Below are 144,179 nucleotides of genomic sequence, written 5' to 3'. Positions count from 1 at the left end.
TGCCCTCCCTTCTCTCCTTATTTCCCCCCATGTCCTCAACTACATCCGGATCACAAGCCTCCCTTTCAAGTCTAGTCAAAGGAGGCGTTAGTTCGACTGACTGGACAGTCAATCGCAAAGAGCTGAACCGCTCTCGATGTCAAAGCCAAATCGCTGAACCGATAATATAATGTCCCTCGAGCGGTCGTTATAATAATGGTGTCGCAGGAGATGGTCACGATACCGAGCAGACTAAGTCAAAAATTGGACCAATGCCAAGTGTGCAGCCACGAAGATACCGACCGGACGATCGAAGTGATGTCGATCAGGTGGATAGACGCCGAGCAGAAGATGCTGAGCAAGCGACAACGTCAAGCGAGTGCCAAAACAACAAGCAAGCGAAGAGTGCCTGGATAGCAGACCGAGCGATACGGTGGACTACGAATAGACCGAGTGGACAAGCGATGCTGAGTGCGCGACTGCGGAGATGCCGGATGAGAAACAAAAACATCTCTGCGAGCGATGACGATGCTGGGCACACAACAACGAAAATGCTGAGCGAGTGATCGGAATGATGTCGATCGGACGGACGATGTCGTGCGTGCGACTACGAAGGTGCTGACCAAGCACTCATGGGAACGGAAATCGATGTCGGACGAACGATGTCGAGCGTGCGATCGAACTGATGTCGATCAGAATAATAGATGCCGAGCGTGCGATCGGAATGATGTCGATCGGACGGATAGATGCCGAGCGTGCGATCGGAATGATGTCGATCGGACGGATAGATGCCGAGCATGTGATCGGAATGATATCGATCGGACGACTATGAAAGTGCTGACTGCGCAGCCTCAATAATAGTCAACGGGCGATCGTAAGGTGCCACCCAGCAATCGAGTAAACTAAATGGCCGGTGCCATACGGGCGTATCATGCGCAAACAGCGCTGGAGTGTCCTGAGCCGAATAAGCGCAAAGCCCAGAGATCCTGGTCCACAACCAGTGGGGGTACTCCTGCCCGTGACCATCGGAGATAGCTCGACCCCGATCGGGGGAGATAAGAAATACTATATGCTGATAAGCTGGCTCGAGGCCAGTGATAATCGCTCGACCCCGAACGGGGGAGATAGAATATCTGAAGCTGGTCCGAGACCAGTGGCGACCGCTCGACCCCGAACGGGGGAGATAGAATATCTGATAACTAGTCCATGCAGCGGTCTTCAAGCCGGGGTTTTATAGTCGTCGATTCGACTCTACGGTTTAACGCCTGGGCTAGACGACCCTGAGGGCTAATTCAAACCCGGCCGATCGGCTCGGGGGTCTTCGCCATCGAGCCCGTGGCAGCCACGGGCTCGTATATAATCCTCCCAGCCGATCGGCTCGGGGGTCTTCACCAGGCGGCCACGGGCTCGTATATAATCCTCCCGGCCGATCGGCTCGGGGGTCTTCACCATCGAGCCTGCAGCTCGGATATAATCCGCCCGGCCCGACCGATCGGCTCGGGGGTCTTCGTCATCGAGCCTGCAGCTCGTATATAATCCTCCCGGCCGATCGGCTCGGGGGTCTTCGCCATCGAGCCCGTGGCAGCCACGGGCTCGTATATAATCCTCCCGGCCGATCGGCTCGGGGGTCTTCGTCATCGAGCCTGCAGCTCGGATATAATCCGCCCGGCCGATCGGCTCGGGGGTCTTCGTCATCGAGCCTGCAGCTCGGATATAATCCGCCCGGCCGATCGGCTCGGGGGTCTTCGTCATCGAGCCTGCAACTCAGATATAATCCGCCCGACCGATTGGCTCGGAGGTCTTCGTCATCGAGCCTGCAGCTCGGATATAATCCGCCCGGCCGATCGGCTCGGGGGTCTTCGTCATCGAGCCTGCAGCTCGGATATAATCCGCCCGGCCGATCGGCTCGGGGGTCTTCGTCCTCGTGGGACTAATACAGATCATATAACTAACCGAGAACAGATAACGGAAAAACTGACCGAGGTCATGAGAATGGCAGAACTCTCCGGCGTCGTCCATCTTCACGTTCCAGATCAGGCGCGTTCCCACAGACGGCGCCAAATTGATCCTGTCCGAATGCTGAATCAACGAACGCTGGGCATGGGGCGCTCTCCGACTGCTGACGTGGATCTTCGACTGGTGGCACGAAGCTCCGGCGGACCTGCATAGAAGTCGGGCCGGGAAGGGGTTCCCGGCGGCGACCCTCCGACGCTCAAGTCAGGTAAGCAAGTGGTGGAAAAAGTAGCTCCAAAGGTCTTGAACTCGTACCTCCGGCGAAGTATAAGGCTCTTTATATAGAGCGGTGAAAGAGCTCCTGCACGTCCACCGAGGCGCATACGTGTCCGCAGCCCATACCTCGGTATGTGTCTGTTAGAAAGCTTACCTGACGCCATACTGCTACAGTCCAAGTACGTCTTCGATGGGACAACAGAACACCTCGTTGTCAGACTTGGAGTATGGCCTAGCCATAGGACTTGACAGCTGTCATAAGATGTTCTCGTCCTCCTCTACCGACCACAGGCCGGGGCGTCCGGCCGGCCGGCGGGACGGAGCGTTCGTCAGGCCGGCATTCTTCTTACGCCTGGCCGGACGGCACTTACTTCACGTCCGGCCTTCTCTCTCCAACGGCATGCTGGGGAGATCTTCGGTAAGATGTTGTGTAGGGACTACTAGCAGTATGTTACATTGCCTTTGGATGATCATGACATCCGCTCGGCCCTTCGTTACTGTTTAATCGAGCGTTGGAACCCCGATCCCTGTCAGGGCGTCTTTTTATTATCGGATGTTCATCGGTCGGCCGGTCGGTCTGCCCTTTTCTCATGAGTCCGGTCGGCTCACCCTTCCCCAATAGACCACCTGGCCCTTTGACTTCCACGTGGCGTTGACCCCTCGCTATGGGGTCCCGTGTTCTAACCGCTGGATCACTTGCCTTCCCCTCAAGTCTAGTCGAAGGAGGCGAAGTCCGACTGACTAGACTGCCGATCTGACAGAGTAACGACCGATACATTAATCCGCTCGGCCAGGCTTAAAGATGCTCATCCGTTCGGCTGTATCTTGCCCGTGCCTTGTATTGCCTAGGAATTTATGCCGAATCTTCTTCTCTACTGCCAGCCACGTGCGTTGCGTGCGATACAGGGCGCTAATTAAATGTAACCCGTATCTTGCTGACACGTGGCAATTTTTATTTTGTCAGGGTATGGCGGTGGCGTCACCTCCGATGGGACAGTCGCCGTTTGAAATGAACGGTTGGATGATGACCTCATTCTTCACGACCTGAATCGGATGGCTAAGGCCGTACGGGGCAAATGTTATAAATCTCGCGGCCCCCTCTCTCCGCCGCCTTCTTCTTCATCGACCTTCGACCCCCCGCCGTTGTTTCTGCTCCGGCGATCCTTATTCCCTGCCTGTTTGGTGCGCTCGCCATTTTCTTCCTTTCCTCAATCTTTCTCGTACCCGTAAGCCTTCCTTTTCAGCTCCCCTCCTCCTGTATTGCTTTCTTTTTCATTCTGTCAGCATTTTCTTTTAGTTTTTCTGTCAATATCTCTTCTGTTTCGACCATGGCGAGTACTTCTACGCCTACAATCGGCGCTCCTGGTCTCTGGTATACGACTATGGAGAGCCGATTCGATGAAGAAGACGCACTGCGTCTCATTCGAACGTATGAAGTTCCGGCTGACCATGAGATAGTTGTGGCTAGTCCTTCCGATCGGCCTAATGACCCGCCGTCCGGCACCATTTGCTTCTTCCGTGATCAATTTTTGGTCGGGCTGCGCTTTCCTCCACATCCGTTCATCATCAACATATGCAACCACTTTCGCCTCCCGCTCGGACAATTAGTCCCGAACTCGATTAGGTTGCTGAGCGGGGTGATAGTCCTTTTCAAGTTGAATGATATCCCCTTGGACCCCCAAATCTTTCACTATTTCTTCTACCCAAAACAATCCGAGTGGGGGACCTTCATATTTCAATCTAGGTCGGGTTTCGTCCTGTTTACCAACATGCCGAGCTCCAATAAGCATTGGAAGGAGCATTTCTTTTTTATGGGTCTCCCCGAACGGCCGGCCTTCCGAACGAAGTGGCAGACGGCGGTGCCGAATCAACCGGGTCTTGGCAAATTCAAGAGCCATCCAGCGTATCTTCATGCGGCCAACCAGCTGGTCGGCCAACGTTACGATATCGACAAGTTGCTCCTTCCTGGAGTAATGTATATATTCGGCTTGTCTCCCATCCAAGCCGATCTGCCTTGTAGCATGAGTAAGCGATTCTTATCCCCCCCCCCCCTTTTTCTTTTGTTCTAACTGATTTATTCTTGGTTTCTGCAGCTGAAGTTATGTGGTGTGCTAAGGCAACCGAAAAGCTCAAGCTGAAAGCCGCCCATATTGAGGCGGTGAAGGACAAGGAAGTGGCCGAACGGGGGCTGGTCCTGACCGGCCATACAACTGAAGGGAGCGAGGGAACTCAAGTTGCTCCCGAGGCTTCGGCCGCCCGCGTCTCCACTGACGAGGCCACGGCCAATATCACAACATCTGCCCAGGCCGAGGAGGAAGGCCGATCGGCTGACGAGGCACCTTTGGTGACTCGTAAACGCCGTCGGCTAGAGCAAGCCGCTCAACAACCTCCACCAGGAGAGCAGCTTTCCGAGTGGAGCGATGATGCTCATGTGGTTTTTGAGGCGGTCTCCTCGGAGCACACTCCGACTCAGCTTGACTTGCCGCCGACCATCACTGAGGCGCAACCTTCCACCTCTCAGACTCTACGTCGTCTTAGGCAACTAGGCGACCGTCCGGTCCCGATCGGCGAGTCCTCTGGCCATGCTGCTGCGTCTCAAGATGACTCGAGCGGCCCGAGGGTGATTAAAACTGTCCTCAGATTTCCCTCGGAGGAATACTTACTGGCCCCCGATAGGCCATCGGTTCCCGAACAGCAGATCACCCTCACCGGTCCACTCGCCAAAGTTTGGGAGGACGCACGCGTATGCGTCGCACTCATGTCCCCCAGTCAGCTAGGGGACAGTAACCTGCAGCAGGCGACCGGGGTATGCCTTTCTGCTTTACTGATATTTTTTATTTTAGCTTTTAACTTAACTGCCTTTATTCGCAGAGTTGGGTAGAGCATATCGCAGTCAGCAATCGACTGGCTGAGCTGGAGGAAGAAATGAAAAAACTCAAACTTTCGGAGGCAAACCAAGGGCAATCCACGGTTGCTTTGGAGAAAAGCAAAAAACTTTTGGAAGCCGAACGGAAACGAGCTTCCGATCTGGCGAGCGAGATCGCTCGGCTTGAAGCTGTGGTCAAACAACGAGATAAAGAGATTAAGACGACGACCACTCGGAAGCGCAAGGCCATCGATGACATGGACCTAATGAAGGTGGAGATCAGAGGGCTAGAGCAACGCGTCAAGGAGCTAGATGTCCTCCTGGCCACCGAGAAGGAGGGTCGCTCGGCCGATCTGCTCAAATTTGAAGGAGACTTGAAGGATCTCCATGCCGCCAATGATGCTTCCCGAGCCGCGCTCCAAGGTTATCAAGATGGGGAGTCGGCCCGCTCTGACGAAGTGAGGAAGGCATTTGTCCGCTCGGATGATTTCGGAAAGAAATTCACCAACAAGATTTCCCTCACTTTCGAAGAGGCGATCAAGGCAGCGGTGGATTACTTGAAGGCTAAAGGCCACCTTCCCGCCGAGCTGACCATCTCCCCAGAGGATCTGGCTACCGTGATGGGCACCATTCCTGATGCTCTTTTTGATTTTGACGCGTGAGGAGTGTTTATGTTTTTGTACTCTTGCTGTTCGGCACAACTTATTTTTGCTGTAACTTCTTTTGTTTGCCCAGCGTTTGGCATAAATAGATCATCTTTCTGTTCTTGCAACTTTTGTTTTGGCAAGAAATTTTTCTTTCGTCATGTTTAAAGTGTTCTTTAAAACTCCTCCGCTCGGCTCCATACTCTTAACATGAGCTCAAGCCGATTGTCTTCGAAAAACGTCTTTCGCCATGCGGCTGCATAGCCGCTCGGCGAGCGAACGTCATTCGTTCACGTGCTCACGTCTTTAATTCTTATTAACTATCTTTTGCTTTGCACCTTATCTCAAAGGGGTTTTCCCCATATTTTTTTCTAAGCGAGCCGCTCGACCGTATGCTGGCCTTAAAGAACAGGCTCTGTCGTCGGTCGGCTCTTACCGCCGGAATGTATCACGTGGATGGCTATCCGCTCGGAGGGTTTATAGACGCCGGCTCGTCTCTCGATATTTAACGTCGGAGCTCGACGGTCTTCCGCTCGGACGTTTATAGACGCCGGCTCGTCTCTCGATATTTAACGTCGGAGCTCGACGGTCTTCCGCTCGGAGCGTTTATAGACGCCGGCTCGTCTCTCGATTTTTAACGTCGGAGCTCGACGATCTTCCGCTCGGAGCGTTTATAGACGCCGGCTCGTCTCTCGATATTTAACGTCGGAGCTCGACGGTCTTCCGCTCGGACGTTTATAGACGCCGCTCGTCTCGATATTTAACGCCGGAGCTCGATGGTCTTCCGCCGGAGGCTTTATAGACGCCGGCTCGCCTCTCGATTTTAACGTCGGAGCTCGACGATCTTCCGCCGGAGCGTTTATAGACGCCGGCTCGTCTCGATATTTAACGCCGGAGCTCGACGGTCTTCCGCCGGACGGTTTAGACGACGGCTCGTCTCTCGATATTTAACGCCTGAGCTCGACGGTCTTCCGCTCGGTAGACGCCGCCCGCCTCTCGATTTTTAATGTCGGAGCTCGACGGTCTTCCGCTCGGAGCGTTTATAGACGCCGGCTCGTCTCTCGATATTTAACGTCGGAGCTCGACGGTCTTCCGCTCGGACATTTATAGACGCCGGCTCGTCTCTTGATATTTAACGTCGGAGCTCGACGGTCTTCCGCTCGGACGTTTATAGACGCCGGCTCGTCTCTCGATATTTAACGTCGAAGCTCGACGGCCTTCCGCTCGGACGTTTATAGACGCCGGCTCGTCTCTCGATATTTAACGTCGGAGCTCGACGGTCTTCTGCTCGGACGTTTATAGACGCCGGCTCGTCTCTCGATATTTAACGTCCGAGCGGTCCTGTCTGGAAGCTGAGAAGACGAACCTGCCGGTATGACGTGTCTGGAGGGTTAACCGCATCCTCTTGACCCGGTGGTGGGCTGTCCTCTACGTTGACCAGATCGTCAGAAGTCCTCCTCCGGTCAACTGTACCTGCATCCAGCGACCGGGTCGCCCCGGCCTCTGGTACCTCGGTGCTCGAGGCGAATCCCACAGATATATAAGTAACCGCATAATAGTATAGCAATAAAATGAACAGATACCGAGTATGAGAACGTACCCTGGCCCAGGGGGGGCACCCTCGGATGGATGGATGAGCTGGTCGTGTCGCTAATCGAGTCGCAGCGGCCCGGAACAATACAGCGGCTCACAGGCCGGCACACGGCACGCAGGCCGGATAATACGAATGACTAACAAGCATAATAATGGTACGAAGAATGAAATACAACGGCACGATGGCCGGATCCACATCGGCTCAAAAGTCAAACATAATCTTGGCGCGAAGGTATGAATAAGCAAACCTGATCCCGTTGTATGACGGCTGCTTGGAGGGTGATGACGGCTGCCCGGAGGTGTCGATGGCTGCGGCAGGGGCTGCCGGAGGTGACGGCGCTGGACGCCGGAGGCGCTGGCCGCCGAAGACGCGGGCTGCCAAAGGCGGCTATGGCGGTGGTCTGGAGGTGGTATTCGCCGTGATCGCCGGCACCAGCCACGGGAAGTGCAGGCGGCAGTGGCGGAGGTGTCGGCGGTTGCTGGAGACGCCGGCGACGGCTGTGGCAGTCGCCGGAGGCGGCCGTGGCGGCTGGAGACGCCGGCTGCTGCTGGAGGAAGCGACACAGGAGGAGGAGGCTGCGCTGGACGCCATACGCGACGGCTGTGCTCGGTTTCTCCCTGGCAGCGGTGCAAACGCCCTCTCCTAGGCGGCGTCGATGGCGTGAGACCTGAGGAAAGGGGTGGAGGAGAGGAGGAGGAGAGAGGCCGGCACTGGCGTCGGCGCTGGCAGAGCATGTAAAAGGAAGCAGCCCCTATCCTGGCGACGGCTCCCTGCACGAACCCGTCCCCTCCCTCCTGATGACGGAGCAGGAGTGAAGAGGTGATAAGGGAGAGGAGGAGGATAACTCCGGCGGTTTCGTCGATCGCCGACGAAGGGCGTGAGAGGGGTAAACCCGAGCACTGTGAACAGTGCTTAAAAGCACTCAAACCCCTAAATGCGTGAAAAGACGAAAATGCCCTCCCTTCTCTCCTTATTTACTCCCATGTCCTCAACTACATCCGGATCAATCTCTTTAGTGTTTTCGAAGCAATTCGATATCTTTTGGCAATTGTGGTCATGCATGTTAAAATGCATTAGTAACATAATTTTAATATAAAACATTTTGATGATAGGAAAAACAATATTTTATACAATAGATGAGGGAGTTTTAATTAAGCAATTTCAAACAGGGAGACTTAAATTTAGAAGTGTTTCAGTTCCCTCGACGATTCCCCCAAAATGAAAGAATTTCTTTCTTGCTCACTTTTCTCCTTCCGTCAACCACAGCCTTAAAAAACAGGCCATCTCTAATAGATCTATGTACATTTACCCATATTTTTTTTCATATGTTAAATGTCCTTTAACAGAGCATTTTTCTTTTTCAACCAAGATAATTAGGAAGAGAGTTTTCCTTGTCTGTTTGATGCTCAATCTCTAATTTCACCTGAACGATCTTCTAAAGGAGTTTGATCAAGAGAATCCTCTGTTGGTCTGTTGTCACTCGACAATTCAGCAGTCTCATCAATCTTCGAATCATCCAGGGCCAACGTTGCTATTTCAGTTGTTTCTTCACCTAGGAGGATTTCAGTGGTTTCATAAGTTTCGGATTGATCCAGAATCCCTGACACCGTTGTTTCACTTATGGCTGTTTCTTCACCGGGTTGCTCAGCAGTTTCATCAACTTTGTAATAAACCTGACATGAACATAAGGCATGAAGAGAAGGGTATAGCAAAATTACTTTGCAGTAAGAGAACCAAGCCTCAGATTGAGGCTACTGTACCGTGCAAGTGCGGGCAGGGGATAGGATTTGGAACGAGTTGGGACGGTTGTTGAAGTTTGTTTCAGGGACTCCTGGAATTCCTTCAGGAGTTGTAAAATGGTCTACATCATGGCCAACCTGCAAAGAGGGGCAAAGTAAGTTTGTACAAAGATTAGTTTAAGCTCAGATCTTTGGCTTGAAGATATTCGCAGATACTAATTTTAGACTACTATTGTCACTGTGAAAAGTGAATGTCCCACATGCAATGGCATGACTAGCTGTTCCAGAACAACTACAACTCAGGAAGTAAATGTAGCTTGTGTAACAATATCACTTATGAACATGGCATCTTACTCGTCCATGTCCGCCAAATTCCGGAGCATCACTATCGAGTGCGACCCTGTATTTCCCCGGCAAATCACAGCCAACCTTATATCTGCAAAGTAAGAAAAGGCTAGTACTGGTCCATATCTCAACAAAACTTATCATGTTAATGAGACAGTTACCCGCTATAGGTGTTCTCTGGATGGAAATTGAACACAAAAACCAAATCTCCACGCTCAAAGACGATAACCTAACATGGATAAACAACTGCGTAGTTTCAAACTGTAAAATTGTTGAGAAGAAGCAATTGACCAGTCTCATCAACAGGTCTTTTAGTATAAACTTGATTTAAATGAAAACACAAGAACAAAAAGGAATGATCAACAGGTCAATTTCATTTTTGGATACAACCTGAGTGTAATTTATGTGTGTACTTTAGGCTAGTAGCTAAAAACATATAAACATATTACATTTTGAGGTTAATTGTTTAAGGACCATGAAAAAATAATTGGCATTTGGCCCAGGAGTGTAATTAGATGATCAATACAAAACATCAAAAATCCCTGTGAGTTTTAAGCCAACACGAATTTTGTTTTCAATCAAATTTGATGAAGGATGTATCACTGGTAAGATTGAAACATCTTAAATCATTTTTAATTACCTTAATTAGAATTCACATCTTACTACCAAGACAAGCAAATATAAATAAATTCTAATTTTCAAATAAGAGTGGCATGCCTATCAGGAAAAAAAAAATACTATTTTTCTCTTTAAGATGAGCTGAATATAGCTCAACTCTTATTCATAACTGTTTTACAAGTACAGGTTTCTCAAGTTATCAAGAATCATGAATTTAATAATTGAATAGTTGTGATTATATATAGGTTATGCCCGGTTAAAGGAAATGGAACATACTGGAATGGTAATACGAATGAGAATGTAATGACATGTGGAATGATCTATTCAATTCAGATATTTGGTTCCATTAATTAATGAAATGATATGTAGAATTATTTATTGTATTCCCATTTAAACCTTAAAATTGATAGGTAATATTGTGTTTTGTAGCGGTGATTACCCAATTCAAGCTCTTAAACCATAGCACAGATGGAATGACTTCACCATCCCACTAGAGTGCATCGAAAGATTGAACGAAATCACAAGGAATAATTCATTCCATTCCCTTTCCTTACCTCGACCGAACATATTATAAAAATCCAATCATCATTAACTTGCAATAAGAAATAGGAAGTTTAGTATTTAGCTTTTCCTTAATGCAGCTCCACTAAATCATAAGATTCAAAAGAACCTGCTTCTTCACTAGTTTGGAGTTGAAATAAAATCCAGAGAATGGAAAATTGAGATGCTTAGGTTTCAAAGGTTTGGGAAGTGATACGGATAAAAATGAATAATTAGAAACATATAAAAATCTTCAAAACCTGTGGATAGGCAAACAAATCTGGAAGAACTATCAGAATACAGTTTCATTGGAAAACACCAACTCTGAAACTTAGTCAGATGAGTAGATTACCCCAATTACCCTATCTGCATATTGGAAAGTACCACATATCCATCCCAACAAGGTATGAGACCACAAATAATACTTATTTATGTACTAATCAACACCTGAGTCACAGACTACATGCTGAGATACATAGTATCTTGGGCTAAGAGGAAAAATTCAGTACATTAAACCTTGTCAAATCAAATTGCTTAGCCACAATTGATTTTTCTAAAGATTTGTCATTTTCAAGGATGTGGTAATTAATTTTATCCAAGGTAATTAATCTTATAGATAATTACCAATTTTATCAAGGGTGATTAAGCTTATAGATTGATACTAGTGTCAGCGCCACAAACATTTGAATTAGATGTGAGCACATCTGAAAATCTTATTCTTGGGCATGGCAAGTTAATGACTCTCCAAGTTTAGCTAGAATAACCAAGAAAAGAGTTTTTATGTCATAAAAGTTGGGCATACAACACTGGAGAGAGTGTATAAGATTGAATTCAACATTTGACAGAACAAATGAAATCCTAAATGCGATTCTTCATGCAAAGGTTGAAGTCTAGAGGATTAAGAGAGTAATACAGGAAAAAAAATCAATAAAAGACATACTGACCTTATCTTCTTCAGATGTGCTACTCACAATCTGCTTTGTTGATGCAAGGAAGTGAAATCTATCATCAAGCAAATTCATTGCTCTATCAAAGGCATTCATGTGCTGTTTTGATGTCAAAACATAATATATATTTGGTCAACTATTTGAGAGTAACAAATCAAAAGAAACACAAATAGAGGGCGTGTCTTACACGTAAATATATAATAATGTTTCCATTTTAACAATTCATGCAAAATTTATGAAGAGGAATCTAAATGTCAATGTAGAAGCAATCCATTATTTTTAAGTGGTTTATTATTTCTAAGAAATAATATGGAAATTTCTTTGGTGTATATAGATAAATGAATGTGGAAACTAATAGCTTTTGGGAATGAGAAGTGAATAATAAATTATCTCTATAATGAAAAACCATATAATGAATGAAGTTTAAGGAATTTGTACAGTTCCAGTAAGACGCTTCATGATAATGATAGAAAATTAAAGAGTATAACATGCCCCTAAAAAATATTGCTATGCACATGAATAAAAGGCATTCATAATGGATGGTTTCACGAATGAGATTACTAGAATCACAGTAAAATGTAGACAATAAAGTAGCTTAGATGATAAATAAGATGTTCAAAAACCTTGTATCTTAGGTGATCAGTGTCCACAAGGTTCCACTGGCGTCTACACTTATCATAGCTCCAACCATTGCCTTCCCTTGGGAAGTCAATCCATTCCGGATGGCCAAACTACAAAATCCTATCAGATTTAGATGATGCCGTAAAGTAAAGGATTATAAACTATCATGAACTAAATACTGATAATGTCACATTTGTAATAATTAAGAAACAATTACATAAACAAATAAAAAATATTAGAAATCAAAAACAGGACATAACTTTTGTCCATGGGAGCAAAGTAAAGATTCATCACAGTTTGCATTAAAAAAATGCATGACATAAATTTTAGTGGATACAAACATTTCTGCCTCTTTATTTAGAATTGCATCTGAAGCCAATCGAATTGAATTTCAAAGTAAAAAAGTACATTATATAAAATCTTTAAAACCAAAATTAATGTTACTAAATTTGATATTTTTATCATTTAGAATTGCTTCATGATTGAAAATACTGCAATGGTGAAAAGCTTGTCTTCCATTATCTTTCAAGATGATTGGGCCATTGATTCCAATTTTTGTGACCATCTTATCACTGATAAGTCTAAATTCATTTGCCTAAGATGTTATATATATATATATAATCAACCAATGTCACAATCGATCAAGTGCAGAAAGGAGTGTCAGTGTCCAATCTAATAAGTGAAACATATCGCACTTTGTGTATTACGTACCATTTACAAAGAAAAATCACTCCATTGCTAATCTGATTGATGTCAGTCAATATTTCCTTTGGCATCAAAAATGTAAAATTTTGAAGGAAAAAGGCCTTTTCCTTAAAAATCTCTAGGTAGTCTTCTCTTATGCTGGTTTAGTAATCTTTGTATGTTCAATAATGACGGCATATGTGAATGTTGAGAATATGTCAAGCAATTGTTTGATCATTCTCTTTCACAATATATTGTTCAGTTATGGTACTTTCATGCTGTCCAGAATTTCAATGATAGAACCATAAAGAATCATGATCTATTACCTCATTTCCCATGAAATTTAGGTAGCCTTCACCACCCAGCGCCATAGTTATGAAGTGAATCATCTGCATGTTTTCATAGGGGATGACAAGTAATGGACATAAAGAAAAACAAGAACTACACTAACTGCCTTAGAAATTATTCTACTAACAGTGAACGATGTACAAGGAACATCATAACAAGGGCATAGAAATGTCCTTTATGTGCATGAGAGATATAGTTCCAAGCTTCAAAACAAACCTTGTGTAGTGAAATTCCTCGATCAATGAGAGGCGAAGCAGGTTTCAAATTGGACATGCCTGAATACATCTCCTTGTCCATTAGAAGGAAGGAAATTGTTTTGTCCCCCACAATGGCCTAAAAATGGGCAAGAAGAATATCATAAGTATTAAAACATGCTAGTGAATCACTAGTTCATATTCAAATCCGTTCAAGCTATTAAATGGCCATACCTCACTTGAAGGATATGCTAGTCTTGGTATGAATATGGGACACGAGTATAGCGCGTAAGGGTCAAATGCAACAAATTATCAAGTGACAACATACAGTCAATGTAATCTAACTGTCAGACATAACATACCCTTACCAGGGCAATTCATGCCAACATATGTTTGGGTGTCACCAAAGACATCAAGTAATAGAGACTATAGGCTGAAGGTTATTTATCTGAATTACTCTGTCCAAATGTTTGTCAAGACTCTAGTATCTTAAAGGCCTTAAATTCTGTAAATTTTGCTGTCTAGATGCAACATAAAATTGAGTAAAGGATGTCAGTTCATAGTGTCAATTGTAAGCACAAGACACAGTGTCGTTATGACATTCAACAAAGTGACAAATTTCAGTTTAGATCATGTTTCAGTATCACCAAGCTTAGATACCATAGATCGGAGAAAGTATTTAGTGTATGGGGCTTCATCATTGCCTAGGCATGTACACTGGCAAAGACAAGTGTCCACTATGCCTGCAATGTAATGGCAATATAAAATGACTAAATAACAGCCACAATCAAATTAAGATCTGGTAGATCCATGAGATAGCATTTTCCCATTGAAGATTGGACTGTTCATGCATTTATTTCATCTTTGTTCATTTTACTATATAAAACCATTGCTATAGATTTTTTTTTCCTTTTGTGTGTGTTGAGATGAACTCTTTGGTACAGAATGTCTTTCCTTTTTGCATGAATTTGTTAGCTTCTTAAGGGGGAAGGGTGTGATTTAGTCATCTGGGCTTCTTTATTCAACCTGCAGATGTTAAAAAAGGAAGGGGACTGCAATACATAAACATTTTTTTTTATTTAGAAGTATTTTCTCACTTGCCATAGGCCAAAAACAGTTCCAAGTGTCATACTCATACAAACAATAACAACATATAAATAAACTTCTTTAGTACTTAAGATTTACCTGATCATGACTCTCTGCATATGCTATGCACTTTTCAGTATATCGCCTGTTTGTTAAGCTCCAAGCAATGTCTTTCATTGACCATTTAATATCTATTTTATTCTTCAAGTAATCGATCCACTTGTCAGGGATTGCCATGGCCAAACGATAGTCAAAACCTACTCCACCTTCGTAGACCGGTAGACATAGAGCTGGCATACCAGAAACATCTTCGGCAATAATAGTGGCATCTGGCAAAACCTTGTGCACCAAGCGGTTTGCAAGCATCATGTAAACAACCGCATCCACATCGGTAGCCTCACTGAAATACTCACTGTAGTTTCCAGTGAATGCCATGTTAATTCCATGATGATGGTAGAGCATTGAAGTCACACCATCAAATCGGAAGCCATCAAACTTGAACTCATCCAACCACCATCTTAAGTTTGATAAAAGAAAGCGTAGAACTTCCCAATTAGCATAGTTAAATAATCGGCTATCCCATAGCTTATGATAACCCCTTTCTCCAGTATGGAAGTATGATTCTTGAGTGCTTTGTCCAACATCAAACCCATTAAGACCATCTGTGACATTGTTGCTAGCATGGCTGTGAACGACATCCATCAGAACTCGTATTCCTAAACCATGGGCTTTGTCTATAAGATACTTGAGATCCTCTGGTGTCCCAGATCTACTACTTACAGCAAAAAAGTTGGTAACATGGTAACCAAAAGATCCATAGTAAGAGTGTTCCATGATAGCCATTAACTGAACCATGTTATAATTATTTGCTCGAATACGAGGTAAGACATTATCCGCAAATTCCCTGTAAGTGCTTACACGTGGTTCAGGGCCACTCATCCCAACATGAGCTTCGTAGATCCTTGGAGCAGCAGGTTTTGGAGGTCGAGGATGCTTGAATACATACCTGCAAAGTACATAGAAAGTCAAGAGAAAGGTGACCAGAATCCTTTTGGGCAAATATTTCTGACCTTTCTGAAGGTGGTGGATCCCAATAAACCCCATCATAAGGAGCAGCAAACCTAGTAGGGTCAAGAGTAGCAAATCTAATCCATGCTGGAATCCTGTCAACCCAAATCCCATTGCCATGTTTGAACCGAAATTTGATTCTGGAATTGTGTGGAATGGATGGGATGCCTCCAGAGTCTGGAATTCTAATTGTCCATATCCCAAATTCGTTTCTTTCCATTTTGTGGTTGGACCCATCCCAACCATTAAAATCTCCAATAACTTGTGCTTCTCTGGATCAGAAAAAAAATAAAGAAAAAGCAATTATCAACTTTTGTTTGTGCAGTGTGCAAGTTAGTTGAATGACAGGATCAATTTTCTCAGTCATGTTTGAAGCCAAAATTCTATCTATTTCAAGTTCAAAGTGACTGTTCTACCTGTGCATCCAGATACTCAACCAGAAAAATAATCACCTTCTCACACATATTATTCATGAACAACGGATACACTTTTATATAATGAGAATTAATAAAAAAAGGAAAAAAATAATTACAGAAAGAAAAAACTATTCTACCAAAAATAAATTATTCTCAATCTAATTGATTATATCCTTTTTCACAAATGATTTGATTAACTATCCGAAAAGGAAAGATTTGATTATTTTCTACACTCCCCCTCAAACTTGGTTGTAGATATTGATGAGACCAAGCTTGCCTTCAAGAAACTTATGAGCTTGTTCAGATAATCCTTTTGTAAGAAGATCGGTTAGTTGGAGAGATGTAGAAATCTACTCAATACTAATAATGCCTTCATCCACCTTTTCCTTGATAAAATGACGATCAACCTCAACATGTTTACTCTGATCGTGATGAACTCAGTTGTGAGCTATACTAATGGCTGACTTATTATCACAATGAAGTAGCATACTATCTTCAAACTGAATTTTTAAGTCTTGCATCACTCTTTTGTTCCAGATGAATTCACAAATTCCATAAGGCATAGCTTTGTATTCCGCTTTATCAATACTTCTTGCAACCACAGATTATTTGTTGCTACATCATATCATTAAATTCCCCAATACTATCGTGCAATAATCAGATGTTGACTTTCTATCATCAATTGATCCTGCCCAATTTACATCAATGTATGCACACTCTTCTATCCTCAGTTTTTGCAAAGAACAGGCCATTCCCATGAGATTGTTTTATATATCTCAAGATTTTGTATACTGCATTCAGATGAGTGCATATATTGACTTACTAGGCTAACAAAGGCAACATTTAGGCGTGTATGTAAGAGATAGATGAGTTTTCCAACATGCCGCTAATAACTATCTTTGTCGACTGGGATTTCTTCAAATATTTTTCTCTTATTCCCTAACTCAATTGGTGTGTTACTTGGCTTACATCCCAACATACCAGTTTTCTTCAACAGATCTAAAGTGTAATTCCTTTGAGGCTAAAATACCCTTTTTTATTTCGAGCAATCTCCATTCCCAAAATATATCTTAGTGTTTCAAGATCTTTGACTTCAAATTCTTGTGCCAACATTTTCTTGATTTCTTCCAATTCTTTATTGTCATTTCCATTGATGATAAAGAATGGTGATCTTTCCTTTATCATAGTGTTTCACAAATAGTGTATGATCTGCTTGTCCTTGAATATATCCAAAGTTCTTGATTACCATGGAGAATAGATTGAACCAGGCACGAGGCGATTGTTTTAAACTATAGAGAGATTTGTTGAGCTTGCATACAATTTTACTAACCAAATTTTCTTCTGGAGACTGATTCATATAAACCTCATCTTCAAGCTCTCTTGAGAAAAATATTTTTTATATCAAGTTGATGTAAGGGCCAATCTAGATTAACCGCCAATAATAAAAGAATTCTGACCATATTAAGTTTGGCAACAGGAGCAAAAGTCTCAATCTCATAGGTTTGAGTAAAGCCTCTAGCCACTAGACGAGTCTTGTTTCTTTCAATTGAACCATCAACCTTGTACTTAATGTGAAAACTCATTTGCAATCAATGACACTTTTTCCTTGTGGTAATTTTACCAAATTCCATGTATTATTTTGTTTGAGAGCATGCATTTCTTCAAGAATGGCAGTTTTCCATTAAGGAATAGCTAATGCCTCAATGGCCGACCAGGGAATCAATTCACTAGACAACTTTGAAGAGAAAGCATGAAATGCGGAGGACAAATTTGAAAAAGAGATAATGTTTGGAATGGGATATTTGATATGGGATCAGACACCCTTTTTGAATGCAATTGATACATCAAGATCACGAAATGTACCCGACTTGTTAGAGGATTCTACCATCGGTTCATCTTCTTGGCAGTGGATAAAATTCACAATTTCTTCATAAGCTTGAGAAATTTTTCTCCTTGAATAAACTAGGATTATTTGGATTTTAACTCGATACTCCCCCTGTTTCACTAATTTGCAGACCGACTTGGATACAATCAGACATGGAGGGAGATATGGTGTCCAAATTAACACAAAGGATAGGAAGGGTATCTTCATCATCATTTGAGGGCATTCCATGGCTGCCACAGCTGTCACCACGCTCATATGGTGTGACACGACCAAGCCATGTCAGCTTTGGAGATCACGTGTGGTGTGACACAACTAGGTTGTGTCGGGTTCTGGAGATCACCACAACCATGTGGTGTGACACGGCCAGGCCGTGTCAAGCTCTGGAAATCACTATGGTCATGATGTGACACAGCTAGGCCGTGACACACTCTGGTTCTCCTCTTCCACCAACTTCAAAATTTCATCATCCTTTCCCTCTTGCGAGAAATATGGGGTACCTTCAAAAAAAGGTGATATTGCAAGTAACATATGTCTTCTTTGTATGTGGACAATTACATCGATAACCTTTTTGAGTAGAAGAATACCTACCTAACAAAGACAATTTTAAGAGCTCGAGGGTCATGTTTGTTGCGCTTATGGGCATGGATAAGCACAAAGGCTCTATATTCAAATGTCTTCAAAGGTAGATTATTAAAGCTGAAAATTTTGTGGCTATGTTTGGGTGAAAAAAAACAAAGGTGTGGCAAAGTTTATGGAACGATTAGGGAGACGATTGATAAGATACGTAGCAGTGAGGATTGCATCGCCTCATAAATATTCTGGAACATGCATGGTAAACATAAGGGCATGAGTAACCTCCAGCAAATGACGTTTTTTACGTTCATAAACTCCATTTTGTTGTGAATTATCGACACAAGAGCTTTGTTGAACAATTCCATTTTCTACTAAATAGTCACCTAAAATGACATTAAAATATTCTTTGCCATTATCAGTTAGAAGAATTTGGATATTTGTTTGGAATTGAATCCGGATCATTTTGTGGAAAGCTTTGAAGATGTTACTAGTTTCATAGTTGTCTTTAAGAAGGTAAACCCAAGTAATCCATGTATGATCATCAATAAATGAGATAAATCATCTTTTCCCACGAGAGGTATGAATTTGTAAAGCACCCCATATATCACTATGAATTAATGAAAATAGAGCAGATGGTTTATATCGTTTGGGAGAGAAATGGATGCGGGTATGCTTGGCTAGTTGACACACTTGACAATTAAAAGATAAAGTATCTTATTAGTAAACAATGATGGAAACAAACGTTTCAAGTAACCAAAACAAGGATAACCAAGACGAGCATGCCAAGACATTATTTCCCTATCATTAAAATCAGAAAAAAAGAACACAAGACACCAAAGATTGACTCTTTTTATCCTCGAAGTAATAAAGACCTTCATGAATTCTAGCATTGTCAATCATCTTCCCTCATAGTAGGTCCAGAAAATGACACAACAAAGCTAAGAATTTAGCAAAACAATGATTATCAAGGGTGACTTTTCTGACAAAAATTAGATTGCATTTTAGAGCAAGTACATGAAAAACATATTTTAGAATGATATGCTAAGATAATCGAATATCGCCTATGCTTAATAATCCATCAACAATCCTAATAGTGATAATACAACAACAACAACCAAGCCTTTTCCCACTAGGTGGGGTCGGCCCTAATAGTGATAATAGGAGGGAAAAAAAATATTCAAGTCACCTGTCATATGGTCAGAGGCCCCAGAATCAATGAGGGTCATTTAGTTGAAGAATTTATAATATTGTTCAATCTGTTCTTTGGTAAAGGGAGCAGGATCCGGAGACAACAAGTTTTCTTGGCTCGATTGAGTTTGAAATCCACGACCTTCATTTTTTTTTCCGTGATTGCCAGTTTGATGGTTTCCCATATATTCCCCAACATTTATCCTTGGAGTGCCTTAGCCGGTTGCCATGTTCAAACCAAAGACATTTATTTTAATATTGATTTGGCATGGAATTTTATGCAAACCAAAGCTGAAATGTGTGGTGTAATGACCTCATCAATAAGCATAGCCTTGCGACAAGCTTCTTCCCGCCTGACTTCCGTGAAGGCTTCTTCAAGAGAAATGGGTCATGTGCAACAATACAACCGCGTATCCCATCCAAATTATGATTAAGACCCGCCAAAAAATCAAACACATGCTCCTTTTCAATATTGTGGCGAATTTTGACACTATAGTCAATGCACAAATCTTTTTCAAAGAATAGATCAACTTCTTACCAAAGATCTTGAAGATTAGAGAAGTACTGTGTCACCAAATTTCAACCTTGTTCAAATCTTTCAACTTTGATTGTAACTCAAAAATCTGAGAAATATTGCCGAGATTAGAATACATCTTCCGAGCCACGTCCCACACCTCGTTAGCTGTCTTGAACTAGAGATACTTGATGGGGCTAAGAAGAGTCGCCTGTAAGATAACCCAACATCCCTCTGCTACGAATAACTGTCTTTACTAACTGTGCCCATTGCAAATATTATGTTCGTTCATGTTGGAGCAATCCCGAAGATCCGGTGTGACCATGTGTTTTGATGTTTGGGGTGAAGGGTTTAAATTAAGTTTACCCTTGTTATTTGATATGTATATGTGAATGTGCAAATTTGCAAGATACACATATGACTCAGCTTGATGGCTTCGGGTATAGTGAAGAATGGAGCATCCGTGAGACCATGGACAAGGCAGCAAGGACAAAAGTTTAGAGAAGCACACTTCGAGGCATACACGAAGGATTGCATTGGGACAAGCCGCGGGCTTGAATGCATCCGAGGGACGAGAGCCAAAGGAAGAAGGCTTGAAGGCAAGAGATCAAGGCTGCAAGGAAGGGTCAAGTGAGTCGTGAGGGTACGAGTGCATGAAAGATTGTACTCAGGGTAAAATCACAGGGGTTACTGTAGCAGTCGACTAGTGCACTGTAGCAGTCGACTGGTGCACTGTAGCAGTCGACTAGAAAAGAGTCGTTCGCAGAATCGCAACTTCTATGGAGTACCGTTGGGCTGGCACTAATCGACTGGTGTAAGGACCAATCGACCGGTAATAGTAAAACAACAAGGTTGTTTCTTCCCAAGCTCTATAAAATGAAACTTGAGATGGCTGGCCAAGGTGACGAAATTAAACTTGGTTAAAACTTAATTAGTAGTCACCAAAGTCTCAAGTGTTCATTGTCTTCTAAGAGGTCTTGGTAAAAGTTGTGGTGAGGTTTCTCCACCCACAAGGAGATTTGAGATAGCCGGAGTTTACCAAGGGCTAATCCACCGACGGATAGGGATCGCCCACCTTACGGACGTGAAGTAGGAGCCCTAATCTCCGAACCACGTACATTGGCCTGTAACGGTTTGCTTATTCTTTCTTATTATCTTTAACTTTCTACTTGCTTTGTTTGTATTTCCGCTTGCGTATTAACATTGTAGAAAGAAGCAATCGACTTAGGGGTGACGTCTATTCAACCCCCCTTCTAGCCGGTCATCCGATCCCCAACAGTTCAACTTGTGGGTCATAATTTGCAAAGATGAAATGTCGCTTCTGGAAAAAGAAGAGATAGCGATTGAGGTTTTTTCACTCAGAGACTAAGTGGAAGAATTGGTGGACATGGTGGTTGTCTTCGGAGAAGAAGACTCACACGTGTTTGTTTACAGAGAGGAACCTTGCTCTAATACCATGTAAAAAATATTCTCACATATATTATTCATGAACAACGGATACACTTTTATACAATGAGAATTAATAAAAAAGTAAAAGAATAATTAAAGAAAGAAAAAATTATTCTACCAAAAACATTTATTCTCAATCAAATCAATCTAATTGATTATATCCTTTTTCCCCAATGATTTGATTGACTCTCCAAAAAGGAAATATTTAATTATTTTCTACACATTGTGCTGAATTAGGAGCCATATCCTTATCATGTATTGAACAAACTTGATACCCTTGGTTTCTTCTAATTTTTCTTGCTGAACACTTCAGCATTATCACACAGACAACACAGCTTGGTAATCAGGTGCCAGGGAGAAAGTGCGTCCACAACTAGAATGACACACAAGAAAGGTGGAGATAGCATAGCCAATAACGTGTGAAACACTAATTCGAATAATTAAACTCTCCATTGCTGAACAGAGATTAGGTTCACTACCCACTTCCAAAAAGAAAAAGTGATGTGCCTAGGCTATTATTGAAAATGTAAATCAAGGGCAAATTGTTCTCCAACCAGGATACTTCTTCTTTAGTTTTACTCAAATTCTCCATCACAAATGCACTTCAAGAAGTGCAATAAATGAAGAATCTTCAGTTATTCAAGATGGCATTAAAGAGAAAAGCTCGAAGACTCACTGTGCAGCTGGAGCCCATTCACGGTAGACAATACTATCTTGTTCTCTGTTGAATCCAAACTTGAGGTAGCCTTGGAAAGACAAGAAAATATAAAGGACAAATTGTGCATATCAGGCAATAAGTAAAACTGTTAACAACATATGCTTAATCATGGAAAGCTTACCTTGAGCAAATGCTTCAAGGCTTCCTTCATATTTTTTGATCATTGATTCGGTTTCTACATATTTCTTTGTCCTATAACTGAAATGGTCTTTGAATTTTTCCAATGATGGATCAATTTCAAAAATTCCAAGTTGAACATCTTCAGTGCTAGTCGTCATAGTTTGGTTTTCTTTCACAACAGATGATATTGCAAAATGTCGTTCAGCCTTGTTGGAAAGCCCAAAGAAAGTAAACAATAATTTCAGTAGTTTCCACCTTATAGTCAGTTATATGTTCAAATAGACTGTTAGCAAATATTCCAGCCTATTTGGTTGTTATTGTGACTCAAGTAGTCGTCACCTTGTTGTTCATGTACCATCTTTGCTGATAAAAGAAAGGTAATCTACCAGCAAAACTTGCAGACACATTCGCCACTAATGCTGATTGGCGTCTTGCACAACCATGACAGATTGCGACCTGTTACAATAGGATTATTTAGAGGAAGACATGAAGAGTCAAAATTTATTGAAGATTGAGATTCTTCAAATGATCAAAATAACATTTTTCAAGAAATAGTCAATAAGCAATCTAAAACATTTTAAAACCTTGAACTCCACCAAATTAATCTCAGATTGCCTATCAGTTTATTATGTTAAATGTGCTAATTTATATACATGACCTCAATAAGATTTAGCTCTAGATAGAAGCCATGGGCATATCTTGCATAAACTTTTTGGAAACCATTTTTCCTAACAACCAGATCATGTATGTATAAATCAGTTACATCCTATATGTGACACAAGTAATCTAGAATTTTAGTTAATCCAATTAATTAATTGTCATAAGCAGTCAACTAAAATTGTTACCATTCCCAGTAGATTTTTCTGTATATTATTTATTGATAAAAAGAGTAAGAGAACAATTAGATCATCAAAGAACATAAAAGATTCATTGCTACGAGAGATGCGGAAGAAGACATGTTTCTCAAATACTTTTCTGGATGTAGCAGAGGTACATAATGAGTGACAAGTATTTTAAATTTTAATCTTGAGAAGGAGCTTAGCCAACATGCAGAAAGAACAAAAGTCATAAATGCTTGAGATTAAAGAACAAATATTCTGTAGTCATTTTTGGCTCTAAAGCTAGAAATGCTAAGTCCGATAGTAAAAAAAATTGTGCGATCTTGGTTAGTGAGCTAATTCATGCTTATATAGACAGAACTCTTAATACATGAGTAATGGTAAAGAGACGGGAATTGATGTTTCTGTATTGCCTAAAGCAAGAGACAGTTCATTCTCTTTGTACTAGTTAACCCACGTGAAACCTCAGGATGCTTAAGTTCACGCTATAATTTCCATGTTCCTGATCTTAAAATAGAAAATAGTTTTAAAAAAAAAAACAGGGGAAGTTTGACAACGAGAAATAAACATGCAGAAGGATCATCAGTGCGAATATAGGAGTGAGAATAACTAGGCGCATTTGAAGTGAAATAAACATCAGCAGATTATAGGAGCTTCTCCAAGGACTTTGCGGTGCTACAAACTCATGATTCCCTAAATTTGAATGCTCTAGCAACAAATGGCTAAAGTACTCCATTGTTCTAAGAAGTAGAATCTAGAGAAGGAAAAAAAAAATATTGTTGGCCCAGACAGAAAAACCTATATCACACATTCAGTCTTACCTAGGAAACATAGATGTTCAATACGCTCAAATGAGTCGACATAGCTGAATTTCCAATTCATGCAACTCGAGAACATACAGCACACGTTACCACAAACTCAGACATCAGAAAAACAGAAAGAAGACAAAAAAAAAAAAAATAACAAACTCAGCAATAATAAACTCGCCTCAAGACTGATGAAAACTCGAAGCTCCTTTGGTACCGGAAATTGACTAAAATCTACATTTGCATGGCAAATCGAGGCAAATCAACGAAATAGAGGAAAAGCACGGCCAACTTCGGATCTAACAACATCTGACGAAGCGAAATGACGAGAGAAACCTACGAATCATAATCACAACACGACGATAGCTTAAAGTTCGGAGGAAGCAAAATCACCAGCAAGTAATCAATTTGAGGAGCAATCAAAATGCAAGGAAGTGATCATTGAGGAACAAAAGCGATCGCACCTTGAGAGTTCGGCATGAAGAAGGGAGAGGCAGGAAGAGAGGCGGGGAGGAGGAAGAGCATATGAGCATTTTTCTTCCTCAACTGCTTCGGGAACGTTCGGCTCAGGCCTCAGGCGCCTCTCGCTTCTCTCTCCTGCGATTCTTCACGGCCGTATATTTATCGTTCCTTCTGCATCGGTAAAGCTACCCTTTCAAAATGTACTCGAAAATAATACTAGCCACATACCATCAAGGGACGAAGCCGTATCTGTGGAACCCACCTGGGATTTCGTCATCCCGTGAGGGTAGCAATTGATGTAGGCCTCTCGGATGTGGGTCCGACGATTGCTTGAGCAGTCAGCGAACACGGGATGCTTGTCGTCGGTATTTTGCGGTTTCTGAACCGTCCCAAATCCGTCGCCACCCGACCTTCACCCCTCGACATTTCTATTTGGGCAAAAACAAATGGCCACGCTATCAGCATAAAAATATAGTCTATATTTAAAAAATAAAAAACCATTCATCCTTTTTTTTTTTGTTTAAAAACATTTTTATTGTAATATTATTATAATAACTTTAATAAGAATGCTATAATATAAAGTAATTTTTGATGACATAAATTAAAAAGAATATTTTAAGAGTTTTAACATTATTAGAGAAGCTTTAATTAAGTTTAAATGATTTTAATCAATGTTATAATAATTTTATAACGAGTTTTGACCGAATTGTTAAAAATAAAATTATTTATCTCATAACCAAACTGTTTATAATAATAATAATAAAATAAGAGTATTATTAAAATAAAAATAGCTTTTTTAATATAAATATTTTGGTTGATAATAAAAAAAATCCTTTTAATTTTTTGCCCTTACTATTTCAATTCGCGACATTGCTTTATTTGGGTGGGGTCATTTCTAAAACTTGATGATGCCACGCGTACGGCACAAAATGATTCAGCTATGTTTGCGTGCACAGTAGTAATTTGGGAAATAGCGAAAGTTTTCTCTTTAGTTGTTTTTAATTGGCATCATTTGTTCAGTTGGAACTTGGAAGGGGATTCATTATGATGATCGGTTCATCGTCCAACATTTTTATATTACTATTTATTAATTTATCGAAATTGAAACATCATCCTTAAATATCTTAAAATTTGAGAAAATATTTACACCATTATCAGGGGAATTGGATGGGGTTTAATAATTGATGAAGTGGGCAAAATTAAGCATCTCCAATGTAAGATTTAAGAGATCTATAAAATTTAAAAAATGAATAAAAAGACTTAACACATTATAGATATGAGGTCTAAGGCGTGTAGTTTAAGAATTATTAAAAATTTAAATCTATTTTTTTTTCTCAAAATTGATATAATAAGTATGGAATGGATCATAAAAAAAATTATTTAAAGCTCTACTCACTTGACTTTGCCAATTACCTAAATAATGTATCCAACTTTTAAAATGACAAAATCATGAAACCTTGACTTATTTTACCCCTCCTCATTTACCCTAATTGACTAGGGTACTATAGTGATATGTTAGGATAAGAAAAAAATTAAATAGACAGTTTTTTTAAAAAGGCTTATTCATATTAAAAAAAATACTACTCTCAATATATTATATCAAATTTATATTTGATAACAAGAGAACTAAATGAACACATAGAACATAGATCCATATCATTTTGAGCTCTTTAGGTCAATCAACAAATTTTGACAAAAATTTATTAAAATTGACTGATGGGCTTAGAGAGTTCAGAATGATATGAATCAAATTATATGTATTCGTCTAGTTTTCCTGATTATATTCACACCTTCAAATATCAATTTAGAATAACATATTGAGAATAATAACTTTTTAACATGAATTAGATTTTTCAAACATATTCATATTTAAAAAATCACTGCTCTAAAAAAAAATAAATTCGTTACATTAACGACCCCCTGATGTCGGCCCCACGGATAATATCCATGCTCTCAAATAGAAGAACTTAATAATATTCATGCTCTCAAACAGAAGAACTTAATAATATCCATTGCTCTAGTTCTTTTGTTATATTCATATTCTCAAACATCAATTTGACACACTATATTGAGAGCGGTGATTTTTTTTAACATGAATTAGATTTTTCAAACACATTTATGTTAAAAAAAATCACTACTCTCAATATAGTGTGCCAAATTAATATTTTAGAGCAGAGATATAATCAAGAGAGAACTAGACAAACATATACAACTTGATTTTATGTCATTCCGAGCTCTCTAAATTCATCTATCGATTTTGCTCGAAATCGATCAAAATCAGCTGAACATATCCGCATGAACAGTGCCTCCCTTATAACCCCCAAACCCTTAACAAGTGTAAAGATCAAAATGGCCTCTATCTTCTCCCCTATTACCTTTGGGCCTCATGAACATATCCGCATCACTATTAATTACATTAGTGGCAGTAAGAACTGCTTCTCCCCAAAAAATACTAGAAACATCTGTAGAGAATAAGAATGAGCAGGTTATCTCAACAAGATGTCTATGTTTTTCTCTGCAACCCCATTCTGTTCAGGTGTTTCTCAACACGAGGTTTAATGTATAGTATCTACTAATGCAAGTAAATGAGAAAAAAAATATTGGAAGTATACTTGCCCCCCAAATTACAATGAAAACACTTGATAACCGCTGAATGTTGAGTTTTGACAAGAGCTTTAAAGACATTGAAAATGATAAGATAATCAAATCTATGTTTCATAAGATAAACCCAAGTATAGCGAGTGCAATCATCAATAAAAGAAACATAATATCTCGATCCCCTTTTGTAGTAATAGGAGAAGACCCCTCACACATCAGAATGAACAAGATCAAAAAGATTAGAAGAAAAAGATATACTTTTATTGAAAGGTAACATAGAAAATTTTACCAGTTTACAACTACTATAATCAGAAATATCATGACTTTTTAAAGTTCCTAATACTCCAGATAAAGCTAAAAATTATAAACGAGACATTAAAACATGTCCTAGACGACTATGCCACAAATAAAAATTAGAAGAAGAACGGCTCAATTGAAAAGATGACAAATCGATACTAGAAGCTGCAACATCTAGTACTTGAAGCTTATCTAAGACATAGAGTCTCCATTGCCTACAGTCTATCCCAATCACCTTCTAAGATCGCGAGTCCTACACATAATAATGGGACGAAAAAAAAGAGATTGAATATCCAGACTTAGATAATTGACTAATAGAAACAAAATTAAGTGTAAGACTAGGAATATAATAAACATCAGGAAGAGACAAACATGTTGTAACAACAGAACCAACACATAATAATAACATTGGAGTACCATCAGTCCTCAAAACTAATAAAGATAAATTAGAAGATAAGGAAATAAAAGATGACAAGTTATGTGGCATATGATAAGAGGCTCTAGAATCTAATATCTATAAAGAAAAAGATATACCTGATGTACCAGAGACTGACAAACCTATATGAGAAGAAGCAGACATGACAGACGGTTGTGAAGTAAGGAATTGTTGAAACTGCTAAAGTATATGTGGATCTAAAGAGTAGAATCTAAGATCCATAAAGAATAAGATATACCTGATGTACCAGAGGCTGACAAACTTATATGAAAAGAAGCAGACATGACAGACGGTTGGGAAGTAAGGAACTGTTGAAACTGCTAAAGTATATGTGGATCTAAAGAGGGGACAACTGTTGGTGCAATTTCCCTTGGTCAAATTTGACCAGTTTGACTAAGCTTGAATTGAGTCAAGCTTGAGTCATGATTTGAGTTTTGATATTTGATAGTATATGAAGATTGCTAGGGCAATCGTCCGGCTGTGAAGATGGTCAAAAGGTTGACCAGGTTGATAAGAAGACAAGTCAAGTAGGTCAGGGATGACAGGAGACTTGACTGGGTAAGTCCTAACTGGAGGTTAGGCGTCTGAAAGTCCTAACTGGAGGTTAGACAGTGGTGAAGTCCTAATTGGAGTTTAGGCAGTGGTGGAAGTCCTAACTGGAGGTTAGGTGTATAGAAGTCTTGGTGAGGAGTCAGACAATTGGGAAGTCCTGGTGAGGAGCCAGGCAACGGAAAGTCCAAGTGTGATCTTGGCAAAGAAGGAAGTCCTGGTGAGGAGTCAGGCAATTGGAAAGTCCTGGTGAGGAGCCAGGCAACGGAAAGTCCAAGTGTAATCTTGACAAAGGGTGTAAGTCCAAGCATGTGGTCTTGGTATAGTAAGTCCTAGTGTGATTTGGCGAGGAGAACTCGACAACTAGAATGAGGCCGAAGGAAGCTCCTGAAGGCAAGGCGTGAAGGATGGGAGATATCCGAGGGACGCAAGGCTGATGGAGGAAGCTAGAAGGCTAATTCGAGGTTGGTCGGGTGTGGGCCAAATGCTAGGCATGGAGACCCAACAGGTCACGGTTGACCGAGAGTTGGGTTAGAGACTTTGGACTTGAGTTTGAGTGAAGTCCAAGCTGGTCAATTGATCGGGCGATCAATTGAACCAGGGTGCAATCGATCAGTCGATCGATTGGAGTGTACTGCGAAGGAAGGAATGACCCATAATTCGCGAGCACAGAGGTCTTCCCAATCGATCGGGCGATCGATTGGGAGCTGTCGATTGATCAGCCGATCGATTAGGCAGGGAAGTTCTCGCGTGATCGCGAGAACACATAAAGCGTCTAAATCGATCCACCGATTCAGGTGGAGGTGATGGATGGCTAGGATTGTGTGGATGTGACGTGGCAATCGATTGGGGTTGATCTCAATCGATTGGGAGCATTATATATAGCCTGGGCGGAGCGTTTTTTTCGCAAGTTCTTTGCAAGCTTTCTTCCTGCGATTTTGCTGCGATCTTCAGCGACTTTCTCCGATTTTCACCGCCAGTTCTTGAAGGCTCTTGGGAGTGTTTTCTCAAGGTTCAAGAGGCAACAACAAGCAACAAGTAAGCAAGAAAAAGTAGTTTTTTCATTTGTATCTTGTACTCTCTTCTTGTATTTTTGTGTGTGTTGTTGTGTGAGTTTGTACTAGGTTTCTCCGTCTCCGGCTGTGACCGAGAAGGAGTGTTTCATAGTGGAGATAGCGTGTCGTGTGTGGATCTTTGGATTAGTCACCTCATCTTGAGATGGATACCAAGTAAACTCTAGGTGTTAGCATTTGTGTGTGTTGTATTTTATTTTCCGCTGCATATCAAGACAATGCAAGCACAAGTGCGCGACGAGATATTATTCACCCCCCCTCTAGCGGGCACAGAGGTCCTAACAATTAGTATCAGAGCAAGGCCTCTCTTCTACGGACTAACCGCCAAGAGAGCAAGAAGCTAGAGGAAGAAGAAGATGGAGAGTGAAGGACCTCTCGGATGGGACATCCGGATTCCACCTCCATACGACAAAGAGGACTTCAATTTTTGGAGAACTCGGTTGGAGACATGGTTCTAAATGGATTGGAATCAATGGGTTATTTTGGAGGACCCATTTGAAGCTCCAACGGACAAGAAGGGTAAGCGCCTCTGACATCAACATTGGATCGAGGAACAAAAGGAGCTAGCGGAGGAGGATAAAGAGGTAACGAAAATATTGCTTAATTTATTACCTTCTAATATAATTTTAAGTGTAGGTGAATGCACGAGTACAAATGATCTTTGGAAAAAAATCATTGTCTATCATGAGAACCCCACTCAATTTCAAGGAGTGGAGGAGCCCAAGGAGAAGGGCTCATTGGTCTAAGAAGAGAAGGACCAATCCGATGTTGACATAAGGTCAACATTCGAGGAGAAGAAGGAAGAGGAGGAGAAGGAAGAAGATGAGAGATCTTCTACATCTTCAAGAGAGGAAGAGGTGGAAGCATCCACATCCTCAATAGTTGAAGAAGTGGAAGCACCCACACTCTCAAGAGGAGAAGAAGATGATGATGATGCAACATCCACAATGCAAGCTACATCAAATGGAGAATCAAGCATCATCCCTACAAGCAAAGGTATAAGAACTTCAATTGAAAATAATAAAAATCATATCATTTGCTTTGAGTGTAGGGAGCACAGGCACTACAAGAGCAAGTGTCCCAAGTTAGCCAAGAAGAAGAGCCAAGTAGTACTCAAGGGCAAGGAGAAGCCCAAAGAGACAATCCCCACAACAAAGAAGAGTAAGGAACACATTGTGTGTTTCTTGTGTAATCAAAATGAATATTATCGAAGTCAATGTCCAAAGGGGAATAAGTCGGTCAAGGTCAAAGGAAGAAGCACAAGTCTAGGGGGAGCTTCCAAGGTAAAGACCAAGGTATCATTTAATGAACATATTCCTTTGACACATGATAAAATGCATGTTAGAAATAACACTTATCATTTTAATGCAAATTATCATGAAAATAGGAAGCATGATAGCATTAAGGGAAAATATATTCCCCCTCATGCTAGAACTACCACACCTAAGATTAGGAAGGTAGATAACAATTTAGGCAATAACTCTAAGGATTTTAGATACATGCCTAAATATAGAAATGCTCAAGGATTCAATGAAAAACCAAAATCTAGGGATTTATGGAGTGAAAACCAAGTCTTGAGGTCAAGACTTGATAACTTAGAAAGAACCCTAGCAAGAATGGAAAATCTTCTTAAAGGTCAAAATGAGCAAAATCTAGAGAGAACTAGACAAGAGACATCCAATGGCTATAGAGGTTTGGGATACAAACCTAAAGTCAAGAAGGATGTGACTTTCTTTTATAGAGTTCCATATAACTATGGGACCAACCCTAGGTTTAGAGGTCAAGTCAAAGATACTAGGGAAGAAATCCGTAAAAGTACTTTTGGCAAGATCAATGTGACCAAGACTTCCAAGAAGTCTAACAAAGTCACAAAAAAGGTTACAAAGGAAGTTATCCATAGGAGTGACCTAATAGAAGTGACCAAGACTTCTAAGAAGCCAAGAAAGGTCCTTAGGAAGGTATCTAGGGAAGCTATCCCTAGCGAGTACCTAGAACACCAATAGGTATTGGGTTCCTAGAAACATATTCTCTACATCCTGGATGGGTTTAGAGAGTGTCAACTCCAATTGGAAAGATAGTTAACCCAACCTTGGAAAGTTGACACTTGAGAGCATTTTCAAGGTTATTGTTAACCTTTGAAAATGAAAAGAATTATAAGGGTTACTCTTTGAAAAAGTGATATATGTGCCAAAATTTGAAGAGTTGAACTCAATCTAAATTGGCATACTTAAGAAAAGTATAAGAAAAATTGAGTTTGAATTTTGATACTTTCTTAAGGAATTAAGAGAAAATTCATGCTTTAATCAAATGTGATTAAGCCTTGGAGGAGTAAAATGTGTCAAGTCTTGAGGAATTGGACTTAAATTTAAATTGGCACAAATACAAAAAGAAATACCAAGTTAGAAATTTGATATTCTATTGAAGGGTTAAGGGAAAATTTAAACCTTAATCAAATTAATTGCTCTTTGGAAGAGTAAGTTGTGCCAAACCTTGAGGAATCACATCAAAGATAAGTTGGCACACTTGGAGAAAGGATAAGAAATGTCTAGTTGAGATATTAGTATGTTCTTAAGGGATTAAGAGTAAAATTAAGTCTTAATCTAAATGTTTGATCCTTAAAGAGAGTAATATGTGTCAAACTTTGAGTATTTGAACTTAATTTAAATTGACACATTTAGAAAAGGATAAGAAATGTCAAGTTGAGGTTTTGGCATTTTCTTAGAAGGTTAAAGGCGAAGCTAAGTCTTAATTTGATTTCATTTACTCTTTGAAAGAGTAAAATGTGTCATACTTTGAGGAATTATTTTAATTTAGAATGGCACAAATTTAGAAAGGGAAAAAGAAATGTCAAAATTGGGTTTGACACTTTCTTGATGAAATTGGACAATCTGGGACTTAATTTTAAGGTTTAGCTAATAATTAAGGATACTTAGATAGATTATCTAGGTATATTTTGCTTATGCTAAAATGTCATGATTGTTTGCCCATCATATGTCATGACATCATATTTATTTTTGCATTCATTATTATTATGAAAAATACAAAAATACCATGTCATGTCATACATACATCATGTAGCTATAGAAAATTTTCTTTTGAAAATTCTTTTTTCTTGATGTATGTCATAACATATCATGCGTTATGTTAATTTTCTTGTAATTAAGGACAAAAGGCATTTACTAAGAATGGTAAATATCCCAACAAGTGAGATTATACCAAATGACATCCTAGGTGGATGATCATAAGTCTCATAATTCTAGATAGATATGTATGATCTCTTAGTTTAGGGCAAAACTAAATATACATTTCACAAGAACTATAAGGTAACTTGAATGTGTTTTAGTACACATTAGATACAAGTGAGATGTTAGGATGGTGAACAAAACTCAAGATGTTGATTTAGTGCATCTTGTTGAGTTTTAGATTCATCAAAGCACATAGTCATGTGACTTCCAATCATTGGGAAAGCTAATGTACAAGTCATGTGCATTTAGCCCAAAGAATATAGTTGGATATTGGTTTTGAAAATGATTTTAAAATCCTTTTTGAAAACCTTGGTGAAAACTATCTTTTGATAGTAATCATCATTGAAAAGTTAGACATAAACTAGGAGAAAATATTCAAGTTTTCAAGGGTTTTCAAAGTTGTGTCAATCTTTGAAAATAGGAAGTATTTTCATAGAAAATTATTTTTCCTTGATAAAGTATACCCTAAATAATGACTACATGAGTTTTCATGATTTTTAAATTTTTGTAGAATTTTTTGGGAGTTTCTGAATTTCACTGAAATTGGATTTCATATAAATCAGAAATCCAATCGATCAGCCGATCGATTAGATTAGGTTCAATCGATCAGCCGATCGATTGGAAAGCCAATTTCCGCGAACAGAAGGGTAGTGAATCGATCAGCCGATCGATTGACCCAGGTTGGATCGATCAGTCGATCGATTCAGAAGGAATTTCTACGAGCAGTAGCTTGCGGAATCGATCAATGGATCGATTGAAGTGATTTCAATCGATTGAGTCTCAACTTCAATCGATTGGGAAGTCTGTTTTTGGCTGGAAAAGCCTGATTTCAACACTTCAAGTCACTTCAAGTCCCGTTAACCACTCCAAACCCCTTGGAATACATTTGTATACGTTAAGGGGGAGTTTTCTTGATGAAAACAAGTATGGATTGGTTAAGATAAATCAAGGTGAAGTTAAGGATGGGGTTTAGTTTCAATTTCAAATTTTGGAATCTCAAAACTTCAAGTTTTGATTTTCAAGGGTCATTAACCATTCCTAACCCTTTGGAATATATTTGTATACACTTAAGGGGAGTTTTCATGTTGAAAGCAAGTATGGATTGGTTAATATAGACTTATGTGAAGTTTAGGTTGAGGTTTAGTTTCATTATTGAATTTTGAACTTCAAAATTTCGAGTTTTGATTTTCCTAATTATTTAGGAAACCCAAGTTATTGTTGGTGCAATGATAGAAGTTTGACTATGTTTTTAGGAAGAGTTACTCTTTGAAAACATAAAAAATCTTTTCAAAGACCTTGGAAGGTGGGTTAAACCTTCGTGATGAATTAATACTTATGGTCGAGTATTGGGGAGCAATGGAAGATTGGTTATCTTCATTGCTAGGATGATAATGTTAGAGTGTATACTAAAAGCCTAGCTTTTGTATAAACATTTATTTAGAAATAAAGAATCACAGTGGTCAATATCTACATTTATTTGTTAAATGTAATTTGTTCAATTAATTTATATAGTAGACAACATGATGTGTAGTGTCACACACAGAAGATCATGTTGTCGGTTCTTTATAAATTATAAACAGTTGCTCACAACTAAGATGGAAAGGAGCAAACCGTTAAAGTCGTCGTAGTGTAATTAAGTATTAGTTTATCTTAACTAATAAATTACACTAATAAACTCCAAGTGTATTGAGTATGACCATTTTAGGTAAGTTCTTTTTGTACTGACTTTATAAAAGAACTAGACTTTAGTTATTATGAAAGTGTGTGCTCTTAATCCTAATATAATAACAAACACATATATTTAGTATTTATTTCTTTGACTTATCAATGTGTGAGATTTAACTCGATAAGTCAATAAGCCTGATAAGTTGGGAAATGATATTACTTATAGTGTGTGTTGTTGATTATAGAAAGAATCTGTGTCCTAGTTATCTAGGTTGAGAATGTCCCCAAGAGGAGCTCATAAGGATTGTCATGTTAAACCCTGCAGGTGGACTTAGTCCGACATGACAATGAAGTTGAGTGGTACTACTCTTGGAGCTAGATATTAATTAAGTGAGTTGTCAGTAACTTACTTAATTAGTGGACATTCATTATCTTAAACACAGGGAGACTAACACACTCATGATAAGAAGGAGCTCATAATGTAATTTGGGATTGGTGCAGTAGTGCGATAATAACTCTCTAGTGGAATGAGTTATTATCGATGAACTTGAGTTGTGTGTTCGGGGCGAACACGGGATACTCAAGATCATCGGAAGGCCAAAACTAATTTCTCCTCTAGGTCTTTGTCGTAGCCTCATTAAAGCCTCAAGTCCATCCAAATATAAGCTCATCTTGGTGTCCAAGAAGGGGGTCGGCTCAATGCTTAGTGACCAAGTAAGGGTCGGCCACATTGTCCTCTTAAGGGGCCGGCCCCTTGCTTGGTGCCCAAGCAAGAGGGGGCCGGCCACATTAATTCAAACAAGGAGGGGTGTTTTGAATTTTTAAAATATTCTCTTTGTAGAAAACTACAAGTTTTAAAAGAGAGATTTAAAATTTAAAATCTTTCCTTATTTGAATTAGGCCACGTGTTTTAAAAGAAAATTTAAAAGTTTTAAAACTTTCCTTGTTAACCATCCTCATGGTTTTAGAAAAAGGAAGAGAAGTTTTAAAATTTAAAATTTTGTAAACATGTTAAAAAAAGAAATTTTTAGAAGAGAAGTTTTAAATTTTAAAACATGGTTTTAATTTTTAAAACTTTTCTTTTTTAACATCCACTTTAAGAAATTAAAAGAGAGCTTGTAAAATTTTATAAGAGTTTATAAATTTTTACAAAAGATATCTTTCCTTCCTTATAGGGGCCGGCCACCCTTGCTTGGTGCCCAAGCAAGGGGTCGGCCAATAGGATTAAATCATCATCCAATCAAATTAAAACTAATCTATGATTGGTGATTGATTCAATCAAAAGGAAAAAAAAGGAAAAACATGAGGAAGATTTTAATTTTTTGTAAAAAGTTTTTCCTTATTTGTCTTGGGCAAGTATTATAAAAGAAGGGGAGGAAAGGCTTCATGAATTAATGATTTTTTTTTTCTCTTCTCTCTAGTATCCTCCTTAGGGCCGGCCCCTAGCTCTTTATCATGCTAGGGTCGGCCACATATTGCTTGTGGTTCCTTTAAGTGGTTGGATACAAGAAGGAGGAGAAGGAGAAGAAGAAGAAGAAGAAGAAGGAGGAGGAGACATCTAATTCTAGTCTCTTGCTTGTGCTCTCTCATGGTGGCCGATTCTTTCCCTTTTCTTTTTCCCTTGCTCTCTTTTGCTCTTTGGTAGTGGTGGTGGCCAGATTTTAAAGGAGGAAGAAGAAAGCTCTTTGGGTGGTGTTCATCTTGGAAGTTCGTTGCCCACACGACGTCCAAGGCGAGGCGAGGAATACGACAAAAGATCTCGAGGTCATTAACATACAAAGAGAAAGTATAACTAGTAATTTTCTTCCGCATCATACTAATTATTTTTCTTTGTATGAATTCCAAACACAAGAGGCATTAGATTTAGTTTTTCGAATTTGTGATTCGATTGTTCCTTTTGGTTAAACCTAGAGTTATTTAAGGAAATTAAATATTAGCTTTCCTTAAAAGGCTTTGTCTAGGCGGTGGTGGTTGCTCCCATATCCAAGAAGGCCATGTGCCTCGCCATGCAGTCCTGGAAGTCAATTTTGAAAATTAATATTTAATGAAATTTATAACGTATGTGTATTTGAATCAATAGTGTTAAGTTCTGCTTGCGATTCAAATCTAAACCATTAAGAACAGATAAGTTAAATTTGGAATCAATGATGTTAAGTTCTGTCTATGATTCCTAGTTTAACTTCTAAAGAACACAATATGTTTTTTAAGGAAAGCTTCGACACTTGTACAAAATTTTTGTACAGTAGAACCGGTACGATTTTCCTAGGACTAACCAACAGATAAATGCTCTCGGATGAGCATTGTGGAGTAGATTACTGCTCAAGGGGGAGTATTGGGTTAATGAAGGGGATCAGACCTTCATTGGTAAAGTGAAAAATGCTCTTGGATGAGCATTGAGAAGAAGATTACGACTCAAGGAGGAGCATTGAATACAATGAATGGGAGTTTCATTGGGAAGTTGATGCATGCTCTAGGATGAGCATTGTGAAGTGAAGTAGAGCTCAAGGGAGAGCTTCAGTGGCAATGAAGACTATGAGATCTTCATTGTGGGGTTGTTAATAATATATGAGGTTGTAAACAACGAACAGTTAACTCTTATGGAGAAGAGCTGTTTTATGTTTTTGATGTGTGACAAAGGGGGAGAACTGGAGGTTAAGTTAGGCCTTCATCCCAAGAAGAAGGTTAAGGCTATGAGATTTAGTCTTGGTATAAAGAAGGAGTTAAGGCTATGAGATTTAGCCTTGTGATAAAGAAGAAAATTAAGGCTATGAGATTTAGCCTTGGTATAAAGAAGGAGTTAAGGCTATGGGATTTAACCTTGTGAAAAAGAAGAAGATTAAGGCTATGGGATTTAGCCTCGGTATAAAGAAGGAGTTAAGACTATGGGATTTAGCCTTGTGATAAGGAAGATGTTAAAGCTATGAGATTTAGCTTTTGTATAAAGAAGAGGTTAAAGCTATGAGATTTAGCCTAACTTAGAGGTATTAACTTAGAGGCATTGTCAAACATCAAAAAGGGGAAGATTGTTGGAACAATTTCCCTTGGTCAAGTTTGACTAAGCTTGAGTTGAGTCAAGCTTGAGTCGTAATTTGAGTTTTGATGTTTGACAATATATGGAGATTGCTAGGGCAATTGTCCGATTGTGAAGATGGTCAAAGGGTTGACCAGGTTGATAAGAAGACAAGTCAAGTAGGTCAGGGATGACAGGAGACTTGACTAGGTAAGTCCTAACTGGAGGTTAGGCGTCTGGAAATCCTAACTGGAGGTTAGGCGTTTGGAAGTCCTAACTGGAGGTTAGGCAGTGGTGAAGTCCTAACTGGAGTTTAGGCAGTGGTGGAAGTCCTAACTGGAGATTAGGCGTATGGAAGTCCTAACTGGAGATTAGGCGTATGGAAGTCCTAGTGAGGAGCCAGATAATTGGGAAGTCATGGTGATGAGCCAGGCAACGGAAAGTCCAAGTGTGATCTTGGCAAAGGAGGAAGTCCTGGTGAGGAGCCAGGCAATTGGAAAGTCCTGGTGAAGAGCCAGGCAACGAAAAGTCCAAGTGTGATCTTGGCAAAGGGTGTAAGTCCAAGCATGTGGTCTTGGCATGGTAAATCCTAGTGTGACTTGGCGAGGAGAACTCGACAACTAGGATGAGACCGAAGGAAGCTCCTGAAGACAAGGCGTGAAAGATGGGAGATATCCGAGGGACGCAAGGCTGATGGAGGAGGCTAGAAGGCTAGTTCGAGGTTGGTCGGGTGTGGGCCAAATGCTAGGCATGGAGACCCAACAGATCACGGTTGACCGAGAGTTGGGTTAGAGACTTTGGACTTGAGTTTGAGTCAAGTCCAGACTGGTCAATCGATCGGGTGATCGATTGAATCAGGGTCCAATCGATCAGTCGATCGATTAGAGTGTGCTGCGAAGGAAGGAATGACCTAATCGATTGGTCGATCGATTGAGACCATAATTTGCGAGCACAAAGGCCTTCCCAATCGATCGTGCGATCGATTGGGAGCTGCCGATTGATCAGCCGATCGATTGAGCAGGGAAGTTCTCGCATGATCACAAGAACCTAGAAAGCGTCTGAATCGATCCACCGATCGATTCAGACTGTCCCAATCGATTGGCCGATTTATTGGGATTCGACTGTTGCGCAGGATGCAGGTGATGGACGGCTAGGATTGTGCGGGTGTGATGTGGCAATCGATTGTGGTTGATCTCAATCGATTGGGAGCACTGTATATAGTCTGGGCGGAGCATTTTCTTCGCAAGTTCTTTGCGAGCTTTCTTCCTGCGATTTTGCTGCGATCTTCAGCGACTTTCTCCGATCTTCATCGTCAGTTCTTGAAGGCTCTTGGGAGTGTTCTCTCAAGGTTCAAGAGGCAACAACAAGTAACAAGTAAGTAAGAAGAAGTAGTGTTTTCATTTATAGCTTGTACTCTCTTCTTGTATTTTTGTTTATGTTGTTGTATGAGTTTGTACGAGGCTTCTCCGTCTCCGGTGCGACCAAGGAGTGTTTCATAGTGGAGATAGCGTGTCGTATGTGGATCCTTGGATTAGTCACCTCATCTTGAGGTGGATACCAAGTAAACCCTAGGTGTTAGCATTGTGTGTGTTGTATTTTATTTTCCGCTGCATATCAAGACAACGCAAGAACAAGTGCGCGACGAGACGCTATTCACCCCCCTCTAGCGGGCACAGAGATCCTAACAACAGTCATTGCATTACTAGACTGAGATAGTTTATTTGGCAACTATTATGGTTAATTACCAGATTTCCATGAAGCATTCCTATGTAGCAATAGTGGATGTTGAGGTTGTTGCTGCTGATATTGTTGTTGCGGTGGTCATTTTTGCTATTGCGGTAGTTTACCTTTGTTCAACAATAATCGACACTTAGACTTCCAATGTCCTTTTTCTTTGCAATAAGTATACTCATCACTAGAAACCTTCAAAATTGACCTACTTTGATTATGCAACATAGACCACTATGGTGCTGTAAAAACAAATAATGTAGATGGTGCAATAGTCCTCTTATAAACCTTAGACTTAAAATGAATTTCCTCATCTAGCAATTCATGTATTACTGAATCAACGAAAGGGAGAGAACTACGATGCAAAATTATTCTATGTAATCCTTCAAAGTCATCACGAAGAGCCATAAAAAATTAGACCATACATTGTTCTTCTCTACGAGTGACATAAGTTGGGAATGCTTGCAATTCTGAGAATTTTGTGAGTGCTAAGTAGTTCCATAGTTCTGACATGGTAGAATAAAAATCTTAGGTGCTCATATCTTATTGTCGAAGTGCACGGATATCTGCTTCAAATTGATATTGTTTGGCAAAGTTAGACAACATGTATAATCTTATCAAATAATCTCAAACGCCTTTAGTTGTCTCGTACTTGGCTAATTGAGTACCAATGGAATGTGAAACATAATTATTGATCCACATAATAATCTTCACATTATCGATCTCCCAAATATTTAATAACTTTGCATAATCATCAACATTGATGTCCATAAATTGAACTTATACACTTGAAACATACCACACACATAGATTTTTCTTACAAATAGTTCTTCATAATATATTCTTAATACGAATAATTTTTTTCATCCAATCCTCATCGATTGAAATAAATTATTTATGTGATCACTTATATAATACAATGAATTATGCTCATAAATAATCGACCTATAAATAAAACGAAGTTGATAAATGGTAAAATTACTTTAGTTTTGCATACTAATAATTCTGGTTTGTCTTCTCCTAATTCCTAGTTCAGCCAAGTGGACTTCCTAGTTCAACCAAGTGGATTGTTCTATATATTAAATGTTACTTGACTCTATTTTTGGATATTTTGTAGTCCTTTTGAATTTAGAATCATACCCTTCAGTTTTCCAATTTTATCCCTTTGCTTTTATGACTGAGATAGTTTGACTTTAATTTAACAATTTAGAATTGCTATGTCGACTTTCTAATTAAAATGTCGATCCTTAACTTTAATATTTATTCAATATATATATTTTATAGTTTAAAATTATCGTAACAAATTATTATTTATATTTTTTTTAAAAAAAATTTATTTAAAATATTTATAAATGTGAAAAAAATAAAATATAAGCATATTTAAGTTGTATATTTATTCAGAATTAAAACCATGTTCCTTAATTCCTATTATATTAAAATCTTTTATTTTGTCCTTTAAACTTTTATATATTTTTAAATTTTTGTCGAATCATCAAATAGCATTTGACCTTATAAAAGTCTAACATCAAGAAAATATTATATTAAAATTTGAATTATCTATATCCATATATATTTTTTAATTAATTTTATATTTAATTTTGTATGGTCTGATAATTAAATAAAGTATATTCCTGGACAAATATACATGGGTTGTATCATACAATTTTTATAAACTTAATATTGAATGAATAAAAATGATAAAATAAAACTAATAAATAATGTATTAGGAGAGTTAAATGAAATTAAGTTTGATAACTTAAAGGTAAAATAGTTTAAAAAAATTTACGACAAGCAAATTAAAAAAAAAATGATTTAAATAGATTCGTATAGTTTTATAGTTCCAGCTTGAAAAATTTAGAACAACTAATTTATATCTAAACCACACCATTAATATATTTAAAAGATTACAAATATTATTATAAAAAATATTGTTAAAAATTAAATTAAATAATGATTTAAGAATATTAATCAACAGTTCAATCGTTGGTTCACCGGTTTGAATTGACAATTGAACCGTCAATTAAAAATGATCTCGACCCATCTAGATAGGTTAATTACGAGTTGAGCTGTTAAATCGCCTAAATGGATAATCGATTAATTATCGTTATCTAGATTCCGAGCTGAGTCCATTTTAACTAAATCCGAAAGACTACCAACAATCGACTTATGATAGGGCATCTCAACTTTTTGATTAAATAATATTTTTCTAAAATTAGCAATTAAAATCATTTTTTGATCATAAATTTACAAACAAATTTTTTTTTCTTTTCAACCAATAATGACTGAAGTAAATATCCGGTGTCTATATTTGGGACAGAAATTAAATTTCAGTCGACTGAATTTTTTTTTATTTCGACAAATAGTGACTGAAATAAAATATTCAATCGTTAATTAACGACGGAATTCAAATTTTAGTTAGAAATTAATGACCGATTGTTTTATTTCAATGACCAAATTTAAATTTCGGTCCCTAAAAATCAGGAAATTTTTTTTAGAATTAGCGATGAAAAATTTAATTTATATTGCTAATATTATTAAAATTTCAACAATATTTACTCTGTTTTCGTTATTTATATCCTGTTTATATCAAAATATTAGAAATAATATATGTTACATATCCAAATTTTACAATGATGCATATCGAAACTTAAGAACAACATACACAACCCAAATAATATCATAAACTTCAACATCGAACCTAAGACATATCACAAATAATATTCACATAATACAAACATCAAATCATAAAATGCATGATACAAACAATATCAACATTCACATTCGTCAACCATATGACAAACAATACAAATGTCAAACCATACAATGCACCATACAATTCTATTTTCACTTTCGACCACGAATTCATATGGTTGAATGTACGCTAGCTATGAGAAACTTAACCATTAGAGTAGAACAATTTGGATTTAGAGTTGGCTCAAACACAAGGATAAACGCATATAAGAGAAATGAGCTGAAACCTTAAAGTTACTTCATATAGTAATAAAATTATGTTTTTTAATTGATATTAAATATCTAACTTATATTGATTAATTCTGAGGATGATCAATTCAATTATATAAAAAAATTTTATCGGTCACAAAGATAAATTGAAAAATATTTATAGTAGATGATTTATATGAAAATGTTTTTCATCGCCCATTAAAAAAATTTCATCAGTTAATTTGAAATTGGAACTCGGTCTTTAAATGCTTGAGAAACCAAGAAAACATTTTGTCGTTGTGCCATTACCTCGGAGTTAAAATTATGTTAATTTTAATGTATATGGCAGCTGCATTGCTATACACACACAACAAATATTGCAATTGCCTCACGTCATTAAACACATTGTAGAAATTGACGTCAAGGAAAAAGTAGTCGTCGTGATTTGATGAATCCAAAAAGTTATTTAGAAATAAAGAGTATAAAATCTTATATAGTTAGTTACAATAAAAACCTAAACCCTAAATTGAAAAGGTAAAAAACTAAATTACCCTAAAGGCTATAAATAAATAATTTTAATAAAAGGATATAATCTAACACATAGGACATGCTCTTTGTCATTTCAAGTTTTCTAGGTACATCGGTCAGTTAGATAAAAAATTGACTAATGGACTTGGAGAGCTCAAAATGATATACAATCAAGTTCTATATGTTTATTTAGTTCTTTGATTATATTCATTACCTCAAATATTGAATTAACACACTATATTAAGAGCAACTATTTTTTTTTAAAAAATCAAATCAAACTTTTAATCAATTGTGTAGCAATCGATTCAGATTACAGTATGGTCTCGAATTGAATCTATTATTATCTGTAGCAATCGATTAAGTTTTTTAATTTTTTTTAAAATACCAATTTGTGTTAAAAAAATCATTGCTATTAATATATTATTCCAAATTAATGTTTAAATGATATGGGACTAGGTCATATGTATTTATCTAGTTCTATTGATTATATTTATATCCTCAAATATTAAATTGATATAATATATTAAGAGTAATGATAAAAATAAAATAGATATTGTAGGGCACGTGATTGGCTTATTTTAAAAGTTAGATATGTGATTTAAATATTTGACAAAATTACTACGCGGTAAAAAAGGTTGTATATACAATTAACTACTTGCTAATTAATTGCTGCAGTATTAAGTTAAAAGTTAAGTAGCTATTATACTAATTTTATCTAAATTAAAACAATTTCTAACTGAGTTAAATATGTTTTATATATAGTAATTTTGATAAGTTGAATTAGGAAAAATTATTTTAATGTATTATATTAATAACTGTTGTTGAAATAGAAATATTTCTAATATACGAAATATGATAAAAGTATTTTTCTTTTTTTAGAAATCCAAACGTTTAACAATTGGCTAATCGTTCTCGGAAAATTGAGATATTATATCTTAGTTAAAGTATATATACCAAGATATATTATATTATTTGAGGCTGAATTCATTTCAATTGTGGTTTGATTGACCTTTTGAGATTCGATATTATTTGATTAAATATTTATTAATTAAAATTATACTAACAGGCTACTCATCACTGTAACTAATTTATAGATAGGGCGGTAAATAAGTTAAGCAGTGATTCTTAAGTTTTAAGAGATTAAAATGAATCAAAATAATAACTGTTGTTTTATTATTATTTTTATTTTTTTAACTTGAACTTGATTTCAGTTTGACTGGAGTTTAATTCGTTTAGATTTTATCACATTCTAATTTAAATTTATTTGATTTTTAAAAAAATTTATTGATAAGTAAATTTCATAATTTAAATTTAATTGTTTATTTTAAAAATATATTTACAGATTAATAATTATTTTATTAATAAATATAATCTGAAATATTATTTATGAATGGAATATATATTAAACCTAGTTAGTTTTCCTTTCCTCCTTGCTCTTCTAGCTCTAGAGCAACAATGGATTCTAGATTCCCGTCTTCCCTCACGTAGTCATGCTATCCTCACCTGCGCGATTCCGACCCCCTCCCCCTCCCCCTCCCCTAATAAATTCTTTAATATCATTAGTTATAAATAATTGTGGCAAAAGACGAATATGCTCGTCCCAGCGGCTCCGCCAACCTATCCCAAAGCGAATCAGACCTCATTATGGTAACACCTCATATGCTAGCCACTAGACCCATCCGAGGGGACTCATTAATTATAAACAATGATACACCTTTGAGTGATCATGCTTTATAATAATGAAATTTAATTAACCCAAAATCATTCATATTATTTCATGTATAATTAGTTAATGCTAGAATTATAAATTTTATAGAATTGATCACTTTGGTGATTAACAAATCCCAATCCATAATATATAATTTCAAAAATGCATTTGATCAAATCAATTACCTACAATACTATGAATTAATTAAAATTCACAGTATATAGGATTTAAATCACGCATTCAATCAAAATGAGATTTAATTCACAATTAGAATTAATCAAATAAATGTTAATAAAGCAAAAGTTAGAAACCGTATGTTATAAACCGCATAACAATTCATTTTGCCATGCTAGAATTCGTGGGAATGTGGGAATTTGCTTGTGCGGGGCTTGATTGCACAACAATTCATAAACCGTATTGTAATTTCTACATAGAATTCCTAAACAACAACAATTCATATATTGAAATTAATTTATGGAAAATCATAAATATCCATAAATCTGGCTATACCAATATTAGATGTAATAAAACTTTAACATGCAAAAAAAGAACTTGGATATAATGATTTTCACACTATTTAATATTAGAAAACAATTAATGAAAAAAATAAATATTTACCTGGATCCATAATGACTTAGCTTCCTCTATCTATTCCAGAATTTATTTCGTCTTTCTCTTCTCTCTTTTCTATTCTTGATATCTTTGATGATAAAGATACCCTTTATATATATCTTATCCATGATGAGAAGTTATCTCACGATAAGTTCTCTTGAGAGTTATAATAACTTCTCTTAGGAGTTATAATAACTTCCAATTAATTATTTTAAGTTATCTTTGATTATAACATATTTTAGTGGGCTAACATCCATACTTGATAAGTGCTTGTATATCCAAAGATGACATGCATGTTATTTTAAGTATGGATGTTAGCCTATTAAAATATGTTTATTTAGCATTATTGTCATTATAATCATGCATTGGAGTATCACCCAAAGGTGAACTTAAATACATTATTAAAGTTGATCTAAATATGATCCATTAAATCTACTCAAAGTATTAATGCATGAGTTTATGTAAATATTTGCAGCTCTCAATAATATGTTTACATTTGAAAATTGAATGATTAAGTTCAATGGTCTGAATTATGTTGACTGGTCTGAACAAATCCAGTTTCAACTGGGTGTTATGAGTCTTGATATGACATTGGTAATGGAACAAAGACCCACAACCATTGCAGAGATCGGTACAGAAGCTGACAAGACTCTTTATGAGGCTTAGGTGCAGTCTAATATGCTTAGTTTGAATTTAATGAAGATGATTATGGCTAAAAATGTCAAGCCATCTATGCCCAAGACCAACAATGCAAGGAAATTTATTAAATTAATTAAGGAATACTCACAATCAGATATTACTGATAAATCGATTGTGGGAACCTTATGAGTGAGTTAATGACTAAGAAGTTTAATTGGTCTCAGCCCATTCATGATCATGTGACAAGTATGGCAAATCTAGCAGCAAAGTTGAAGTTGATGGGAATGGATGTGAGTGGGGCATTCCTAGTACAGTTTATCATCAACTCACTTTCTTCTGAGTTTGGACTATTCCAGGTGAATTACAACACTATTAAAGAGAAATGAAATTTTTAAGAAATTAAGGTTATGTTGGTTCAAGAGGAAGGGAGGTTGAAGAAAATAAGAGATCACTCCATCCATTTGTTGACCTATGATAGAGTCGATAACAACATGGCTAAACCAGGCAAGAAGGGCAAAAATAAAGGCAAGGCTCTTATGAAAGTTAAAGAAAGTGGAGTCCATAAAGAAAAGAAGTGTTAATTTTGCAATAAAAGTGGTCACTTCAAAAAGGACTGTATGAAAAGAAAGAGTTAGTTCGAAAAGAAAGGTAAATACTATGTTTCAATAAATTTCGAATCAAATCTTATTGAAGTGTCTGTTAATACTTGGTGGTTGGATTTTGGTGCAACTACTCATGTGTCACATATTATGCAGGGATTTCTTTCGATCCAAACCATAAACGGAACTGAAAAGTTTATGTATATGGGGAGCAGAATGAAGGCACGAATAGAAGGAATTGGGATGTATAGATTGATCTTAGACACTGGATGTTCTTTAGATCTAGAAAATTATCTTTATGTTCCAATATGTGCTAGGAATTTAATTTCTGTTGGAAAGTTGGATGATGTAGGTTTTAACTTTAAGATTGGAGATGGTGTATTTTCTTTATATAAACATGAGTACTATTATGGTTATGGTACTTTAATAGATGGTTTATATTGTTCAATCTTGATGTTAATTTTGTTGAATCTCTATTTTATGTTGAGCACATAACTGGTAGTAAGCATAATACACATAATGAGAATTTTGCTTATTTGTGGCATCAAAGATTAGATCATGTATCCAAAGAAAGGATAATGAGGTTAACAAAAAATAAAATATTACCTCAATTGGATTTTGATGATTGTGACATATGTTTGAATTGTATTAAGGGAAAACAAACCAAACATATATCAAGAAATCCAACCACAAGAAGCAGTCAACCACTTGAAATTATACACATTAATATTTGTGGTCTTTTTGACACTCCATCTTAGAGCGGTGAAAAATATTTTATCACCTTTATTGATGACTTCTCACGTTATTATTATTTATATTTACTGTATGAAAAATCTCAAGCAGCGAATATCCTTGAGGTGTTCGTTGATGAGGTTGAAAGGTAGTTGGATAGAAAAGTGAAAGTTATAAGGTCTGATAGAGGTGGTGAATATTATGAAAAATATAATGAGAATGGACAATGTCTAGATCCATTTGCAAAATTCCTTCAAAATCGAGGCATATGTGCATAGTATACTATGCCTGGTACACCACAACAGAATGATGTAGCTGAAAGACGGAATCGTACTCTTATGAATATGGTTAGGAGTATGTTAAGTTATAGTACTGTACCTTTTTCATTGTGGATGCATGTATTAAAGACTGCTACATATATGCTTAATAGAGTTCCTAGCAAAACATTTCCTAAGATTCCTTATGAACCGTGGACAGGAAGGAAACCTAGTTTGAGCCACCTCCATGTTTGGGGGTGCCCAGTAGAAATAAAAATATATAATCCACATGAAAGAAAACTTAGAACAATTAGTGGTCATTTCATCGGTTATCCTGAAAAGTCAAAAGGCTATAAATTTTATTGTCCTAACCACAATATGAGAATAATAGAATCCGATAATGCTTGGTTCATTGAGAATGATCAATTTAGTGGGAGTGAGAAATCATGAAAAGTGGATATTAGACAGGCTTATGGTGAATCCTCTTCACTTAATGTTTCTCATAAAGTTGTTGTTCGATTTGTTGTATCACAATTACACAACACATCAAGACAACAAAATAATAATATCCAAAACCCACAAAATGAATATATAAATGATGAACCAACTAACAATGTGCAAGTCATAAATGAACAAATGATAGAAGAGATGCAAGAAATAGCATTAAGGAGGTCTGAAAGGCAAAGAAGACCAACTATTCCAAATGATTATATCATATATTCACTTGAACATGAATGTGATTTAAGCATTGATGAAGACCCAGTCTCGTTTATACAAGCCATTAAAAGTGACAATTCCCAAAAATGACCCAATGCTATGAAAGAAGAGTTAATTTTCATGGATAACAATAAAGTATGAGATCTAGTTGAATTGCCTAAAGGTTCAAAATGAGTTGGTTGTAAATGGGTCTTTAAGACCAAACGTGACTCAAAAGGCAACATCGAAAGGTATAAGCTAGACTTGTCGCCAAAGGATATACTCAAGAGGATGACATTGACTATAAAGAGACATTCTCTCTAGTTTCTAAGAATGACTCTTTGAGGATTATCTTGGCTTTGGTGGCTCATTATGACTTAGAGCTTCATCAAATGGACGTAAAGACCCTTTTTTTTTTAATGGTGACTTAGAAGAAAAAGTTTATATGGATCAACCTGAAGGTTTTATAATCACAGGAAAAGAAAATCTAGTATGTAAATTAAAGAAGTCAATATATGGACTGAAACAAGCTTCCAGACAATGGTATCTTAAATTCAATGATATCATTACATCGTATGATTTTGTAGAAAACATCGTTGATCGGTGTATCTATATGAAGATCAGTGAGAGTAAATTTACTATTTTAGTTCTATATGTTGATGACATTCTTCTTGCTACCTGATCCGGCGGTAAGAATGGGGGACCCACAGATGGGGTCCCATCCGAGCGGAACCAGAGATTACCCAGCCAAAGGTTTAGGTTTCCGACGCCAAAGCAGAACCGGAGCCGAATGGCCGAGCGGAGGTGTCCGCTCGGCCGAGGACAGAATGGCCGAGCGGAGGTGTCCGCTCGGCCGGAATCGTGGCGAGGGAACAGTGGTTAGCCGAACGGCCTATTCGCTCGGCTCGGGATATGATATGTCAGCAAAGGCATGATGATTAGACTGTACGCAAGATGGCACTATTAAAGGCCCCACCATCACGTCACGGAAAGGTTGATACAGTAGCAGTATGGTCTTATGGATGCCCTTCTGACAGGCCCACACCTAGGCATGGTCGAAAGCAGGTGATCGCTTCGATTGGTGTGCCCAGGCTCCTTCGAGAGGTCTATATAAGGCCTCCATTTCTTCAACCGGAGGTACACGAGTCTACATTTTCTGAGCCGCTTTCTTATTCCCTCGCCTAACTTGAGCGTCGGAGGGCCGTCGCCGGGACACCCCCCCCCCCGGCTCGGTTTTGTTGTAGGTTCGCCGGAGCACTCGAGGATCTAGCAGGGAGCGCCACATCCCCAGCGTCCATTGACCCTGGTTCGGACAGGATCAAATTGGCGCCGTCTGTGGGAACGCGCCTGTATCCGAGCGGGATAGATGGACGAAGCTGGACGACCTCACCGTGACGCTCTCCCAGGAGAAACTCGACGCTCTAATTGAGGCAAGAGCAGCTAAGCTCGTGGAGCAACAGAAACAGAAGGCTCAAGCTGAGCGAATATCTGAGCGGCCCAGGAGGAACGACCGGAGAAGCATTAGAAATGGGGACAAAATAAGGGTCTGACCAGCACTCAAGTGGGAGTAACTCCTGCACCGATATCGGTCCGACGAGGAAGCCATGATGAGTTTCAACAAGTATATATATTCTTCATCACTCCACGGGTATTCGGGAGTCGACAAATTGGGTCAGAACCCTCGCTGGTCGGCAGGTCAGTTCTTCAGTTATCCTCTTTCCGTTGTAAGATTTATTATAGTTCCTCGAGCTAAAACCCCGTGCCGCTTGGCCGGGAGTATATAAACCGAGCCATGAGCTCGATGGGAAGACCCCGTGCCGCTCGGCCTGGAGTATAAACCGAGCCAAGAGCTCGATGGGAAGCCCGTGCCGCTCGGCCGGGAGTATATTAACCGAGCCAAGAGCTCGATGGGAAGACCCCGTGCCGCTCGGCCGGGAGTATATTAACCGAGCCAAGAGCTCGATGGGAAGCCCGTGCCGTTCGGCCGGAGGTAAATTATCCGAGCCAAACGCTCGAGTGTCGAAGGCCCCGGACCGTTCGGATGGAGGTATATTAGTCGAGCCAAAGGCTCGAGGATCGAAGGCCCCGGACCGTTCGGCCGGAGGTAAATTATCCGAGCCAAAGGCTCGAGGATCGAAGGCCCCGGACCGTTCGACCGGAGGTAAATTAGCCGAGCCAAACGCTCGAGTGTCGAAGGCCCCGTACCATTCGGACGGAGGTATATTAGCCGAGCCAAAGGCTCGATGATCGAAGGCCCCGGACCGTTCGGCCGGAGGTAAATTATCCGAGCCAAACGCTCGAGTGTCGAAGGCCCCGGACCGTTCGGACGAAGGTATATTAGCCGAGCCAAAGGCTCGAGGATCGAAGGCCCCGGACCGTTCGGCCGGAGGTAAATTATCCGAGCCAAAGGCTCGAGGATTGAAGGCCCCGGACCGTTCGGCTGGAGGTAAATTATCCGAGCCAAAGGCTCGAGGATCGAAGGCCCCGGACCGTTCGGCCGGAGGTAAATTATCCGAGCCAAAGGCTCGAGGATCGAAGGCCCCGTACCGTTCGGCCGGAGGTAAATTAGCCAAGCCAAACGCTCGAGTATCGAAGGCCCCGGACCGTTCGGCCGAAGGTAAATTATCCGAGCCAAAGGCTCGAGGATCGAAGGCCCCGGACCGTTCGGCCGGAGGTAAATTAGCCGAGCCAAACGCTCGAGTATCGAAGGCCCCGGACCGTTCGGCCGGAGGTAAATTATCCGAGCCAAACGCTCGAGTGTCGAAGGCCCCGGACCGTTCGGCCGGAGGTAAATTATCCGAGCCAAAGGCTCGAGGATCGAAGGCCCCGGACCGTTCGGCCGGAGGTAAATTATCCGAGCCAAACGCTCGAGTATCGAAGGCCCCGGACCGTTCGGACGGAGGTATATTAGCCGAGCCAAAGGCTCGAGGATCGAAGGCCCCGGACCGTTCGGCCGGAGGTAAATTATCCGAGCCAAACGCTCAAGTATCGAAGGCCCCGGACCGTTCGGACGGAGGTATATTAGCTGAGCCAAAGGCTCGAGGATCGAAGGCCCCGGACCGTTCGACCGGAGGTAAATTATCCGAGCCAAACGCTCGAGTGTCGAAGGCCCCGGACCGTTCGGACGGAGGTATATTAGTCGAGCCAAAGGCTCGAGGATCGAAGGCCCCGGATCGTTCGGCCGGAGGTAAATTATCCGAGCCAAAGGCTCGAGGATCGAAGGCCCCGGACCGTTCGGCCGGAGGTAAATTAGCCGAGCCAAACGCTCGAGTGTCGAAGGCCCCGTACCATTCGGACGGAGGTATATTAACCGAGCCAAGAGCTCGATGGGAAGACCCCGTGCCGCTCGGCCGGGAGTATATTAACCGAGCCAAGAGCTCGATGGGAAGACCCCGTGCCGCTCGGCCGGGAGTATAAACCGAGCCAAGAGCTCGATGGGAAGCCCGTGCCGTTCGGCCGGAGGTAAATTATCCGAGCCAAACGCTCGAGGATCGAAGGCCCCGAGCCGTTCGGACGGAGGTATATTAGCCGAGACAAAGGCTCGAGGATCGAAGGCCCCGGACCGTTCGGCCGGAGGTAAATTATCCGAGCCAAAGGCTCGAGGATCGAAGGCCCCGGACCGTTCGGCCGGAGGTAAATTAGCCGAGCCAAACGCTCGAGTATCGAAGGCCCCGAACCGTTCGGCCGGAGGTAAATTATCCAAGCCAAACGCTCGAGTGTCGAAGGCCCCGGACCGTTCGGCCGGAGGTAAATTATCCGAGCCAAAGGCTCGAGGATCGAAGGCCCCGGACCGTTCGGCCGGAGGTAAATTATCCGAGCCAAACGCTCGAGTATCGAAGGCCCCGGACCGTTCGGACGGAGGTATATTAGCCGAGCCAAAGGCTCGAGGATCGAAGGCCCCGGACCGTTTGGCCGGAGGTAAATTATCCGAGCCAAACGCTCCAGGATCGAAGGCCCCGGACCGTTCGGCCGGAGGTAAATTATCCGAGCCAAACGCTCGAGTGTCGAAGGCCCCGGACCGTTCGGACGGAGGTATATTATCCGAGCCAAAGGCTCGAGGATCGAAGGCCCCGGACCGTTCGGCCGGAGGTAAATTATCCGAGCCAAAGGCTCGAGGATCGAAGGCCCCGGACCGTTCGGCCGGAGGTAAATTAGCCGAGCCAAACGCTCGAGTGTCGAAGGCCCCGTACCATTCGGACGGAGGTATATTAGCCGAGCCAAAGGCTCGAGGATCGAAGGCCCCGGACCGTTCGGCCGGAGGTAAATTATCCGAGCCAAACGCTCGAGTATCGACGGCCCCGTACCATTCGGACGGAGGTATATTAGCCGAGCCAAAGGCTCGAGGATCGAAGGCCCCGGACCGTTCGGCCGGAGGTAAATTATCCGAGCCAAACGCTCGAGTATCGAAGGCCCCGTACCGTTCGGCCGGAGGTAAATTATCCGAGCCAAAGGCTCGAGGATCGAAGGCCCCGAGCCGTTCGGCCGGAGGTAAATTATTCGAGCAAAATGCTCAAGGACGAAGGCCCAAGCCGTTCGGCCGAGCGTGCGATATCCTTGCATCGGCATAAAAAACCGAAGGCCACGTGCCGCTCGGCCGGAGGTAAATTATCGGAGCCAAGCGCTCGACGACGAAGGCCCCGAGCTACTCAGCCGAAGGTATATTGTACGAGCCAAAGGCTCAATTCCGAAGACCCTGTGCTGTTCGTCCAGGTAAACATTGTCCAAATTAGGCTTAAAAGCCCGACGAGCTCCGTCGTTAAAGATCGAGAGCCGCGCCGACCGGCTATAAATATCCGCGCCGTCGAGCTCCGACGTTAAAAATCGAGAGACGAGCCGGCGTCTATAAATCCCCGAGCGGAAGACCGACGAGCTCCGTCGTTAAAGATCGAGAGCCGCGCCGACCGGCTATAAATATCCGCGCCGACGAGCTTTGTCGTTAAAAATCGAGAGCCGCGCCGACCGGCTATAAATATCCGCGCCGACGAGCTCCGTCGTTAAAGATCGAGAGCCGCGCCGACCGGCTATAAATATCCGCGCCGACGAGCTCCGTCGTTAAAGATCAAGAGCCGCGCCGACCGGCTATAAATATCCGCGCCGACGAGCTCCGTCGTTAAAGATCAAGAGCCGCGCCGACCGGCTATAAATATCCGCGCCGTCGAGCTCCGACGTTAAAAATCAAGAGACGAGCCGGCGTCTATAAACGTCCGAGCGGAAGACCGACGAGCTCCGTCGTTAAAGATCGAGAGCCGCGCCGACCGGCTATAAATATCCGCGCCGTCGAGCTCCGACATTAAAAATTGAGAGACGAGCCGGCGTCTATAAATCCCCGAGCGGAAGACTGACGAGCTCCGTCGTTAAAGATCGAGAGCCGCGCCGACCGGCTATAAATATCCGCGCCGTCGAGCTCCGACGTTAAAGATCGAGAGCCGCGCCGACCGGCTATAAATATCCGCGCCGACGTGCTCCGTCGTTAAAGATCGAGAGCTGCGCCGACCGGCTATAAATATCCGCGCCGTCGAGCTCCGACGTTAAAGATCGAGAGCCGCGCCGACCGGCTATAAATATCCGCGCCGACGAGCTCCGTCGTTAAAGATCGAGAGCCGCGCCGACCGGCTATAAATATCCGCGCCGACGAGCTCCGTCGTTAAAGATCGAGAGCCACGCCGACCGACTATAAATATCCGCGCCGACGAGCTCCGTCGTTAAAGATCGAGAGCCGCGCCGACCGGCTATAAATATCCGCGCCGTCGAGCTCCGACGTTAAAAATCGAGAGACGAGCCGGCGTCTATAAATACCCGAGCGGAAGACCGACGAGCTCCGTCGTTAAAGATCGAGAGCCGTTATCCGCGCCGACGAGCTCATCATCTAGCCGTTCATTTCAAAACAAAGGGCGTCCCATCATACGGAGCGTCACCGCCACTAGAGACGAGCCACGTGGCGCTCTGTCACCAAGCGCAATTAACGCGCCGATACCGCGCATGCTTCGGCTTAATGAAAAAGACTTGCTCGATTTTCAAGAGGATTTAGACAAGCAAACATCCACGTTGGACGCCAAGGCATACAAAATGAAGAGCCGAGCGGATAAATTTGGCATGAGGGTCGAACGGCTCAAGGGATATCAGCAGCAGCGATAAGGCGACGACCGCCCGCTCGGACACACAGTCCAGTCAGTCGGACTCACTGCCTCCTTCGACTAGACTTGAAGGGGAGGCAAGTGATCCGGCGGTAAGAATGGGGGACCCACAGATGGGGTCCCGTCCGAGCGGAACCAGAGATTACCCAGCCAAAGGTTTGGGTTTCCGACGCCAAAGCAGAACCGGAGCCGAATGGCCGAGCGGAGGTGTCCGCTCGGTCGAGGACAGAATGGCCGAGCGGAGGTGTCCGCTCGGCCGGAATCGTGGCGAGGGAACAGTGGTTAGCCGAACGCCCTATTCGCTCGGCTCGGGATATGATATGTTAGCAAAGGCATGATGATTAGACTGTACGTAAGATGACACTATTAAAGGCCCCACCATCACGTCACGGAAAGGTTGATACAGTAGCAGTATGGTCTTATGGATGCCCTTCTGACAGGCCCACACCTAGACATGGTCGAAAGCAGGTGATCGCTTCGATTGGTGTGCCCAGGCTCCTTCGAGAGGTCTATATAAGGCCTCCATTTCTTCAACCGGAGGTACACGAGTCTACATTTTCTGAGCCGCTTTCTTATTCCCTCGCCTAACTTGAGCATCGGAGGGCCATCGCCGGGACACCCCCCCGGCTCGGTTTTGTTGCAGGTTCGCCGGAGCACTCGAGGATCCAGCAGGGAGCGACACATCCCCAGCGTCCATTGACCCTGGTTCGGACAGGATCACTACCAATGATATCGCATTGTTATATGATGTAAAAAAATTTCTCTCTAAAAACTTTGAAATGAAAGATATGAGTGAGACATCCTATGTGATAGGAATAAAAATATTCCGTGACAGATCACAATGATTGCTGGGATTGTCTCAGAAGAACTATATTAAATCTAAACTTCCACCATGGAGGCTGAATTTGTGGCATGATTTGAGGTCACGATTCACGCATTGTGGCTACGAAACTTTACCTCGGGGCTCGGCATTATTTATAACATAGGTAGGTCGCTAAGAATTTACTGTGATAATATCACAGCTATGTTTTTCTCTAAAAATGACAAGTACTCAAAAGGTGCAAAGCACATGGATTTGAAATACTTATCTGTCAAAGAAGAAGTGCAGAAACAAAATGTATCAATTGAGCATATTAGAGCTGATTTAATGATAGCAGATCTATTAACTAAAGGATTATCATCCAAAATATTTATTGGTCATGTAGAAAGGATGGGTATTATGGATAAGTCCTTGTTAATGTCATAGTAATGAGTATTATATGACACTTCTGAATTCAATTAAAGCTATATTTATGTTTGTTTCCTGTTTTATATATATATATATATATATATATATATATATATATATATATATATATATATATATATAGTATACTGTTTTGATGTGATAACAAATATGTCTTTGAAAAGATATTAAAGATAATTATAACATTAATTACATATGTTGGGTTGTGTTGATTTTGTGATATATGAAAGGAATCATGTTGTTAAATGACTTGTGCCCGTCATAATCCGATCATATCAATTCAATTAAAGATGATGACTTGTCAATTTCAACATATAATGCGCAATTATAGTTATTATTGAATTTTTCAAGTTGTCACATGAGCCAAATGAAAGATTGTTGGATTATTTTTTATTATGGTCCATGTAACGTATATATTTGACCTTAATATAAAAGAGCCTAATATGATGATTGTTTGTTAAAAAAATATTTAAGTCAAAAGATTTATTTTATATTTAATCCATCTTCTCTCACTTTTATGAAAGTATTTATCTAAAATGACTTGTCAAAAGAATACTAATTTTCGATTCTTTTGACCATTCATTTTGGATAATATTTTTATAAAAGTGAGAGAAGATGGATTAAATATAAAATAAAATCCCTTGATTTTAATTATCTTTTTGCCAAACTTTTATATTAAAGCCCGTTCGCCATTTCTTCTCCGGCACCGATCTGCCAGTTTGGAAAATCGGCGTCGTCGTCCTGATTCATAAAGTTTGTCCTTCTTCTCGCCGGTTTGGGAATTCCTCACGTCCCTCCCTCTATTGGAAAGCTCGCCGTCGCCTCTCGATTTGGAAAGAAACACCGGTGAAATCAGTCGGTGGCCAAGTTGTTTGTTCCCGTCCGGAAGTTGAGTCAGATGAAGACGGATCTTGATGTACTGGAAATTGACAGAAAGTCGCTGCAGCGTCTGATCTACCTGGCACCCCGGAAAGGTTTGCACGGACAGTTGACGAAGGAAGATGACCAGGACAATGATACTGCGACTCTGTGCACACTCAGAAGAGCACCCGAGTCGTTAGAGACCAGAATCCAGAGAAAAAGTTTCCGGATCAGACCCTCTCAAATCAGGTACTTTTCCCCCAGAAACTGCATAAGAGATAAAACATCCCTTTTTATACTGCAACGGATGTTTTTGGGACCTGGCGGGTGTCAGGGAATGTCGGCTGTCAGGCTTTGTCTGACGATGCATGACATGTGGCTTCTCCCTTAACCGTCCCGTCAGCTGAAACTTTGACCCTGGCCACGTAAACTTAACTTCTGATCTCCACGTAAGCCTGACTTTTAACCAGTCACATAAACTTGACTTTGACCTCCACGTATGCTTGACTTTTGATATCTTATATCTTGACTCCTAACCACATCATCTTAACCTATAATCATGCACCGTATCATAGTTCATCACTATATAGTTCCGATCTCCTGCCTCCTGTGACGCGAGACGCCGGCGATCTCGCTCATCTTATGCGAGAATCGCTGTCGAACGAGTAGAATCTGGGTGCCCTTTCTCGTGGATTTATCGTGTGTCTGTCGTCGGCCAGTCGCGAGCGCACCTTTTCCTCTGCGCCAGCTACGCTGGAAAGACGGTGGATTCAGGGCCTTCTTATTCGTCCGATTGTGCAAGTAGTTTACCTTTCTGACCTGTGCAAGCAGCAAGCGACGTCAGGCAGCCGCCTTTTCCCATATCCCGTTTTCGCGTGCCTATGTGAGTTGGCGATTAAAGCTGAAATGATTCGTTTGCCAGCAGAAAAATTGCACCTTTGCAGCTTCAATTGCTTGCTTGCTTGCAAACTTGCATAGTCACAAGATTGCTTGATTGTTTCGTCGGTAAGGCCAGTTTATCTATTTTCCCCTTTGCTCCAATGTTGTGTCTAATCCTTTGTTTCCCTTATCTGGGCAGTGGTTGTGGACTACATTTCTTGCTCAGACATTGGCAGCGAACAAGTGGAGGTCGATTGTGACGATAGTCCTTCGCCAAGGTAGAATCCTCATTTGCAGTGATTGTTCGATCCTCATTTGCAGTGATTGTTTCAAATCCATCCAAATCAATACAGTGATGAAATTGGTAACTGGGTCTGGGCTTCAGTCATTCAATCACCCCAAATGACATTAATAGAGGGGAGGTTCAATTCTTTATTTAATCATTTAAATGATACAAAATCAGTTTTTAAATTAATTCAGCTCATTGATTACTTTGTTCATTTTTCTTATTAGTAGAATGTCTATGGGCAAGCCTCACCTGACATTGGCGGAACAATCTAGAATTTTGTAGTTTTTTTTTTTTTTTTGAAAATCCTAGTGAAACAGGTAAACTCTGATATGGGGTTTGTAATTTATGTTTCAATCTGATATTGATATTTGACAGAAATGGTTAAGACTGTAGTATCTGGTGGCCCAATTTTCTACTGGCTTGTATCATGAACACTAATCCTATTCAACCATCATTCATGGCGGTGCCATAGTCACAGAGGCCATACTTTTGTTCACCATTTTGATTATTTCTAGCTCACCATTCCAGAAACAATCGACTTCTCACACAAACTTACAAGACCACAGGCACAAATGCTTTATTTGGATTTCCTCTTACTATTTCGCTAAATCCTTATGCACAATGTATCCGAAGGACGACTTGAACGGTGACCACTCGACGAACTTCTCAGGCTTCCTTTTGCAGCATGCTCGGATGGCCTTCCCCTCAGGACTGGAAAAGTGATCGCAGATCATCTCGAGAAGGTCAAGCAGTTCCATGCATGAATCTTTTGCATAGTACTGCAAGATCTTCGGCAGCATGATCTTAGTTTCTTTTACGACACAAACGTTCGCCTGTATGAATTCGGCTTTCGCGATCTCCAGATCCTGGCGTATCCCCTTGGCAGTGTATGCTCGGAGCTGTAGGAAACAGCAGAGTTCATCCGAGTATTAGAAAACTGAATGTGATCGACAACTTCAGCAAATTACTTATGCCAAGACTCTTACAACAGGGTCCGAGGATGATCCTGAACAAAGCGCAAAATGAACAAGTGGCTCCGATCGGTCTAGCGAATACGGGTGTTTGTCTTTCACTGATGGTAGCTTTACCGAGAAGATTTTCGAAGAGTACTGTGTAGATACCATTAAAATGCGTTAGTGTAAGCAAAATCTACAGTCCAGATGTAGAATTAACTCGAAAAAAAGTGAGGAGAGATTAAGATATACAAAAGCCGGTCGATGCAGTTGACATCCAAGAATAGAACTTTGAATGATTAGTGCATTTACAGAGTGCCCGCCGATATTGTAAGCTGCCTGAGATACATTTTTTTGAAAGAAATGTTGGCAGTTTATCGACTAGAATTCATAGTTACAAGAAAAGAATAACGCGCACCTTGAGTATCGAGCAAGTGCCTTTTATGTTATTCTCGCGAAGCCTGTATGCTAGAAGAGCCTGGAAAGTTCAAAATGAAGATTGGATTACAGTGAAAGAAATAATTCTGAAGCAATCTTAAATCTAGATAGTATGCATACATGCATCACTAGTGCATTGTGGATGTTGATCCAAAATGCGAGCTGTTCTTCATGTGTCATCTTTCTGGGGTCTATAGCCTCGAGACGGCGAATCAGTGACCTAACAGAAATGGATCAAGAAACCAGTAGCATTGCAGTTTAATGTTGTTTGAGGTGAATGAATACCTGAAAGTATTCAGCTTGTGTGAGGCATACTTAAATCTTTCACCATCGATTCTTATTTGTGGAATTTCTATCATATCACTATATGGATTCTTTTTATCTTTGTAAGATCCATGTCGAGAGTTCCTTTCTGTAGTTTCACAACGGAATCCAGGACTCCAGCTATCACCTGGATCTCTTGTAGATAGTGTGCTCGTAGATGATACTGAAGGTGTCGGTGAATCCAACAGATCGATATTGTGAGGTGGTCGACTTGCAAGTTTACAATAAATAGCAGCAATGCATCTCAAGATTTCTTCAGAAAGTCTACAACAAATCTCAGGCACGCGATGAGTAACCGATGTACCAAGATGATCTGCGAGACTACGATGACTACAGATATCACTTGCTGTATCCTGCAATGCAAAATCCAATTACAGACCATTTGAGATAAACTAATAGAAAGCATTGCGTTATTCACATTAAACCGGCACAAGATAGCATACATGAGATTGTTCTCCCTGACCAAAGTTGTAGCACTCTTTGTCCAACAGAACATCTAGTTTTGCAGCATCATTTGTTTCATATCCTTTCCATAGTTCAGTTTCTTGTTCTATGCTTCTTGAATTGGAGTGTGTAACTGATTTGCAGGCATTGTATGAGGAGGTAGGGGAACCGAAAAGATATTGATCAAAAGCTGCCCGATATAGCGAAAGTAGGTGCCTTTCCAATTGTATGACTTCCAGTTCAAGAGCAGAAATTTCTCTAACCAACTCAGAAGCAGACTACATATCAAACTTATTGCTCGTCAGTTAACAGTCTAGATTGAGTCATCCATAGCTTTAAAGCTTCTTTGAGTTACGGAAAAATCTAAACGAACCTTGCTAACTGAAGTATCATAAGAACCGATAGATGCAGTGGACGTTCGACTTGGTGCCGCCTCTTGAAAGCTAAACGATTTCGCATAATCGAGTTTTCTCCCAAAGTGTGTAGCCTGCATGATATTTACTTATCCTTGTCAATAAAGTAAGAAAGCTGGATTGACCATTGCATTGCTTGTAGTATAGGCATAGGAATTTGATGTTGGACTTACAGGATTGCGATATGAAGGTCGAGGTGATAAATTGAACACATCTTCTCTTACTCCAGAAACACTGAAATTTGACACTGATTAGAGCGAGAATGCTTAACAAATTGGCCATTAGTGGAAGAAACAATTAGAGGTTCCCAATTGAGAAAGACACTAGCAAACTAAAAAGTTCTAAACAAAATTACAGAATACAAATCTTTCTGCAGACTTCAGCATATACAATGATGGTCTATGTAGAACAATAAATACATGCCAATCAACAACTTTCAAGCTAGAATTCCAATCAACAAATCGGTGATACAACTTAGAAGCACAGGATGATACTAAAGAATTTAGACTTGCAAAGGCCAAAGGTTAAATCTAAGATTCTATATGTTTTGTTCTAGTTCAACAAATTTGTTCCCTGTTTGAGGCCGGCCACCAGCATCCTAGAAACTTTTTCCAGTTAGTGATAACCGAAAAGAGTATCGAAAAGAGACTGGTCCTTTAAGAATGAGTTCTGTGTTAGCATCAGCTCAAAATTCCTTAGAGGCCTTCCCCTTTGCAACATCAAACGAACACCAACTCTCATATGTTGCTTAAAAAAGATGAAGAAAAACCCTCACAAGATAATTCATCCCTAATCATACTTTTTCCTCATGGAATTTTGCACCAAAAAGTAAAACAGATGCATGTTTTTCTCTGTGAGAACACAAGAAACCAGAATCCACAATTCCACTATTTCAAAAACAAATGAAGAACTCTTCGAACAACAATTACCCACGACAATGCCTCTCCCTGGTAGAACAAGCCGAAAATCGACTTCTGATGCGAGGTGTCTCCATTTAGTCTCTGACAAATTCTGTCGATCACTTGCTGCTCATGTGCCAAAAGTTATACAATCCTGAATGATACAAGTAAACACCGGTATTTCACATGTACAAGGACATGCAGGAAAAGAAAGAGAAAGCAACAGAAACTAAAATCCACAGGTTAAAGGTGCCTGTCCATGTAAATCTTGGAACGGAGCACCTGAATCTACAGAGGAAGAGTAAACCAAAGACCCTACTTCAAAGCTTTCTCAGAGAAATGGAGGAGCAGGAAACAAAGAGCATGAGACTGGAAGATGCCACCACTGTAGACAGCGACGGATTCATAGATACTTTTAGCAGCCTTCCAGACGACTACAGCATTAAGAAAATGAGAAGTGCGCAATAAATATGTGGATTCGAGGGGGGAGGGCTCTGTCACAACAACAGCATCACTTTCAATGGCTTCCTTTAGGTGAAGACATAACAAGTTTTGCCGGGGACGCCATGGTTTACTTTAGAGGAGTAGATGAAGCAATAAAGATTTGGAAGGACAAAGCTTAATTTTAATCTGCAACTGCATCTACTCCTCCAAACAGCAACAACTAAATCTTGGAATATTCAGAGAAAGATCAAATTTTGACAACTTAATGTTTTATATCTACTTAACTTTGGTAGTTTAGTGACTAATCTATGGAGATAGTAACAGAGATTTACTTAGTAGTCACCATCAGTGATGCTAAAGGAAATTAAAACTTGTGTTTTTGGGATAAAATCTATAAACAACAGCTGTCTGTATCTGTTCTCGATGTCTTCTTCTGGAAAAACAAAATGCTGGACATGGACACAAAACTAATCCAACCAAAAAGCCAAAAAAAGAGAAAGAGGTTGTTGATCTGATTCGAATTCGACAACTACATGCTCTCACCGACACATTTTAATTTTTGCCTGTTTACCAAATCAACATCATTAACTATAACTAATACAGAAATCCATCTTGAGGTATTTCCCTTTCAAAGATTATTATGTTGCAGCAGCATTTAGAAGGATACATTATGAATACAAGTAAAGTCATCTGCGTCTGCCTCACTCTTCGCATTTATTAATGCTCTTGGAGTTGCCGTATCATCGCTTGGTGTATTTATTGTGAGGCTCTGCCTTGCCTTGTTTACTTATGTGGCGGTGATCATTAACAGGGCAATGGGCCTCACGGATAGCCGCAGATAGTAGGATGATCATTTTCTCTGAGTTTGATGGGCATCCGATATCTTGATTCAATTATTGTGTTCAAGGATATTTATATATTTCTATAATAATATAATATTATTTATTTTGGATTTAGATCTTTATCATTTCACTATTTGACTCTATTCAAAAGGTTTCATGCATATCCTATATCTTTTTATATTCATAATATTTCTTAAATCTTTTTAATATGGGACTTTAATTAAATCCCAATAAAATGAATTGACGGGATGATAATTAAGAACGAACATAATTATCTTTACCTAACTCAAATGAAGAACGTAGCCATCCCTTCGGATGGATCTAGTGGCTAGCGGATGAGATGTTGTCACAATGAAATTTGGGGTTCGAATCTCGATAAAGCTGAGGTAAATATCTTATGTGTTAGTCACTATTCCAAAAGCTAGTAGTCATCCATGATTTACCTCCTCCGTGTTTGCCTTGGGACGAATTGACGGGGGCGCTGAGGATGAATGTATTCACTTTTTATCATAAATGAAGAACGTCGCCATCTTTCCCCATTCAAATGAAAGAGAGTTTAGGGGATTAATAATCATACATTCTACCTTTTTATATATATATATATATATATATATATATATAAATATAATAAGATATATAATATTTATAATCATACATTCTCTATAATAGGATAGGATGGAGAAAAATTATTAGAAAAAATATTTATTTTTTTATGAATATAGGTGTACAGATGGATATCTAATACCCAATCCCAATCGTTATGAAAATGAATGAAATAGAATTTTATCAGAATCCGACTCATTATTGTTTCTATCAAATGGTTCATACAATGATATTATTACAGATAAATCTGGGATTGATTTTTAACAGGTGCGTAAGCTACACTAATTATGTCATCCTTGTATTGACTATTGTTGCTAGGTAAAATTCTTCATGGACTAATGTAAATGGTTCAAGCAATGATATTGTTATAGAAAACTTATAGTCGATTATCAACTAGTGGCTTCACGGGTTATCTCACCTTTGGTATATACAGTGGAGGATCGACCAGGGGGCTGAGGGAGGCTTTAGCCCCTCTAGCCTGGTTGTCGCCCACTGGATGTCGCCAGATGGAAGGAAATTTTCCGGGCAGACGTAGGAGGATGAGGAGGCTTTTGCCTCCCCCACCTGGACACCACCCACCGCACTTGTCGCTTGTTGCTGCCTGCCAGGACCCAACTGCCTAAGTCAAACAAATCAAATAATAAAAAAACTAAACTAAAACATTAAATATGGACAAACAAACTGATAGATACAGATACAATGCCTCTTTGTTTTCCTTGGCCTTCGCTGCTTCGCAGAAATAGAATGGTGAAACCCTAACCTCTCCAACTCCAACTCTATGAGGCTCAAGAGTGACAGAGTCTAGAGTCTAGCCATCAAGCCTCCAACCAAGTTTCCAAGTGCGGTGGTTGGTGGAGTCGTGTTCTCGTTCACAAATAGCCAGGCGACAAGTGACACAACAACACTCGAGAGTCTAGTCTAGTAGTCTCCATTCTCCAACCGAGCCTCCAAGTCTCTAAGCTCCAACACCATTTGGATAAGATCACCATAACTCCATAAGATTAGAACTTAGATTTGTTTTGTTTTATTTTTTTTATTATTGGATTTTTTTTGGAAATGTACATAATACATTTGTAATTTAGTTTTTCATTAGATTGGTAATTTTTCATTATTATTTATTTATTTTGAAAAATGTACAAAATTACATTTGTAGTTTTGTTTTCCATTAAATTGTTAGTGGTAATTTATTAAAGTTTTAGTTCAACATATATTTTTCTATTACATTTATAGTTTTTCATTACATGATTTATTTTTAGTTATTTATTTGTGTAGGATATGAAGATATTTTTTAAACGAACTCATAGTTCCTCTCCGGCTCCTCTAATAAGTCGAATGTTATTGGACAAGTGGAAAATTAATCCCGTGTAAAATTAAATTTGGATGATATTGTTAGTGATCTGGGATTACTAAAATCAATTAAAGAATTTGATATTGCAATTCAAGATCAAGCTCGAAGAGAGTATGTACTCCGAAGGTCTTGTCAACTAAATGGTCATGTGTATCCGAAAATAACTTTTGGTAATCAAGAAAGGAGTTTTTATGAAACTTTATATAAAAAATATACATGGCTAGAGTATAGCATATCAAAAGATGCTACATTTTATTTTTGATGTTATATTTTCAAACCATTAAATGAAGGAAATGTAGATAATGTTTTTATAAAAGATGAATACAACAATTGGAAATGAGCATTAGAAAGATTCAATCGTCATATGAGGACTATGAATAGTTGTCACAATGAAGCTAAAATACATTTGAGTCTTTTTAAGATCGAAGACATAGTGTGGGAAATATTTTATGAGTACATAGTAGTGATATAGAAATTGATTATTGCACTCGTTTAACAACAATATTGGATGTGACACGCTTTCTATTGAAGGAAGGGTTGTCTTTTCGAGGACACGATGAGTCAACTAGTTCTTCAAATAGAGGTAATTTTCTTGAGTTGCTTGAATGGTATAGTCAACGAAATGAAGAGGTTTCCAAAGTTATAAAACAAAGTGCTCTTGCAAACAATCAATTGACTTCCCCAAAAATTTAAAGGATTTAACACATGCTTGTATCTCAGAGATCACACTTACTATAATCAATGATATTGGAGATAAATTCTTTTCTTTAATGGTTGATGAGGCTTGGGACAGTTCAATGAAGGAGCATATGACAGCTGTTTGAGGTATGTGCGATTAAATGACTTCTTGCAGTTGTGTATATGCTTGACACTAGTTCTCATTCTTTGAAGACAGCTATTGATGTTTTATTTGTGCAACATGCTTTATCATTATCTAGATTGAGAGGTCAACGATATGATGAGGCTTCAAATATGAGTGGTGAGTTGAATGAGTTGAAATCTTTGATGCTACAAGAAAATCCATTTGCGATGTATGTTTACTGTTTCTCTCACTAGCTCCAATTAGTTCTTATTGCTATTGCCCATGACAATTTTACCGTGAGTGAATTTTTTGGGTATGTCACCATGATTGTGAATATATTTGAAGCATCTTGTAAGACGGAAGCTTCGTGCACCGGGTTGCCCTTTATCTTGTAAGACGAAAGATCAATTTAGAAAGATTCAACATGATAAGATAATTGTTGAATTGGAAAGTGGAGAAATCACTAGTGGAAAATGAAAAAAAAAAAATCAAGAAACTAGTTTAACAAAACCTGGAGATACTCGTTGGAGATCACACTACTTAGCATTACTTCATCTATGCTCTATGTGATTCAGTGATAGAAGTGTTAGGAAGTGTACCTAATGACGCCTCTTATTTTGTAAATAATGGCGTTGCCGTAGGTTTAATTGAGAAGATGGAGAGTTATCAATTTATTTTTGTGTTACATTTGATGAAGTATATATTGGGAATTACAAATGAGTTATCACTTTCTCTACAACAAGTGGATCAAAATATTGTTCAAGGCATATCTTTGATTATAAGTGTGAAATGTCAACTACAAGACTTCAGAGAAGATGGATGACAGATAATTTTGGAACAAGTTAACACATTTTGTGAATTAAATATGATTTCATTACTTGATATGGAGGACAATATGCTAACTCGTGGTCATGGTAGGCGCAGAGGGCAACTCGTCACCAATTTTCATCATTATTGTGTGGAGAGTTTTTGTCAGGTATTAATTCTAAAAATCTATTTTTTGTCCAGTATTATTTCTAAAAATTTATTTTTTTATTAAAGAGATTTATTGATTATTAATGTTATCATGGTTGTAAATTTGAATACTAGGTTATTAATTTAATTATACAAAAGATGAATAATCATTTTTCAGAAGTTAGTACAGAATTGCTTGGTTGCATATCATGTCTTCATCCAAGAAATTATTTCTCTCAATTTGATGTTCGCAAACTCATCCATCTTGCTGATTTTTATCCCAAGAACTTCTTTGGTACTAATTATTTATTTTTGGAACAACAACTTATGAGTTACTTTTATAATCTGCGAGATGATCCTCACTTTTCTTCAATTAATAACTTGAGAATTCATACTCAAAAATTGGTTGAAATTGAAAAATATTTGATTTTCCCATTGATTTATCATATGATAGAGTTGACATTAATTTATCAGTTGCAACTGCATCTGTTGAACGGGTTTTTTTCTACAATAAAGACTATGAAAATTGATTTACATAACAAAATGAGAGATTAATGGATGAATGACAGTCTTTATCTATAATTGAAAATGAGTAAATATTATAACATTTTCAATAAATGTAGTATTTTAGATTCTAATTGTCTTCTGTTGTATATATTGATCGACCGTCGTTGACTTTTGTGCTAATCCTGAAATGAAGCTCACCTATGGCAGAAAGATAAACTTTTATAATCTTTGAGATATCAAAGCCTAAAAATTTAATAAGAAAAACATGACAGGAATTCAAACATATGGCATATATGATTACCTTCTGTTTTTTTTTTTTTTTTATTTTACTGATAGAAATATTGGAATTATTACGATCTTGATAGTGATTTGAACCGCCGCCGTACTGAATCGCTTCCCTCTTCGGGGTTAACGGGGGCCATTACTAATTTCGGCCCACTAGGTCAGTCAACTGTCGGCCCAGTTAAAGCCCATTTAGAAGGTATGTAAATAAGGAAGTGCAAGCCTCCGAGGACCACATTCCGACTTGGACAACGACGACGGCCGCTCTCCATCGAAGAAACCCTTCCCGGCCTCGATGGGCGACGCCCCCACCAAGACCCGCCGCGCCCGCCTCTGCATCATCGGTAGTGGCCCTGCCGCCCACACCGCGGCCATCTACGCCGCGCGGGCTGAGCTGAAGCCCGTCCTCTTCGAGGGCTGGATGGCCAACGACATCGCGGCCGGAGGCCAGCTCACCACCACTACGGATGTCGAGAACTTCCCTGGGTTCCCCCAGGGCGTCATGGGCTACGAGCTCATGGATCGCTGCCGCGAGCAGTCCCTCCGCTTCGGCACCGAGATCCTCTCAGAGACCATCACATCCGTGGACTTCTCCGTGCGCCCTTTCCTCGTTCTGTCGTCCTCCACTGCCGTGGAGGCCGACGCTGTCGTCGTCGCCACGGGCGCGGTCGCGCGCCGCCTTCACTTCCCGGGGTCGGAGGAGTACTGGAATCGGGGGATCTCTGCCTGCGCTGTCTGTGATGGGGCGGCGCCTATCTTCCGGAACCGCCCCATTGCGGTGATCGGCGGGGGCGACTCTGCCATGGAGGAGGCTAACTTCTTGACCAAGTACGGATCCATGGTCTACATCATTCATCGCCGGGACTCGTTCCGGGCGTCCAAAATCATGCAGGCTAGGGCTCTGGGAAACCCTAAAATCAAGGTTGTTTGGAACTCGGAGGTAGTGGAGGCCTACGGGGAAGCTCAGGGACCCCTCGCCGGCGTGAAAGTGAAGAACGTAGTAACTGGGCAAGTCTCCGATATCAATGTGTCGGGCCTCTTCTTCGCTATCGGGCATGAGCCTGCCACAAAATTCCTTGGCGGACAGCTTGAGCTGGATTCTGATGGATATGTCGCCACCAAGCCTGGAACAACGCTCACCAGTGTGAAAGGTGTCTTTGCTGCAGGAGACGTACAGGACAAAAAGTATCGTCAGGCCATCACCGCTGCAGGATCAGGTGATTGAATTTGTGATTTTAATGTTGTTTACTTTTCTTTCGCTAAAAGATGACAAATATTGCTGAGTTAACGTATAAGATTTCCTATAGTGAGGTTATGATTGGGTATATGCTTTACTAATTCTGGAGCTGATCGAGCTTGAAATACATAATGATTATAACTGTCTTCCTTATTGCTGTAACGCTCTGTTTATGATTCATTTCATTTTTGTTCTATACAAGATTAAGCCATGGATGAAATGTGTATATTGTGTAAAAGATATTTTAGGAGTAAAAACCCTGTAGTAGTTATCACTTTCTTAAGGCAAGTATGTCCATGTGCATTAGGATATAACAAAGCCTTAAAATGCTTTCTCAAGACACACAACTTGGAACTATTTGAACTCAATATTGAAACCATCTATTTGTGAAAGCTGAAGAGTCCCTTTGAGCAAACATCATGGATAATTGGCATATGTGTCTAAAAATCTCATTCATTTGATAGACAGCTAATTTTTGGTATCCAAAAGCCTAATAGACACATCTATTATCCAAAATCCCATATGTTTCCAAAACTCAATATTGATTTAATAGACAACTAGTTTTTGGATAAAATCTTGCTGAATCTTTGCCATAATTGTGAGATGCTAATGTAGACACATGGGTTCTGTTGCTATACGCACAAGAGAGGCAAGCACAACCCTTAGTCCCATATTGCTGCCTGAAGGGAGATAGGTTCTTCTATGTGGGAGTGTACCTTAATTAAAAGGGCTAAATTTTACTTGAGGCCAGTCTGGGCAACCTAGTAAGCAGTAAAGAAAGAATATAAATGCCTCTCAAGAACCCAAAAATGGAACATTGAAGAATATCTATTAAAGATCCAGGTCAAATGCTAGTGCTGCAGATGTTTGGTACCATATTACCTGCATTTAAAATTCTAGCATAGTTTTTAATAGGAACATTATCTCAGACACATTTCTATACAGGCCACTGTGAAACACTATTAAGCACCTAATATATTCCAGCATCCTTTGTTGAAGTTCATCACTTAGTCCTGGTAGAAAATGTTTGTTATGCTCAATGTCTTTTATGGTTGTGTACCATGCACAACTAAAAATTTGAAGTTTCAAAATGACCCAGTGGATTATGCATAATCTCACCAGCCAACCATTCCTATGATAATTTAATTAATCCCCTGGTTTGATGAAATCCCAGACATGATATTTAGATTCAATGTTAGAGTTATAATCCACTTCTACAGAGAGACCTGGCTTGTCAAGCTCGACTGATTCCTGCTCAGAAAACCTTCCTGAGGTGATCAGAGGGTGAGGCTGCGTTGGAGATCTTTTGAGACAATCAACTTTTTCATTTTGCAGACATCTTAGGAACGCAATTCTTCTTTGGGGGAGCTTTGTTTTCAGCACATGAAGATATTGTATTGGAGAACTTTACAAGCAAAGTAGCTAGTCCAAATGCACTTATTTTTTAGGATGTTTCTTAAGATTCATTCAAACAAATATTTAGCTCATTTAGATCTGTGTGTGTATTTAGACCACTATGCAAACTTGCACAAAATTCAGTACTGCTCTGTGATGAAGCAAGCAGAACAATTCAATGACTTACTGGTGCCACCCATGACAAAACATAAAATTAGGAATGAATGACAGGTGCTTTTACACCTGTAATTCAATGATTTTCTAAATTTTTTGTAAAAGCACCTGTAATTGTGTAAATACCTACCCATTCTCAATTCTAAAGAGCCTTAGTCATATGTCATATCCTAAGCGTGGGACCTGATCATGGAGAAATCAGATGTCTGGGAGGACTTGTTTCCATGCTAGATTGCCATCACAATGGAAGTAAGGATGACTACCAATCAATGACCAACCAAAGGGAACCTCTAGGCTTGCTTGCCCATAGCAATTTCAGATTCTGAACCAGACACCATAAATTGATAATCTTGTCATTAGTGAATATAGACCTCATGATATCATGAACAACAGGTTGCATCACTTTTAAGTTTTAACACCAGAGACACTAGAGGTAAGAGCAGCAGATTGCATGGTGCTCACATGTACCAAAGCAGGTGGAGCATATAGGAATATGTGTGGATCTATAGGTATGGTCAGATAAAGATATATGAATTTAAACCCATACTAGTCGCAAAATCCATAATAACCAGCGAAACTTTAGATTTGAGATGACTATGGCAGGCACCATGTTCTCATCCATTGACCATTATACAGCCAAATACTCTAGCACACAATGGAAAATATTTCCCTCAAAAGGCAAATTCTCAACGGACTCCATGGCTCTTTTTAAAATACTGTTTTATCAGTTTTATCCATTGTGATTTGTGAAATTTGAACTACACCTTTTTTTGTCAAGATTTTGTTTCAGACATTCTATTCTTGATTACTATAGCTAGTAGATTCACTAGTCTTTAAAAGATTTACATCCGTGCCAAGTTTTTAGGTTTCCCAATAAATTCTCATAGATGTGACACATCCATAGAAATGAATCAACCACACTTCCAATTTTCTTCCAAAATAACTATCATTTTGATAATGGTAGAACTACCCATATTCATCATACTGTAACTCCACCAAAAAGACAAAGAAGGTAATCATTTTGATAATGAACCATAAGCTTTCCTTTAACCTTTTGTTTGCACTATCCAACAACTGAATATCGTCACCTTCTTAGCTTTTTTGCTCGCTTTATGCAAAAGGTGGGACACAGTGCCCCACCAATGTTTAGTCTATACAGAGTTCAATGCCCTGATATTTTGTTTTCTTCATGAGTTCATTTTTCTATTTTATTCTGCTTAAACCATTACAGCCATTTTAGCTTATAAGAAACTTTTCCCTGATGCTTATAAGATCTGATACATTGCCATCCATCATATTCTGCAGGTTGCATGGCTGCTTTAGATGCAGAGCATTACCTGCAAGAGATTGGTGCTCAGGAGGGAAAGACTGATTGACTATCCGTGGATATCACCAAGGGCGCCCTGAAGGTTTCGTCTTTGCTGGTGAACTCGAATCTTTGAAGTGCAAGATGGCTGGATTGGTTTATCAAGCTATTATGCTTCTTGTTATAGAATATGAACCTTTTTTATGTTGCCACCTATAATATTGCAGGTTTTCAGCGGCTCCATGCTTAGACTGAATAATATCTTGTTTGTGATTCGTTCCCAGTATGATTTTGGGGTATCTATCTGTATCCCTGAATGATTACTAGTGTGCTTATTCTATCAGAAGCAACTGTGCCATCAACAATCACTCTGGTATTGTAAGTTGAGTTTAAATTGACAAAGATCTCAATTATTATTGTTATTTTCATGTACTTCTCACTTAATTAGTTTACATTAACTTTTCTCTCACATGTTTGGACTTATTCTTAGTAAATGTAGTATTATGTGGAATCATGTCAAATTACTCTATTCTTATTTGTGTTATTGTATGGAGATGAAATTTCTATCATGTTTGTGGACAAGTAAATCTAAATCTGGAAATCTATAATTTGAAACAACGAATTTTGACAAGCAGTGCTGAACAGAAAGGAAATCAAATGAGTACCCCAATTCTCTATGAATATACAATAATAAATATACCAGTTAGATTGCTTGCTTGTTCCAACTAGCAACTCTCCTCATTCCTTTGTACAGTCATTTTATTCACATTACTTTTTCCTTTCATAATGTACATTGAACAGAATAAGAATGAATGTGTTTAATTTATTTAGAAGATACAAAAGTGTTTTATAAATATATTTATCCTCAAAACACTAATCCTTAAAGAAATTGTGATTCAGACAAAATCAAAATGTCTTTCTTTAGACCAACAAATTCTCTTCATTTGTCTCACAGCATAAGCCAATATGAAGTCCTAAACATCACAAACTTTTTATGTCATGCTTAGCTAATAGTGATATATACATAAATCAATGTACTCTTATTAATAATATAACCGAATTAAACTCATGTAGTTTACTTTATAATTAGATTTCCATCTAATAATTTGTCAAGCCATGTCATCTCTACTATCTAATTCAAGCTAAAAAAAAGAAGTCTTCATTAACTTTTTTTTTTGTTCTTTTGTGGGGAGTGCAAGTCACAAGATATGCTTTGAAATTACCTAATCCAAGTATCTTTGATTTCTCACATGAATTAAATAATTGCATGTAACCAAAAAGAAAGAGACACATGGTGTCCCTTTCTTGCTTTGTGTATTCAAGATAGTAGAACAACTTTGATGTCGACACAAGAAATAATTAATGTTTTATTTTGTGAAAAAATGGAGTTGAAAAATATTATAAAGTCTTTGCCTATCCAAGAATAGTGAAGTAGTAAATCCACAATTGTATTTGATGACACTATTTAATCAATTATTTTATATTGTTATTATGCAACCTGATATTGCTTGAAAGTATTTCTTCAAGTGCTATAACATCTATAAGAGAACGAGAAGGGACAAGTTAGTTTCTTAGATTTTCTTAGTTTTGAATTTTAATAGGTCAGTTAGTGTCAAATTGCATTAAATAGTAGGTAATTGCTGGAGAAATTGTGCATGATGTAGACCACAATTGTTTTCAATGGGGATTAAAAATTTCCAACTCCTAATTGAATTGATCAAACTCAACCAACCTTATTAACCGAGTTAATTATCTTTTTTCAATGAGTCGTGTAATTTAATTATATATTTTGATTCTTTATGAGAGTTTTCCATTTGTGTTTTCCATTTTTTTTAAAATAAAAAAAATGCATTTGCAAATTGATTGAATCAATTTTAAAAAATGCCCTTTGGTGGTGCAAATAGTAGAGTTCATATTTTGGATAATTACCCCCCATAAAAAAAACAATAAGAATTCAAACCCATTATATTTAAAAATTATAAATTCAAATCTGAACTTGAACTTGTTGGGGTTGCAAGGTTGTAAACATAGTCCCATATTGAAAACATATGGGAAAGATCATGGATTTATAAGAGAAAAGATATTTCTATTGACATGAGGTATTTTGGAGAGAGTCCAAGAACAAAACCATGAGAGCTTAAGCTCAAAGTGGATAATATTATACAATTGTGAAGATATCTAAATTCTTTTTGATCCAACAGAATCAACCTGAAAAATATGACGAACTCAATTTTTACTATACAATATTAATTATTCTTTTTTTTTTTAACAAAATAATTAAATAAAAATTTAAAATACATAATAATAATATTTTAATTTAAACGCATAATAATATGCTTGACCTCGTTGATAATTATATTTCATGAAATGTCTTGTATAATATTTATGTTTAAATTTGAGAGTGTAATTGTCTACCTTAATCATTACTCAAAAAATAATAATTATTTAAAAATTTTAATTTTTTTACAAAATAATTATTTCTTTCAAATTTCAAGCTCCACTTTTCCATCCTAAATTCATATCAACCCAAATTCAACCCTAAAATATTTCCAAGTTTAATTTTGGATTCAATCTGATTTAATACGAATCCTATGACTTTTGATCCTAATTACATATTTTTCATATAAACTTTGATCAGATTGACGAGTAAGATAATTTTTTTATACACCCCTATAAATATTTTATGAGAATTTTATCTATACATGTGATAAAAAAGTAATTCACTCACCTTCAGTGTTCCTGTCAATCCGTCTTTAAATTAATAAGGAGGAGATAAATCATTGATGCGTGTGATGGTTAAGGCTTTGTCTCCTCAGGGCGGTGTGATGGTTAAAACATGGAGTATTGTCACATGAGGTCATGGGGTCGAAACTTGGCGTGACCGAGCATAACCTCTCTCATGTCTTGGTCATTTGCACTAATGGCTAGTAGTCACCCGTGATTTACCTCCTCCATATTAACCTAGAGACGAGTTAGCGGGGATACTGGAGGTGAATGAATCACCTTTTATCATATTGATAAGCACTAACTATTAGTACAAGTGGACAATTAAAATATAGAAGAAGATATACTTAGGACATGATAAATTTCGATTCCAAAATTTCATATGAGAAATATCTTATGTTTTAATGACTGGAGCATCCCATGAGACCTAATTTTTTGCATATATGCACGTACCATTACTAAATTCGATAAAACAAATATAGCAACTTGTAAACGGCCTTTTCTTCTTTATTCGGACAAAATCTTCCAATAATCATAAAAATATGTGAATGTAGATTTTCACACACTATGAATATCAATACTTTGGCACAACTCCCAAACTCAAGCTGTCAATTTAGGTTCTACATGTTAATTTGATTTATCCTATCAAATAATTTGAGCAGGTTAAATTAAAATTTTATCAATCTAAATTTATCATAAGCTCATGATCTGCGCAAGTCAGTCTATCAAATAATTTGAGCAGGTTAAATTAAAATTTTATCAATTTAAATTTATCATAAGCTCATGATTTGCGCAAGTCAGTCTGTAACGAATTTAGGTTCGTCCGCGTGTTGAAAAACACATATAAATTAAATTTTATATCCATTGATTATTTTTCTTAGTTATAATTTTAAAATAAAATAATATTTTTTATCAAATATGTGTACTCTTGTTCATTTATATTTAAAATATTTATTTATGGATATATTTGGTTGATAAAATTTTTTCAAAATAAAATGATAAAAATATGAATTTTTTTATGGATCCATATATTAACCCATCTAATCCATAACCCACTTTGAATTGGATTAAATTAGAGATTTTCTAATTGGTCAAAATAATGATATGATCCGCCTCACCCCATCAAATGGCTCACCCACCACAAACTCATTTGACAACTCTATCGGGACTATACTCCACTAGGAAGGTATTAAATTGTCATGTAGATATCCTTAATTTAATTTCTATCTCTAATATATTTATCAAGATTAACGTACTGAATTTCTGAATCGACCACTTGATGATAGACAATTCGGTGTTGCTGGTTCATTCACGCCTAACGGTCCAGAATAAAAATAATTTCATATTTAATTTTATTTCTTTACTTCAATAATTCCTCAGGAAAAAATGGGTCCACGGGGTTGTTGGAATGACGGGCCCCAGCTCATCTAAACATCACAATCTACACTTCACCCGCCACGACCGCCCTGAGATGGACCCCGCATTTGCTCATGCACTGGGGTTTTGGGAACGGGTAACCAGATTGTAGGTCGCACTTCTCGTCAAGTAATTGCGTTAAAATGGGCCATCTCGTTCTGGGACCCACCCACCGGATCTCGTGGATCCCTCGGCCCCACTCCGTACTTCTCAAGCCATATGCCACGTGGGATTCACTGAGAGGGCGCGCTGCCGTGGCCCCTGCGACTACGCTGCGGACGGGATCCCGTGCAGAGTGAAATGACGATCCAGCCCATAATCCTCAAATTAAATAATATTTATTTATTTATGCATTAATTAGAAGTCGCAGAATTATTATTATTTTTTTTAAAAAAAAAAAGGGCAGCGTAGGCCGCGTGTAAACGACCGGCAGCGACCTGGAGGGGCAGCATGGCCAAATCCGAGTCGGAAAACTGCTTCATGGTTCAGGTCACCGCTCCGCGTTTTACGGTCCGTTATGGCGGTCAGATTACCGCCCGCCTCTGTTATTTATTTCGAAGAAATAATAAGAAAAATGGAGTTGCACCATTAAAAAATGGTTCACGCCTCTGAAGTCTTGATGTTTTCGGTAAAACTACTACATTTGGCTGGCGCATCACAATTGTACGATCTAAAGGAGAGGAAAGAGAGAGAGAGAGTAGAGGAAGGAACTGAGAGGCTTCCTTGAGGCATTCGGGCGAGGTCGAAGTTCATCATCGATCGAAGCAAATGAGTAAAGGGAGGAGGTGGCCGTTTCGCCATTAATGGCCTGTTTCGGCCGAAACAGGAAAGGAAACAGGGAAGCAAACGGCAAAAAGGAAGAAGGAAAAGGTGGGGAATTAATACTCTTTGATGGCAAACGAAGGGAGTTCCGGCGGCCATGGCTACCAGCAGCAAGCGCAAGCCCAGCAGCATATTTCCTTCGCCATGATTCATCATCCTTCTTCTTCCTCCTCATCCATGCACGAAAGCTTTATGTACTATTGTGCAAGCCAAGTGTTTTAGCTCAAGAATTCTTCTTTTAGTCAGAAAAGAAATTCCAAAGTCTTACTTAGAAAAATGCTTTTTTTTTAAAAAAAAATTAATTCTGGTGCTTTTATTGTCTTCAGATGACTATTAAGCACATATTTCTGATAATTTTTAATTTTGGGGCTGCAGGAGAAGCAAGGAGAGTAGTGGAGCTTATGACTTGGGAGAGCTGGATCAAGCTTTGTTCATGTACTTAGATGGGCAGGATCACTCACCGCAAGAACAAAGACGTCAGTCTCTTATTTTCTCTCAATTTAATTATGTGATATATCACATGCTTAATCATCCAGTTGATCACGTTCTAATTTCTTCAGATATAAAATTTCTTCTTCTTCCTCCTCCTGCTCATTGATTTTGTGCTCTGATCAATGCTTTCATTCATCAGCAATCAGTAGATTCAGCATACATATCTATTGGAACAAAAGCTGATCCGAATTATTCTCCATTTAGAGAGTCATCTTCTCTGATTCATTTAATAAATGCTTGAGAGGCTTCATGTGTGCAGAGACTCTGAACATTTTCCCTTCTCAACCTATGCACGTAGAGCCACCCTCCAATTACAAGGTATGCATGCTGAACAGGAACACAATTAATTTCCTTGCAACAATTTCTCTTCAACAATCAATCCACAGGGAGGAGGAGGAATAAGTTTGGCATCTCCATCAAGCAGTGGCTCCAAGAAGTCTAACTCAGAGCAGGCCATAGAGTTGGCCAGCTCCAAAAAAGACCCTCCAGCAGCGATCAAGGTGCAACTCTTATATATCTTTCTCACTACATGTTCTTAAATTAATGTATATGTATATTTGTTTCTGGTTCATGTATGACTCTAGAAGGAAGGAATTAACAGAAGGGGAACAACTGGTGCAGATCATCAAGAAGTAGGGCCTAAGAGTACACCAGACCCTAAAGTGAGTTTTCACATATGCAATTAATGTGAAATTAAAGTCCATTTCTTTTGATTTGTTGATTTTTGGGCAGATCTTGAGAAGGCTGGCTCAGAATAGAGAGGCGGCAAGGAAAAGCCGGCTGAGGAAGAAGGTGAGCATGCATGCAGTCAATTAACTCAAGATTAGCTGAGCAATTAACGTTGATGTATTAATTAACTCAACGTTATTTTACAGGCTTATATTCAACAACTAGAGACGAGTAGGATCAAGCTTACTCAGCTAGAACAAGAGCTTCAAAGAGCGAGATCACAAGTATGTACACAATTAACTTGAATTGTAGTGGAAATTTTCAATTAACTTATGTGTGTTTGATTCAGGGATTACTATACGGCGGCGGAGCTCTCCTCGGCGATCATGGACTCCCCGCCGGCGCCAGTGGGATTAGCTCAGGTGCGTGAGCTAATTAATGAAGATTTAAGTTTGATTCCATGAACTAATTAAGCTGAGACTGCGTTAATGGTAACTAGATGCGGCGTCGATATTTGACATGGAGTACGGGAGGTGGGTGGAGGAGCACCACCGGCTGATGATGGAGCTGCGGGCGGCGGTGCAGGAGCACCCGCCGGAGAACAGGCTGCGGATGTTCGTGGACAGCTGCGTGGCGCACTACGACCAGATGATGAGCCTGAAGCACATGGTGATCAAGACCGACGTGTTCCACCTCCTCTCCGGCACCTGGCTCACCCCCGCCGAGCGCTGCTTCATGTGGATGGGCGGTTTCCGGCCATCCGACCTCCTCAAGGTATGCGCATCTCCGGCCATATATCTCTTAATTAATTAATTAATTCCCTAACCATTCCATCGTCTGCATGCAATGCACGGCTCAATAATGTTACAGTTGCAACGTAACCATTAAACATTTGATTAACATGCAAGAGGACAGTTGTTTAGCAAACCATTTTAATCAAATTTTGTTCGATTCTAATACTAGTTAATTGATTTCTCGCGACTGAGATCACATTCCAGCCGCCAGTCCTTTTCAGTGCCCAATTAATTTCAATTAAATGAATTAAAGTCAATTGAATGTTTGTAATTGACTCATTCAGATGCCGTTGAGCCACATCGAGCCACTGACGGAGCAGCAGATGCTGGCCGTGTGCGGATTGCAGCAGTCGACACAAGAGGCGGAGGAAGCACTCAGCCAAGGCCACGACGCCCTGAACCAGTCCCTGCTGGACGCCATCACCGCCGACGCGCTGAACTGCACCTCCGACGTGGCCAACTACTTCGGCCAGATGGCCGTCGCCATGAACAAGCTCACCGCCTTAGAAGGATTCGTTCGACAAGTAAGCAATTGATGCACGACAATAGATATATAGCTAGACACGTACAAATTATATAAAAGTGAATGTAATGCATGGCGCACTGCAGGCGGATAACCTGAGACAGCAAACGCTTCACCGGCTTTACCAGATACTGACGACGAGGCAGATGGCGCGGTGCTTGCTGGCCATCGCCGAGTACTTCCACCGTCTCCGTGCACTCAGCTCCCTTTGGGTAGCTCGGCCAAGACAGGAGTGACCAGTCGTTCCTTCCACGAGAGGAGTCATCGATCAAGGCTAGCTAGCTAGCTAGCTATTTCTTGGTATGCATAACATGCGCGCATGCATACGCCTAAAATACTGCCTGAGTGCGTATATCTCTTGGACACCGAGAGAAGAATAGAGATCCATTTTCTGTATTGTTTGATCATTGAGTGATGTACAGAAGGGGTATAATATAGTGGACTAGAATCTAAAGCTAGATGATGCGGTGATGAGGGCCTCATCCTGTGAAGGATAGCTGTCACGATGGCTCAAAGTCAAGATGATCAATACTTAGATATCATCGATCGGTCGAGCTATCATGCTCCGACTGGGGAGAAAATTCTGGTTTGACCCCGCTTTGACATAGGGAGGTGTCAAATGACCGACGTTTAATGGAGTATCGAACGCTGGACGAAGGAAGAAATGGTGTGCAGAAGCCGGGCCGAGCAGCTACCCCACTCGGCCTAACAACATATATACTCTGGTATCCATCGACATCCTTTTGGGAGTTAGTGTCGCCGACACCGGGCATGGACAACCAGAAGATCGTACGATGGAAGCTTCCACTGTCACTTCAGAGATATGCTTGACCCGTTAAGGTACGGTTTCAGAGACATTTTACTGACAAATCTTTTTAGGAAAACTTTGGGAAGCATGCTCTCCTTGGAGAGCGTACATGCGCACTACAGGAGCTCTATATAAAAGGGGGATTCAAGTATCAGTGGAGGTACGCAATACGTGATAGACACTGTTCTTGCTATTGTTTATTCTTGTTGCTCTGCCTTCTACTTCATCTTCGGAGACTGATTTAAGCGTCGAAGGGCCAACGGCAGAGACCCATTCCCGGGCTCAGCACTGACGTAGTCTGTGTTACAAGTCGGAGCGGAATCTACAAGCCGTCAGTAGGAGCGCCACATCCTCAGCTTTCCATCTCATCAACTTTCGAACATGATCATATTTGGCGCCGTCTGTGAACTTAATCTACATCCGAGTTGAGAAGATGGAGGACGCTGGACGACTCATAACCGTGATGCTCACCAAAAAGGAGCTCGACATGCTCGTGTAAGCCCGAGCAATGAAGATGTTCAAGCAGCAGCAACAGCGGGCACTAGCCAATCGAATAGTACAACAGCCGACGACGTCGGCAGCAGGAGGGCGAGTGAGATTGGAAGATTGACCGGAACCAGTTTTCGTATGGGGGCAGAATAGAGGGCCGACTGGTACGCAAGGTGAAATGTCGTCCGTGCACATCCCATTCCATCGCGTCTTGTTCTAAATCCTCTTAAAAATAGCTCAAGCGAACTAGGAAAGAGGGTCATCTTCGGACGACGCTCCCGTTCGGGATTCACGAAAAGGAAAGGCGCCCAGAAGTAGGGGTGAGCAGTCAATCCGCCAAACCGACCAACCCGCTTATACCGACCCGAACCGAACCGAAAAAAATGATCCGCCGGATATAGGGCCGGATGTAGGGTCCTAATATTGCATTATCTGATCTAGTAGGGCCGGATAGTGTTTTATCCCAATAACCGAACCAACCCGATCCGATCACCCCTACTTATAGCAACTAATGTTGATAAGCTGTTACACGTTGTAGTAACTACTGCCGATAAGCTGCTACACGTTGTAATAGTTATTTCCGATTAGCTGCTATAACGTGTAATGAGTAATGTCTATTATCATTTTAAAATTTTTTATTTTTTTTGTTATATTTATATTTATATTTTATATTTCATTGGATATAGGGTCGGATATCCAAATAACTGATAACCCGTCGGATATCTGAAACATAAGAACCGCCGGATATAGGGTCGGATGTAGGTCCCGATTTTGCATTATCTGATCTAGTAGGGCCGGATAGTTTTTTACCCCAATAACCAAACCAACCCGATCCGTGATCACCCCTACCCAGAAGTTACGCTTCGCCTGAGCAGACCAATTTGTAATTCTCTCAAGCGATCTTGTGTGACCCTCTACCCCAGCACTATACCCTACTGGCGATCGGGGAATACAACAGAATGACCGATCCAAATGATCATCAGTATAAATTATGATAATGCAGTGACGCTGCATCAGTACACAGATGGGGTGAAGTGCCGAGTCTTTCTCACTTCCCTCTCTGGCTCGGCGCAGTGCTAGTTCCGAAGGCTGCCGGACGGATCAATACGTAACTTCAAGGACTTCCGAGCTGCGTTCCAGCACCATTTTGCTAGCAGCGGACACTATCAGAAGACGAGCGTCAACCTGTTTGCCCTAAAGCAGAGGCCCAATGAAGCGCTCCGAGTGTACATCAGGTGTTTTGACTAAGTAGCCATGGATATCCCCTCGGTCTCATCCGAGACAATGATGAAAGCCTTCACTCAAGAAGGCCGAGCGAAATAAACTCTCCGCTCGAGAAGAAGAAAACAGAAGCAACGTCGGCCGAGGAGAAATAGGCATGATCGCCGTTGGGCCGATTGTCGGCGACTTTAATAGAGCCAAGAAGTCGTATGCTCAGTGAATGGAAATCCACGCTGTAAGATGTATTAGAGAGAAGGCAGAAGGGCTTGAGATCAGCTTCGACCCCAGCGATTTGAAGGTAGTGGAGATCTCTCACGACGACGCACTGATCATCCCTGGCGATAATTGCTAATTATACTATAACGAAACTTTTATTATACGCGCTGATGTTCCGCACTGATACCTCTCGTTCCATCCACGAGAGGATTCATTGAGCAAAGCTAGCTAGCTAGCTAGTTCTTGGCATGCATAACATGCATGCACGCATACACCTAAAATACGGGCAGGGATCCTCTGGTCCAGGATCCCTGGACCATCCCTGGTCCCTTTTCATTCATTGGTTGGATGAACTGGATCCCACCTATTTAATAGGTGGGATCCAATTCATCTACCCAATAAATGAAGAGGGCCTCTTTTGGTCCAGAATTTTCTGGACCAGAGGATCTGGCCTCCTAAAATACTGCCTGAGTGCGTATATCTATTGGACACAGAGAGAGGAATAGAGATTCATTTTCTATATTATTTAATGATTCAGTGTAGGCTGTAAATGAATCAAGCGTTCGTGAATAAGTTTGGCATCCGACTTGGTAAGAGCTTATTTATGTTCGTTCAATATATATAAGATTAATTAAACAAACAAGTTTAACAGTTTGTTAAGTTAAATAAACAAGCTTGAACACATATAGGTTGTTAACGTTCATAAACAACGTTCGTGAATAATAATGTTCATGAACAATATTCATGAACCATATTAATTAATAAAACTCTTTTCAATATACTAAATAAACAATAAAATAAATAAATAAATTTAAATTATCAAGCTCGATAACCAATCAAACAACTAAAAGTTTCAAACAATCAAACAAGTTTGAATTGAGAGCTTGATAACATATAAATGAACCAAACTCGAATCAAGCTCAAGTCAAGTTCGAACCAAGCTCAAGTCAAGCTTGAATTGAGAGATTGATAACAGCTAAACGAACCAAGCTCAAGTCAAGATTCAAACAATCTCAAGTTCATGAAAAATAAACCAAGTCAAGTTTTAAGATTAATTTTAAAAGCTTGATTCATTTTAAGTTCGATTCAACTCGGCTCGACTTGATTATCTTATCAAACAAATTTGAAAATCTCAAAACTCGATTCGATTACCGTCGTAATTCAGCGATGTATAGAATGCGTATATATGATATAGTGAACTAGAATCTAAAACTAGCTATGATTAAGATGGTGTACTGCTCTCGTCTGCCACCGTCACCGTGGCATCCTCGTCGTCTGACTCAGCTCCGCCGCCGCATCGCCGCGGACACCCTGTCGGGTGTTCCTGAATCGTTACCTCCTTTGCATGTTGGCGGCCCCTTTTTTTTACTCCATCGGCGCTACCCACACACCAACCTCGTCTTTACACCGAGCCACCTGCTCTTATTTGGCGGGTTCCACGGCGTGATCCAATTGAGCATCGGGTGAAGCGGGTCTACGTGAATACGTGATGATCTCACGCGGAGCCCGAATCCCTTAATAATCAATGGCAATTTACGGAATTTATCACTCTCTTTAATACTATAAACTTTATTCAAAATTTATATTTATCAAAATATGTATTTAATTTCTAATCGATTTTAAAAGTGCTCGATTTAATCGACTGCGTTAGTAATTGATTATAAAATTTTCTATAGGACTATCGTAAATCTAGATTTGATTGATGCATCAGTGATCTTAAAACATTTAATATCTTAATCGAAATATTCTAATTCATGTATGGAATAATGGAAGCATGATTATACTCGAAAATCGGTAAAGACCGAACAATTATCTTTAATTTTAATTATTTTATTTACTCTTTTCAAATAGTGTGAGACAGTCATGGTAATCGCCATGATGACAAATTTAACCTCTTGTAAAAATGATTACACTCAAAAAGTTATGAAGAGTATAATAAACTTGATTTGAAAACGATTTCAAAGTTCCTAAAGTTATCAATTAGTTTTGATAAAAATTTATTGATTCCCTAATATGTTCAAAATTTTAAAATCTTGAAATGATTTAAATCAAAGGAGTCTTAACAACTCATTTATGGTACTTGATAAGTGACATGCCTGACCCCACATGTCATCCGAGTTGATATATGATGAGATGCTTGTCACATGAGGTCGCGGGGTCAAAACTCAGGATAGTCGGGACATAAATCCCCGGTTCCTATGTAACTCACTCCACCTGCCACATGCTCGGGTGCGACGGGGGCGCTGGAAGCGTTAGGAGCGAACGATTTCGTTTTTTTTTGCCACTTGATAAGTGACATACCTAGGTCATCTAATGAACTTAAGTAAAATTCATGGTTCTTAATGTAGACAGTAGAATTTAGGCATGAGAATATGATTACACTCAAAAGGAAAATTCAAGGGGATGATAAACTTGAATTGAAGAATTTTTGAGATACTTAAGGTATCCTTCTATGTGTAACTCTGCTCTCAATATGAATTTCATGGCCTAAATATATAGCTATGAGTTTTTGAAATGGAGACAATTTTAAGATGTTTTTATTACAAGCTCATTATAAGATTTAGATCTATTATATTCATTTACAAACACCATCAGAAAATTTCTAGGACTAGTATAATTTATAATTTAGAGCATGTCAAATTTTTAAAATTTTAATATAATTATTAATAAATTTTGATCAAAATTCATGGGTAATCTTCTACTCTTTAGAAATATCACAAATCACAATCATTCTATTTTTTACACCTTTCTCAGCATAATCATATGACAAAAGGTGATTCATTCATCCTCAATCCCCGCCAACTCGTCTCTAGGTCAACACGAAGGAAGTAAATTATGAATGACTACTGGCCATTAGTGTAAGTGGCCAAGGCTTAAGGGAGGACATGCTCGGACATGCTGAATTTCAACTCCAAGATTTTATGTTGTAATATCCCATGATTTAATTACCGCACTACCCGAGAAAACAAAATTATGTAGGATAAATTTTTTAAATGACTGACCTCATAACCGAATGGTCTTATACTCCAAAAATCTCGTAAGAGATTTTTTTTAGAGACACAGTAATATTGTGCTGCTAAGAGAATCCGAACACGATATCTCATACAGTAAATTTTTATACTACTAAAAGGACTTGAACTCTGCACCTCAAATAATAGATACAAATGTTCTTATCACTAGGATAAAGACACATTAACAAAATTATGTAGGATGTAGGATAAACTTTCTCAATATAATCATATGGTAAAAGATTAAATTGTTACTCCCCTCCCGCCGCACCCGACCCTCACAACTTTCTCAATATAATCACGCTCTTATGCACAGATTTAGATATTAAATTTTTTATAGTCGAATGATATGACAGATCAATCTTACTACTTATCCACAAATGAAGCGTAACAAAAATTAATAATTGATTAGAAAAGTCTATTGGATACACAGTAATCTTAGTCAGAATAGTTATAATAGAAATTAGATATACATTTTGATAAATATAAAATTTGGATGAGCAGTTTTTATTAAAGAAAGTTGACTATGCGATTATCCAATAATCATTATCTTCTGGTTTCACGATCGTTAACCTGACCGGTCGGTGCTTTCACCGCCGTGATTTTGAAATTTGAAACATCTCCCGACGCAGATCACGGCGAGGACGGAGGAGGCGAAGAAGGTGCAGGGAAGAGGGATAGCGAGGGGTGCGCTCGCCCCTCATTTCCCATTCCAAATCGAGTCGATCGATCCAATGGCGGAGTGCCCTGCCGGATTCGTGCGCAGCTAACAGGGCGGATAGACGCTTCCTCTGATTTTTCATCCTCTCGACGGCGAAAGGAAGGGCGAATCCTTTCCGGTGAGTAGTTCCTCTCCGCGATCTCTTTTTTTCCCCCTCCGCGTCGTTTATCGTGTGTCCCGATGTGCTTTTTTCGCCTTTCTGAAAAAAATATCCAGTTTAAGTGCGCACCTCTGCCCTTCGTTGTCTCTTCTCGGTAGTGGTTTGTTCTCTGGCGAGAAAGACGAAAATGGTGATGTTGAAAAACCGTACTCACCGCCAAGTGCCTAACAATGAAGCAGAGAGTGATTCTCTGATGGCTTCCACAACATGCTTGCCAATTTCAAAGAAAGTGAAACAGAAATCTACTACAGTGAAAATGATGCTCACTTGCCGAGCATTACCACCTACCTGAACCTGTTCCTAACAAAAAGAAAAGGTTTTTCCTAAAGACCACACGAAAGTAGATGCGAAGCATCCAAGATCACACAAATTGTAGATCGAATAGAAAAATTCCACTGAAAGCTGCTTTGCTTTATGACCACACTCATCCACTTGCATATAATTAAGCTTTCGGCTAGTGAACCTAAGATTCACCTTAGGCCAATCTCTGTCTCGAAGGTGGACATGCTAATGAAAACCTACGAACGGGAGGGGGAGGGAGGCATGTGCGCTCGGTTGAGCTTGCCGTGAAAGATGGAAAAAATATTCTTGTGATCTTCTGGAGTAGGCACCGTGCCACCGTCCATGCAAGATCAATTTGTCAAACACTGGGACTGCATCATTTCTTCCAAAAATTTGTGGTGTAGACTTGGTTCAGTGTACTCCATTATTCCTCTTGCTCGCTTAGTGCTTGACCTTGCCTACTTACTAAATGCTACTTGACTTTTGAGTAATGGGAGGAGTGTTAGGTTTCAAGTGAAATTAAAAATAAAAATACATAGCGGAAAAAAAAAACCAATAGGGATCCATACGGATTTCAATTAATCGTTGGGGTAGAAAGTTACCTCTGGAGTGGAGAACTTTTATTAATTTGGAGAGTCGAACCAATCTAAGCGGAATCAATGCATTCGTGCCTCTATGATATTCAGATGAGCATAGTCATTGTGAGACTAGATGAGCATAGTCATTGTTTGTCTTACGAGCACAATTGAAGTATCATGTATTCATACTATAGTACTAGCTAGTATTTAAAGTGAGATAAAAAAATCTAAACTTTTAAGATTGAAGTAAGATTATGTTCATAATCTACTCAACCTTTTAGTCTTATCTAATAAGACCATATACAAAATTAAGCTTGGGTATATAATGTAGAGCTTGTTTAAAAAATTCAAATAAATATTAGATTAATAATTAATCCAACAATTTTAAGATTTAATTAGATTAACCAAGTAATTCAATAAGAAATCATTAATCTAATAAGTTTAAAATTCAAAATAAATTTCAAACTTAAAACTCAGGCTTATTTTATTTTAGTCATACTAAAATAAAATAAACTCTAAAATTGTTGTGTTATCGGTGTGCCACTTAATAAGTTCTTGTAATATTGATAGTGATTTTAAAATCTCATTTTAAAAACACAAACAATAAGTGATGTCTAGTAATGTATCATGACTATCCAAGTGATGAGAATGTCGTAGATTCAATCTAATCCATGACTATTTTATTATATAATTTAGTCCTTTTGTTTATGACATCTAGATTAATTTACAAGGCGCGGATCGTGTCATACTCTCATCGAAGTTTTTTTTATCTCCAAGTAAATTACTTAATCAAATAAGTTTAATATCTCATACTGACTTATTTAAACATGGTCATACATTTAATAATTCTACATAATCAAAAGACTCATACACATCACTTATGTTATATGGACGAGACAAATTTCATCTATATCATTCACATTCTTCCGTATAACTTTCCCAACGAATGATTTTATAATCGATCTTATTATAGGTAACGTTTGTTGATACTTAAGTACACAAGTCTTTATGTAGAAAATTGTAATGACTTGAGGTCAAAAGATTGTTTATATTAATAGTCACTATGAGTACATTGTTAATATTCATATTACAATATATCAAATATTCTCATAGCAGATTGATTTAGTATATATTCTTTAATATATACGATATATTATATCTATGATTTGTAAGATTAAATAATCGGATACATGCTACTTTTAATGTATTAATATTATCTTTATATATTAATACTTGATTATGAATTATTAAGTAGTATTCTATATATTTATAATTTTTCACAATCAATTCAAATAATTAATATTTTATAAAATAACATATTATTTTAGTATATTATTATATTTATTTAAATTTATATCGATATAAAGTAAATATAATAAATATATAACGTTGTCTCTTATTATGTTAGAGATATTATATATCTATTATTTGTGCTATATTTTTGGGAGAGCATATTATTTGGATCGTTTTTTACGGTCCAGAGAATGATCCTTTTGTCAGTATGAATAATCTCCACATATTTTATAAATGAAGGTCATCCATTCTCTTAATATATGTAAAAAGATCATTCCTTGAATCGTAAAAAATGATCCAGAAAATTCGTGTGAGTACCTAAAAAAACTAGAGAGAGAGCGCGCATTTTTCACGTGCATACCTAAAGGATGGTGTGTGAGAGTGATTTTCTCATGTAAATACCTAAAGGTTTCATATTGCATTAAATCTAATTAATTTGTGTGCGACTAAGACGTGCGCGCATCAAATTTTTGGATGAATGATCACGATCGTTTAATACTGTCAAAGTTCAAAGCTATAAAAGGAGGCTCTTATCTGGGAAGGCCCATCTCAACCGATCAATGCGTCTGAATTTTAATTTTAATAAATTTTTAAATTCTATAATTTTATTATCTCCAACTCTTAACTGGATTATGATAATTGCCCAGTAATTTAAGTTTTAAATAATAAAAAAAAGTTTATAATTTTCTAATTTAAAGAGGCCAAAGTGATCTCCACCAGCATATTATTATTAAACGCCTGCTTCGCAACCAAACCAGAGCAGGCCTGACCATCGGCGCCTCTCGTTCTCATCGATCTCTTCTCCCTCGAGCCTCCCTGCACCCGCTGCGCAGCGAGCCATGCCGCACCTCCTGGCGGCCATGAGGCGGCTGCTCCCGCAGTGGCCCGGGAGGCGCCACAGCGCGCGGGTATTCGACGAGGAAGCCGCCTCTGCCAGCGCCTCGCGCCGCCGCCCGTGGAGCGAAGGCCTCTCCGCGCTTCTGGCCGTCGTCCGGGCTCCGCTCTCCGCCGCCTCCTGCCTCGCCAGCCGGGCCGACGAATTCCCAGACGCGGCGGGCCGACTCCACGCCGCCGAGCTAGGCGACTTGGTGGTCGGCGAAGCCATGCGCTTCGTCATCTACCTGTAGATACTTCCCCGCCTGCCTTCTCTCTGTATAAGTTAATCATTACGGCATAAGAAAACATTTCTAGTAACTATTCTGTTCCTTCAGCTAAATTGCAAATCTAAGTGAAAAAAAAAATTCATCTGCCGTTCCATTGGAAGTAAGTGATGCAATCCGGTGGTGATTTCTGACAAGGCGATTAGCTGGAACTCACTGGTGGAAGAAAGTGACTAAAGAAACATATGCAATTATTTGGATACATTTTGCCTTTCTGCTTTGCTGAGAGTGAAAGAGGAATGGGCATTGGGCAGAGATAAGACAGCTGCAAGTGCAAGTGCAAGTGCAAGTGCAAGTGGAGGAGAAAGTGAGCCGTGCAAAGCAACTGCTTCAGTTCTTGAAAATTTATTTAAGTTCGATTACACCCTAGACGTCTTGTTAGCGTAGGAGAGGAAGCACCGAAACAGAGTGAAATAGCTTTCTTTGCCTCTGCGTGATTTAGTGCGTTCAGTCAACTAATTTGTTTTATTTACCGCTTCAATTTAAATTCTTAGATTTAGAAAAAAATTATTAAAAAAGTTTATTTTTAATATATTAAGATAAGAAGTGAAGCTTCCACACAATAAACACTTTTTCTTCTCGTCTAGATTTTTAATATATTATAAGATAAGAAGTGAAGCTTCCACACAATATACACTTTTTCTTCTCGTCTAGTGATTGGATTGGTAAAAGGCCAACCCGAGGGACCAGTAGGTCTTATCCACTTATGAAGCGCGTAGCTTCTCGGGTTATTTAATTAAGTATAAGTTCCATTTAGCTTTAAGCCAATGATACAAGAAACTATTTGCGACTTGCAAGCAACTATTCTCCGTCACTTCTCAGACAGCGTAATAAAATTCTGTTTGTGGTTTAAATAAGTTTTATCGAGTAAAATATTTAATTTATTTATAAGCATCGGAATTTTTTACATGCATTTTAAATTTCAAGCTAACTTATAGATATCTATGAATTTTAGAGAAAATTACATTTTCATTCCTATAATTTACATCTTTTTCAATTTTAATTTTATTATAAGTTAATTTATATTTTTAGTCCTGTAATTTATAATATTTTTCAATTTCAATCCTTTTTGAAGTTACATCTTTTTTAATTTTAATTTTATTATGAGTTAATTTATATTTTTAGTCCTGTAATTTATAATATTTTTCAATTTCAATCCTTTTCTTCAAAGTTTAAATTTTTCAACGGAAAATGATAAGTTGTAAATTGAATTTGGGGATTTTGATTTTTTATGACTCGTGTGTTTTTTATATTCCAACCACAAACTAGATATTTTCCTTGAAAATTTTCAATTTTGGAGGAAAAAAGATTGAAATTGAAAAATATTACAAGTTACAGGACTAAGAACGTAAATTAACTCATAACGACTAAAATTGAAAAAGATGCTAGTTACAAGATTGAAAATGTAAGGGGGCGTTTGGTACGCGTGTTTTCCATTTTCATTTTCTGGAAAACGCACGTTTTCTGAAAAACGGTGTTTGGTTTACGTTTTCTGCGCGCGTTTTCTAAAAAATTGGCTATCGTTTTCTAGAAAAATAGAGAATGATAAAAAGTCGTTTTCTGTTTTCTAGAAAACGCGCGTTTTCCAGAAAATGAAAATGACTTTTTGTCATTCTCTATTTTTCTAGAAAACGATAGCCAATTTTTTAGAAAACGCACGCGGGAAACGCAAATCAAACACCGTTTTTCAGAAAATGTGCGTTTTTCAGAAAATAAAAATGGAAAACGCGCCTACCAAACGCCCCCTAATTTTCTCATTAATTTTAAGTGGCAAAATGAAAAAGAGTTTGAAAATCCAGTTCAAATATAAGATAGTTGTGGGGCGTAAAAGTAAAATCATCCCATCGGCGTTGCCGAGCAAAGAAGGTTAGCCCTTTCTGTCGCCCATGGCGCCGGCCCTTCTGCTCCTCGTCCTCGTCCTCTCGGTCTCCTCCGCGCCGGACGCTTCCGTGGCGCAATCTGACATCGGGTACATCTCCGCTGTGATATCCGAGTCTGGTCTCGCCTTCGCCAAGGACCTGCTCGTCGAGCGGGCGATTGACTCGCTCATCCCGCTCCGCCTCCACGACATCGAGAAGTCCGTGCACATTCCTTTGATTGGATGGGTACACATGCGCGCCGCCAACATCACCCTCTCATCCATCGACGTCTCCTCTTCCACGGTCAAGCCTGGGGAGTCCGGGATTGTCATCGTCGCCTCCGGCGCCACCGCGAGCTTGAGCTTTGATTGGTCGTATTCTTACAGTAGTTGGCTTATCCCTATCGAAATCTCTGATAAAGGAAGGGCCTTTGTTCAGGTACCATGGAAGAGAAACCAAGATATTCATAGATTTCTTATTTCGTAGTTTTTCAGCTTTCGTGGATGGCAAGAGATAGGTTGAGTTTACGTTTAAATGAGGTGCATGTGAACTGTTTATCATCTTGATCTGTAAAAATTGCAGTGATGAACACATTATTACTTCATATTTAGCTATTGCCTCATGAATATCAGTTTTTTGTAGTTTTTTAAGACGTCATCTCCAGATTGCCTTTTCCCTTTCTTTCCATAAAAATGTTTTTCTTCTTTTGAATACCATAGCTCCTTTCTAGAATTTAAGTATTTGATTCTTGTTGCGGATCACTTTTGATTTATACACCTTTTTTCTGCTTTATGAAGCAAGGTTGAAGGCATGGAAGTTGGGCTAACCATGACCATGGACAGAAAGAATGGAACACTGGAGCTGGCTGTTGCACAATGTGGTTGTTACATGGAAAATTTAGTCATAACTTTGGATGGAGGAGCATCTTGGTTCTACCAAGGGTACATGGTTCATTCATTAAGGGCATCAATATTTAAATTCAACTATGTATACTATAACGATTTTTGTCTTAAGATGCTTGCATGTTCCAATATTGAGAGAGATGAGATATACATCTACTTTGTGCGTATTGCATAATATAATCAAACAAGATCACCTAGTGCTTCATGAAAAGGCCAATAGAGATGGTATCAGAACACATGAATCTCCAATATCCACAGTTTAAAGATTAGGAACCAATGGCTAAACTTTCTGGTCATTTAGAACAAACATAAACCTATCTTCTGTCACGTGCTCTTTCAGTAAGTGGTCTTAGTTGAACATTTGTTTCCTTTCGTTAGAAAGTTGTTTATATTCTTGTTCATGTAAGGGAGTCTGTTCACTAAAACATCTTGCTTTCTCTGTCCATACTTTTTAGGTTTGTATATGCTTTTGCAAATCATATCCAAATTGCTGTAGAAGATGCAATTACACAGAAGATTGTCGAAGGGGCACAAAAGCTTGATTCATTACTTCAAACTCTTCCAAAAAAAATTGATGTGGACAAAGTCTCTGCTCTAAATGTCACATTTGTGAATGACCCAATTCTCACAAATTCTTCTCTTGAGCTGGATATTAAAGGCTTGTTCATTTCATCAGACAAAACTTATGCTCATAATTACCTTCACAAGATGTCTAAGCTCTCATATACTTGTTACGGGGAACAAAAAATGCTTTCAATTTCACTGGATGAAGCCGTGCTTAATTCTGCATCTGTCATATACTTCCAGGTAATCTTTACTTAACATCAGTGAACTCCGTGGCCTATTAGTATGGCTAGTTCGTGAGCTATTTGGAAGGCTCTTTGTTGGTTGATTTCCATGGCCTATTAGTAGAGTCAGCTTGAGGGAATTGTTTCTGTATCCTGCTGTCATGTCTATGTGGGCTTAACCATTCACAAGTTTGGAGGTTCATTAATCAAATTTCAGGCTTTAACTTGGAAAAAAATGATGGCATCTTGAATCTGTGAAAGACTTCTCTGTCTTAAGTTTTTTGATTTGGAATTTATTAGGTAGTTGTCCGCTAGTACAGCAGATAAATTATTTTGACCTTAGTAATTTTGTGTTTGCATATTTAGGCTGGTTTGCTGCATTGGATGGTTGACAAGATACCTCAGCAGTCTCTTCTGAACACTGCCAGCTGGAAATATCTTATTCCTCAATTGTACAAGAAGTACCCTAATGATGACATGGTACTGAACATGTCAGTAACTTCTCCTCCAGATGTGTGGATAATCTCACAAAAACTTGGAGCTGTTGCCTTTTTAGATATGACTGTTATTGTCTTGGATGGCGATGCAAGAACTCCTGTTGCATGCATATCAATGGTAACCATTTTATCTCCATTAGATTCTTCCTTCATTATATCTACTACATGGTATGCTACAATATTTTTGTTTCTTTATGCCACCTTGATGCAGTGAGATAATCTGTCTAAATTCAGAATATCTTCTTGATTATTGAAATCCGAATTATTACAGAAATGTTTAAATCGAGATGTCTCTTTGTTCAATTGAATGGGAGCTAGATTAAGCGTCAATGTAGTTACATGAGAATATGCTTTTTTTATTTGCGTCAAATTATCTAAATTAAGAATAACTTCATCAAGTTATTTGAATCATAATTTGGACCTTTCTCTGGAGGTCTTTTTCTTTAAGTGCATTACTTTCTACTGATGATAACAGCTTATTGACCTACTTACTGTTTCCTCTGGACTGTCCTGGATCATTTGCTTCATATGGCATTTGTTACTGTGTGCCCGGATTCATGAATTCTCTGGTAGAGAGGAATCAAGGTGGAATTCTTGGCTGAGCTGTGGTTTAAAAGAAGTCCCCAATTGCAGTAGGAGTAGCTACTTGTTTCATGTCTTCAGTTTGAGCTTCAGATCCTAAATCTCCGTAAATGGGTATAACTGATTAAGGTGACCATTTTTGTGTTGCAACCACAAGTTGTGATACTCTCCTTTTGTTATAGCGTCACCACTTCAGAATATAGGAAAGCTAGTCTTGAGATTGTCACTCTATCGTACAGAAGCTCTTCCTATAGATAAAAAGATATCACATGTATTTCATACGAGAGGGGATCCCTTCATATAGGAAAAATAACTATCCAGCACCAACAACTTAAAGTTTTGTTTAAAATTTTTTTCAGTGCCATGTGAACTATGGAGATTATGGTTCATTAACTTCATTTGTCACTGAGGTATAAAATATTTATCAATTTGCAGTTTTCTTAGAACTATAATATTTAGACTCTGAAGATCGACAATCTGATCTTATGTTTTTTTTTGGTTTGTCAATTCTATTACTCAATGATAACCTTGTTGTTCCTTCTTAGCTGCAATGCAGATTACCATAGTTCTGCTACAGACTATCCGATGTATATCCTGTGCTGTTACAATGATTATTTCTGCCACCATATATATGCACACAAATCTACTATTTCAATTTTTCCAGCAGTTAGCTACCAGCACCATTCTTATGAGAATTTGTGTATCTGTGCTATCGGGCGAGAATACTCTGAGTATTTTATTTTTTACATCATGAATTGAGTTTCTTACTCCACTTCCCAGAAATCTTAGTTTGGATTTTCAAGAAACCATTTCTTCCATATAGTACGTATGATATGGAAACTTGCTCTTTTTAGGTGGTTAATGTCTCTGGAGCAGTCACAATATCTGGCAACAATCTAGCTGGTCAAGTTGGGTTAGATGACTTCACCCTTTCCCTAAAGTGGAGTGATGTAGGCAAATTTCATATGTCCCTAATACAGGTAAGGTTTGATCAACTGATATCTTGCTTCTTTTTGGAATTATGTAACCGAATGGTATATGTGTTCTCTTATCAATGAGATTCTCTTGTTGCAAATCTGAGAGAGAAAAAAAATCCACCTGTGTTAGTTTGTCCATGCCAATCATAATCCTGTGATAATTACACAAAAAATTATGAACAGTTATGTCCATTCGTACAACTGTGCATCATAATTTCATATTGAGAGTAACTGAGGGATGGTGGCATCCATTAATATGAAAATGACCAAGCTGATACAGAGGCTAAGTTGTATATTTCCTAACTTGAAGTTGTGGTATGTCTATCTGGTCGAAATATGTTACTAGTCATTGCGCTCTCTTATGCTGCTCAATGCCCTTTCCATGCGATTCACAGGAGTATGGAGCACATATGGTCATTCAAATTCTAACAACATAATTTCTCATGTTTCTTTTATTTGTTTTGTAATATTATTGCAATTTTCTAAAAATAAAATCCAATTATGTATTTCTCTGGCTACGATTTCACTGTTGCTTTGCTTCATTGGTGCAGGGGGTAGTGCGGGTTTTTCTGAACACAGTATTCCTTCCATACGTAAATTTGCAACTTCGGCAAGGATTTCCTCTTCCAATTATCAAAGGTTTCACCCTCCAAAATGCAAACATCCTTACTACTAGCTCAGTGATGGTTGTATGTTCTGATTTGGTGTTTAACAAGTCGATCAGTTTATTTTCTTCTTTCTAGCATTGATTCATCCACCTCACGGGAAAATACACACGTCGAAGGGAATGGCTCTTGCGTTTGGTATACACAAATAAACATCATGTCTAGTTAGCTCGTTTAGGGTTTGTGTACCTTTACTTTAATGTTCTTCCATGTATATTTAAATTGTACACCATCTCTTCTTGTAATTAATATTCTAGATTTAACTTGTTATACTTGTCACAACTGGGACTACACTAGTTGATGCAAGTGATAGATTAGATATATGCTCTTTGGTTAATTAAGAAATTATGTCTCCCTTATAGTAGGTTAACTATCATCATTTAGATGTAGGATCGCCCATGCTTTACCATATAGTTTATTATTATTATTATTATTATTATTATTTTGATAATTGAGTTTCGTCCCATTAATTCTAGAGGTAGACGAACTTCTTTGTTGATTCAGCTATTGAATAAATGTTTTTGATAATTGAGCTTCGTTCAATTAATTCTTAAGGTATACGAAATTCTTCGCTAATTCTTCAAATCGATGGCATAGGGGGCATTCTTGTTCGGTTCATATGGCATATTGTCTGTCGTCCTTAGCTTACCGTGAGCAAGCAACTAAGTTATGAATCGATGCTTTGGTAGTATACAAAGCTCTTAGTCAAGTGGTAATTACTTGTTTGATATGTTTTCTCTTCATATATATCTTGAACTGTAGTCGTTTGTATTGATGTATAGAGTATAGACATCTAGAGATTAATAATTTTGTGATCCTTTGGTTTTTTTATATATACTAGTCATCGCGCACACACATTACATATATAATATAATGCATGCAAACACGTAAATTAATAAATATTTATTGTCACGTAATTAAACAACATTATTCAATGTTAGTGATACGGTGATAAAAATAGATCCCCCAAAAAGCGGGTCAAAGCCGGGAGGACCAGTTGACATGGAGGTCAAAGTCAAACGATCAAAGACGTAGGGTCGGACGATCCTAGAATTGTTGACTAGGCAAGGTTGGCTGAGCATGCCTCACAGCGCCGGTCTGACGTGAAGGGCCGGTCAAACCATTCGAACGATCGTCCTTCACTGCTCACAGATGGGATTTGGAGCTAAGTACTAATTTATCCGGCCCACCATCCTAGCGGATCAAACACAGTGCACCTCTCTAACAATATAACGAGTGAAGAACAAGTTGGTAACTACATTCTAGAGGGCCAAGCTGGCAAGCTCCCACCCGAGTGGTGGCCGGTCGGCATATAGCGGAACCCAGATACCGATTATATCGTACTCTTTTGGAAGTTTGTGTCGGAAAGGACAGAGAATATCTCGTCGGTAAGTCGCCCTTTAGAAGCTTCCAGCCTGTCAAGTCATATAGATTTGCGGGCTCATTTAAAGAGAGGTGTCAATGGCACTTTATGGCCTGTTATTTCTCAGAAAAGCTTTGAGAAATGTGGTAACGCTTTGACATACGTGCATAACGCAACAGTGACACTATAAAAGGGATCTCATCTACAGACAGAGGTATGCGATGCTATTTACTACAATTCCCGACTACTTTTTTCTTCAAAATCGATAACTGACTTAAGCGTCGGAGGACTAACGCCAGGGACCCCTTCCCAGACCCGACACTAACACTTCTTGTGTTGCAGGACAGCGTAGAGTCTTCACTGAGTCAGCAGCAGAGCCACGCCCCCCTAGCTCACCGCCTTCATCGATTTCGGACAGGAATAGCTAATATGATTTATTTTATAAAAATCTAAATCCAAAAAATAAAGTAAAAAATATGTTATTAATCATATCTCAAGTTATGTAGCAAGATATCTTATATCACTCGAAGAACCTATGAGATAACCAATGAAATACAGAGATAGATAGATGCAACTATGATTTTTTCCGAAGATCAATGAGATATAGATAGATTGATGTGGCTGTATCGATATGCAAAAGAGTCGAAACAGATGGATTGATGTGTTGTAATATAAAAGGATAAGAATGAGACAGTTGTAGCAAAAATTAGAGAAGGAGAGGGGAGTAGAGAATGATAAAGAACTAATGAGGATTGAGGCGGTAAGAAGAAGTGATACAGATAGTAGAATTAGGTTATGCGTCTATGATTTAAGAAAGAGAAAAAGTTGAAATTACTAATAAGTCTTGAAATTATTTTCGATGTGAAAATAAAAAAGAATATTAACATAATTTAATTTTGGATTTTACTAAATCAATTGAGAGTTGATTATTAAAAGGTCTAGATTCTTAATTAAATATTAAGATTTACTTTCCAAAAAAAAATTAATTGTAGGTTATAAAATAACTAGGACAATCATATCTTAAATATGTCTCTATTCGTCACTAGACCTAACCCCGAGCAAGGTCTGAACCGGACCCGTTACTCGATTACTGGGCCTGAACCATAAGAGGCCTCACTTCAATGGTCAAATTTACAGCACCATCGATTAACCAGACCTATACCTAGGTAACGGGTCTGAATCGTAACCGCTTTGAATCTTAACCTTGCCGGACAAACACGTGCGTAGAATGAGTTCGTCTGTAAAAGAGGAAGAAAAATCAATTAAAATCAAAGGAAGGAGTACAAAAGTCGCATACCTAAGCTGAACGGAAGCCGGGTGCGGATCGGACTCAGGCTGAAGATATACAAGACACCCTCCAGCAGCAACTTATAGATGTTATACTTCTGACCGACTAACATGGAAGCTGCGTTGAGGTAGTCCGATCAACTCTTATACTGTTTCAAGTGAGGTTGGGCCGCCACTTCGAGCTGCCAGTGTGTCGGGAAGTTCGGCCGCTCGGGAAGGCCTATAGAAAAGAAATATTCCCTCCAATGCTTGTTGGAGGTCGATATTTTGTCGAAGAAAACTAAGCTCACTCAGGCTTGGAAAAGAAAAGTTCCCGGCTCAGACAATTTCAGATAATAAAATTAATGAAAAATCCGGGGAGTTAGAGAAATGTCGTGCAGGCGAAACAGGATCACTACCCTGCACAGCAGCCGAAAGGAGTTTGGTACTAGTTGATGAAAAGAGATACGAAAGTACTTACGTACGACGGGAAAGAAGGGGTGAATAGGAAACCACATACCGACGGTAAACTGATCCCTAAAGAAACAAATGCAGTCGGACGACAGAGAATTTGGACGATCGGAAGGAGAAGAGAGGACAACTTTGTAGCCGGGAGGAAATTCAAACACGACTGTCAAACTCTCAGCGTCACCGGCATCAAACCAGGACTCAGTAGAGGCATACCAGAGCCCGAGGACGCCGACAGGCGGCTGTGAAGAGCTTGCCATCGAAACTAAAGTTCAACAGAAAACAGGGAAGAAAGCCGACTCGGGAAAAAGGACTACAAGCAACGAACAACTTCAATCAAAGGAAGATGAGGGCTTACGAGAGATCGTAGAGATTGTCGGAGAAAGGGTGATGGAGCAAAGCGCGGCAAGGATGACGACGACGAGAGGCTCGTAGACGAAGACGACGACGTAGAGTGCAGAAGACGTAGGCAGGCGATGCTTATAAACCCCGAGGACCGCCGACTGGAGCCGTCCGATCTAAGTCGCAGAAATCGAGACATAGATGTGACCGTTGAATTTAAATCTCTAAATGTCACATCGATATCCTGTCACGTCAGGCGTGTCGCTGCAGCGGGCATGACATGTGGTGCATCGCCACGGGCTGACATTTAATGAGGACAATTAAATGGCATGGGGGCGCACTCAGCCTTAATGCGAAGAGATTTGCACGATTTTTCGAAAATCTGGGTGACGTAAGTCAGGATCGCGCTCACCCAGAGAAGCCCAAGAAAAGATTGCCAAGTGTGAATGCTCGTTGTGCCTATCGGCTTAAGGGGGGCAAAACTATGGTTGATCTACAATCCTCAATAGGCTTTTCAGCAAAGAGTGGTCACATAGCCAACCGTGGGGTCACGTTAGTTCGATCAGAGGCCAAGAAGTATTGAAGTCGATCGGGTGAAAAACTTCACAAACAATTTTGTCCAGTCAGTCGAACTTGCAGTCTTCTTCGACTAGACTTAAAAGGGAGGCATGTGATGCAATGATGAGGAGGGGCCCTACCCCGCGGAAGATAGCTGCCACGGTGGAGGTCAAAGTCAAGACGGTCAACGTTTGGATATCATCGGCTGGTCGGACGACCATGCCCTGACCGGAGGGAGAAGGTCCTGATCCGCCGCCACCTTCGACACGGGGAGGAGTCAAACGACCGACGCTTAGAGGAGACGATGTGTGGAAGCCGAGCCGAGCGACTTCCCCGCTCGGCAAGACAGCAGGACTTAGCATTGGTAGAGCGAAATTTCTGCCGAGCAACTACCCCACTCGGCGAGGCAACAGGACTTGGCATCGGCAGAATGAAACTTCTGCCGAGCGGCTACCCCGCTCGGCGTGGCATCAGGACGCAACACAAACATAGTAAAATACGGCCAAGCGGATGTGGCATAAGCATGGTCGGGTTCCGGCCGAGAGGACGAGATACAGGAACAACGAAGTTTTGGCCGAGCAGCTAGCCCGCTCGGCCTAGCAGCATACTTTCTCTGGTATCCATCAACATCCCTTTGGGAGTTAGTGTCGTCGACACGGGGCATGGACAACTAGAAGATCGTACGATGGAAGCTTCTACTGTTACTTCATAGATATGTTCGGTCTGTTAAGGTATTGTGTCAATGACACTTTACTGAGAAGTATTTTCAGGGAAACTTCGAGAAACGTGCTCACCTTGGGGAGTGTGCATGCGCGTTACAGGAGTTCTATATAAAGGGTGGGGGTCCAAGCATCGGCGGAGATATGCGATATTCACTGTTTGTGCTACAGTCTTCTTGTTTCTCCTCCTTATACTTCATCGTCGGTGACTGACTTGAGCGTCAGAGGGCCAACGCCGGGACCCCTTCCTTAGCTCAACACTGACATCATCTGTGTTATAGGTCAGAACGGAGTCTACAGGCAATCAGCGGGAGCGCCACCTCCCCAGTTTTTCATCTTTTTTACTTTCGAACAAGATCAATAACTAAAGAGGCTCGTCTTGCGCAATTTTTTGAATCTGAGCTCAAGCTTGGCTATTTAAGCTACACAAGCTGAGATTTGAACATTTAACCTCTGTTTACCTAATAAAACACTCTTACCACAAACACCTTCTCAACTTATTATTTAGTTTTAAAGTAGAAATTATTTTAAATATTAAATTAGCTTGGCTCGAGCAGGCTCGACGAGCCATCAAGCCAGTATTAAATGGGCTCAAGCTCGGCTCGAATATTAAATGAGCCTCGAGCTTGGCTCGACCTCGACTCAACCTCGGCTCGACCTTGACTCAACCTCGACTCGACCTTGGCTCGACCTCGGCTCAACCTCGGCTCGAGCTCGGCTCGACCTCGATCAACTCTGAGCTCGAGTAGAGCTTTGACCGAGTTGCTCGCAAGCGGCTTGACTCATTTACACCCCTAAGATGGATTGATACGGCTGTATCGATATGTAAAAGAGTCGAAATAGTTGAATTCATGTGTTGTAATATAAAAAGGATAAGAATAGGAAAGTTATAGCAAAAATTGGAGAGGGAGAGGGAGAGGGAGAGGAGAGAATGATAAAGAACTGAAGAGGATTATATTGAGGTGGTAAGAATAAGTGATATAGATAGTAGAATTAAGTTATATGTCGTGATTTGAGAAAGATAAAAAGTTGAAATTACTAATAAGTTTTAAAATTATTTTTGATGAGAAAATAAAAAAGAATATTAATGTAATTTAATTTTAGATTTTAATAAATCAATTGAGAATTGGTTATTAAAGATTCTAGATTTTTTAATTAAACAGTAAGATTTACTTTTAAAAAAAAATTAGTTGTAAGTTATAAAATAAGTAGGACAGTCGTATCTTAGATTTGTCTTTATCCATCACTAGGCCTGACGCATAGCCAAGTTTGAACAGGACTCGTTACCCGATTACTAGGCCTGAACCGTAATCGGCCCGACTTCAATTGCCAAATTTATGGAACCATCCATTAACTAGACCCATACCTAGTTAATGGGTCTAATTGTAACCATCTCTGAACCGTAATCCGCCCGACTTGAATGGCTGAATTAATCAAAATTTAGTTGATTTATTTATTTAATAAAAATTTGTTAAAAAAGTATGATTGTTTGCCCAGATTTAAGTGATCCGGCGGATAGAACAGGGGGTCCTCATTCTGAGGGGTCAATGCCAAGTTGGAGTCAAAAGGCCAATTGACCGACCGGAGAGGGAGGGGCCGACCTCCCGACCGGCCCAAGCAGACCGACCGGTGAATAGCCGAGGCAATAGGGCTCCCACTGAAGTCGTAGTTCCGACGCTCAATGGAACAGTAGCAGGGGGCCGAGCGGAAGTCGTGCTTGGCCGAAGATATAAAGTACATAGCGCTAACAGTCCTGGCCTAGCACCCTACCGAAATCTCCCCAGCGTATCGATACCAACGGCAGGTCGGAAGTGCCGTCCGGCCGGTGCGTAAGATGAGGGCCGTCCGGACAGCACTCCCCGTCCAGCCTGCTGGACGAACCCACCGGCCTGTGGCAGGTAGAGAAAGACAAGAATATCTTATGACAGCTGTCAAGCCCTAGGGCTAGGCCATACTCCTAGTCTGACAGCTAGGTGTTCTCCTGTCCCATCGAAGACGTGCTTGAACTGTAGCAGTATGGCGTCAGGTAAGTTTTCTGACAAACACATACCGAGGTATGAGCTGCAGACACGTAGGCGCCTCGGTGAATGTGCAGGAGCTCTTTCACCGCTCTATATAAAGAGCCTCATACTTCGCCGGAGGTACGCGTTCAAGACCTTTGGAGCTACTTTTTCCACCACCTGCTTACCTGACTTGAGTGTCGGAGGGTCGCCGCCGGGAACCCCTTCCCGACCCGACTTCTGTGCAGGTCCGCCGGAGTATCGCGCCACCAGTCGAAGATCCACGTCAGCAGTCGGAGAGCGCCCCGTGCCCAACGTCCGTTGATTCAGTATTCGGACAGGATCAACCTAGATATCCTAGTTGAGGACCAAGGATACCTATCAATTGGATTACAACAAATTAATATTCATATATAATAGTTAATTATTTAATAACTAATTATTAACTTTCTTTGATACTAGAATGATATTTCTCTTAAGTGCGGTGTAAAGGTGTAAAACAATTCTCAATGCTAAATTGATGGTTCTTACATTAAGATGAATCGGGGAAGTTTTTTTTTTCTTTTAACTATTTATATTATTTGATATTTTTTTTTTTTATGAATGATTATGATTTAATCTTTTTTAAAGGATATACGTAGATAATTTAAATAAGTGCAAGTAGTTTTTTTATCCATTTTATTTTTTTTAATATAATAATGTTGAACCATGGTAAATTGTAAATTGGAAGTTTCAAACTGTGAATCGTAACAATCTTGGACGATTAATGTTAAGGGTTGATCCTAAGAACAGACAACTAGGGTCAAATCTGTCCATTGCCCATGTTGATCTCCATGACCTCTTTTTGAACAACATAACTCTATTGACTTTGCCATGTCTTTTACTAGATTAGTTTGTTTGGTCTGAATATTTGCCCATCTCTACTAGCATCCTTTGATGCCTCCGGGGCTACAGTGTAGTATAAGGGCGTCAAGTTATCACTCAGCTATTCGCGGTTCAATTCTTAGACACGACTTATTTGTAGGGATTTTTTCTCCAAATAAAACACGTAATCATGTGATATTGAACTTTTGAGCTACTCGCTATGAATACTTTCCAATTTTCCCAAACGATCGTGAAAAATTTCCATAGAACCAAATCCATCGTCCGAGATTTAATGTTATCTAATACAATATTTTTTTTACCTCCTTTGTACCACTTAGCTTTAACATTTAGCTCCAGCTAATTCTTAGGGATTTTTTTTCTAAATAAAACACGCAATCATAAAATATTAAACTTCTGAACCACTCATCATAAATACTTTCTGACTTATACAAACGACCTTGGAAAATTTGTATAGAATTAAATCCATCGTCTGAGATGTAATATGATCTGATACAATATTCGTTGACCCACTTAGCTTTAACATTTCGCTCCATCCAATAATTTATTAGGTCCATTAATTATATTGATCCTTAATTTGACTTTGTATATCAAGAGAACTAAATTATGTAAAAGTACGGAGGAATGAAGGAATATCTTACAACGCTTAAAATAGCAATTCGATTGGAATCATCTATGGTAAGAATATTTAATTCGAGTGAATTGATCCCAAATTACACAATTATTCCTCCAAAATACCAAATTAAGGACTATATATATTATATCATGCGGATGCAGCCTAAGGGCTTATGAATGATTAGGGGAAGGAGAAAAGGGTATTTTGGTCATTTCATTTTTGAGGGTTTAGAAATTTTAAAGAGAAGCACTGTTCACAGTAGGAGAGGGGGAGGCAGTTCGTGCTTTCTTCCGCCGCCAAGCACGGGAGGAGGGAGGTCACTTGCTTGGCCTCCACCGTTCATCGAACCGGTCGGTGCCGCCTGAGCCCTTCTCCGTCGCCGCTACCTCTCACCCTCCCTTTCTTGGCGATTTCTCCGCCGCCGCGAACGGAGCATTCTCGCCGCCGCGACTCCGTCTCCTCTCCTCCTGCCTTCTCGGCGCGGTCATCTCCAAGCTGCACCGCCACCGCTTCACGCCGTGGACGCCACTCAGACTCATGAGGAGGGCGTCGCTGCCCCTTCCTCCCCCTTTTTTTCTTCTCCATGCAGACATCGTCGAGGAGCAGCGCCTAGCATCGCCTCCGCCTTTAGTGGCGCCACCGCCAGCTCCGGCGATCTCCGAAACTGCCTCCGGCGGTCGCCGGCGCCTCCCGCCGCCGGCGCCACCTCCAGCGGTTATGGTTGCCGCCTATCGCGGCTGTGGATGCCGCCTTCAGCTGCCGACGCCACTCCCAATGAGACCCTTTGCTGCCCTCGTCATTCAACGATGACTGCCAACACCGGCAGGCACTGGCACCCCCTTTTTGCCCAGCTGCCATATCGTCTTCCCCTTTCCAACGTCGCCGCAGGATCCGGTAGCCATCACATGCCGTCGTCACCCTCAGGGCAGTCACCGCCCGAGTCTTTATACTTCATACTATTTATCTGAGTCGGCTTGCGAGTCGATAGGATGTTCGTCTTTCATGCCACTATTGTATTCTTGCCTGTGAGTCGGTAGAGGGTTCGACTTTTGAGCCCTTTGCGAGCTAGTGCTGTAGTTATGTCGTATGCCATCTTGCGGACCCATATCGCGTTCTACTCCGAGCCACCAGAGTCAGCTACTCATTGGGGGGGGACATTTATTTATTATTCATGGTCGTAACGATCCATTCAGTGGCACGACTGGCTCATCGATCTATCCGAGGGCGCCTCCCCGAAGGTCAGGGTACGTCATCGTACTCGTCTTGTATTTATTTAGTTGTTCTATCATTATTCAGCTGTTTATATATTCGTGGGACCCGTCTTGAGCATCGGAGGTACCAGAGATCGGGGTGACCCGGTCGTTAACTACAGGTAGTGTTGATCAGAGGACATCGGACGACTTAGTTAACACAAAAGATAACTTACCATCCGGATCATGAAAAACGGTCAACATTCTAGACACATCATTCCGATAATTCCATCTTTCCAAATTCCCGACACGAGCAATATATATGTATATATAAATTCTCATGATATATTTTGAAGGCAAAATTAAAGATACAATTTAAAAGTTCTTGCACAAGCGATGGACACACTCGTCCATGCAGCGACTGCTTTGGTAATCACTCAAAGTCTCAAACGAAATAACAAAATTAAAAAAATTAAATTAAATTAAATCAAAAACAACCCGTTAGCTCCGTCCGTCCTTATTGCTAGTGTTGTAATTAAATTACTTATTAGAATAATGCTCATATATTATTTTGTATATGTTTTATGGATGACTTTCCGATTCATCGATCCATCGATCTTAATTATGCATAATGTTTCTTGATATCGTTGGCGACGTTCTGAGCATCCATGGCCACTCCTGCCAAGCCTGATTGGGCGAAGCCGGCGCAGTAGAGTCCCTTCTTTGCCTTCCAATGGTTCGGCGCCTTCTCGTTAGGCATTCCATTCGCATCCATCAAACTATCATCATCCTATAATCACCCATTCACATTGTTAATCATACCAGTAAATTGGAAAGTACTTGACGACTCAGAAGTTCAACATCCTTTAATTGTAAGTCGCTATCTATCTATATACAAACCCTGAGCCAATTCTTAGCCGTGCTTCGAAACCCCGTGGCGAAGACGATATGATCATAATATTTGGTTTCACCATTTGTGAACTCGAGCTCGTTGCCCTTGATGCTTTTGATCTCTCCCTTGACCACCTTCACATAATCACATGCACGTACGCATATAGTTATAGTTATATATAGACGTTACGTATGTGCATGGAATTAAAGTAATTGAAGACGTGCATGCCTTAATCTCTCCTGACTTGATCTTGCCGACGGTTCCGACGTCGATGATGGCGGACCTGCCGGTGTCGATCTTGTTCCTGAAGGGCCCCTTGGCGGGCCTCACAATGCCGTGCTTCGACATGTCGCCGTACTTAAACGTGGCGATGAGCAGCACCACGGCGTCCACCACGGCGACGGGGAGGTACTTGAGCAAGGTCATGCCCAGATATATCAGCTCCTTGTTAAACAGATGAACCTGCACGGGAGGAAGATAAGACGATCGAACGATCATGGAAAAAAAAAAATTAATGTGAAAACAAATATTATTGATTTAATTAATTATTTACTGGGGCGCGGATGACGATGGAAGTCTCGGCGCCGTGGTTGCACAGGTCGTAGGCGATCTCCATGCCGGAGTTCCCGCTTCCGACCACCAGCACTCTCTTCCCGGCGTAGTCTCTGCCGGACTTGAACGAGGTCGAGTGCAGGACGTCCCCCGGGAAGCTCTTCAGCCCGGGAACGCTGGGGATGAACCCCTGGCTGTTCTCCCCGGTGGCCACCACCAGGAACCGGCTCCGGTAGAGCCTGAGCTCCCCGGTGATGACGTCGCGGGCGGTGACGCGCCACTCGGCGGCGGAGTCGGAGTAGGCGGCGCGCTCGACGAGGGTGGAGCAGACGGGGGCGAGGGCGAAGCGGCGCTCGTATTCGGTGAGGTAGTCCAGGAACTGCTTGCGCGGGACGAAGGTGGGGGTGCCCGCAGGGAAGGGCATGTGCGGGAGCTCGCAGAAGCGCTTGGCCAGGTGGAGCTTGAGGCGGTCGTAGGCCCGCAGCTTCCACAGCGAGGCGGTGCAGGCCTCGCGCTCCAGGACCACGTTGGGGACCGACAGCACGTTGAGGCACGCCGACGTGGCAAGCCCGGCGGGGCCCCCGCCCACGATCACCACCTCCGTCCTCGTCTCCCCCGTCATTGCGCGCGCGCGGCCTGGTAGTGCTCGATTATGACTGGCGGCGGCGCTGGTGGTTGTGGTGCGACGTGACGGGGGCCACCGGCGAGTCCTTAAATAGAGAACGTTGAGCGTCTGCCGGCCCGTTTCGAAGGGGATTTCCGTACCAAAATGGCAAGCTCGCACACGTGGCGCCGGAGGTTACTCCTTTCCCGACTAGGCGGACTTGCCGAACGCATAGAATGTAGAGAACGTAACTGACCAATCAGCGACTCATTTCAACGGTTCAGATTTTCCACTTTGCAGGGCCTGACGGTGGATAAAGGAGTCCGCACTGGAAATCCTATCGAGACCTTTGCATAGGGGGCTGAGTTGGAATTCTGTAGGAATTTTAGTTTTTGGAATGTTGCAATTGAAGGGATTATGATATTCTGTTTTTTACATTAAAAAATAATGATAATTCACTAATTTATTTTATAATTTCAAAAGGAAATATTTCCCTAAATTTTTCAATATTAATATTAATTTTATTTGTATTTATCTGACTTGAAAGTATATTTTCTTTGGTAAGTAATGACATTATGTTTTACTTCTGTATAGTAGTCACTTCAATATTTTCCATATTTATATTTATATAATATAAGTTAGTGAAAAGAAACGGCGATTTTATCTGAAACTTTTTCATAATAATTGTTATTTGCGTGAGCAAACTTTAATTAGAAGAATTAGGAAAATTTTAGAATGTCTGAGTTGGATAATATTTGATGCTGAGTGGAAATTGCTTGTAATTATACTGCAATCCGTACAAGGAAATTATTTTTAAAAAATATACCTACAATGAAATCATTATCAATCCGTACAAGAAAATTATTTTAAAAATATTTATACCTACAATGCAATCAGGCGTCTAATTAAGACTAACTAATACGGGAGATAATCGATCCTTATCTCTTGGAGGTTCTCTTATCACACAAGAGACTCTAAAATTTATTATTAAAAAATATGAAATTATTACATCAACGCCCCTAGCTGAAAGCGGACGATCAGGAATCTAAAATTTATTATAGGATAACACGTGATATTATTTAGTGAAAAGCTAAAGAATAATTCACTTTGTATTCATCATACAACCACTTGAGTAGTTGAAAAATATAGTAGTGGTAGAGAAGATGCATCAAATCCTTTCGATCTAACGATGGTTAAAGAACTTTTAGTCGGTTTAAAAAGGATAAACGACTTTTGTCGCCTATGATAGAAGTTATGCGTGCGACGAGAAATCTACTCCATGTTCCTTTTATCGTCGTACTCTATATTGAAATTCCTACGTCCATGGGGCCATAGAGTTTTGTCGATCTTAGAAGGGAATGACACTGGTTGATCATCTCACAAAGGAAAGGTAAACGACAGACTAATCGAGTTCATCCATAAATTCCTAATTAATGAGAAATAAATTGACATAGTGCTAACTAAGATGATTCATTGGAGAAATGATTGTGTCATATTTTATGTTGGACCCTGTGAGTATTTTGATGTGATCAACCAAATTAGATTAGGTCCTGTTAGTTATCTCATCCCTGTGTCTAAGTGTGCAGGAACTTAGGAGCGCAGGAAGCCGAGCAGAAGACACAGCTAGCGAGAAAGATAACATGGGAAGGGAGCCAACGGGTTCGGTGCGTCCGAAGGACGAGAGAGCTACAGAAGAATACACCTGTGGACGAGAAGAACGTGCACGACGTTCGAGGGATGAGAAGCCGGGACGGAAGCCTGCTCGAGGAATAGGTCGGGAATTGGGTTCGGGTGAGCCCTATTCCGATTGGCCACAATCACCCAAGCTATTGGAGCATCGAAAGCCAAAAGGAACTGGAAAGCTAGCTGGAGGCGCTTTCAATGAAGTGCTGAAGGCACCTCCGCAGCCTGCACTGTCTGAGGCGCCTCAGACAGCTTGGAGGCACCTCAAACCAGTCTAAGGTGCCTCCAAGACTGTTTGAGGCGCCTCAAACCCCGCCAAAGTTGTCGTTTGGATTCGGATAAAGTTTTATCTGATCAAACTATTGGAGGCGCCTTGAACCCCTGTTGGAGGCGCCTTGGACTCTCGAGATAGACTTTCCAGAAGCATAATAAAGGTCCCTGGAACTAGGAAATGAATATCAATCAAGCAATCAACTCTGTATTCATTTCTAGTAATAGTTCTAAACTTTTAGTGTGTAAAAGATTTATTCGCCTTCAGAGAAAGAGATCTTTTAGAACTTTTTTCTACTGTCTTGGATTAACAACCTTCTTGATTGTAACCAAGTAAATTGCTAAGTCTTTTTCTTTATTTCTGTTAGTTTACTTTATTAAATTACACTATTTGAGTTGAAAGAATCGAGAAGGGTATACTTTTATTTTGTAGACAATTCACTCCACTCTTACCGACCCCGCTGCATCAACATTTTATATATCAACAAAACATTTTTCTCTTTTGTTGCGGTAATGTGGGTAAGGGACAATGTGTAATATATCAACATCATAACTTGGAGAAGGTTGAAGAACTAAAATAATAGATGGCTTAGAAAAATACAAGGAAACAGATGATACGAACAAATAGGGCCTAATAAACGCACATAACAAATCAAATCCAATAAATGTGACACGTAAATTATATCTGAACCATCAACGAGAATAGTTGATAGCTAAATCATCTTTAGCATGCATAATGATTTACTGATTCAGTAAAACTAATGCATTACTGTAGTCAAAATTTGCTGAAGAGTTAATTAATGTCATTTTGCTTACTAATATACCAAAATCTTTAAATTAAAAATCCATAATGCATGACCGAATTGTGTCTCTCTAGCTTACAATTGTTCATTCAAAACCTAGAAAGAAGTCGAAGAAAGAAAAGGGAGACCAGGAACCAACCTGCATCCTCTATAATCTACATAACTTCTTTTCTATCTTCAATTCCTTCTGTACATGAGCATAAACCCTCCAAATAAATCACTTGCAGGATGTGAGTACAGAATTTATAACATGCATCAATAGGCGGATGATGGCTGACTCAGGGGCAGTAGTCGTTGGAAGGGCTCTTTGGCGACCCGACAAACTGTACACTTGCTCAAAGATAGGTCGGACGTGTAACGCAATCATTTGGTCAGCCGGGTTGATTACTACAGCAACATCAGTCATCCAGCCAACTTTTCTGGATGTCTCATTGCCGATATCACAGGCCATTTGCTGCAGAAGTGCCAGAAGAACACCTTGACTTAGGGGAAGTGGCACTGTGGAACAAATAGCATGCAAATCCACCTGCAATATCATGTTAGGATTGGGATAGAAAATTTAGCTTAAAGGTTTACATGAAAATATCAATGTCGAGCCACTAAATTAGGTTCCACAGGAATTAGACCAGTACCTGTGCACATAGCCAAGACACTATCGACACATCGCTTCTTTGAAGCGCCAGTGTGAATGCTTCCTCATATTTACGCTCAGAAATTAATCTCGAGAGTTCTTTTGTCGGATCTAGATGTGCCCCAACCTGCAGGAGAGACAGGGAGGCCTGCTGTAAATAGAATGAAGCGTCACTGAATTGCATACTAACAAGGAAATCAAGTTATCCAACTAAAACAAATAAAAGACAGGGTCCGTCCACCAGTCATGCATGCTACAGGAATCCTGAATGGAAGTTTTACCATCTCAGGAGGGCTAGCTGTAGGGCCGTTAGCTTGTTGGGAAACCAGAGGGTTTAGAACCTTTGTGTTTCCTGCTGCTATAAGAGCCAAAATTTTTCGTTGGCCATCAATTAACTCAGTAGTGAGACTTTGGGTGATTGAAGATGCAGAGCTGATTGCTTCCTGCACAAACAAACAAAAAATTCATTGCAAATAAAAGGATTCACCTTGCAGTTTAAAGAGATTATAAGCCAAGCAAAAGATACCAAGATCGTAGACAGCACAGGCGTAGTAGCAGGAGCAACAGCAACAAGGATAATGATGATTATGATATAGAGATACATACCCTTAAAGTAACTGCTAAAGGTGTATTTGCTGCCTCAAGTTGTTGATGAGCAGCAGCAGCGTGTTCATTCATTCCTTTCTGGAATGCATTGTCAACTTGCTCAAACATTGCTTTACAAGATTGCTCAAATGCAGGAACCACAGATGATTCCAAACAGGATCTAAGAGAATCCTGCATGTTTCATATAGAAAGAAGTTTTAGACTGGATTACTGCATTTTCTAATTGGAAGTATGGGATCAACAAACATCTATATCAAACAGCGAAACAACATATAATAACAAGCTTCATATTTGGAACTGCCAATATCCCAAGTCAAAATAAAAGAGATGTAGGATTCCGGTGTATTTGTTTGTTATAAAGTTAAACTAGCACAAGGAGTGTTTCTAACAATAGGCTAGTTGGATAAGATCATAAGATACCTACAGTACACCTCAAATAGAAGGGGGGTCTGTGGACTATAAATATCAGTCATCCAGTCTAAACAAGATGGCCAGTAAAATATCAAGACGGCAATTTTGCATTTAACACAACTAATATTGGCCTCAAATTGATTTGTTACTTATATACCTACACTCCACCGCAGACACGGAAGCATTATGATTCCTTCAATACAAGCCTCTCTTCATGTGTCTGAAATCATGGAGAAAATCCTAGCTGCTATTTTTAAACGGACCAAATGTGTTATAGACGAAATGTAGCATTTACCACTATTTCACAAGTGAGGCACTAGATGCATTGTGTTCCTAATCATACATATGAAACATTCATATTAATGAGGGAACACATTTTACGAAGAGATAAAACTAAATAAACAAAGTCAATCATTCCAACTATCAAGTATGACACGTTCGAGTCATGGAAATAACCTCTTGCAATGCAAGGTAAGGTTGTGTATAATAGACCTTTCCCCGAGATCCACATTGGCGGGAGTTTTGGGCATTGAGCTGCCCTTTTTATCAATATCAGCATTCTGCCTGCATGTTAATGAATCCTAATCCAAAGGAATCTGCTTCCACTGTGCTACCATTGTGATAAGTTTCCAAGCCCAAGAAGCAACCAATATGTCTGGTCAAATTGTAGATAAGTTTCACAATTGTGCTGCTGAATAGCAATATAGAGGACCACCAAATTCATTTCAAACAAGAATAGCATAGCTCAAACTAAGCTTATAGACTATATAAAACAATAATGTTGTTTGATTAATTCATCATACAGTTTTTGCCATAATTCAATAGTCAGATGCATACACACACATCATTTTTTTTGAAACAATGCATACCTGAAGAATCTGCTTCCCAGAGTTTTGAAACTGCACTTGGATTTGTCTTGCAACAGTAGCTTCAAGTTTAGAACTGACTGACTTCTCCAACTGAGTTACTGCTTTATCGCCAACTCCCCTCTAAGAACAACGGAACATGGAAAGTAAGATAAATGACCAAGTTTTAGCCCAAATAAAAGCAATAATCAGAAGATAACCTGAAATGACTCTGCTATAGCTGAAGAAATAGCAGGTGCAACTGAACGAGCCACAGTGGATCCTATTGCAGAAAGTTCTTTCTTCACTGCCCTCTCTAAAATGGTTGGCAAGTCCTTATTCACATTGTTAGCAATTAGATTGGTGATTTGTTGCATACGTTCCTTGTCAAACTTCTCATATTTTGCATTTTCTTCTTGAACACGGGCCCATAAAGCATCTCCATTAGCTTTGATCATCTTCTCTATATTTCGGCTCAAGGAAGTCTCCATTCGTTTTCCTTCCTTCGCTACAGGAGCAGCCACAATTACACTCATCTGCTTTTGCAGTTCCTTCTGCATATTCACTACCTGTAAAGAACCAAAACCTAAGATGTTAACCCAACTAAAATTTAAAGCAAGAAGTGAAGAATAGAAACAGACATTATAGCCCAAAAGCGTCACTCTGATTTATATTGCTTCATTTTTCAAATTAGAAGATTTGCTACCTTACTGTGTGGGAGACTCCATCTTTGCATGGCAACCTTATAATAGGACATGCTTCTTCCATTTGATACCAAATCCTTAGTATTATCATCTCTACAATATCTTTTGCCACTAGTAATCAATCTTGTCATCTCTTATTTATGAGAATTTGGGTGATAAAAAAAGGAAGAAAACAAAATCAACACTCAATTCCTCTAACAAGAAAAATAATTTATCAATTGGAAGAAATGTCAAAGAAGAAGATAATGAAGATAGTTTGCTCCTTGAAGGACAAGTTACAATCTGTGTTTATATTATTCCTTTCTGAAGTATTACTAATTGATGATGCTAACAACTCATTTCCCCTTAGTGAAGGAGAATATACAAATTGAGAAATTATTTTTTTAAGTTTTAGATTGAAAAAAAAGCTTTATTTTTTTAGATTCTTTTATTTAGGAAAATAGTTAGCTAAGGTAATTTTTTTATTTAGTAATTATCTTGTTTAGAAGAAGAGATTCATCCCTACTTTGGCTGAGTCATTTTAGACATAGGATTATTTCTTGAATATTTTTAATTTACTTCCACTTCGTTGGGGTTGGACTATCTAAAGGGAGCATGCCAAAGAAGAACAAGAGGATTAGAAGCATTGTTGTTGGGATTGACATGAGTGAGTATAGTTGTCTTGACATGCCACCTGAAACTTAGTTGTACCACTTGTATTGGGTGATAGATAAACGTCTCAAGTTTTATTGGTGAGACAAGGAGGAATACTAGACGAGATAATTAGAAACATTGTCAATTGTTTGAACTCCGCCACTAAGGACCTCAGAGAAATTTACATCTGGACCATTCCATTTGCATTTAGGGATGGCAACGGCGGGTTCGGGCCAGATTTGGCCAATCCCAGAACCCGCCCCCACTAAAAAAAAATGAACCCGAACCCGAACCCACCCTCCCTACTTTTTCAACCCGCCCTACTCCGAACCCGTTCAAAACTAGGCGTGTTCAAGGCGGGATATTATTATTATTATTATTATTATTATACGGGGTGGGTTCGGAACGGATTCATTGAAACCCGTAACCCGCCCTGAACCTGCTTTTAAACTCGGTCAATAGGTTTAAACCCGCCCCCGTAACCCGTTTGACCGGATTTAAACCCGCCCCGAACGGGGTAGGTTTAACACGGGGCCAGGTTTAAACCCGCCCCGTTGCATCCCTATTTGCGTATGCCATAAAACCCTCGTCTCCACTAGATGATCAACTAACAATATTGAATTCAGAACACCTACTTCCTTTATATAATCCTCAAACCTAAAAATTTTCTTAACCTTTTGTACATTATCCCATTATGCCTTCTACCATCTCTTTGTAATCGTGATGATAAAGCTTTGATGCACCATTTCCCTCCTCCTTCATCTTCAATACCACTTTTTAATTATAATAAATTTTAATCTAAATTTGTTAATCTCAATCCAAAGTGGAGTTGTGCAGATTTACAAATTATGACCATAAGAATAAAACATGATATCCAAAGACCATACTGCTAGTTCAACAATTGATGGCAACAGATGTAAATACTGATATGAAAGGGAGAGCAGCTAGAAAAAGAAAGCAAAGAATACCCCATTGGTTGTGCACCACATATAGGTGAATGTTTTATCAAAGTATTGAATTTCACTAGCAAAGGGAGTACTCAAGTGTCAGCCATTTCATGCACTAGTTTTCATACAAGGAAATGAAGTTTGTGATTAATTCACCCCTGAAAATATAAAAAAAAAATCACACGAGTCTATATCCTAATAGGAAACCATTGACCAATCAGCTAGTCTTCATATAATAAGAGGGGAAGGAACATGCCCAAGACATTGTATGCCGCCTCAAGATATCAAACCAACCCTTAGAAACTTGATCAAGTCTGGATACTACCACAAATTGATCTCAGATTGATCCAATCTGAAGGTGAACAAAACGAACAATGTGAATCACACCAACAAAAGTGAAAGCAAACACAAATCATTGCCCTTATGGGCACTAGAAACTCAGTCCCCTTTTAAAGTCTCTACAGAAGTATGTAGCGAGCGAGCCCAACCATTTCAATTAGTGATTTCAACTTTAAGTTAAATGATATTATACCTGGCTCAGCATTTCCTGCATTGCAAGAATATCTGTGGAAGCAGGATCAACTAAAGGGGCATTCTCACTGAGTGCTGATTCATTCAAAGAATAGGTGGAGTGCAGAAGGGTAGAGGAAGGTGATGAAGGACTGGATGTTTGATGTTGTTTTCCTTTTTGTTTCTTTCCTTTGACAACCGAGAGAGATTGAGATACAGTAACAACAGAAGGTTCAGTTATATCTTCTGTTGCATTTATTGTGCTATCTCGTCCATCTTCCTCAGCGGTAGCTAATAAGGTTCTCTTTGACTCAACCATAGCAATGTCATCACCTGAGTGACTTTCTTCTTCAAAGGAAGTTACTATTATAGAAACCTCATTAATTTACCACTAAAGTGGAATAAGGAATAAACTATGAGGTCTCCCAGATCTTAGCACTCCATAACTTGCTTACCTGGAGACACTATTAACCGATAAAAATCTGTAGAAACTAGTTTACCAATATAAATCAGAGACAACTCCACAATGGTATTCTCAACTGAACTGCAAACAAAATCAGATTACACAAATTAATTTCTTTGGGTAGTATGCTCAACATACAAAATAAAAGTTTCAATTGAAGTTCTTTGATATGCATCAGAAAAGTTTCCAACATTATGTTAAATAATAAACATATAAATGATTGAGCAGCTAAAATCACATCAAATAAAAGCCTTTATACTTAAAATATGTTCCATCTGCCAACATGAAGATCAGAGCAGATATTTAATTGTTTTAGCAAAAAGTTTCAGATGTCAAGGTGAAAAAACATGTCCAGGTCATAAACTATGGATGAGAAACAAAGTATAAGCTTTCAATTAAAACTTGTGCAAAAACAAAATCCAGTTAGCATCCAAAAATAAATTATCTAACAATCCTAAATCTTTAATAAAGGTCCCATGATATTAGTAGAATCCACATTCAAACTGCCAACAGACTTAGAATTTCAAGAACTAATTTTATCTGCATGAATTAACTATATACTACAACATCCTTGTTATAATGATATCGTCGTAAATCAAACAAGCATATAAACTAAGTCAAAATGACTTCACACCTCAACAGGATGAAATTTTTTGACTGATCAAGGGTTGAAGAATTACTAAGTCTAGTTGAAAGTTTCTTACGATCGAACCTGAGAATGCCCCTTTAGCAAAGATCTCAGAGCTGTGTTGATATTTAGCACCCGAACAGCACCAAGCTTAAGCCCATAGCATATGTAGGTCCTGCTGACGGCAATTTGCCGGCCCAAAACAAGCCCTGGGTCAGATATATACTTGGTGATCGGCGTCACCTCGAGCTGAGGCGGTTGGTTCTCTCCCGGCAGACGTGAATCCACATCATAGACAGCATGTGCCCCTGTGCTGAGAAGCCGACCCCTAGGCAATTTGTTGCTCGGCAACCTCGTTGGCGCTGGCTGGGCCAGTGCCGCATGTGGTGCTGACGGCATAGGATGAAGCACGCCAACCGTGGAAGGCATCAGGAAATCCGAAGGAGTAGAAGAGGGAGGCGGCATCGAGACGGCGGGTTCAAGTTGGGGGCTTGCAGGAGGGTTCAGGAGGGCCATAAGGCGAGCACCGGGATTTGTATTGGAGGTAGTACTGGGGTTAGTGCTGGGATTGGGGTTCGGAAGGTGGGGATGCACAGGCGGGTAGATGACTGGGAGGCGGTGGAGGGACTCCTGGGGGTAATGGAGGAAAGGATGGTGGTGGAAAGGCGGAGTAGCCATGGGGTATGAGAAAGCGCCTGGATGCGTTGGAGTCGGAAATGTCGACGGCGGTAGCGGAGACGGGTACGCAGAGGTAGGAGGGAATGGCTGCCGGGGAATGGCACCGGGACTAGGGCTGGGGGGCTTGAGCAGGGCCTGCGTGTCGTAGATTGCAGAGGTGTTGGGGCCCCCGCCGGGGGACGCCATCGTCGATGGCGTAGGGTAGAAACTTCGAGGAAGAGAAGGGTTTAGTCTATCGTGCGCCGCAGTGGCGAGCGGCGTAGGTTAATCAAGATCTCAGCGAAAGCGGAAACGTCCAAGACGGGGGGACGAGACACGAGTGGGGTCAACAAGTAAACGAACGGTTCTATTTTATAGAGCAAATTTCACTTTGCCCCACTATTTTCTCTCTTTTTCATTTATAACTTCACAATTATAACTCACCATTTTTTTTTAAATGACGTGAGATATAGAAATGACCCGGCCGGTTCTATTAATTTTTTTTTTTTTTTATCGATTATCAAAATAAAGACTCACAAGCCATCAAAATAAATCGGCAAAAACTTAATGATCCATTAATTTAATATTTTTACTTAAAAAATTTTATCTCTTAATTTAATGAAATCCAAATATATCTAAAAAAAACTTAAAATGCGCCCTACTGCTGCATAGTTAGAGCATCCATATTAATATTCCTATTACTATATTTAAAATTTAGGATAAATAACTCACTATATTAAATTTAGATAATCATTTTTCACTACACACTACATTAACTATTCTAAAATTTTCATTATCTTCAATTTTTTATTATTTTATTCTTTTTTTTATTTTTTATTATTATATTTATAAAATGAATGGAAGGAAAAAAAATGAGTAAAAAGAAAGAGATTGAAAAGAAATATTATTATATATTTAGAATAAAATTTTCATTTCCTAAATTTAGAAAATCACTATCCATAAAATCTAAATTTAAAAAATAGATAGGGTAACTGATATAAAATTTTTTTAATTATCATATCCAAAATTTAGAATAAAATCTTTATATAAAATAACTGATGTAGATGCTCTAATGCATCATTACCTAGGGCTATAATTTCACCATTTCACATCCACAACTAGTATAACAATCAAAATCTTAAGGGGTAAAGTGGTACTTTTATTAAAACTATAATAAGTGAATTTTAATTTTTTCAAAAAGTTTAGGATAATTCTGAGTGAAAATAATGATATGACAACGTATAACACTTATTAAAATATAAAGGCATACCAATACGAACATTATTATACATGAGAAATATTATTTCAATAATAATACATCAACAACAAAGAGAGTCTCATTAAATATTTAATAAAGCAAGTTCTACCACTTTGAATAAGGTCACCTTCTACAACCATTAAGCCAACTGAAAGAATTATTTAGAAATCAATTGAATCATGAACAATTCCAACTAGTCTCCAGAAAGAAAGAAAGATCGATGTACAATTAGTCATACGAAAGATAAGAGATAAATTAGAAGCTCATCAGAATCTTGATCCCGCCGCAGGACCTTTAGCTGCAACAAGGAGCACCTTGAGAAGAGGGTCCATCTCTTCCATCTGATGGCCCTGTATTTCCTCCATAACCAATTTTGATTCCATAAGACTGCCAAAAACCATGCCATCAATCATAAAAACAAAAGTAGTTGATCTTTGTAGCACAAGATTCTTGAAACATACTTCATTTGATACATCAAATACTCCGTCCTGAATCTTCTTGTAGATGTTTGTTGCAGTGTCGATGAATGCCTGCATGCGATGGACACTTTACTAGCTAGTAAACGTAATTGAGCCAGACAAGAAGATAAAAAACAACATGGCATTATTTCATTTCACCTCCTCGACGTTCTGTGCAGTTTTGGCCGAAGCTTCCATGAATATCAATCCATGGTCCTTGGCGAATTGTTCGCCCTCCTCGGCGCTGACAGCTCTTCTGTGAGCCAGGTCTGACTTGTTGCCTATGAGCATGATCGTCATCTTGGCATTGGCATGCTGCCTCGCATCTTCCAGCCAACTCGCGAGATGGTTGAACGTCTCCCTCCTAGTGATGTCGTACACAAGCAATGCACCGGCAGCACCTCTGTAATAGGATCTGGTGATCGATCTGAATGATTCTTGCCCAGCCTACAATTTGCAAGGTTTTGGTTTTTCATATCAAATCTCGATCGACGACAACTAGCTATAATGTCAAACTCACTGTGTCCCAAATTTGCAGCTTTATGGGCTTCTTGTCTATGTTTATCATCCTCGCTCCGAATTCAACCCCGATTGTTAAGTCATGCACAGGTTGGAAACGCTTGTCTGTGAATTGCAGAAGAAGACATGATTTCCCCACTCCTATCGTCGACACAAAAACAAACATGATCAATTATATACAGAGATTCACTCAATTTCATTCTCATGAGAACAACTAAGGCATAAACATGATCGATCGGGGAGCTATTGAATAATTGCTGAAGGGAAAAGGGAAGAACAACTAATCAATAAAAACAAGCCCATTTGGGAGAATTTCAATTCTTCGAATAATTAAGATGTAAAGAATCGCAAATTAATTAAATACCTGTGTCGCCGATGACGATGTACTTGAAGAGGAAGGCGTAGGACATGGCGATTAATGGGATCTCAAAGCCGCGCAACCCCGCCCCGCCGCAGATTGAAACCCTAACCTCTGGTTCCCTCTCCACAGACCAAACAGACGGTCTCCTAAAAAACCAACTAGTATAATAAAATGCAAAGCGACGAAAAGCTTAAAAATAGGCCAAAAATTAAAAAGAACTTTTTTTTTTGCCTTTCTTAATGATCCGAGCGGAGATTGGCTAGCGGTGACAGCAATTCTCATTCATTAGATCGACTGGAATAGGCCAAAAACAGATGATCTCCAGCATCGGAGGGTGCAACGTGGAGCTCAAACGTGAAACTTCCAGTGCGAAGTCATATGTGTCGCCTCACTGATGAAGGCACGGCTCGTTGTTCTTTCTGCGTGACGCCACGTATAAAGAGCATGCATCCTCACAGAAGGCATCGTGACATGTGTCTTCCCTGTCGATTTCCATCGTGCTGCCAAATATCGCCTATGCTGTTCGAGATTTTTTGATATTTAATATTTAGTCAGTGCAGGGAAAGCACATGCAAAGATGCCTTCTCGCCATGTGATTAGCAACTGCATGCATGATTGGAGGCAGAAAGCTAACCTACTTTTGATTTATTTTAATTTTTTTGTTTTCATCTTAATTTGGGTTTGGTTTTTGGTTAATTACGTATTAAGGTCTGATTAACTGGATTTGGTCGTTGAGAGCGAGGATATCAAGTTCTAGTTGTTAAGTACTAGGTATCGTTTCGGTAAAGAAATGCTTTCCTAGTCGACCGACATGTTCACTCGCCTCTGTGATTGGATGTTGAAGTGGGGCCCGTGGAGAAAGAGGAGAAGGTGGTTGGGCGGGTTTGGAGGAGCTGCGGGTCGGAATGAATTGTTTTAACATTATCTCTTGGCAGACGAGTGCGACTTACCGGAGGTGAGTTTAAAAAGTGCCCGATGGTTCAGCAGCAAAGTTGGAGAAGCTTACAGAGAAGATGGGAGCGGTAACCTTACCGGCCAATTCATCTATAAAGCAGACCACTGGCTCTGGGCTCTTTAGCTGCTCCCCTTTCTTAGCTTGCGTCTCGACGAGTGTTTCCGAAGAGTAGAAAAAGAAGAAGAAGAAGAAGAAGAAGAAGAAGAAATCGCTAGTCCATCACAGTGAGTTACTCCGATCTGTACCTTTTTTGTAGCTTTCGTGCTTTCTCTTCGACCAATCTGGAATCTTGGCGGGGGGTAGATTGTCTAAAAGGTTGTTCTTTGTTGGATGATTTCTTGGTGGTCGATCTTATCTTCTTTCTTGTTTGAGGAGTTTGATTGCTTTGAATCTACCTGTTTTGTGTGTGGAATTTTAGTAGATGAACGGTTTACAATTTTTCTGCAACTTTTTTCGATCGATCTATCGGTATAATCCTAATTAGGGGTTTTTCCCCTCCGAGATCTGAAGTTTCTTTGAGATAGTACCTAATGCACGCTTGCTCCCTTTCAATTTGTCTCCAGATTGGACTCCCGGCGATTTCTATTCCGGCGATCCAAAAGCTTTCTGGGTGCAAATCGCGACCGTCAAATTCCGGAGTCCGACGGCGATGGGCCTTTCGAGCCTGCCGACCCCATCCGATAGCGTGCTCACTCTGGTGCTTGTCAACACCGCCCTCACCATCTCCATCCTGAAGCAGCTTCTCGGCTCCCTGACCCACCTCTTCCGACTACGCGCGGCGCCTCCACTGCCTTCGGATCACGCCGCTGGGGAACAGGCTCAGGAGCCGCACAGCCTGACGGAGCGGTTCCGCACCTGGTGCAAGCCGGTTCGGTTCGGCTCCACCCTGGGGCGGAGGCGGGAGCGGACCGCCGACTGCCGCGTCTGCCTCGCCCGGTTCGAGCCGGACTCAGTGGTGAACCGTCTCCTCTGCGGCCATTTCTTCCACAAAACCTGCTTAGAAAAGTGGCTCGACTACCAGCACGCCACTTGTCCCCTCTGCCGGACTCCCGTCCTCCCTGGCGAGGAACCGGGCGTTGCCTGCTTCATCTCGACTTCTTCTTGGCCGTGGTTTTAGATCGAAGGACATGACGCCGGTCTCCATGGACGATGCAGGTGCGTTTCTATGTATGCAGCTACCCTCCTTCACAACACTGTTGTGTTGGTGCGGTGAATACTAGTTTTTGTTCTCGGCTTCTTGTAGACATGGTATACTGTTCTGTACAGTCGCTATTAATCTAAATTTGTTTTCACTCATGCTCTTCTTCTGCTTCTAATTCCAAGATTGCCTCCGATGGATTGAGCGGATTACGTGAACGAATTAAACATCGCACGTACCGTGCAAATCTGTAGATTGAACGACCAAAGCTGCTAAAGTAGTTGGATGGATCAAGCATAAAGTGAATTCATTTCATTAATGAAACTGAGTGAATCATTTCGTTGCGTTTGGATTCACATTTTCATTTTTCTTCCGTCCAACAATTGACTTCTGACTTTGTTTTCGGTATGAGTTGCATGCTTGCATTACCTTTGTCATCACGCATGTTGCATATGGATATGGTCTTCCAAGAAAGCAACAAACTAAAGCAAGCTATAAAGTGCTTTAAGCCAAAAAAAAAAAAAAAAAAAAAAAAAAACAAAAAAAACAAACGAGTCATCGGGTGCATTGATTTCCTTGTATATTTTTATAGAATAACTCTGCTGTGGAATCAGTTTTCTGCACTTGCGGGTCACACCCAATCCTTCAGACTTGAGTAGGGAATCAGTTGATTAAAGCATCTAATAAGAATTAGCATCCGTTTCCTCTTCACGGAAAATGCTTCTGCACTTGCAATTGGAAAGTATCTTCGATGCTAATAAATTTGATCTTAAAAGAGGAGAATTTGATCCAGATGATCTTACAAGATTGGCGTCGAATTTGATCAAATGAGGAGAATTTGGTGATTACTACTCCAATCTGTCTGGCTACTACGATTTTATTTGCACTTTATTTCTTTTCTCAAGTGATGCTATGGTCAATTTGACGAGTGCAAGTTAGTATTCATAAGAAAGAGAGACTAAAACTTCCGACCAAAAGAAAGACCTCCTAAAAATACTGCAAAACTTAGAACACGAAAATCTAAATATCATTCTTTATGGCTAATTAATCCGTTTCTATCCTCCGATACTAAATACCCTTTAGCCTCCTAAGGAGCTCCTGGTAATATAATCTTTTGTTTTTATAAATTATTTATTAGCATCAAGTAGAATTAAGTTCCAATTTTTTATAATAAATTAGTACCTGAACAATCTTAAAGGGCAACCCAAATATTCTAAAACCAAAAAATCAACACCCCTATGTAATCTAATGGGATTTGCAAGCCTAGCAAACATCGATCCAAATCCAGAGACACCGCCTACTTTTAAAGCATCCGGGATAGTTCCAGGCAGATCTCATCAAAATTTTGTACCGACTATAAGGATAAATCTAAAAGTAATCATAGTGAATGACACAACTATCCAACATTTAAGATTAGTCATCCTACTGAAAAATTATAGGATCAAATATTAAAAGGAATGAATAGCGTTAAAAATGCTTATAATAAAAATAATAAACAGATAATAACTGAATTAATTCACAGAGTTATAATAGCGAAAATAATAAATTAACTTAGACTAATTCAATTAAGACAAAGGTTAGTATAAGCATTGTTAAAAAAATTTAATTTTTATTTCTAATTTTTTCTAGGTACAGAAATCTTACAGAGAAAACAATCTAAAAATTAAGCAAATAAAAATTTAAGGCAATACTAAAACAATATAAAATGTTACTCTTAAGTGTTGTCGTCAAAAATAAAACACGTGTCGTGGCACAAAAAATGAAACGAGCACATAGAGCACTAGACAAACTAGATGATTGAGCAAGGGATGAATTAAAAGCTCTGTCTTGAACCTTCTTATATAGTACTCTCCCAGTCGCCTGTACAAGTGCTAATGTAGTTACAACTTCTATCTGTAAGATAATATTAACAATGATTCCTGGTCGCCTGTGTACCACCCAATTGCCTAGGCAGGGATCAAACTTCATCTTGACTGCTGTGTTCTAGTTGCTGATAACATTACTTCACGCACAGTCACATGTATACATGTTCGCTTAGACCTTCCGAAATCACTTCGTCGAAAGTTTTCACCAGCCAATCGCCTCCGAATTCCATCTGATTGCTTAGAACTGCCTAATATTCTGCAGTTGTTATACATGTTGGTTCGAAGCGCAGTGAAAGACATATAATAAGTCATGGATCTTTTCGTGGTACATAGGGTGTGTTTGGTCGGGAGTTATCCATCCAAGGTTATCAACGAAAACCCTATTTGATTTAGGTAATCAATGATTCCCAAGTAATGTTTCATACCCGACATGTCAGAAAAAACGTCATGCAACCCGGAATCAAAAAAACCTCAGAAAACTAAGGCTTTTCTTAATTCCAAAGTTAACGAATTTTTTTTACCAAAAATACTTTCCGATAAAAAAATGTGAAAAAATAGAAAAAAAATGTAAAAAATATTTTTAAAATGTAAAGAATATTTTTAAAATGTAAAAAATAAAAAAACAATAAAAAATTTAAAAATTTAAAAAAAAATTAAAATTTTAAAAAAAATGTTAAAAATTTTAAAATTAAAAATAAATAGAAATAAAATAAATAAATAAATAAAAAATGTAAAGAAAATATAAAAAATAAAAAAACATAAAAAACAAAAATATATAAAAAATATAAAAACATTAAAAAAAATAAAAAAAACATAAAAGCGTACAAAAAAAAATATACAAGAAACAGAAAAAAATAAAAAACATTAAAAAAAATTAAATAATAATAATAATAATATTATTATTATTATGTATAGTTGATTTTGTAACTAAGGGTAATACAGTAAAATATTAAACTAGGGTATTCATTAAAACCTTAAACAAACAAGTTTTTGTTACATTGCCTAGGTTGAACCAAATAACATTTAGTTATATTTTATTTCCCATAACCTTGATTACGTGATTATCTGGTAATCGCTTAACCAAGGTTATACATGATAACTTGAACCAAACGTACCCATATAATTTTGCACAAAAATAATATAAAACATACCTCGAGTCCTCGATAGGTGTGAATGATATTACAGACAGATAAGAGCCCCACGTGTGACTCCTCTAGTGGTATTCACGCGCACTACATCACGAACTTAACACGATCCGTTAGGTGCTAGCCTCTTGGATCGACAAAGTCTTGACAGCACTACCGATCTCTTCCGGTGGAAGGAAGCGAAGAAGAATCTGACGAGGGAGACTCAAAGAGAAGGAATTCTTACCTTGCATCTTTTCGAGGATGACTACTTATAGCCACTAAGGAATACGAAGGGTTAAGTCTCAATTAATTCATCATTTATGATCTTCATTAATTAGGAAGATGAAGAGTTATAGATTCCATAAATTCTTCATTTATAACCTTCATTATGATGACTCTTAAACTTTTCCATTAATTATCAATTATGTTGACTTTTCAAATTCTCCATTAATCATCATGATTATGACTATATTCTCTCTTCTTTGCATCAAATAAATCCATATTTGTTTTTGATCTCGACTAGTTTCCGATACCATTGTTCATGTCTACGTGTTATACGTGCGACCATCTAGGCTAAAACTAATAAATTTAAATCGCAGTCAAGAAAGCATCAACGCAATAGAAGGACGGTCCGATGCTACAACTGTAACGAGGAAGGGCACATCAAGGATGATTGCCCCAAACTGAAGAAAAAGAACAAAGAGAACTCTCAAAAACCGACATCCTCTACACGCAAGAGCCTGAAGGCCACATGAGATGATTCTTCATCCTCCGAGTCAGAAGCCGAAGCTTTCTCGGGACTAGCACTGGTGGCCAACCATCTCTTCGAAGATTACTCGGACTCAGAGATGAGTATTGATCAAGGAGGAGAATCAGAAGAAGAAAGCTACGATGAAGGGGGAGCATCATCAAGTGAGGTAAGTAAGGTACGTGATCTCACTCCTTCTCAGTCTTTTAAGTTTATCAAAGTACTTACTAAAGACGTAGTGAAAAAGAAATTGCCAAATTAAAAAGAAAGTTAGAAAATTTGAATTTAGAAAATGAGAAATTAAATTTGAAAATTGAAAATTGAAAATTAAAAAATTGAAAACGAAAAATTCATGTTTAAAAACTAATGCTTTTCAAAAATAAAAAATTAATGTTTATAGAAAATTAAACTAGTATGTAAGAAAATATCAAGGTCAACTTAGAAGAATACCTAAAGGATATGTACCCCTTAAGTTTTTGACCAACCGTGTAGGAAGGAATCTTTACTGGGTTCCAAAATCGTTACTAGTTTAAATTTTTATTTTAGTTAAAAACTTACAGTGAGAAAATTAAACAATGAATTTCTTTATAAAATTTTGTCTAATGAAGTGGTTGTTGCTCCAATAATCAAGAAGGTCTGGTGCCTCGCCACGACTTGGAAGCCGAAATATCGAAATAAACTGTTTAATTAACTTTCTGATAAAAATATTAAATTTAAAATTAAATAATGCTTTAAAAAAAATTTAAACATTTCCTTAAAAATTCTTCAAAAATATTTTTTTTATCTAGAAAAATATTTCTTGAAAGTTTTACTTAAAAAAATTCTTATTTTTTTAATTAAGATCTTTTCTGAAATTAGATTTATCTAAGTTAAGTTTTTCTGAAAATAATATTAAATTTTCACTTAGCAAAATTTTTTTTCAAAATGTCTTAGAAATTTTTTCCCCCATTTTTTCTGTGATCAAAGGGGGAGACTTAAGTAACAAGTTTAAGGGGAGTTAGGAAAATTTAAAAAAAAATTTAAATTTTGTGCTTAGAATGTTAGTTTCGTAATTTTCTTAAAATTACTATTTATTTGTTTTTACCCTAACTTAAACTTGAGTTTATGCATATCAAAAAAGGGGAGATTGTTGAACCCTGTGGTTGTTTTGATGTGATCAACCAAGTTTAGGTTATGTCATGTTTGTCTGATCTCTGTGTCTAAGTGTGCAGGAGCTTAGGAGCGCAGGAAGTCGAGCGGAAAACGCAGCTAGTGAGAAGGACGATAGGAGAAGGGAGCCGACGGGCTCGGTGCATCCGAAGGACGAGAGAGCTGCGGAAGAATACACCGGTGGGGCGAGAAGAACGTGTGCGACGTTCGAGGGACGTAAAGCCGAGACGGAAGACTACTTGAGGAGAAGATCGGGAATTGGATTCGGGTGAGCCCTATTCCGGTTGGCCGAAATCACCCAAGCAAACCGAACCAGAGCAAGTCAACCGGGAGTTGACTTGACAAGTGTTCGGTCGACCGAACGCCATGATCGGTCGACCGAACCCCTATCTTCAAAAGCCAGCCGTCGCAGCCACGTCAGCATCCAGTCGTTGGTTGATCGGTCAACCGAACCGAAGATAAACCAGAAGACCTAGTCGAGCGTGCTGATCGAGACAGCTTAGGGAGACCGTTGGCTGATCGGTCGACCGAACACAAGGATCGGTCGACCGAACGCAAGGATTGGTCGACCAACCCTAAGCTCGATCCACAGAGTCTGTATCCAGACGGAAAGCTGGGAGAGTTCATCAGGTTTGGTCGACCAAACCTGGGGATCGGTCGATCGATCCCTTTCGAGTCAAAACCTGATCCCGAAGATCAGGCGATCTGATAAGTTTTGGAACCCCTATATAAAGGGGTCTCGAACAGCTATTCGAAACAACAACTCTGTACTTTCATTCTTAGCAACTTCTGTGTTCTCAAAGTGTAAAAGGTTTCACCGCCTTCAAAGAAGGAGACGTTTCTAGTGCGCTTTCCAACCGCCTTGGATTAACAACCGTCTCGGTTATAACCAAGTAAAATAGCTGAGTCGTCTCTTTTTATTTCTATCATTTAATTTATAATACTCTTGTTGCTTTCATTTTGAGTTGAAGTTCTTTGAGGAGGGTATACTTTTTGAGTGACAAGCAATTCACCCCCTCTTGCTGGTCGTACTGCACCAACACTACCCACCGAGCAAGACTGCCCACATAAGGAACCTGATCGCTATCTTCAAACGGATAGACTCAGAATCATTATTTGAAGCCTGAGACAGATTCAAAAGCATGCTGAGACAGTGCCCCCATCATGGCCTTGAAAAATGATTGATTCTACACACCTTCTACAATGGGATCAACTATCACACAAAGATATCTCTAGATTCTGCAGCAGGAGGAGCACTGATGAATAAGAGCTTTGATGAACCTGAAGAGATCATAAAGAATGTGGCACATAACCACCATCAGTGAGCATCTAAAAGATCTAGTGGTGTTTTCTCAAGAAATCAGATGAAGGCGTCAAGGAAATTCGATGTAGATGCATTCACACTCATGTTTGCAAAGCTGGATGCTTTGACTAAGAAATTTGAAGTCGTGGGTAGCAACACAGCTAATGCAATAGCATGCGTTTGCGACATCTTTGGAAGTACGGACCACGCTCAAGACACTTGCCCCCTTGGGCCAATGCAAGCACAGATAAATCAACTTGAGCAATATGATGCAATAGCTAGTTATAATCAGCAGCAAAATAATCCGTACTCCAACACATACAACCCTGAATGGAGGAACCACCCCAACTTTTCGTACATGAATAATCAAGACCAAGGGCCAGCACATCAATGCTACCAACTTGGGCAATAAAGTTACTCATCTGGACATCAGACTTATCAACAGCAGCAACCTTCACAGCTGTCCAGGATTGAAAAGATGATTGAGGAAGCTCTCTCAGAACAAAAGGAGATGAAGAGTGAGATCAAACAACTGACTCAAAGGCTGGAAAATTCTGAGACGCATTAAAAGATGCAAGACAGCCAGATAGCTCAGTCTATTACAAGAACACAGGGAACCTTCCCATGAAAACCTGACATAAATCCGATGGAACACTACAACCGCATCGAGCTGAGGAGCGGAGGAACGTTAAGAGATCCTCAGATCAACACTCACGAAGGACATAACTCAGAGGAGGAGCATAATCAAATCCAGGACAGGGATGGAGAGGAGATCATCAAGAGGACTGAAGGAACTTTTTGAACTCCACAAAGTAAGACAGTCCATTTTCCCCACAAGCTGATAGCATCCCAAAAGGATGAAGAGTTCCACCGATTTCTGAAAAAGATCAAGGAGATTTGCATACAAGTACCCTTGATAGATGCATTGCACCAAATGTCGAAGTTCGTAAAATTTTTTAAGGGAATTCTATCCAACAGGAGACAAAAGGGCGACTTCGAGACTGTAGCATTGACAGAGAATTGCAGTGCTCTGCTTATGACGAATATTCCACCAAAATTTCAAGATCGAGGGAGTTTCTCTATACCGTGTAAGATTGGTTCTGAACTCAAACAGAGAGCTTTCTGCGATTTGGGAGCTAGTGTCAACCTACTCCCGTACTCTTTATGCAAGAAGCTGGGACTCTAGAACATTAAACTGACTACTATGGCACTGCAGTTAGCTGACCATTCATGTAGATACCCAATGGGAATAGTGAAAGACGTGCCAGTAGAAGTGGGTGGATGTGTCATTCCCACAGACTTCATCATTCTGGATATGGAGGAGGACCCCAAGATATCGATCATCCTTGGAAGGTCATTCCTTGCAACAGTTGGAGCCCTCATCGATGTGAAGAGTCACAAGTTATACTTGGAGATCGGCAAGGAAAAGATTGAATTTGATTTATCCAACTCTTCTAACTATGTCTCCTCTTCTCAGGAAAACTCTAGCAGGATGAACGCACGCAAAGTCGAAGAATGCAGCTTTCATGAGAGTTCCCCTCCAGTGAACGATAAGGAGTACATATGTCCTGCACGAGCAAAGCTAAAGGCACAGACTGGAGCACTAACCCTAGGAGGAGAGTCTTGCTTCCACGAGTTCAGCCCACACTGACTGAGATGGGGTCGAGCTAAAGACTTCCATAGTCAGGTGACTAGAGACTTCCATAGTCAGGTGACGGAGTTCGTTCAGAATTATGAGGTTAACCAGGAAAGAATGAAGAATTTTATGGATGATATAGATATCACTCGACAACAAGTAGACGCCCTGTATCAATATCATCAACACATTGGCCATCTTCCTGATATGCCTAGATTCCCCCTGGCCCACATCAGGGACCTCCTTTCCCCCATCCCCTCCATCTCCACCGTATTGATTTCATCGGGACGATGAAAAGTCTAAGTCTAGGGGAGTGTTGTTGCATAACCTGAGTTGAGTCGAGTTTTTCTTATTCTTAGTTTTTCTTTTCTTTTTCTTTTTCTTCTTGCATATTTTATTTAGTTTGCTTTGCTTTACTTAGTCTTGCTTTGTTTATTCGTATTTTTATTTGTTTCTTCTTACACCTTATTTACACTTTCTTTTCATTTCTTTTTAAGGTTTATCTGAGAACATCAAGACCATCCATACTTTTTCTACTATTTGTCTAAAAATAAAACAATTAGTATTTTCTTAGTTCATGTGTTGTCTGATAGTGTTAGTATGTTTGGTGTGTCTCCTTTCTATATTTTTAGTAGCATGAAATAAGCTAAGTATTGTAAAGAGTTTAGTATAAGTTTTGGCATAATCTTAAGGACCTTATTTTCACTACACTTAAGTACTTAAGCTTGAATGGTAGATATACTTTTGAAATAGTTATGATTCATCCAAATTGTTTAGTACTTTTGTTCCCATGGTGATTCCTTATTTACATTTTAATTACTGGATAATCTCGGATCATGGAAGCTCATTCGGAAAAATCTAAATCTCAACATATGCATCTTACAAGTGTGCAAAAAAAAAAAATAATAATAATAATAAATGAAAATGAATAAGGGATAAAAAAAAAAATTGTCGTGAGGGAAAACTAACAATTCACCCATTTGAGAGCGAGTTAGGTTACTGGGGAAATGAATGTTATATTTCTCTTGATTCCGAGTAGTATCCTTTGAGACCTTGTGTGATTTAAGGAAAACGAATCAAGTGTGTGGCAGGTAAGTGCATATCGTCGGGAATATTAGGAACTCAATTGTATGACGACTTAACTAGGACAGAGAATTGAAACTTGAAGAGTTTGAGCTAATTACTGCACCAAGCACAAGGACTTATGCTTAGGTCATACTTAGGGTTACTCCACAGTCATGCTTATCAATGAAACTAGTTGATAGAGTTAGGCGAATGCACTAGGGATTATGAAACACTGCAGGAGCACATGAACATAGTTTATAGCGTTTTGCTTGAGGACAAGCAAAGATTCAAGTCTGGGGATGTGATGTGCACAAATATTATGATCATTTACGCATGTTTTAGCGCACATTCACTTACTATATGCATATATATTCTTTGCATGATCACCTCTTTTATCTTGTACTCATCATATTTATTATTTTGTTTGGATATCTACTCTTTGTTTGGTTTGTGTTGACAGAAACTTTCAGAGCTTAAACAGAGATTATCGATGCACCGAAACAAGCCAGACAACACGGTCGTGCAACCCTGCACGATCGTGTGACCAAGCAGAAGGGGAGCAGTGCATGGCCGTGCAACTCTTGCACGGCCGTGCGGCCAAGTTCAAGGCAGATCAATGCATGGTCATGCAACCCTACACGGTCGTGCCTCCACAACCGAAGCAAAGCAATGCACGGTCGTGCATCTCTACATGGTCGTGCCCCAGGATGTCGAACCCAGTCATCACACGGTCATGCCAATCGGCACAGTCGTGCAGCGCAGCCAGAGGCCAGAGAAGGCACGACCGTGCCATCCTTACACGGCTGTGCTGCCGCGGCCGAACCCTAAGCTATATAAGGGTTTTTAACCTTTTTTTCTTGGGTAGGCCGAATACGAGCGAGCCGTCATTTGGAGGATCATCTTAATGTCATTCTACGTCGTCTCAAAGCTCCGTCCAGCGATCTTCCATCACCGTATCTAATCCAGAAGCAGAAGATCATACCCGAAGGCCACTCGTCGTCATTGATAAGCATATTTCCTTTTCCCCTCTCATGTTGGAGAATTGTATGTTTGTATACACTATGTCTTCAGATATCTCTCTAGCATCCATGGAGTAGATTCATTATTCTAGGATTAGGAAGTAATTGTGGATCGGTTTGATGTAGACTCGCATTTATATTTATGTTCTTTGGATGATTTCGTTGCTTAGTTTCAATTGCTTATTAATTGATTGTGTAGAAATATACTAACCTTGTAGAGGAAATATCTCTAGATCGTACACCCGAGAAGCCCTAGTGACAGGGGTAACCGGTTCACGGACATCTAGGATACTTTCTTGAAAGGAGAGGCAACTTCTCCTCAAGGAAACGAGAGACCAAGCTCAGCTCTTTATCTCTATTCTCAGATACACCAAGTAGAATTAGGTTCTTATGATTTACCAAGATGCCCTAGTGACATAGGTAAATCGTAATAAAACTTCTTAGGAACCATCTCTATTTTGATACTTGGGAATAGTTATTTTAGCTTTCAGCGAATGCACGTTGAAGGGCGATGAATGTAAGATAGAACATGACACATCAATACCACCACAACGAAACTAAAGTCCTAGAACTCCTCATAACCAAGATCTCCTTTTACTAGCTCTCGTTTCCCCTTCCCGATCTTCTTTCTTAGATTAATTACAAACATTGGTAGTCTCGCTAACCCTAAGTGAACAATTGCTAGTGCTTATAACCAGTCCCTATGGGATCGATATTTTTATTACTGACGATGAATCCGTGCACTTACGGTTCGTAACAATGTGCTTGTTATTATATCGGCATTAAGAGTACGCACATCCATAATAACAGAGGTTCTGTTCTTTTATGCAATTAGTATAAAAAGAACAACCTCAAATGGTCCTGCTCAATACACTCATAGTGTACTAGTGTAATTTTATAATCAAGATAAACTAATACCGAATTACACTACGATCGTTCCAATAGTTTGTCCCTATCCATCTTGGTCGTGAGCTACTATTTATAATTTATAAAGAACTGATAACATGATCTTCTGTGTGACACCACACACCATGTTATCTACAATATAAATTAAATAGACAACTATATTTAATATATAAATGCAGACATTTGACCAATGTAATTTTTATTTCAAAATAACTGTTCATACAAAAAACTAGGCTTTTAGTATACATCATAACACAAAGTGGGCAGTCGGCGTCGCCTGAAGGGCGACAAAATGAGAGACAGTAGCCACAGCCGGCCCGAGAGCAATCGGAGTGGAATGTGGAAGGCCCCGCCTACTCAAGATTATGCACCCTCGACGATTTATTTCCAAAACGCTTAATAGGAGAGGACTGGTCAGAGATGCTTAGGCAAGAGTATCGCCGATTTATTTCTATACCAGGATATTAGGTCGAGATAAAATATCTAAATTGTTTATTTAATGTTCATTTTCTAGTATTATTATATTTTCGAGTGATTGTAATTTTAAATTATTGTATTTCTCATTTCGATTAATATGATTTTTAATTATTATAAGTTTGCAAAATAATCGTTATAAATTAGACTTGGAAACTAACTATTGCAACTAGCCGTTACAAATTAGCCGTTGCAAACTAGGCGTTACAAACTAACCGTTGCAAACAAACCGTTGCAAATTAGTCGTTGCAATGCGACGTTGCAAACTAGTCAATGCAAACTAGCCGTTGTATGAGAAAAACAATATGTATAGACACATCTTGCTACGAGATTTTCATTCGACTATCATCTCATTTCTCAAACATATATACTAAAACATGGCAGTTCTAGCTCGACAAGCGAAGACGAAATCCATGTTGAAATTGATGAGCAAGTTTATGATCCGGGTGAAGAACTGATGTTATTGGTTTTTCAACAACACCAACAACTTATAGAAGCATATCAGAGGAGGGACACATGCAGAAGAAGGTTTGTCCAAAGAAATCGTAAAGTCGGGCATTAAAGGCTCGTCAATGATTATTTCTCTATAAACCCAGTGTATCACGATGAAATATTTCGAAGACGATTTCGAATGCGAAGAAAGTTATTCCTCCGCATAGTGAATGCATTAGAGAATCATTCAGTATTTTTTCAACATAGAGACGATGTTATACGAAGAAAAGGATTGTTACCACTTCAAAAATGCACCGCTGCAATTCGTCAACTAGTTTACGGAGTCCCCGCCGATCATCTTGACAAGTACCTACGTATGGATGAATCAACTGCCATCAGGTATCTTTTCAAGTTCTGCGAATACGTGGTTAAAATATTTGATGATAGGTACTTGATAATGCCAAATGCTGATGATGTTCAACGTCTTCTTCAAATGAATGATGAGAGACATGACTTACCTGGCATGTTAGGCAACCTTGATTGTCTGCACATGAAATGGAAAAATTATCCAGTTGTTTAGAAAGGTCAATTTACAAGGCTACATGAGTCACCAACAATCGTACTTGAAACGGTCGCATCTCATGACTTGTGGATGTGGCATGCATTCTTTCGGGTCGTCGATTCACGTAACGATATTAGTGTGTTATATGAATCTCTCATATTCAACAATGGCTTACAAGAAAATATGCCGAAGATTAATTTCACGGTGAACGACACTACATATACGAAGGGCTATTATCTAACAGATGGAATATATCCCGAATGAACTTTGTTAAGGCTTTTCCTTGCCCGGAAGATCCCAAGAGAAAGTTATTTAAGGAAAGACAGGAATCTGCAAGAAAAGATGTCGAACGGGCATTTGGGGTGCTCCAATCTCGATGGGTGATTGTCAGAGATTCAGCTCGTTATTAGTATAGAAAAAAGTTAAAACAAATCATGTTAGCATGCATTATTTTGCATAATATGATTGTTGAGGATGAGAGGGATCACGTGACAAATTGGTACAACGATGAATGTGACGAACCCGCACAACCTATCCATGCCTCAAACCGAAGATTTCAGGATTATCTTCAAACAAATTCTGAGCTACGTAACACTCAAGTTCATTATAAACTTCGCGCCAACTTAGTTGAGCATATCTAGGGGTAATACAACAATAATCCGTGAATTAATATTTCATATATTATTTTTAATTTGATAATAATATGGTTTATTTAAATTATTCTTGTATTTCAATTTCATAATTAGATGATAATTTAAAATAAATTTCATTTTACCAACTTTATAATTTTAGCCGCTCAGTTATAATTTCATTTTACCAACTTATAATTTTAGTCCCTCAGTGATAATTTCGTTTTCCTGATTTTATAATTTCATTTTACCAAGATTATAATTGCGTTTTTCACAAACATCTATTTTATTTAATAAATATATTAAAAATAATATTATTTTTTAAAAAATAATAAAATTATATTTTTAAAATTAAGATTATATTAAAAATAATAATAATAATAATTTAAATATTTTAAAATATATTTATAATATGATATAATTTTAAAATTATTGAATGGATTGTGGGACCCATAAATAATGAATATTAATGTTAAAAGGAATGTAGGTGAAAGAAAGAGATTATTATAATGAGTATATAGTAATGAACCCCATGCTTTTTGATGAGATGATGAGTATTATAAAGTGATAGTATTGTGGATGCCCTAAAAAATAAATATAAACTACTTGTAAATTGTAATTCATTAAATTGCCAGAATTAAGATGATAAACTTTAAAATATGGTAAAAACATATATACTATGAATAATTTAGGGGGTGCTTGGTTCATTGAAAGGAATGGGAATAAGAATGGGATTGATAGAAGTAGGGAATGGAAATGGGAGCTTTTCCATTCCCCTCCTTTTACTAGGGAATGGCTCATTCCCATGTTTAGGGTAATGAATCCATGGGACCCACCACTAATCCCCCAAACCAAACACCCACTTTCAATCCCTTTCCCATTCCTTACTCTCATTCCATCCAACCAAGCACCCCCTTAGAATTTCTAAAGAGTACGTCATCTACTTTCTTCCCAGACGCAAAAATTACATCACTTAGGGAAAATAAAGTATTTGTTAATTGCCAAGTATTAAAGCGGGAAGGAAGTAAATAATTTTTAAATTTTAGAATTTGAATAATTTTATTCTTCGCTTATAAAAATTTAGAGTTTCTAAAGGGTATGTGAGGCCAGGGCTAGTTTTATGCCAAGGTAATTAAGGCTCTATGCATAAGGTTCCAATTTTTAGTGGGACCATTATTATTAATGTTAGAATATTCTAATAAAATAATTAGAGGTATTATTATAATTATGTTGTATATTTTTCTCTATATTAGTCAATAATTCCGTGAGTCTAATATACGATTTTCTCTTAATATAGTATCAGAGCCAAACCCTAATTTTTCTGTCACTGCCACCAATTCATGCCGCCGCCATTAGTCACGCCTGGGCATGAGAAAATCTCTCCCAATCCCTCTCCTCCCTTTGTTCTCCTCTAGCGAATGCGACTACGTCGAAGACGAGGGGATCCTTGACAAGAAGGCGGCCCTCCCGCTCAAGATCGCCGCTGCTTTCTCCATCCTTGTCTGCCGACAACATTTCTTCCTGTTCCTCCCTCTGTTCTCCCTCTCGCGTCGCTCGCTTCGATTTCTCCGTGGTCGTCGTTGACGTTAACACCGAAAGTCACTCCCTCTCGCATCGCCCGCGAGCACAAGCCGTTGATTCTCCCTTGCGTGTCACCTGCTTCTCCCTCTCGCGTCGCTCGCAAGGCCGCCTCCATTCCTTGTGCGCCAACAGAGACATCTCTTTCTCGATTGCGAGCACAAGCCGCCGCTGCTCTTCCTTTTGCGTGGAATATACTTGCGTCGCAATATCTTTGGGCCACAGTAAACCCAAAATTTTTCCAGCGCCGCCGCAGCAAACCCTAAATTTTCCAGCACCGTCGCTGCAAACCCTAAATTTTCCAACGCCGTCGCAACAAACCCTAAATTTTCCAGCGTTGTCGCAACAAACCCTTAATTCTCTTGCAGTCCGACGACGGAGAGAAACTCCGTGCCTGTCTCCAAGGTGATGTGACGTCGCCGAAGAATCGAGTTGCTGCCCTCTTTCACCGAGCTGATCAATGGCTACCTCCAACACTCCAAAGCCGGATATTTCGATCTTTACCAACCACATCACTGCACCACTCTCCTCCGAGCAATTGGATGGTAAGAACTACTCCTATTGGGCCTCTCACATTAAGCATTGGCTTGTTGGACAGGGTTATTAAGCACATCTCTCTTAAACCGAAGAGGATGTCCAAGTCGTCGATCGTCCTCTGTGAAAAAAGGTTGACGCCTAATTGTGTTGCATTATTCGAGCCACCATCCATCCATCTTTTAGGGATGTCTTCCGCATTCACAAAACGTGTAAAGATGTTTAGACACAGGCTCAACAACTCTTTACAAACACCTCTCGATGACTTTATCAAGTTTGTGAAGATCTCATGATCATCCTTAGTGTCCATCAAATTAAGGTTCGGTCTCTAGCCTTCTTTGTGACTTCAATGAACTACTTCCACATGTGGTCACTCCTGTTGCAACGCTTGAAAATCGGAAGAAATTTTTTATGTTTCTGACTTTATATGGTCTGCCATCATATTATTCTCATGTTCGTGATCAAATCCTGGGCAGCCTCACATAAGCTACCATAGACAGTACGTGGATGACTCTCCTCCGTATTCCTGCCAAACTCTTAACGTTGCCTCCTTCCGTTCCTAGTAACTCGTCAGCTTTAGTCTCTCGAAACAACAACAGACCTCCAACTCGTAAGGGTGGCAGAGGGCTCCTTGATGTGATCAAGACACATGATTGATAAATGTTGTAGTCTACATGGTCGACCTTCTCACGCTGCTCAGGTCGTTTAAAGTTCTATCGCTTCTTCGGCTTCCGCTGCACTGCTGCCACCGGATCCGACCCACAACCTTCCTATAATGACTTTCTAAAATGGTTTGAAGATAGTCGGGCTTCTGATTCCACTCTGTAATTCCTTTGCTGGCATATCTCACTCTTCGGGTCCTTGGGTTTTTGATTTTGGGGCCACTGATCATATTACTAGTAATAAATCTCTATTTTCTTCTCTCACTATTTCTGGTTATTTATTAATTATTACCATGGTCAATGGTTCCCAAACTGAGTCCAAGGGTATTTGTATTGTTCATCCTTCTCCGTCTCTTTTCATTAATAATGTTCTTTATGTTCCCGGAGCTCTCTTTAATCTATGGTCAATAAGTCAGCTTACTCGGTCTCTTGATTTTGTTATTTCTTTTACTAAAATGTCTGTTTCTTTATCGGACCGAAGTACGAAGAGGATGATTGGCTTCAGATGTGAGTCTCATGGACTTTATCCGCTTCAACAACCATCACTTGTTCGTTTGGTGGTAGTATCTCCACTTCTTATTCATACTCAGTTGGGACATCCAGGTTTAGATAAGTTGAACCAATTACATCCTAGTCTTTCTCAATTAGAGTTTTTGTCTTGTGAGTCGTGTCAGTTAGGTAAGCATGTTCGTAGTTCTTTTTCTCCTCGCACTGTGAGTCGGGCTACGTTCCCCTTTGCTTTGGTTCATTCTGATCTTTGGGGTTCGAGTCGTGTTTCTTCTACATTGGGATCACGATATTTTGTTACTTTTATAGATGATTTTTCCCGTTGTACATGGTTATAACTAATGAAGAAACGTTCAGAATTGTTTTCTATTTTCCAAACTTTTTTTCATAAAATCAAAACTCAGTTTGGTATTTCTCTTCGAAGTTTGCAAAGTGATAATGCACGCGAATATCTTTCTACTCAGTTTTGTTCCTTCTTGGTATCTCATGGTGTACTGCATTGCGCGTCTTGGCCTCATACCCTCAACAAAATGGGGTTGTAGAACGCTAGAATCGTCATCTCCTTGAGACCACTCGGACTCTTCTTCTCCATTCTCATGTTCCTCAACAATTTTAGGGTGATATCGTACTTACTACGTGTTATATCATCAATCGCATGTCTTCCTCCACTTTCCAGGGTAAAATACCTCATCACATCCTCTACCCTCATCATCATCTTCATCCTTTACCACCTCGGATCTTTGGTTCTGTATGTTTTGCTCATGATCTTGATCCTAGCATTGATAAACTCTCTCCCCGGTCTTATAAGTACGTATTCCTTGGGTACCCACGGTCTTAGAAAGGGTACAAGTATTATTCCCCTACTCTTCGTCGATACTTCATCTCTGCTGATATCACATTCTTTGATTCGGTTTCATTTTTTGGGCCTCCCGCTTCCCAGTCCAAGGTTTTTCCCTCTCCACCTGCACCAGTGACTATCTTTTATCCTCTGGAGGCACCTCTATCATCCCAGCCTCATCTCCTCCTTTGCAAGTTTATCAGTGTCGTCCTCGTCTTGCTTTGCCACCGACCGACAATGACACTCGTAGACACATCTTTAAAGCCCAGTCCTTCGTCGTTTCCTCCAGTCTCATCCCCTGACTCTGATATTCCTATTGCACTTCGAAAGGGTATGTGTTCTACTCGTAATCCTTCTCCTTACTATGTTTCTTTGAGTTATCATCGTCTTTCTCCTTCCTATTATTCTTGTCTTTCTTCCTTGTCGTATGTTTCTCCTCCTAAGATTGCAGGTGATGTCTTTGCCCATCCAGGATAGAAACAGGCTATGCTCGATAAAATTTGTGCTTTACAGAGTAGTGGGACTTGGGACCTCGTTCCTCTACCAACTGGGAAGTCAGTTGTTGGTTGTCGATGGATGTATACGATAAAGGTTGGTTCAGACGGTATGGTTGACAGACTTAAGACGCATCTCATCGCTAAAGGCTATACTTAGATCTTCGAATTGGATTCTGGGGATACTTTTTCTCCTATTGCCAAGATGTCTTCTGTACGTCTATTCCTGTCAATTGTTGTGATTCGCCATTGGCCTCTTTATCAGTTGGACATCAAAAATACATTCTTACATGGTAATCTATTCGAGGAAGTCTACATGGAGCAACCTCCGTGTTTTGTTGCTAAGGGGTAGTCTTCTGGTCTTATATGTCGTTTGCGAAAATCTTTATATGGCCTCAAACAATCACCCAGAGCATGGTTCAGTAGATTTAGTACTGTAACAGTTTGGCATGACTCAGAGCGAGAATGACCATTCTATCTTTTATCGTCACTCATCTACTAATTGCATCTACGTAGTGATTTATGTTGATGATATTGTCATCACAGGTAGTGATCATCTTGGGATTTCACAGGCGAAACATGTTTTTAAACATTTCCAGACAAAGGACCTCGGCAAACTCAAATATTTCTTACGGATAGACGTAACACAGTCTAAACAAGGGATCGTCATATCCCAAAGGAAGTATGCATTGGATATTTGAGAGGAAACAGGAATGTTAAACCCAAAGACAGTCGACAACCCTATGGATCCTAATGTCAAGCTCCTACCAAATCAGGGGAGAATTCTTCCAGATCCTGAATAGTACAGGCGATTAGTAGAGAAATTAAGCTACCTTACTATTACTCGTCCGGATATGTCATTTACAGTAAGTGTAGTAAGTCAGTTTCTCAACTCTCCATGCAAAGAACATTGGGATGTTGTGACTTGCATTATTCGATATATAAGAGCGCACAAAGAAAGGGCCTTTTGTATGCAGACAAAAGACTCGAGTCATAGGGTACTCTGATGCAGATTGGGTAGGTTCTCCTAATGATAGAAGGTCCACTTCTAGGTTTTGTATATTTGTCGAAGATAACTTTGTTTCTTGGAAAAGCAAAAAGCATAATGTTGTGGCAAGATCCAATACAGAGACAGAGTATCGTGCTATGGCCATAACTAGTCAAGTGCTTATATGGCTAAAACGCTTACTTCAAGTACTCAAGTTTGGGAGGTTACACAAATGTTACTTATATGTGACAACCAGGTTGCCATGCATATTGCCTCGAACCCAATTTTTCATGAGGACAAAGTATATTGAAGTTGACTGACACTTTGTTAGAGAAAAAGTCATATCAGGAGAAATATCTACTAGTTTTGTCAACTCACATGATCCACTAGCAGATATATTCACTGTCACTAATAGGTTCCTGAATTGACTATATATGTAACAAGCTAGGTGCATATGATCTATATTCTCTAACTTGAGGGGGAGTGTTAAAATATTATAACATAATAACTAGGGTTATTATTGTAATTATATTGTATATCCTTCTTGATATAAATCAATAACTCCGTGGTGTCTAATATATGATTTTCTCTTAACAGTTAATATATTAAATATATTTTTATGTAAATTTTTTAAGAGAATGGACAAGAATAGAATTCACGTGATAAAAGATTTGCATGATTTCATTCTCTGGTCAAAGCTTTGAATTTCGCAAAAATCTCATTATGATTTCAACGGATAAAGCCATAAAGGCTCCTTTATTAGTGACGCATTCTCCTCTCATCGATAAGAACATGAATTAGAAATTTTTTATTCATACAATACAAAATAAAATGCTAGTTTTTTTTACTTTCCCTTCTTCTCATTTTCTAACTCCCCCTCTCTGTACTTCTCTCACTCTTTGAGATTGGGGAAAACAAATTACACCTAACGTTGTCACGCTGATCCGATTGGTGCTATTAAGTTCAAACGATGATGCATACGTTCATATTGTGTTATGATGGAAGTGGAGGATTTTATTATTTTCAAATAATAACCAGTTAGATACATTTACAATTTCACTTCCTTGATGGATATTAAGTTTAGCTTTTATTTAGATGTATTAAAGTCATAAATTTTTCAATTTCCCCTTTGTCTCAATTCTATCATTTGCAATTGGTCTAGTTTAGGTGATGAAAAATATGATATTTTTTGTTGTGTACCTAAAAAGGCTCATAAATGATAATAGATGATTTAGTTTCGTTGTGATTTTCATTTTTTAAGGATTGTATTGAGTTTTGTCAATTTATAGATGTATTTTTTATTTATTTGATTTTTGTGCTTCACAAATGATGATGAGTTGAGGGCGTTAGCACAGGCCCAGCTTAAGGCATAGGCCATTAAAGCCTATGCCTAGGGCCCATTATTTTAATTTTTTTTAAATGTATGAGTATCTTCATTAAATTTTTAATGGCTAAACATCATAATAATGGATCAGACTACACCAAAGTTGCAACATGTGTATGCTTGTGACATTTCAATTTTGCAACAATGATGCTTCGATTTCTACTCCTCATTAACTCATTATATCGATCAATTGACTCCATATTAATTACAATCTCCTAAAATTCTATCTAAATTTTTTTCCATCCAATTTTATAATAAGTTAATCCATTAGATCATCTTATTAGCTCATGAATGTGCTTTGTATTTTTTCTCTCATGTGTGATCCTTTGATTCTCAAAGGACATCCTTCTCCTTCCTAACTTAGTAATATTTTTTTTTCTCAAAATTTTTTTTTTTATGTATAAATGATAAATTATAGAAGAAATAGATCCAAACATTTTTTGAAAAAATAGAATATTAATAATTACATGAAAATTTTTTCTCCATTTTTTCTTTTTTCCCGTGCAAGTAAAATATCAAATTATTATCATTATAATTCACTACAAATCTGATTTATGCACTTAAAAAAATCATAAAATATGAGTATAGTCATAGATTTTTAATACTTACAGTGCACTTGGTTTATTATATACTTTTTAAGTACATAAATCAGGTTTTTAAATGCATAACTCAGTTTTTTAAAAAAAATCTTTACTTAGTGTTTATTTATTTTATTATAATATCATCAAATTAAAATTATATGACGTAAATTAGATTTTATTGTTCATTTAATTCTAAGTAATTATATTGTATTTTGATAAAATAGTAGGAATTTATTTAGAAAAAAAATCTGTTATATATATATATATATATATATATATATATATATATATATATATATATATATATATATATATATATATATATATATATAACTGAATATATTTAATTGTTGAAAAAATTTTAATCAGATAAATCAATATTCTTTTCTAAATGATGAAACTTCTAGATATTTTTCTATAATTCATTATATTAAAAAATTAATATATTTAAAAGAATTAGTAAAGTATTTTACTTTAAATTATTTAGTAAAAAAAATTATTAAAGGTTTATAAAAAAAATTTGCCTAAGGCCTCGTGAAACCTTGAGATGGCCCTGCGTTAGCATAATTCTTTCTATTATTGTTCCATTTCATTGTTCTTATTTACTCAATTTTGTTACTTTTTGTAAGGATTATCTCTGTCTTTCATTTGAGTAATTAGACATACTTTTATCTTTCTTCATTTTTAAACAATTCTAAATACATTTATTTTCGACTAAGTGAATTAGATACTTATTATCTCCTGAGATGTATTATTATATCAAATAATAATACACTATTTAATATTGTAAAACTTATAATTCTCTGAATTAAATTGTCTAAACGCTTATACTGTCTGATGCATACCGCGAATGATTTTGTATCTCAAAAAGTTAAAAAAAATAAACTTTATATAAAATTTTATTTTTTAAAATTTATATTTAAATATGTTAAAAAAAATAAAACCCATGGTTGTCGGTCTCAAATCCAAATGAAAAAAAAAAGTGAGGAATTTTTTTAAAAACAATATTAAAGGCCTAGAAAGAATTTTCACCTAGGGCCTCAAATAGACTTGAGACAACTCTACTTGAGGCGTAAATCTAACACTACTAATTGAATAGTTAAGATTTCTCGAATGATGACCATGCACTCTATCATATTTCTCATTTTTCACTCTTACATATCCATTTAGATCACCTATTAAAATTATTTCGATTAATGAAATAGTTTGTAATACCTCATTAAAGTCGTCCTAAAATCTAGATTTTGTGTTCATCTAATCCTACTTAAGATGCATATATGTTAATTACGTTAATAGTTTCCTTTACCACCACTATCTTAAGATATAACATATTCCTCTTTCTAACTATTCCTATTATTTTATCCTTTAGCGAACTATTGACAATAATACCTATTTCATTTCTTGTTTTACTCCTTATGTATTATAACTTAAATCTTGAATTCTCTATCATCTTTGTCTTTTCTCATACCCATTTTATCTCTTGTATATATATAAAATATTAATTCTTTTATTAATCATCATATCTACTACCTCCATTGTTTTACTAGTGACTATTCCTAGATTTCATGTTCCAAATTAGACAATTATATTTCATGTTCCAAATTTTCTTACTCAACTTATGATGTGAGAACTCTTGTATATTTAACACTAACTCAAATTCTTATGGAAATGTAATTGTCCAGCCAGGACATTACAATCAAACCCTACAATGTGTGTGCCCCTTTTAGAGAACATAGCATTAGCACAATAATTTAATATATCCATTAATTGAATATTTGTTTGATAGTCAATGGTGGTTGGCAACCCAACGCGCAACCCTCACCTTTTTTTCATTCAAACTTGGGACCGACATAGATGGATTTAAACCTTTTTCTAATTGTGATTAATGCACAATGAATTTTTTTTCTAGGAAAACCACATACCCTGAACAAAGTCAAAATGAAATTTTGGCAACAGAGGACTTCACAAATGACCACAAACAGATAGGGATGAACAATAAAACAGATTGGATCAAAGCAAATAATAGGATGCCAAACTAACTTAGTTGTCAAATGTGGATACTAGATAGCACTAGCCTGTCCCCTTGCACACCAAATATTTTAATTCATAACATATATAGCTAAAAGCTAACTTCCATTAATATTTCCACTATTTGATCATAAATAGTGCAGCATTGAGATTACAGCCTCGCCTCCTCAATGCATCATCGTCATGCTTATAGCAATTAATTTATTTATTTATTTATTTATTTCACTAAAATGCAATTTGAAAGGTATATATCTCTTGTCACAAGACACCACAGTGGGTGCAAAATATCCCAATGGAACTTTATTTTCTGCATCCTATATGAGTCAAAAAGATGGGCTAAATACCAAATGCTTTGGATCTTTTTACATTCATTCCAAATAATAAGTTTTGATTTAGCAGTGGAACCAAATATTCAAAGACAATACGTGACCACCAACATTATTGCAAATAATTTAGAAGCTAGATATGAAAACAATTTGAAAACAGCTGTACCTGGAAACAGCCTGAGTGACAGGTTAACATAACTGAAGAGTCTATACAGGATATCGTTCAACCCATCAGTTTCTTCGTTAAGTGAAACCCAATATCTTTCAATGCTATACTTGAGGATATCATTCTTGACACGGTTCCCAAAGTAATCAGCCATCCCCACTACCATCTGCAATGCTTTGACATTACCAGTGAATATATATATTAGTCTAGAAGACCAACCATGATCTGCACTTAAATCAACATATCATCTAAAAGACCCTAACACAAACAAGGCAAACCAATAGGCAATTATTCTTGAAGAAACTTTCTTGCATTAGCCATGTGAGAAAAACTCATTAGATTACCTTATGAATGGTATAATGTGGAGCCTAACACTTGATAGCTTCCAAACGGTCAAAAAATCAGGAGGAAAAGCAGAAAGATATCCTGTGCCTGTCTTTTGCTGCCAATCATAAAGTGCATCAACATTTTATTATAGAGAGTCTAATTATGGGTACTAGCCCATATGTGAACTGATGTACTCATGTAATGGCCTGCAATGTCCTACAGTTAGTATATATCACAAGAACATTAAAAAAATATCCAAGTATTAAGAATTGAAACAAAAGAAGGAAGCCAAGAGACACGTGGTTGACTCCCTAAATTTGTAAATATAACTAGCATTTAACTTAATTGAGTAATATCCTTTCTCACTGCCCTCCTAGCCCACCTAGCCCTCCTAAATCATAAAAATAATTTAGCAAAGGAAGCTTCTTCATATTTATCTACAAAAAGAAAGCTATGTAGCCCACTAATGTATTATAGAAATATGTACAAAGTAGTAAATGCTGAGTGTGACTATTGCAAAGGGTGAAGGATCCATTTTCTTAATGAAAGATCATCAAACCACTATGAAGAGCGTTACCTCATGAAAAAATCAACCATACAATAACATAAACAATTAGTGATGGTCAAACTAATGACCAAAGAGATAATAATGAACTATTGGACAAACTTCATTACTTCAATGACAATGACTTTCCCAAAGTGAGGATAAACGATC

The 144,179-nt window shown here is 39.2% G+C and overlaps 9 protein-coding genes and 1 pseudogene across 14 annotated transcripts; 4 read left to right on the top strand and 6 right to left on the bottom strand.

Annotated features, from left to right (window-relative positions):
* Positions 1–8,418: 8,418 nt before the first annotated feature.
* Positions 8,419–24,632, bottom strand: LOC122053159 (1,4-alpha-glucan-branching enzyme, chloroplastic/amyloplastic-like). 2 transcript variants are annotated; one of them, XM_042615075.1, is made up of 15 exons: positions 24,475–24,616; positions 24,192–24,346; positions 22,705–22,821; positions 22,367–22,571; positions 22,204–22,273; positions 15,505–15,774; positions 14,534–15,440; positions 13,371–13,487; positions 13,133–13,195; positions 12,125–12,232; positions 11,499–11,600; positions 9,558–9,625; positions 9,406–9,487; positions 9,073–9,189; positions 8,419–8,985 (listed from the first exon to the last, which is right to left on the bottom strand). In XM_042615075.1, the coding sequence occupies exons 3-15, from the start codon at positions 22,714–22,716 to the stop codon at positions 8,719–8,721; spliced, it is 2,388 nt and encodes a 795-aa protein (XP_042471009.1). In that variant the 5' UTR covers positions 22,717–22,821; positions 24,192–24,346; positions 24,475–24,616; the 3' UTR covers positions 8,419–8,718. The 2 variants fall into 2 exon arrangements, with proteins under 2 accessions (XP_042471009.1, XP_042471007.1); XM_042615073.1 differs by lacking the exon at positions 24,192–24,346 and having other exon boundaries at positions 24,475–24,632.
* Positions 24,633–57,680: 33,048 nt separating this feature from the next.
* On the bottom strand, positions 57,681–61,354 carry LOC122053158. Of its 3 annotated transcripts, none has more exons than XM_042615072.1 (11): positions 60,947–61,354; positions 60,695–60,818; positions 59,939–59,999; positions 59,726–59,839; positions 59,352–59,630; positions 58,870–59,261; positions 58,705–58,804; positions 58,565–58,624; positions 58,399–58,485; positions 58,180–58,302; positions 57,681–58,092 (listed from the first exon to the last, which is right to left on the bottom strand). In XM_042615072.1, the coding sequence occupies exons 2-11, from the start codon at positions 60,757–60,759 to the stop codon at positions 57,790–57,792; spliced, it is 1,584 nt and encodes a 527-aa protein (XP_042471006.1). In that variant the 5' UTR covers positions 60,760–60,818; positions 60,947–61,354; the 3' UTR covers positions 57,681–57,789. The 3 variants fall into 3 exon arrangements, with proteins under 3 accessions (XP_042471006.1, XP_042471005.1, XP_042471004.1); XM_042615071.1 differs by having other exon boundaries at positions 60,984–61,354; XM_042615070.1 differs by having other exon boundaries at positions 60,695–61,354.
* A 5,317-nt stretch (positions 61,355–66,671) lies between these two features.
* LOC122053156 (thioredoxin reductase NTRB) lies at positions 66,672–71,027 on the top strand. Its single transcript, XM_042615069.1, has 2 exons — positions 66,672–67,663; positions 70,558–71,027. The coding sequence occupies exons 1-2, from the start codon at positions 66,742–66,744 to the stop codon at positions 70,626–70,628; spliced, it is 993 nt and encodes a 330-aa protein (XP_042471003.1). The 5' UTR covers positions 66,672–66,741; the 3' UTR covers positions 70,629–71,027.
* Positions 71,028–75,305: 4,278 nt separating this feature from the next.
* LOC122053155 (bZIP transcription factor TGA10-like) lies at positions 75,306–78,457 on the top strand. Of its 3 annotated transcripts, none has more exons than XM_042615067.1 (11): positions 75,306–75,714; positions 75,896–75,996; positions 76,272–76,330; positions 76,399–76,512; positions 76,600–76,674; positions 76,745–76,804; positions 76,888–76,965; positions 77,031–77,103; positions 77,181–77,455; positions 77,760–77,999; positions 78,085–78,457. In XM_042615067.1, the coding sequence occupies exons 1-11, from the start codon at positions 75,590–75,592 to the stop codon at positions 78,232–78,234; spliced, it is 1,350 nt and encodes a 449-aa protein (XP_042471001.1). In that variant the 5' UTR covers positions 75,306–75,589; the 3' UTR covers positions 78,235–78,457. The 3 variants fall into 3 exon arrangements, with proteins under 3 accessions (XP_042471001.1, XP_042471000.1, XP_042471002.1); XM_042615066.1 differs by having other exon boundaries at positions 75,307–75,714; positions 76,597–76,674; positions 78,085–78,456; XM_042615068.1 differs by lacking the exon at positions 75,306–75,714 and having other exon boundaries at positions 76,152–76,330; positions 76,597–76,674.
* Positions 78,458–89,765: 11,308 nt separating this feature from the next.
* On the top strand, positions 89,766–94,486 carry LOC122053154 (putative BPI/LBP family protein At1g04970). The gene is made up of 6 exons (XM_042615065.1): positions 89,766–90,231; positions 90,595–90,734; positions 91,151–91,502; positions 91,850–92,098; positions 93,417–93,542; positions 94,091–94,486. The coding sequence occupies exons 1-6, from the start codon at positions 89,821–89,823 to the stop codon at positions 94,280–94,282; spliced, it is 1,470 nt and encodes a 489-aa protein (XP_042470999.1). The 5' UTR covers positions 89,766–89,820; the 3' UTR covers positions 94,283–94,486.
* Positions 94,487–104,230: 9,744 nt separating this feature from the next.
* LOC122050851 (probable indole-3-pyruvate monooxygenase YUCCA10) lies at positions 104,231–105,674 on the bottom strand. The gene is made up of 4 exons (XM_042611724.1): positions 105,054–105,674; positions 104,729–104,962; positions 104,509–104,634; positions 104,231–104,398 (listed from the first exon to the last, which is right to left on the bottom strand). Exons 1-4 carry the CDS (start codon positions 105,672–105,674, stop codon positions 104,231–104,233), a joined length of 1,149 nt encoding a protein of 382 aa, XP_042467658.1.
* A 2,716-nt stretch (positions 105,675–108,390) lies between these two features.
* LOC122050850 (enhancer of mRNA-decapping protein 4-like) lies at positions 108,391–115,789 on the bottom strand. Its single transcript, XM_042611723.1, has 8 exons — positions 114,875–115,789; positions 113,722–114,075; positions 111,127–111,474; positions 110,930–111,049; positions 109,650–109,820; positions 109,325–109,486; positions 109,045–109,194; positions 108,391–108,938 (listed from the first exon to the last, which is right to left on the bottom strand). Exons 1-8 carry the CDS (start codon positions 115,652–115,654, stop codon positions 108,630–108,632), a joined length of 2,394 nt encoding a protein of 797 aa, XP_042467657.1. The 5' UTR covers positions 115,655–115,789; the 3' UTR covers positions 108,391–108,629.
* A 1,001-nt stretch (positions 115,790–116,790) lies between these two features.
* LOC122054217 (ras-related protein RABB1c-like) lies at positions 116,791–118,228 on the bottom strand. The gene is made up of 5 exons (XM_042616027.1): positions 118,047–118,228; positions 117,684–117,823; positions 117,323–117,610; positions 117,167–117,235; positions 116,791–117,092 (listed from the first exon to the last, which is right to left on the bottom strand). Exons 1-5 carry the CDS (start codon positions 118,090–118,092, stop codon positions 117,000–117,002), a joined length of 636 nt encoding a protein of 211 aa, XP_042471961.1. The 5' UTR covers positions 118,093–118,228; the 3' UTR covers positions 116,791–116,999.
* An 837-nt stretch (positions 118,229–119,065) lies between these two features.
* LOC122053153 (probable E3 ubiquitin-protein ligase XERICO) lies at positions 119,066–120,294 on the top strand. The gene is made up of 2 exons (XM_042615064.1): positions 119,066–119,222; positions 119,562–120,294. Exon 2 carries the CDS (start codon positions 119,648–119,650, stop codon positions 120,113–120,115), a length of 468 nt encoding a protein of 155 aa, XP_042470998.1. The 5' UTR covers positions 119,066–119,222; positions 119,562–119,647; the 3' UTR covers positions 120,116–120,294.
* Positions 120,295–126,124: 5,830 nt separating this feature from the next.
* LOC122054501 lies at positions 126,125–126,196 on the bottom strand (annotated as a pseudogene).
* Positions 126,197–144,179: the final 17,983 nt, after the last annotated feature.

This window comes from Zingiber officinale, chromosome 3A (genome assembly GCF_018446385.1).
Source record: "Zingiber officinale cultivar Zhangliang chromosome 3A, Zo_v1.1, whole genome shotgun sequence".
NCBI classification, from domain to species: domain Eukaryota; kingdom Viridiplantae; phylum Streptophyta; class Magnoliopsida; order Zingiberales; family Zingiberaceae; genus Zingiber; species Zingiber officinale.
This window is presented reverse-complemented; position numbering and strand designations above follow the sequence as displayed.

Coding starts and splice junctions, on each gene's coding strand:
- LOC122053159 (XM_042615073.1), bottom strand. CDS start 24,543: ATGCTCATATGCTCTTCCTCCTCCCCGCCTCTCTTCCTGCCTCTCCCT. Junction 22,572..22,704: donor GATGGTACATGAACAACAAG/GTGACGACTACT, acceptor CTTTCCAACAAG/GCTGAACGACATTTTGCAAT. Junction 9,488..9,557: donor CCAGAGAACACCTATAGCGG/GTAACTGTCTCA, acceptor CTTACTTTGCAG/ATATAAGGTTGGCTGTGATT.
- LOC122053158 (XM_042615070.1), bottom strand. CDS start 60,759: ATGGAGACACCTCGCATCAGAAGTCGATTTTCGGCTTGTTCTACCAGG. Junction 59,840..59,938: donor GACCTTCATATCGCAATCCT/GTAAGTCCAACA, acceptor AATATCATGCAG/GCTACACACTTTGGGAGAAA. Junction 58,805..58,869: donor CACAAGCTGAATACTTTCAG/GTATTCATTCAC, acceptor CATTTCTGTTAG/GTCACTGATTCGCCGTCTCG.
- LOC122053156 (XM_042615069.1), top strand. CDS start 66,742: ATGGGCGACGCCCCCACCAAGACCCGCCGCGCCCGCCTCTGCATCATC. Junction 67,664..70,557: donor CATCACCGCTGCAGGATCAG/GTGATTGAATTT, acceptor CATATTCTGCAG/GTTGCATGGCTGCTTTAGAT.
- LOC122053155 (XM_042615066.1), top strand. CDS start 75,590: ATGGCAAACGAAGGGAGTTCCGGCGGCCATGGCTACCAGCAGCAAGCG. Junction 76,513..76,596: donor ACCCTCCAGCAGCGATCAAG/GTGCAACTCTTA, acceptor GTATGACTCTAG/AAGGAAGGAATTAACAGAAG. Junction 76,675..76,744: donor AGAGTACACCAGACCCTAAA/GTGAGTTTTCAC, acceptor ATTTTTGGGCAG/ATCTTGAGAAGGCTGGCTCA.
- LOC122053154 (XM_042615065.1), top strand. CDS start 89,821: ATGGCGCCGGCCCTTCTGCTCCTCGTCCTCGTCCTCTCGGTCTCCTCC. Junction 91,503..91,849: donor CATCTGTCATATACTTCCAG/GTAATCTTTACT, acceptor TTGCATATTTAG/GCTGGTTTGCTGCATTGGAT. Junction 93,543..94,090: donor TTCATATGTCCCTAATACAG/GTAAGGTTTGAT, acceptor TCATTGGTGCAG/GGGGTAGTGCGGGTTTTTCT.
- LOC122050851 (XM_042611724.1), bottom strand. CDS start 105,674: ATGACGGGGGAGACGAGGACGGAGGTGGTGATCGTGGGCGGGGGCCCC. Junction 104,963..105,053: donor CCATCGTCATCCGCGCCCCA/GTAAATAATTAA, acceptor CCTCCCGTGCAG/GTTCATCTGTTTAACAAGGA. Junction 104,635..104,728: donor TCAAGTCAGGAGAGATTAAG/GCATGCACGTCT, acceptor GATTATGTGAAG/GTGGTCAAGGGAGAGATCAA.
- LOC122050850 (XM_042611723.1), bottom strand. CDS start 115,654: ATGGCGTCCCCCGGCGGGGGCCCCAACACCTCTGCAATCTACGACACG. Junction 111,475..113,721: donor TGCAGGAAATGCTGAGCCAG/GTATAATATCAT, acceptor GGTTCTTTACAG/GTAGTGAATATGCAGAAGGA. Junction 109,821..110,929: donor CTGGGAAGCAGATTCTTCAG/GTATGCATTGTT, acceptor TGAAACATGCAG/GATTCTCTTAGATCCTGTTT.
- LOC122054217 (XM_042616027.1), bottom strand. CDS start 118,092: ATGTCCTACGCCTTCCTCTTCAAGTACATCGTCATCGGCGACACAG. Junction 117,611..117,683: donor AGCTGCAAATTTGGGACACA/GTGAGTTTGACA, acceptor TGCAAATTGTAG/GCTGGGCAAGAATCATTCAG. Junction 117,236..117,322: donor CTGCACAGAACGTCGAGGAG/GTGAAATGAAAT, acceptor CATCGCATGCAG/GCATTCATCGACACTGCAAC.
- LOC122053153 (XM_042615064.1), top strand. CDS start 119,648: ATGGGCCTTTCGAGCCTGCCGACCCCATCCGATAGCGTGCTCACTCTG.